This window comes from Panthera tigris, chromosome A3 (assembly GCF_018350195.1).
Source record: "Panthera tigris isolate Pti1 chromosome A3, P.tigris_Pti1_mat1.1, whole genome shotgun sequence".
Lineage (NCBI taxonomy): Eukaryota > Metazoa > Chordata > Mammalia > Carnivora > Felidae > Panthera > Panthera tigris.
In genome coordinates, this window is record NC_056662.1 from 66,951,002 (window position 1) to 67,072,897 (window position 121,896).

A 121,896-nucleotide genomic window follows, 5' to 3' on the forward strand; every position below is an offset into this window, starting at 1 on the left:
AAGACTGGGACTTACACCACCAAGTGCCTCTGGTCCTCAGGTCTTTGGATTCAGAATAGAACACCACTGGCTTTCCTGGACCTCCAACTTTCACATGATAAATACTGAGACTTCTCAGTCTCCATAATCATGTGAGTCAATTCCTTATGACAAATCTCTTTCTCTATATAGGTATCTGTACTCTATAGATTCTGTTCCTGTGAAAACCCTAATACAACTATTCTAGGTTAGAATCAAAGGGAGAGGAAACAGAGCCCACCTCTTTAAGGGAGGACTATCAACGAATCTGCAGCCATCTTTAACCCATCCAGGGGTCTATAGGTTGCATGCTAGTGCACATACAACTGGGATTACCCTCTGCTGGGAATCAGCAGAATGAGGATCTATGATTCTTTGTGCCAAGGGATACCTGGCATGGGAACATCTGGGTCCACTGAATCAAAACTGTGACTAGACAGAATGGAGCAGAGGATTGTGTGCTATTAGATGTGACACTAATAACTGCAGAAGGTTCTGGCTCTAACAGCCAAAGTTAAGAAGAATTTTGAAAGTGTAATCCCTAGAATTAGGCTGTTGGATGATTTTCATTTTATCTCTGAACTGTGTTTCCTTATGTTGGCAGTGACAGAGAGGAACACTGGATTCTTAGCCTAAATTACTCTTCAGTGTGATCTCAACTCCTTCATTTCATTTTTATACTGCTAAACTCAACCCCACTTTTCAATAAAGCTAACAGATGCAAGAACGCCCGAGGATAGAGTGCCGGACACTCTGTACTTTATCTCCAATTGTCCTAGTAACTATGCATATTCCATGTGCTAGCCCCATTTTGCAGATGAGGAAGAGCAGCTCAGAAAGTTTTTTTTAAAAAAAGGGCATACTTGCTATTTGAACAAAGGTCTGCTTGGTTCCAAATCCTCTTTCCACTACCCCATGTGATCTTTGGGAAATCAGAGTACCTTAGAAAACATCCATACTGGACTGCCCAAGAAAGCACAAAGCCAACAAGGCTAGACTGAGCATTCAGTGAAAGGTCGCAAGCTTAATATTACACCCAGCTACTACCCTCATGGATTCTACTGCTGGGCCACCAGCATGCTTTCATTCCAGCCACATCCCTCTTTGAGGAATCTTGATACACATAAAAACATAAAGGTGTAGAGTGATTTGTCCTTTTTCAGGACTATTTTCTTTTTATAAAATACCTCTTAGCTAAATTCCTTTGAACAGATAGCCCTATTAGGGTATTTAAGTATGATCCAATATGCAAAGAACTATGAAGAAGAATCATCTTGATATTATTCCCTTCTCATAGTACCTAACAGGGTTAGCCTGGGCCCTTGAAAAAGATGGTGTAAAAGAAACTGGGGAGGTTGCTAGTAAGCCTGGAAGAGTCAGGCTACAATGTAATCTAACCCCCTAATCAGTGAAGGTGAGCAAAGGGAGGATGGTGGAGGTGTCCTAGCGGGCTATGTAGTCTCAGGAAGATTCAGCTTAGCTGTTGGAGAGCCTTTAGTCAAAATTGGTCATCAGCTGAGTCTGAATCTTCTCAAGGAATGGACCTCTTTCAGAATTCCTGTCCTGCTCAGTTACTGGCCAGGAGTGCCCTGTGGGTTACAGAGTGTGACAGCTGGATCTTTGGTCCATTGAACACCCCAGAGTTGGAGGCTTACAAGGCTCATTCTCATGGCTGCCACATTAACAAAGTTCTGAGCATACATACGATGCTTAATAAATGCGTGTGGCAACATGGTGTCCAAAGCAGTCTTCTTTTTTTTTAATTTTTAATGTTTATTTTATTTTTAAGAGAGAGAGAGAGACAGAGCATGAGAAGGGGAGGGCAGAGAGAGAGGGAGACACAGAATCTGAAGCAGGCTCCAGGCTCTCAGCTGTCAGCACAGAGCCCAATGCAGAGCTCGAACCCATGAACTGCAAAATCATGACCTGAGCCAAAGTCGGATGCTTAACCCACTGAGCCACCCAGGTGCCTCCAAATCAGTCTTTTAATACTCTGTGCACTTCCTACTTCTGTGCTTTCACTCAAGTTTTCCTGTATGGCTAGCCCTCCTCTTCTGTATCTACATCCAGAAGCCAGCTCAGACCCCATCTCCAAGATGTCTTCTCCAATCCCCACTGCCAGAATTAATCTTGTGAATCCTTCTAGATACCTGTGATACTATCTCTATACTTTTATCATTGCATCTAATATAGACTAATGCACACTGGATGTATCCATTTGTATGTATGAGGTCTGGAGACCTAGGGTAGTGTCTTATTCACTTTTTGTGCATCCCCACAACCCCCAGAGCAATTTAGTGCAGGACTTTGCACATAGTAGGTTCTTAATAATTAGCTGTTGAATTTGGTGAGATTCTTGCAATAGGATGTACCTAAATATATCTTTGGGAAGAAGTGGTAGTATAGTTCTGCCCAGAGTCTCTTAAAGAACTTGAAATAGTGTGTCCCAAAACTGACCACCTTATCATATCCCTGAGCTTACTTCATGTCTTCTATTTCAGTGCCCACCACCCATGCTCCAGTCCCTAAGCCAGTCAATCTTAACATCCTCCTTGGCTGCTGCCCTGGGTCACACCCACGCTAATGGTGCTACTTTGGAAGGGTCTCCCTGATCTTCTTTCCATCCCTGAAGTTTCCATCCTCTCTCACCTGGACTGTTGTACTGGCTTCCTTGTGGCCTGTTCTGATGTATGCCCTCTTCTTCTCCAAGCCCTTCCATTGTCCCCAAGTCAAGTCTGGGACTAATGTGCTCTGAGTAAGGTGCCAAAGGCACAGAACTTAAGGAGACACTACTTTCAGGATCATGGAGGTGCCAAGAGCAAAGGCCTCCTTAAATTTTGCTTCCTCCATGCCTCACTCATTTCACTCTGGTCTTAGACCTGCCCAGAGTTCAACTGTGATAATGACTTTCCTTTACTGTAAGTTCTTCTAGCAATCTTCATTGCAGTAGATCCCAACTATGTCTGTGCATTGCCTGCAGACCTTGGTGAAAAGAGACTCTTTGACCCCAGCCCAGACTGAATCAGGCTGGTAGTAGATAGGGTTCAGGAATCCGCGTAGCTAGGTTTGGGAACCACTGACTTATAGGACCAAGTCTAGGCTTGGAATAACATTCACGCTTCCTCCCGATTTGGCACTTGCCTGTTTCTGGCTTTATTTTCAGGCGGTTTCCTCTTGGGAGACACTCGATAGGCCAATCATACAAAAATCTCTCATTGGACCCAGGTATGCCCTGCATCTTTTTGTCTCTGTGCCTTTGCTTGGGTTTCTCCCTCTGGCCAAAATGCTCCTCTTGGTCTTGCCCATTCTCCTAGGCAAAATTCTACTTGTTCTTCAGGATCTACTTCAAATGCCATCTCATCTCTGAAATTGTTTGGGATCTTTCTTCCTGCCCTTTAACAGGGCATCTCCACCTTTGCTCTCATGTGTTTTACTTATAACATCAGCAGCACCTCTCATGCTGTGTCACACTGGTTCTATGAGGGCCCCCTCTCCCTGCCCAGGTCTTAGTGGTCAGGAACTGCTTATTTATATTGGATATGTAGCACCTCGTGCTTTGCCTAGAGCACAGTGAGCATCTATTAGTTGTTTGCTGAATTGACTGGAAATAAGTATAACTAGTTAAATTTAACTTTTCATAGCACCTAACATAATGCCTTGAACATGAGTCTCTAAAAATATTTGTTGAATAAATAAATGAACAAAGGAATAAATATGGGCCAGAGTTTAGCATCACCACTGAGTCACTTCAAGGGAACTTGTGTGTGTTTTGATATCACACAGTAGAGTTCAAATATCAGTGTGCATAAATAAGAATCATCTAGAATGTTATTAAATATGCAGACTCCTGGCCACACTCCCAGAGATGCTGATTCAGTAGGTCTGGGTGGGGCCTAGGAATTTACATTTGTAAGAAGCATCCCGGGTAATTCTGAAACAGGTGGCCCACAGACCACATTGAGAAACACTGCAGGAGATGCTGGGTGTTGTTTAGCAGGTGGTGTTCACTCTCTAGAGGGATTTTCAGACCAGCAATATTGAAGTTCAACCCTTAATGTTAAAGATATTGTGGAGTGTTGTTGGGAGGATGTAGAAAAAGCAGCAGGCCCCACGTGGCATCTGATGGGTTTCAGACTCTGGGAGGGCCATTCTTAGGACAGTCATGGAATTCTGCAACAGCAGGAAGAATGGCAGGCCCTGCAAGCTTCACTTTGATTGCAGTGACCCTGGTTTCTTGCTTGTGCCTGTTCTCTGCTGTGACACACAACTCTGTTTGGAAGCCTCCAGTTCCTGATACTGATTGGATCTGGGTGACTCCCTGGCTTGCTTCTATTCTCTAGGCACAGCTTCTGTGGTGGTTCCCACAGAGCTATTGTCTCCATTACCATTATACTTCCTCCAACCTCACCTGCAAAGGGCAAATTGGGCGGGTCTGGTGGAAGGAACCCTCAAAGATGAGCCTCCAGCTCTAGGTCCTGGTCTGAACTCTGCCACTAACCACCCACCAGACTTAGTGCAGGCCACTTAATGCAAACAAGCAGGCCCTTTCTGAGAACCTGCTATGTGCAAAGCATTGTCTGCAGATCCTCTAGGACCCTATTCCTCAGGTGTAAAGTCCTCTGCAGTCCTAACTGCTCCAAATTGAACACAAAGCCAACAGGATAAAGCTAATTTCATTTTAACCTTCCCTTGAGGTCCAGGAACAGAAATGTCCTCTCAGAACAAAGAGGGTGACTAGAATGTTGTTGGGAAAGGGGAGTCCATCTCTCCTCTGAAAGATCCCTTGACAGAGTCACTGATTCATCCTCATTCTCCCTTCTTCCTCAGCATTCTTCTATGTTCTGTGTAGAGATGGAAGAAGCAGATGCCTGGGCCAGAGAGGGGCACTTCTGGGGAAATGGAGCCCACAAGCGAGCAGAGCCTTCTGTGTTCTGGGAAAACCCTGGACAGGAAAGCAATACCTTTAAACTGAGAAAGGAACAGGACTCGAGGGGGTTGGAGGAGAGAAGGCCTGCACACACACCTAGTTCAACAACACAAGCATAGGCCATGTCACTGAGCATACTGACTTATCATCTCTCCTCAAATCCAAGAGGAAAGAAGGCAAGGCAGTACAAACATGAATAACCCTTCCAGTAAGAACAAGAGGTCAGCCAACTTCTGAAAGACACATGGGTCAGGCCAGATCTCCTTAGCTTGGTGCACTGTACCCACCCACCAGCAAACCCCAAGCTTCACTATTCTCTGCACCTGTGTTTCCCTTCCCACACCAGTGGGTATGACCCCAACTCTGGCATTTTGATCCTGTGCCTACACTTCTTACTGAACTGTCCTTGGCCTTTCTGAACCTTGTGTCCTTTCTCAGCTTAGTTTCTGTTTCTCTCCTCCAGGAAGTTCTCCCTGTTCTACCAACTGGCAGCAGGTGGACACTTGGCTGAGCTCTAGTCTAATGCCTCCTACCTTTCCACTCCTAAGGAATCCTTATATATTTTCCTCAAGGGCCACCATATTTGGAAGGACATAGTCTACTGATCAGTTATTTTGTAGCTTACTAAATCATGGCAGACCAGTCAATCACATATTTCCCCATTTTTATTACTCAGAGAAGATCCAACCTCACAGGGAGTCCATCTTTCCCACTTGACCATCCTGGGGCTGCTCTTGGTGCCAAATCACCTCTCACCTCTTTTTACCCTTTCTCTTCAGACTAAGTGCTAAGAAAACATTTTAATTATATACTGCACTCTTATTTGACACCATATGAAAAACAGTTGTTCCCATATTCTCCAATAAATGAGAATGAACAGATGATCTTCAAAGAAATTTTTATTGAAATTGACTCAGAAAGAGGTTTTTAAAAACCTAAACCATGGAAAAATTGGCAATGCTATCAAAAACTATCCAGATCCCAATAATTTAACAAGTTAGTTATTTTAAACCTTTAAGAGAGAGATGTTTCTGATGCTATTTAACTCATCTAGGGCATAAAGGAAAAAGCCTCCTCCTTGTTTAATGAAGCCAACACATAATTGGTAGCAAAACCTCATAGAGATCAAACATACACACCACACACTTCATACGAGCATTGCCCAGAACACACACACACACACACACACACACACACACACACCACATACACCTACATCACACACACACTATACCTACACCACACATACACCACACATATCATACACACACATGTGCGTACACACACACACATACACACCACACTAAGGTATTCTCACTTTTAAATATATTAAAATTCTAATTAAAATATTAATAATAGAATCCAGTAGTCTATTAAAAAAATAAACTGTGAGGAAGTGGGGTTCTTTTCAGGGTGATTCAATTTTAGAAAACCTATTAGTGTAGCTCACTCTATTAATAGTCAAAGGAGAAAAGCCATGATTACCTTTGAAGATACAGAAAAGGAATGTAAAAAAATTGAACATTCATTTATAGTAAAACAATAACAATAATAAGAGCTAATATTTATTTTGCCCTCATTACGTCCTGAGTACTGTCTGACTTGCTTTGCATGCATTTCCTCATTTAGAGAACTGAGAAGGTAGCAGTGATGAAGGTACTATCTCTCGTGCTCATTTTACTGATAAGGAAACTAAAGCTCGGCAAGGTTAAGGATCTTGCCTCAGGTCACAGAGCTAGGAAGTGGGTTGTATACAGCTAGTATGTAGCATATTCCTAACCACTGTATCAAAATAGGAATGTAGGAATTCTTTCATAATACAATAGACATGTAAACCAAATTATAATTCAGCATCATGATTAATGAGAAAACAAAGGAAACATTTCGCTACAATCAAAAATAAGACAAGCATGTCCACTATCACTGCTATTATTTAACATTTTCCTGGAAGAGCTAGCTAATGCAATTATAAAAGAGAACCAATAAAGGGTATAAATATTGTAAGCATGGAGGCAAAATTCTATTTACTGCAGATGATATCACAATACACCTGAGACCCAAGGGAGACAACTGAAAACACATAAGAAACAATATGAGAATTCAGGGAGGTAGCCAGTCACATATTAACATTAATAAAAAGTCAGTAACTTTCTTCCATGCAAACAGCAACCAGGTAGAAAATTTAATGGAAGAAAAGATCTTATTCACCAAAGCAATGAAAAATGAAATACTTACAAATAAGTTAACAAATTTTATGTATCATATTATATGAAGAAAAAGGTACAACATTGAGAGACATAAAAGAAGACTTGAATTCATCAAGAGACGGCTCCATTTTTGAGTGGAAAAACAAAGGAATATTAAGTGCCAATTCTGTCTTTGTAATAAACTCAATCCCATGCCATCAAAATACTAACAGGGTTTATAAAAGAACTTGATAAAACTTAAACTTAATCTAGAGGAACAAACTAGTAAGAAAAGTCAGAAAAATTGTGAAAAATAAAGGAGGGAAACAAGCCCTACCAGGTATTAGGATGTATTGGAGTTAACCAAGACTGTGTGGTCCCACTCAACAAGAAACTGGCAGGACAGTGAAGGAGAATAGGATGGCCCAGACATAGGCCCCCAAACATGTGGTGATTGACACAAGCTGCAACATGTGATGTAGGTATCATTTCCAATCTATGGGGAAAATAGATCTGTAAATAGTTTTGAGACAACTGGTAGCCATTTGGGAAAATAGTAATACTAGCCTGTCACCTCATTCCTTATACTAAAATACATGTTGAAGGGACCAAAAATATAAATGTACAAATGAAGTCATAACTTTATTACGAGAAAATATGGGTATATATCTTTATAATCTTGGGATGGATAAAGCCTTTCTAAGCATGAAAATTCCTAGACTATAGGGGCACCTGGGTGGCTCAGTCAGTTGGATGTCTGACTTTGGCTCAGGTCATGATCTCACAGCTCATGAGTTCGAGCCCCATGTCAGGCTCTGTGCTGATAGCTCAAAGCCTGGAACCTGCATCAGATTCTGTGTCCCTCTCTCTCTGCCCCTCCCCGCCCCCCCTCTCTCTTTCTCCTTCAAAAATAAATAAACATTAAAAAAAAAGAAAAAAGTAAAAACTCCTAGACTTTATAGGGAAAAGTAACTACATAAAATAAACTTCTGTGCTCAAAAGCTACCAAATTCCAATTACAAGATAATTAAGTCCTGAGACGTAAACATGATGGCTATAGTTAACAATACTATGTTGTATATTTGAAAGCTGCTAAGAGAGTAGATCTTAAAAGTTCTCACTGAAAGAAAAAAGATTGTAACTATGTGTGGTGGTGGGTGTTAATTAAACTTATTGTTTATGCAATACATACATACACCAAATCATTATGTTGTATACCTAAAACAAATACAATGTACATGTCAATTATATCTGAATAAGAAAATAAACTTCTGTGCAAAGACAGAAGTAAAAAGTTGGAAGGAATGTACATACAAGCAAAGAGTTTATTGATTCTTCTACTAACCAAAAAGCACTTATGCATCAATAATAAAAAGATGAAATAGAAAAATGGGCAAAAGATAATAGAGGCAAATCTCAGGAAAAATGCAAGCAATAAGTAAAACAAGTAAAAATGTCCTCACTTCACTAATAATTAAAGAAATGCAAAATAAAATAATGAGTTATAATTTTCCACATAAATTAGAAAATAATAAAAATAATAATATCCAATGGATGAAAAGATGAGATAACTGACAATTATTGTGACTTATCTCATCAACTATTGGTAAGAATCTAAATCCAAAAATCATAATTTTTTTTGGAAAAAATTTGGCAGCATGTACTAAGATTTTGAAAGCCCTGAGGATGTTATGGATTAAACTGTGTCCCCTCCCCGTAGAAAAAAAAAGATATACATATATATATATATTTAAAAAATATATATATATATATGTATATATATATATATATATATATTTCTTTTTTTTAAGTCCTAACCCCCAGCATCTCAGAATGTGACCTTATTTGGAAATAAAGTGGTTGTAGATGTCATCAGTTAAGATGATGTCATCCTGGAGTGGGGCTGTGTCCTAATCCAGTATGACTGGTGTCCTTATGAGAAGATTGCCATGTGAAGACAGAGACACGCCATGAAAATATCATGTGACATTGAAGGCAGAGATCAGAGTCTCGATCTCTGCCAAGGAATACCAAAGATTGCCAGCAAGTCACCAGAAGCTAGGAAGAGGCAAGGAAGAGGACCCTTATAGGTTTCAGAGAAAGCCCAGCCCTGTTGACATCTTGGTTTTGGATTTTAAACCTTCAAAACTGTGAAAGAGTACATTTCTGTTGTTTTAAGCCACTCAGTTTGTGGTACTTTGTTACAGCAGCCTTAGGAAATTAATACAAAGGACAAATTCCACATCCAAGAATTTATTTTCCCTGAATACTCAATTCTATGTATACAAAGATGTCCATTTCTTTGTTACCTGCAACCCTGAAACACTGGGTACTATCCAAATATCCAATAGCAGAGAATTCAGGAGATAGCCAAGACAAATTGGTAAGTTGAAAGGTCAAGTTGTAAAGCAAAGTCGTGTATGATACTAAACTTATCTTTTAAAAAAGTCATAATAATATGCTAGGATGTGGATAGAAAAAAAAAACACTGATGTACTTTTCACAAGTTGTTATTTGGTGGTAGAAATGTAGATAATATGAGGGGCTTTGCTTTTTCACATTGTGTATATCTATAAGATTTAAATATTTTAAACTTGGCACATGTTGCTTTTGTCTTCGGAAAAATCATTTTTATTATAAATTCTGTGAGGGAGATTCATACCTCACCTTAGCATCCTTCTGAGTTTTCAAATCAACTTCCTGGAGTGGCTATAAAAACATTTCACCTTTCCAGAATTCAGCTTTCTGACAATCTTCCCACACAGAACGTACCATACAGAAAACTCAGTGAGGAAGTTCGGCAGAAAGTCCTATTTGCTCTCTTACGTCCTCCATCAAAGCCTATTTACCTCCACTTTACACCCAATATAGACACCATCGTTATTCCAGGTATTCTAGTTATTCTTTGGAACTATCCCTTCAAAGAGGGGGAAAGGATTGCTCATGGTTAGTACTCTGACCAGAAAGAGGGAGGTTTCACAAAAACTATAAAAAGTCATTACAAGGAATTACATATATACAAATCTGAGTCATTTAATATGGGAATAAACCATCATACAGGCTCAGCAACCTCTGAAGTCATCTTATTATTGTATTTCTATTACAAGTTAATGTATAATTGTTGTGACTCAGTCAAGAAAATGTTAAATTATGTCTATTGTTTAAAAACTCAGGGAAGAGTGACACATTTGATGTAGACTGCCATTTGAAATGGTTAACTTCAGGCCTTGAAGAAGCAAATGCTCAGTTATCTGGGAAATTTCCACCACCCAGTAAGACTCATTACCCAAGTGTTCTGGACAGTCAAGATTTTCCTCTCTCTTCTTGTCTTCCTTGAGCATTTAATCAAGGCCACCCACAGCCTAGAGGTTTTAGAAGTCCCCAGTTGAGCCATTTTCTTAACAGTAAACAGGGAGGAGATAGACAGGGAGGATAAGGTGCTAGGTGAGGCTTCATTTGCAGACCTTCCCCTGAGACAGATGGGCAGTGAGAGGCTGCAGGGGAGGGCTCCACACTGGGAATTCTCCACCCTCCTCTTGGACTTCTCTCTCTCAGTTAAGCCCAGATATGTTTGGTTAGGTTCTAAAATAAATAATGCTTGTTAAGCCTAATTAACATGTAACGCAAAAACAATTATGCAAATCATTTTAAAAGATCAACTTTGTTATAAGTGTTTCTTCAGGAATGGCTCTTCTTTCCAGTATGCTCAGCTTTCAGAATGCACTGTTTTTCTAGTCATCTAGGCTACTTTAATCAGCTCCCTCCAGGGAGGAGAGAGAGAACATTGTCCATTAGAACATTTCCTTATCAGAAGAGATCTACACAAAGGTAGGGCCATGGCAGCATGGTTACAAATGCTATAATTAGGCCAAAATGCATGCACCACATTCCCCCATTACCAACTTGTTCTAGAACTAGGGGTAAGATTTAAGTTAGGCTGAAATTCAGTGTGCAGTTCACTTTTTGCTTCTCTCTCTCATCTTTTTTAAAAGCTGGTAACCAGCATTAAAGACAATGTGGTTGGTATCCTTATAACTAAAATATAGCTTCATTTCTGCTCATGGAAATATGTAGTCAATTAGCCATAATGTGGTCCAGGCTCCCTTTGATATTCTAAAATAAAAACATTCCAAGTTATTTACTTGAGAAGATTTATTTCCAAGCACGCCCAGTAGCTGCTGTTTTTAATAATGCTGCTTTTAATGGGTGTGGGGCATTCTGTGTGGAGAGGGGATGTGTGGCTCAAAGTTCTGAACTATTATCACTGGATTGTTGGAGCAATAATCATGAAAGTTTACATTTAGATAGAACTATTACTGAACAGTGTTCATTCACACATATTTAACAATCTTTACATTCCTTTCTTTTTTCAGGTCAGGGAAGAGAAGCAGGTGGGGAGATCCCTTACTAGGATGTCTTGCCCTGGAAATTCTCCCCATAAGAGCAAAAAAGGGAGCTGCCCTCTACATAGCATTGTCTGAGGAGTAGTTCCCAAATGTTTATTCTTGAACACAGCAGGACCAGATGCTCAAGGATATCCTGGAGAACATTAATTATTAAAATAAAGCAAAACCAAACTCCTGGTTCCACCTTGATTTGGAAGGAGTAGGGGTGGGGTGTGACAGAGGTAGAGGTGATAACCACAGATTTGAAAAGCAAGGCTTCTCATTTGTAAGTAGATGTTTGGACTCTTTAGCATGTCCCTGCTGTGTGAATTCAAGCAAATTAATCACCTTCTCTGAGCCTCACATTGACCATTTATAAAGTGATGATAATATCAGTAAGTTCTATCTCAAAGGGTTGTCTTGATAATCAAATAAGATTATGTATGCAAAAGTACCTACTAATATGTGAAATACTTTGCAATTTTGGCTAAACTTAGATATTGAAATCCTAGAAGAATTTGTGCTAAGTGATTTGACAGATTAAAAAAAAGAACCAAAACAAACAAATGGAAAGATATTCTACGCTCATGGGTTGGAAGAAGTAATGTTATTAGAATGTCCATACTACCCAAAGCAATCTATAGATTCAGTGCAATCTCTATCAAAACACCAATAGCATTTTTCACAGAACTGGAACAAATAATCCTAAAATTTGTATGGAACCACAAAAGACCCCAAATAGCCAAAAGAATCTTGAGAAAGAAGAACAAAGCTGGAAGTTTCATAATTCCAGATCTTAAGATATACTACAAAACCGTAGTAATCAGAACAGTATGGTGCTGGCACACAATAGGCACATAGATAAATAGAACAGAATAGAAAGCCTTGAGGTAAACCCATGCTTATATGATCAATTAATCTACAACAAAGGAGGCAAGAATATACAACGTTTTGAATAAATGGTTCTGGGAAAACTGGACAGCTACATGCAAAAGAATGAAACTGGACCATTTTTTTAAATACCATATACAAAAATAAGTTCAAAATGGTTTAAAGACCTACATGTGAGACCTGAGACCACAAAAATGCTAGAAGAGAACACAGGCAGTAATCTATTTGACAACAGTCTTAGCAACATTTTTCTAGATATATCTCCTCAGGCAAGGGAAACAAAAGCAAAAATAACTATTGAGACTATACCAAAATAAAAAGCTTTTGCACAGTGAATGAAACCATCAACAAAAGAAAAGGCAACCGACTAAATAGGAGAAGTTATTTTCAAATGATATATCTAACAAGGGGTTAATATCCAAAATATATAAAGAACTTATACAACTCAATACCAAAAAAACAAATAATCTGTTTAAAAAATGGGCAGAGGATCTGAATAGACATTTTCCAAAGAAGAAATTCAGATGGCAAATGGACACATGAAAAGATCCCAACATCACAATCTTTAGGGAAAGTCAAATCAAAACCACCATGAAATATTACCTAACACCTGTCAGAATGGCTAGAATCAAAAATACAAATAATAAATGTTGGTGATGATATAAAGAAAAAGAAACCCTCGTGCACGACTGGTGGGAATGTAACTTGGTACAGCTGCTGTGGAAAACAGTATGCAGGTTCCTCAAAGTTAAACATAGAACTACCTTATGATTCAGTGATTCTACTACTAGGTATTTACCGAAAGAAAATGAAAGCACTAATTCAAAAAGATATATACACCCCTATGTTTGTTTGTAGCATTATTTACAATAGCCAAGGTATGGCGCCAGAGTAAGTGTCCATCAATAGATGAATGGATAAATATGGGAGATTTATATATGTATACATAAATATATGTACACATATATAATGGAATATTAGTCATTAAAAAATTAGATCTTACCATTTGCAACAACATGGATGGACCTAGATGGTATTATGCTAAGTGAAATTAAGTCAGTCAGAGAAAGACAAAAAGCATATGATTTCATTTATATGTGGAGTCCAAAAAACAAAACAAATGAACAAACAAACAAAAAGCAGAAATAGACCCATAAATAGAGAGAACACATTGACAGTTGCCATGGGGAAAGGGGCAAAATGAGTGAAGGAAACTGGGAGGTACAGGCTTCCAGTTATAGAATGAGTAAGTCACAGGGATAAAAGGTACAGTATAAAAATATAGTCAATGGTATGGTAATTGGGTTGTATGGTGACAGATGGTAGCTACACTTGTGTGAGCACAGCATAACATACAGACTTGTGGAATCACAATGTTGTATACCTGACACTAACGTAACATTATGTGTCAACTGTACTTCACTTGAAAAAAACAACAACAACAAAGAACCAACATATGGTTTGGGAGGAGTTTTCAATCTAACTAGAGAGACAAGGTACATAGGAAATGGTATAAAAACTATATCTAATAGCCTATTAAGCCTTAAGGCATTTTTAGTGTGTACTGTGCTAGGGCAAACCATATGGGTGACTGAAAAGTATTATAAATAATATGGATACTTTTCTAAAAAGGCTTCCAGTTTTAGTGGAGACAATGGTTCCACCTACAAAGATTTACTTAGAAAGCTGTGAGAAAGAGCAATTGGAACTGCTGTCATCTAGGAAGAAATGGAAGTGTAGTGGGTTTGGAGTTAGAACAGCAAAGGGGAAAGAGAGAGGATCATTAGGAGAATAGCAAAGGCTAAGCATAGTGGCAGAAATAAATAGAGGTAAAGAGCACCAACAAGAAGACCAGCCTGGCTGGAATGGTGGAGCCCATTACAGACGGCCTTAAAAGCTCAGCTGAGAAGTTTGTATTTGATACATCTGTACATATTTTGTATACATGAGAGGAACCTATTTCTATACCAACCCTTGAAACTTTAGGACTGTACTGTCCAATATGACAGCAACTAGCACTTGAAATGTGGCTAGTCTGAACTGAAATATGCTGTAAGTATAAAATGCATACTAGATTTCAAAGACTTATTACCAAAAATATTCACTAAATTCTTTTATGATGATCATTTGTTACTATGATAGTATTTTAAATATTATTAAAATTATTTCACTTGTTTCTTTTCTTTTTAATGTAGCTGTTAGAAAATGTAAAGTTACATATGGGAGTTGCATCACATTTCTATTAGACAGCCCTGTTCTAGAATGTCAGGATAGGCTTTAAAGAATTTTATTCATGTGACGCCTGGGTGGCTCAGTCAGTTAAGCGTCTGACTTCAACTCAGGTCATGATCTTGCAGTTCGTGAGTTCAAGCCCCACGTTGGGCTCTGTGCTGACAGCTCAGAGCCTGGAGCCTGCTTCTGATTCTGTGTCTCCCTCTCACACTGCATGTGCTCTGTCTGTCTCTCTCTCAAAAATAAACACTAAAAAAATTTTTTAATAAAATAAAAAGAATTTTATTTGCATGAAGATCCAACAAACACAGGAGTTCTGGGAGAAGCAGGGAGGCTTTGAGGTAGATGGTTTGGGAGATGCCCAGGATACAAGAATTAACAGTATTATATCCTTCCACCCACACTCTACACACCAAGAAGAGCCATGGATGACAGTAAATTAGAAGAGAGTCAGGGCAGTAGGATTTGGCCTTGGAATAGTGCATATAGATTGGTATTAAGGAATATTTTGTGTGCAACACTGAGGGATATCCTTCAAAGAAAAGAGCCACATACAAGAGCTATAGCAGGAGGGCCTATGTCTAAGAACCAGAGCCATAAAAGTCACAAACCTGAATGCGAGACAGAGAAACCGCCTCTACATTAGGAAAGTATTACTGGCTACAAGGGCCACATGGTTTACCACTAGGCAAGCTCCAGGGAGCAGGACAGCCTTTGGTGACAAGAAAGAGGTATAGAGGTGGCTCCAGCTACCAGGAAGTAGAGTGGAGAGCAGCAGTACTGACCAAAAAAGAACAATATTCTCCAAGGAGACAAAAGCAAGCCCCCAGAAAAGAAAGAGGCTTACAGTGTCTATTTGGGTCTGGAGTCAAAAGTGATTTCTGGCTGTCAGTGGGTATCTGACTCTTCGTTTAGGCTCAGGTCATAATCTCATGGTTCATGAGATTGAGTACCAGGTCAACTCCAAGCTGAGCATGGAGCCTGCTTCAGATTCTCTCTCTCCCTCTCTCTCTATCCCTAACCCTCTCATTTTCTCTTTCTCTACAAAAAAAAAAGTGATTTCTTTTTTTTAAGTTTATTTATTTTGAAAGACAAAGAGAGACACAGTGTGTGTGAGTGGGGGAGGGCCAGAGAGAGAGAGAGAGAATATCAAGCAAGCTCCACCTCAGCAAGAAGCCCGATGCAGGTCTCAATCCTATGAACCATGAGATCATGACCTAAGCCAAAATCAAGAGTCAGCTGCTTAACCAACTGAGCCACCCAGGTGCCCCCCCAGAAAAAGTGATTACTAGTGTTACTAACATGATATAGATAGATAGATAGATAGATAGATAGATAGATAGATAGATATCCTGATATCATGGAGAAAGATTTGCTATCTGTAATATGACTGTGCTCTAAAGAGAGTGAGTTGTTGGGGCGCCTGGGTGGCTCAGTCGGCTAAGCGTCCGACTTCAGCTCAGGTCACGATCTCCCAGTCTGTGAGTTCGAGCCCCGCGTCGGGCTCTGGGCTGATGGCTCAGAGCCTGGAGCCTGCTTCCGATTCTGTGTCTCCCTCTCTCTCTGCCCCTCCCCCGTTCATGCTCTGTCTCTCTCTGTCTCAAAAATAAATAAAAAAACGTCAAAAAAATTAAAAAAAAAAAGAGAGTGAGTTGTGTTAATAAAGAGGCATTTGTTCTTCTGAGCACTTTGACAGATATGTTTATATAAATTTGGGGTAGAATATACCTGTAACTCCTTTTCTACCTTCCCCCCAAGCACCTCATCCTCACCCAGGGGCAGATGTCAGCACTACAAGAGAATGGGAAGAATTTGGAGGGATGGTAGGCAGAGAGGAGGGAGAGCAGAGGGGAGAAGCAGCTGGTGAGAGGAGAAAAGAGTCCTCATTTTGTGATGTGATCCTCTTTCGTAACCCCACCAAATCTTATAAAAATTCGGCTAAACTCACCAAGATTTGGCATGAGTGGATTTCTTGGAAAAACCAGCAGAGACAGTTTTGCCTCTGGGGTGATCTAGGGAGAAACAGAGCACATTCAAAGGCCCAGCCAGACCTCAAAATGAAAGTCCCCCTGTTTCATTTCATATTAGTGAGTGAGACAGAGAAAATAAGAAAGAGAAATGAAAGAAAGAAAGAAAGAAAGAAAGAAAGAAAGAAAGAAAGAAAGAAAGAAAGAAAAAGAAAAGAAAGGGGAGGGAAGGAAAGGAAGAAAAGGGGGAGGGAAGGAAGGGGAAGGAAGGGAAAAGAAAAGAAAAGAAAAGAAAAGAACAAATGAAAATTTTGGAGTTTAGAGACAAAAATTGTGCCCAGGGATGACATGTGAGAGGAGCCGGCCCTGTTGGCCTTCTTTCTTGTTTTGGCCACCTGGGCCAGGCCAGAGGGACTCACAGGGATGCCCTGGCTATGTAGACTGTGCTGTTTTAAGGCACTGCTGTCTTCCTGGGAAGGTACACTAAACTTTTCCAAAGCTCTTTTATCACAGCCTTTTCAAAAAATTGCTTTGAGTTTTAGTACAGCCTTCATTGGCTCAAAGACCATAACCTTGAAAGACTGAGAAGTGAAAGATGCCGGGTCTCCAGACTGAAGGATCAGAGTTGCCTCAGATGCAGGAATTGGGGGAAGAGGAGGAGGCTGGAAGGGTCAGAAGAGGGAGGCAGGGAAAATGGGAGGGGTGGGATCATGACACTTGCCTTCCTGTTCTCCTACTCATCTGTTAGTATTGGAATGAGTAGGCTTCTGGAATTCAGCTGAGCACTGAGATTTTTTTCCTGTTGCTTTTTGGGCTCATGTGTTAACTGAGGATTCCCACACAGAGCTCCTCAGACCTTGAGCCAGCTCTGCAGCTGGCAGTGTGCATTTCTTCCTGGCACTGGGGAAGGAGTGGGCAGGAAGAAGGACCTCAGGAAAGGCGAGGGATCTTAACAGAGAGCCTGAAGTGTCCTAAATGAAGCTCTCTCTGTTTGAGTCGACCAGCAAAACTGTGTTTACTCCAGCAAGAATCACCTTGGCAACCAGTAGAGCCAAAGGAGTCCTAGTTTTTAGGAATGTGTTGTGATGGAAGAGCTTAGAGATATAAATATAAATATGAATTCTCTATGTGCATGTGTATATACACAGATAATACGGTGTGTGCATTTGTGTGTGTGTGTGTGTGTGTGTGTGTGTGTGTGTGTGAGTGCTTGGCTCTACCTATTTTCTTACTAAAGAAGTCATCAGTCTGACATAATGAGATTTTCTCAGCTTATTTCTCGATTGCCTGTATTGCAGCCATGCTGCCTATCCTTTGATAATATATTGGGTAACACGGAAAGTATGGTGAGTTCTGTTTCAGAATATGGTAGAGGGTGAGGGAGAGGCTGTTTCAGAATATGGTAGAGGGTGAGGGAGAGGCTGTTTTAGAATATGGTAGAGGGTGAGGGAGAGACTGGACAGTTGCATTTCCCCAGAGCATCAGAACTTTCTGGGGTCATCATGGACTTAGGACCTGGGCCTTCGCTTATCACGTCAAACAGATGCAGTTCTCTCAACAGTAATCAGGTTCCATGGTTTCCAATCACAAGACCTATTGGTTATTTTTCGGTAATAGTTGCCAATAGTACAACCCAGACTCCTCTCAGAAGGAAGGAAAGTGAGAAATAACATTCATTCCAGGAAATTCTTTGATAAGCACAGAAGGTCAGGATAAAAGGAAGGAGTTATCCCAAGAAATACTGTTATTTTGCCATAACAACCATCTCTCTATTAGAGAACACCAGCCAAATAAATGACCAGGAACATTCACACTGGTGCACGTTCTCCTGGTCAGGACTGAAACACAAAGGCAAATACTCACTTCAGGACTTTCTCTTACCCTTAGATTACAATCTCTTTTTTTCAAATGGTCCAAGGGGGAGGGCTAGATCTAAAGTGGTATTGGTGGATATGTATGCAGGAGATAATTGAAATATAACAATCAATTAGACTTGATGAACAACTGGATGTGAGAGTGAGGGGAAAAAGAGGAATGTAGAGTGACATACTGATTTATGGCGGGTGAGAAGATTGGCTAATTATGCCACTGAGATAAAAGTTAAATAAAGATTCAAAAAAAAGAGGAAGTGGAGGGACTAGCACACAAGAGATTCCACCAATTTCTTGCAAGTTAGAAAGATAATGGAGGAAACATAATTGATTGCACAGTGCAGAAAGCTGTGACTGTCAGAAAGGAACACTGAGGAGAAGGGGATAAAAACTTGGAAATCCACAAGAAACACGAAGGGCAAGTGTGAGGTGTGACAATGAAAACAAGAGGACAAGTTGAAAGAGTAGTTCCATCCTCAGTTCCATTCCCTCCTCCTACTTTCAAAACTCTGAAAGCTGGCATAATGCCATCTCAATGGGAGATTGGGGGATTTTTTTCTAGAGAAACTTACTATAGAAACACTGCTCCACAGACTGATATCTGGGAACTTCCCAGAGAAATAGCTGGTTCCCCCCACCTTATCCATGTGCAATGAAGCCTACCAGGCATTAAGTGTTATACATATATTTAATTTTTTTTTAGGGCAGTTTTAGGTTCACAGAAAAATTGAGCATAAAGTACGCAGATTTCCCATATACTTTCCTGCCCCCAAACGTGCTTAGCCTCCCCCATTATCAATTTCCCACACCAGAATGGCACATTTGTTACAACTAATGAACCTACATTAACATATGGTCACCCAAAGTCCATAGTCTACATTGGGGGTCACTTCTGGTGCTGTACATTCTATGGGCTTGGACAAATTTGTAAGGATATATATCCCCCATTACAGTAAAATACAGTTGTATCACTGCCCTAAAAATTCTCTATGCCCCACCTATTCATCTCTCCCTCCCTACAAACCCTGGCAATGACTGATCTCTTTAATATCTCCATAGTTTTCCCTTTCCCAAAATGTATTATGCTTGAAACCATACAGTAGGCAGCCTTTTCAGATTGGCTTCTTTCCACTTACTAATATGCATTTAAGTTTCCCCTATATCCTTTCATGGCTTGGTAGCCGTTTCTTTTTAGATTGAATATATTCCATTGTCTGATGTACCAATTTGTTTATCCATTCACCTACTTAAAGACATCTTGGTTGTTTCCAAGGTTTGGCAATTATGAATAAAGCTGCTATAAACAACCATATACAGGTTTTTGTATAAACCTAAGTTGTCAACTACCTTGGGTAAATATCAAGGAACATGATTATTGGATTATATGGTAAGAGTATGTCTAGTTTGGTAAGAAATCACCAAACAAAATTATCTTTCAAAGTGGCCGTACCATTTTGCATTACACCAGTAATAAGTGAGAGTTCTTCTTGCCACACATCCCTGCCAGAATTTAATGTCAGTGTTCTGTTGGCTATTCCTTTTTTTTTTTTTTTTCACCCATTTCTCCCATCTTCTATACCCACCTCTGGCAACCACCAATCTGTTCTCTGTACTGATGAGTTACTTTTTTTTAGATTCCATAGATAAGTGAGATAATTCGTATTTGTCTTTGTTTGACTCATCTCACTTAGCATAATGTCCTCAAGGTCCATGAATGTTGTTTCAAGTGGCAGGATTTCCTTCTTTTTATGGGTTAATAATATTCCATTATACATATCACATTTACATTAACTATTCATCCATAGAACACTCAGTTTGTTCCCATGTCTTGGCTATTGTAAATAATGATTCAAGGAATATGGTGTGTGCAAATATATCTTTTTGTGATAGTGATTTCACTTTCTTTGGATAATACCCAGAAGTAGAATTGCTGGATCATGTGGTAATTCTATTTTGCATTTTTTGAGGAACCTCCATACTGTTTCCCATAGCGGCTGCAACAAGTGAATGGGGGTTCCTTTTTCTCCATAACCCTGCCAACACTTATTATTCCTTGTCTTTTTGCTACTAGTCATTCAGACAGGTATGAGGTGATATTTAATCGTGGTTTTAATTTATATCCCTGCTGATTAGTGATGTTAAGCATCTTTTTATGTTACCTGCTAGCCATCTGTATATCTTTGGGAAAGTATCTATTCAGGTCCTCAGGCTATTTTTTTTTTTTACGTTTATTTTTGAGACAGAGAGAGACAGAGCATGAACGGGGGAGGGGCAGACAGAGAGGGAGACACAGAACTGGAAGCAGGCTCCAGACTCTGAGCCATCAGCCCAGACCCCGACACGGGGCTCGAACTCACGGTCTGTGAGATCGTGACCTGAGCTGAAGTCGGACGCTTAACTGACTGAGCCACCCAGGCGCCCCAACCTCAGGCTATTTTTAATAGATTTTTTTTCTATTGAGTTGTATGAGTTCTTTACATATGTTGGATATCAGACCCTTATCAGATATATGATTTACAAATATTTTCTCCCATTCTGTAAGTTGCCTTTTGATTTGTTGATGGTTCCTTTTGCTGTGCAGAAGCTTTTTTTTTTAATGTTTATTATATTTATTTTGAGAGAGAGTGAGAGAGAGCACCAGCAAGGGAGAGGCAGAGAGAGAGAGAGAGAGAGAGAAAGAATCCCAAGCAGGCTCCCCACTGTTAGTGCAGAGCTCAACATGGGGCTCAATCTCATAAACCATAAGATCATGACCTGAGCTAAAACCAAGAGCTGGACACTTAACCAAATGAGGCCACCCAGGTGCCTCAAAGTGTGCAGAAACTTTTTGATTTGGTGTAGTCTCACTTACTTATTTTTGCTTTTAGGCCTTTGTTTTTGGGGCCAGATCCAAACAATCATTGCCAAGATTGATGTCAAGGAGCCTATCACCTATGTTTTATTCTAGGACCTTTAAGATTTCAGGTCTTACATTTAAGTATTTAGTACATTTTGAGTTGATTTCTGTGTATAGTGTAAGATAGGGGCCCAGTGTTATTCCTTTGCATGTGGCTGTCCAGTTTTCCCAACACAATTTAAGAGACTATCCTTTCCCCATTGTGTTTTCTTGGCTCCTTTGTCATAAATTAATTAACCATATATGCATAGGTTTATCTCTGGGCTCTCTATTCTCTTCCACTGATCTATGTGTCTGTTTTCATGTCAATATCATACTGTTTTGCTTACTATAGCTTTGTAATATAGTTTGGGCCAGTTTCATCTGGTCATTCTAACAGGAGTATAGGGATATCTCATTGTTGTTTCCATTTGCATTTCCCTGATGACATCTGATGTAGAACACCTTTTCATATGCTTGTTTACCATCTGTACATCTTGGGTGAGGTGTCTTCTGAGATATTTGGCCTATTTTTAAAATCAGTTTGTTACTTTTCTTTCTGTTGAGTTTTAAGAATCATTTTTATATTTTGAGTAATAGTTCTTTTATCAGATATGTCTCTTGCAATCATCTTTCCCAGTCTGTAGCTTCTCTTGACAATATCTTTCACAGAGTGGAATTTTTTTGTTAACTCTAATGAAATCCAGCCTAACATTTCTTTCTTTCATAGAGTACACCTTTGGTGCTGCATCTAAAAAGTTGTTGCCAAACCCTAGGTCATCTGGATTTGCTCCTAAGTTATCTTCTACGAGTTTTATAGTTGTGTGTTTCATGCATAGGTCTGTGACCCTTTTGAATTAATTTTTAGGAAGTGTGTAAAGTCTGCATTTAAATTAATGTTTTTGTATGTGGCTATCCAGTTGTTCTGGGATGATTTTTTGAAAAAAAACTATCTTTGCTCCAATGATTTGTCTTTGCTCTTTGTGAAAAATCAATTGACTACATTTGTGTGTGGATCTATTTCTGGACTCTCTATTCTGTTCCACTGATCAATTTGTCTATTTTTTTCACCAGTACCACATTGTGTTGATTACTGTAGCTTTATAGTTAGTCTTAAATTTGGGTCTTGTCAGTCTTCCAACTTCGTTTTCCTCCTTCAATACTGTGTTGGCTATTTTGGGTCTCAGTTTCTCCATATAAACTTTAGAATCCATTTGTCAATATCCACAAAATAATTTGCTGAGATTATGAGTGGGATTGCATTGAATCTACAGATAAAAGTGGGAAGAACGGATATACTGACAATATTGAGTCTTCTTACCCATGAATATAGAATATTTCCCCACTTATTTAGCTCTTCTTTGATTTCTTTCATCACAGTTTCATGGGTTTCCTCATATAGATTTTATACATATTTTGTTAGATAAATACCTAAGCAATTCATTTTGAGAGATGCTAATGGAAATGGTATTGTGGTTTTAATCTCAAATTCCACTACTTCACTTCTGGTATATACAAAAGTGACTTGTAAACTAACTTTGTATCCTAAAAGTTTGTTATAATCACTTATTAGTTTCAGGATTGTTTTTATTGATTCCTTCAGATTTTCTACATAGACAATCATGTCATCTGCAAACAAAGATAGTTTTATTTCTTCCATATATATATACATATATATACACACATACATATTTTTCATTTTCTTCTCTTAGTGCATTAGCTAGAATTTCCAGTATGATGTTGAAAAGTAGTGGGAGAGGGTGAGAGAGGACAACGTTGCTCCTTGTTCCTGATACTAGTGGTAAAGCTTTGGGCTTCTCACGATTAAGTATGATGTTAGCTACAGATTTGTGTGGCTATTCTTTATCAAGTTGAAGAAGTTTCCCTCTATTTCTAATTTACTGAAAGTTTTTATCATGAATGTGATTTTGTCAAATGCTTTATCTGCATCTGTTGATATGATCATGTGATGTATTCTTCTTGAACCTACCGATACGATTTATTACATTCATTGATTTTTGAATGTTTAACCAGCTTCACATACCTGATACAAATCCCACTTAATTGCGGAATGTCTTTCTTTTTTACATTGTTGGATTTGACTTGCTGATATTTGGTTGAGGATTTTTGCATTTACATTCATGAGAGATATTAGTCTAACAGATACTGTGTCTAACAGAAATGAATACAAAATGTTCACCAAAAGATATAAGGTACTCAGAGTAATCAAAATCATAGAGACAGAAAATAGAATGGTGGCTACCAGAAGTTGGAGGGAGGAGGAAATAGAGTTAGTGTTTAATGGGTATAGAGTTTCAGTTTTATAAGATGAAAAGAGTTCTGGAGATTTTTTTGGTGATGGTTGCACAAAATTATGAATGTATTTAATACCACTGAACTGCACGCTTAAAAATGGGTAAGGTGGTAAATTTCATGTTAACCACGATTTTAAAAATTGAAAAAAAAAAGAGAAAGAGATACTACAATGTTCAGAGAAGCACTATTTATGATAGTCCCCCAACAAGCAATTACCCAAATATCCATCAGCTATAGAGTGGATAAATTGTTGTATATTCACAGTGAAATACTATACAGCAAGTATAAAGAACAAACCATTGGGTGCCTGGATGGCTCAGCTGGTTAAGCATCTGACTCTTGACCTTGGCTCAGGTCAAGATCTCATGGTTTGTGAGTCTGAGCCCCATGTCAGGCTGTATGCTGACAGCACAGCCCACTTGTCTCTCCTCTTCTCTCTCTCCCCTCGCCTGCTTATGTTCCCCACCACCACTTCCAAAAATAAAAAACAAACTATTGCTACCTGTAAAAACAAGATGTTTAGTGAAAGAAACCAGAAATGAAGGAGTACATATTGTATGATTCCACTTATATTAAATATAAAAATAGCAAACACGAATTTGTGTTCTTACAAGTCAGGCTAGTATGTACCTTGGTGGGAGGGAGGGGGGAAGGTTAGTGACTGGAAGAGGGGGTAATGGGCTCTGGGATACTGGCAGTGTTCTGTTTTTAGTCTGGGTGTTGGGATGGTTAGCCTGAAAATTCAATGGGCTATACACTGATGATATGTGCACTTTGTAGTATGTAAATTACACCTCAAGAAAAAAAAATCAAAACAACAAAATTAAACACAAAAAAATTGTTTCTATATAACTTTGCTTTACGTTACAGATGTGGAAATTGAGGCTCAGAAAGGTTAAATGATATATGTATTGTCACATGATTTTCAAGAAACAGAACTGAAAATGTCCAAGGTGTGGGGGCTGCAAGTTCTGTGCACTTTCGCCTACACATCAGAGTAACTGTTGGTTATTTCCCTAGGAGATTTAGAGGTTTTCAGTTTGTTTGTGTTGTTTTTCAGGGGGGCAAAGTGAGAGTGAGTAGTGGGAACCAGTGCAGAGGAAGTGGACCCATGAGCAATATATGTAAAGCACCTTGGTCAGAGCTCAGCACATAGTAGAGCCTTAATAAACACTACTTTTCACTCACACACATCCCCCTTTCGAGGGAAATGACATGGAGAGAATGTTGAGTGCTGGTGGCTTTGGGGTAGACACTGCTCACTCCAGGACAGTGACTAGCCTAGAGTCTTAGGCTTCTGTGCTGAAGCCTCTTGTCTCCACCGCCAGAGCAAACTCTCCTGGGGGTGAGCAAGTGAAGCGAAGGCTTCTGGTTTAGGCTAGTATTCCTTGTTGCCTTCTGGGCAAGCAAGGAGCTGACCTGTGGGGTAGAGACCCAGTGTGGGAAGGAAGGGGGGTGGTCCTGATACCTCGATGTCCAAAAAGTGTGTGTGTGTGTGTGTGTGCGCGCGCGCGCGTGTGTAAGGCGGGCTCCTTTATGCGTCCTGCACTGACATTCTTGCTTGTCACTTCTTTTGTGGTGTCTGAGTCAATCTGGGCAGGGCAGAGGGTACACACTGATTTCTGCTTAGACAAAAGACAACCGTGTGCTCTAAGCTGCTCAGCACCCTTAGAAACCTGTGTTTTCAGGTCTGGAAGCTAGCGTTGTCCCTTTACCCAGATGGGCAGCAAAGGTTTTCCCAGGAAGCATCCCTGCCAGCCATGGATTTCACATCATGACAGCGACACCTTGTGGCCTAGCGTGAAAGTCCAGCCCGCCCCCTTCTGTATTGGCTCTGGGACCGAGGGGAGGAGTTTAGGGAGGTTCCAGACCCTGCTCTTTACACACAGCTTCCAGGAGTCCTTAATCCCTACGCTGCCAGTTCCGCACAACTCAGCCCTTAATCACATCCTGTCCTGGGTTGCCCTCTGTTTCATGTGTAATCATTTAAAATCATTTTGTCCACCAAATTAGACTAAGGTTTTGGGGCTGGAATTATTGGAATTACAGAGCTTTTAGAGTTGGATGGGAATTTAGGGTCTTCTAATCTGACTCGTGGGTTTTTCAGATGGGAAACAAAGATGCTGGGGGGTAAGGGGAATTGCCCAGCTACTTAAAAGGGAGGTTTGGACCCGGTCCCCAATCTCCTGAACACTTCCAGTCCAGTGCTTTCCATGGCACCGTGCTATTTGTTTGTGTCACCCAGAGTGCTTGCACATAGTAGGGACCTGGTGTACAGTGAGTACTCCATAGATACCACCTGACTGACAGATCTTTGCCCTCTTGCCTCCAAAGTGAGTTTTCAATTGTCATCTGGACCATCTTCCACTTCTGGGCCTCTTGAGAGTTCTGATCAATTAAAGTAGCCACTTTTGCCATAGTAGGCCATTGTCATCTCCATTTATAAAGCACACAGTGTGGATTCAGGAAAGAGGAAATGAAAAAGAGATATACAATTTGAAGTAAAAGTCCCAATGCCAGCCATCCAATCAGATCAGCGGCTACAGTAGACTCCATAGGCTCTAGCTCAGTCCTCAAACCTAGATGTGCATCTAAATTCCTGGGAATCTTGTCATATGTTACGATTCAGTAGGCCTGGGGTGGGACCTAAGCTTTTGCATTTCTAACAAGCTCCTAGATGTTGCTGATTCTGTCTTTCGAGGAACAGGGATGTAGGTAACTACCCTACCCTGACCCAGGGCTTCTCAGAGAGTCACTAGCCCAAACTGAACCTCTCCCTCCACCTCAGCCCCGCTGACTGTGGCTTCAGGAAAAAGGGAAAGGAGCTAAAGCAATGGTGAACATTGTAGTCCCTCAGTGAGTCATTCCAAGTCCCTTTCCTCACCCTACTCCCCCTCTTCTCCCCAAGATTCTGCTGTCAGACAGTCTGGAAAGAGGCAAGGTTGAACCTGACCAAAACACTGCACGGAAAAGGGAAGATAGACTTGCTGTTGACATACCTTACAGTTTTCCTGAGGAATAGCCTTGCTTGGTTGCCATGTTGTATCTAGGTGCTGTGACACCCCTATAAGGCAAAGAGTTCTCTTTTTAATCATAAAATATATTTCAATTTATATTTCAATTTAGTTTACTTATAAGATATATTTCTCGATTATGCATATTTTCAATTTTACTATTCTTTTCCCACCACTAAACACACCAAAAAAAAAAAATCATTAATGCTAAATCGAAGAAAGGAAGGAAATGGGAATTTACTAAATCACTACTTATGACCAAAATTATGATGAATATTTTTATGCATAACTCACTTAATCCTCACAATGGCCTCACAAGATCGTGTTATTACCCTATGCTATAGATGAGGACAGTAAAGCTCTGGGAGGTTGCATAAATTACCTAGGATCACCCAGCAGTGTTAGGAGCACAGATAAGTTTGGTTGAAAAGTTTCTTTCCACTATAATGATAATAGAAACTAATATTTGTGCGTACCATGGACCAGACACTGTTCAAAGCATATACATTAATTTGCATAATCTTCACATCAACCTTAGGAGGCAGATACTACAATCACTCCTGTTTTACAGATGAAGAAACCGAGGCATAGAAAAGGCCAAATTACTGGCTGAAGTTCACACAGCTAATAAATGATGGAGCTGGTATTTCAATCCAGACAGCCTGGCTCCAGAAAACTACTCTCAAACACCATTCTATATTGTCTAACAATTCCCAACCAATTTTTTAAATCTCACGATTGAGTGGAAATTGCCTCCCCCATTGTTATGTCACCCTTTCTTTCTCAGTGTATCCTGCTCCCCCCAGAAAAATCCCATTTACCACACTAGTAAACGCCTATATATTTGTTTTTCAACTGGGATTGCCTAGGGCTTTGGACTCTCTTTGTATCTGGCAAAGGTTGGAATCTCCTTGAAGAACCTTCCTCCCCACTGGCTGGAAGGTGGAGTCGGAAAGAGTTTGGAGAGTCATGTGCTTCTCCATTGACTAATCATTCTATCCCACCTTGTCCAGCTGGCCTAAGAGGGAAAGCAAAAAGATGAGGTTGGCTGGCAAACTGAACTCCTACAATCTGGCCCTATAGGAGTCCACTCTATAGACACAGTAAATGGTGGGTATGTACACAGGACTCTTTCCCTACTGACTGGGAATGTTTTGTCACTCTATTATTTTTTAACTTATTTCCTATATACCTATCACACCCCTGCATCTTGTTTTCCTGCCTGAAGGACTCCCGTGAGTGTAAGTAATTCCATATTTCTGTGTGTACAGAAGTTGCAGCCTTGTATACCCATCCTGGCTCTTCCCTAGCTGTGGGACTATGGGCAGGTTATCTGAGCTTTTTTGAACTTTAGTTTTCTTACCTGTAAAACGGGGATAATGAAAATCTACTTCAAAGGATTGCTGCATAGGATTAATAATTTATCATAGGTCTACTAACTGTAGCTATTTATTAATACAATTTATAAATACATTCCTTCTGAGCAAATGAACCCCTTGAATGAATGTAAAGAAAGGTTGAGAAGGCCAACCTGATAGACCCCAAACTAACAAATAACTCCCTTAACTTCCTTAAAAAATGCACATCTAGATGTTTATTATTTTGGGTAAGAACTGGGTAAAAAGAGAACATTAAAGGTTATGGGAAGGCTCCCAGGACAAGCTTCCTCAACATTGTATCTTTGCGGGGGGGGGGGGTGGGGGGGGGGCTAGGCTAACTCAGCAACTGATGGTAGAACAAGTCTCTCAAACTCTCCTTCGCCTCAACCATGACACAGCTCTGAATTCAAGCCTAAAGCTTTCCATTGGAAACTTCTAGAATGACAGGATCTCTCTCTCTCTCTCTCTCTCCTCTCTCTCTCTCTCTCTCTGAGGGGGTGGGAGGAAGAAGAGGAGCACTTTCTATGAGCAGAGCAAGGTAATTTATTTTGTTGTTGCTTTTGGAGAGAAAGCTGTTATTGAAGGAACTTAAGGCACTGTGGTAATATGAGTGTGGCTACTGATAAGACTGAAATCTTCTTTGGAAAGAAGAAACAAAATCTGAAAGCAGAAAATAGTTTTTCTTGTCTCTGAAAGGATAATAGACACTAAAATAAGATGATTGGTTTTTATTGGTCTTTTTTATGCTTGTTGTGTCTAATGAATGGGGTATTTGTCTTGAAAACCAATTTATTCTCCAAATCAAGATACATCTGGTTTATTGATTGCAACATCCCTGCTTTTTTTTTTAATGGGTTGTGTTTGACTTATAAAAATAAAATAAAATACAATTAACATCATCCATATGCTCATTGCAATGAACACATAACTTGGAAGTTTTAAACTCCTGGGACTGGGTTTCTAATGTGATTACAATGGGTCATAAAAGTGGCTGAGAGAACTAGTTTCCCAAGTTAGGGTGTCTATTTACCATCTACTGGCGTCTATGACACTTTGGAGTAAGACAATAATCATCTGGGAAGAAATGACTACTGTTGACTCATCAATCCATCAACTTTGCACTAATTACAGTGCCTCAGTTTCCTTATTTTATAAAGTGAAGACTGCCTCTCTGGAGTGTTTGGAAAGCTGGGGGAGATAATAGTCTTTGAGTGCTTTGAAAATTCAGAATATATTATAAATGCTAAATAATAATAATAACAACAATAATAATAGGGAGTCTTTAATAACAGGGGTCCTTTAATAATACTCATCAAGTATAATAACATTACAAACCAGTGGGAACAAGACAGTGTGCGTCTCTGTCTTCTTAATCATTAGTTTGTATCATGGGAAATTGGTGGGGGATTGGCCCCTCGTTCTAGTTGCTCATGGTGCCTAAGGAGGCAGAACCCCTCAGTAAGGCATCTGCTCTCTCCTGGAGTCTCCAGTAACGCTTGGTTGCCGTTAGGAAGACACATGCACACGCAATTGGAAGGTGGGGAGGACGCAGGCATTACACTTCAACTCCTATGCCCTGAGAACATGATTTTTAAATGTCCATTGCTAACTGGTTGGGGAAAGAAGGAAAGGTACTTGGAGACCCAAGAAAGTCGTAGGCAGGGTGGTCTGGCCTATGCACCAATGTGGCCACCCAATCCTGCCACGAGATGGCGACAATCCAGCTGGAAACGCCACCCCGGGGGTGGCCCTGTCGGTTTCCAAGCGAGAAAGGGCTTCCTCTCTCAGACACAAAGAAGGGATCTTTCGAGCCTGAAAAAGGCATCTGGGGGGAATACGAGCGGGGACTGAGTGCCTTTGCTGCGACTAAGTCTTCCCGGAGAAAAAGTAGGCAGCTTCCTTTTCGTCCCCCCGTGGGTTTCTACGTCATGGGACTGAAGCGCTTGGGGGGATATTGTGCAAAAGCGCCCAAGAAAATTCCAGGTTTGACCTCTCCCTCTGCCCAGAGGCCGTCCAGCTGCTTTCCGGACCGGCGACATTCCCGGGATTCCGGCAGGGGGAGCGGGTGCTTCCCGGGGCGGGGCGCTTGCAGCTCGGCTGTGCGCCCGCCTTCCCCGGTCCTGGAGCCGACTGGGCACTCGGTGGGGACCTGAGCTGGGCAGGGCGAACCCCATTGCTGCGGCCCCGGTGCCTTGGAGGCTCAGGACCCCGAACCGGAGCACCAAGAGGCTGTATTCCTAAGCTCTGGAGCCGGGCAGCAGCCGCAAAGGAACCCGCTCCTCTCCCACTGCACATTTGCCTGGGAAAAGTCCGCAGGCCTTCCTGGGTTGGGGGCGGGGGTTCTCTTTGTTTTCTTTTCTTTTGTTTCGTTTTGAATGTAAGGAACCGCCACACCCGCGTTTGTCTCGGGCTAGAGTAAACTTGCTTTGAAACGTGGAACTATTGGGAAACACAGATTCCGATCTCCAGGTTCCAGAGAATGAGGTGCCAAGCGAGGCGTATGGAACCCTGCTGGGCTGCAGAGCCCTGGGCCTGGCCAACGTGGCCTCCATCTTCCAACCCTGGGCTTGACTGTGTCAGCCGTGATCAGACCCCTACTCCTCCAGCCCAGGTCTTGGCCAGCTCTGACGAGCACGGGTGGAAAGCGGACAACAACAGGCTCGCTAGTCCCTGACTGGCCTCAGCCTACCACTTATCTGCTCACCCTTCTGGGGTTGGGGTGGGAGTGATGGTAACAGTGAGCACTGATTGAACAGGTGCCACGCACAATTACCTCATTTAAGGCTCGCACATCATTACCATCTCCATTATACAGATGAGGAAACCAAGGCTTAGGGATGCTGAGTAATCTGCCCAAAGCCACACAACTCTTGACTAGTGGAATTGGGATTTGAATCCAGATCTACATTTCTCCAAAGCACCAGGCAGTAGTACCTCCTTAGTTAGTTCCTACAGCCAAACTGGGAGAGAGTGGGTCAAGTATAGACATACTTGGTGCTATGATTGTGCTTACACAGTGGGTCAGACCACCAGGGATATTTTGGACTCTTTGCTTTTAAATGTGTGCTGTAGAATTGGACTAGTCTAGCTTGCCGTCTTTCCTTCCTCACCCAAATGTTTACTGAGTGTATATTATATACTAGGCACTTTTCTAGGCACCGAGACATTGCAGTGAGCAAGACAGACCACACTTACTATGTAACCTTAGGCAAACTGCTTAATGTGCGAGTTAGTAATTGATTCGCATCCCAACCCACCCTCTGTATGTGACTTTGAAATGCTGCAGCTGGAACTCTGAAAACATTTCTCTTTTGTTGCTGCTCCTGTTAAGTTTTGCCAATAGGGGCGCTAGAGGGGGCTTAAGGTAGGAGGGGGAAGGACACACTCATTGGTTGCCTCGCTATTCCTGTCAACCTCCCCCAAAGCGTTGGTGGTAGGTTCTGGCCTCCGGTTGCCTTTAGCACCCCCATGCAGCATCATTGCGTCCCCTCAAGGAGGTGACTCCCCTCCCCCCCCCCCCCCCCCCCCCCCCCCCCCCCGCCATAGTCTGAGCCCAGGCTCTGAGCCTCTCCTCTGAGCTCCTAGATTTTCATAAGCCTACCTCTCTCCTTTGTTTCCCAGTCCTGGGGTGGTAGCCACTTTCTCCATTCACTATTTCTGCGTTACTTTAATGTTCCCCTCCCCCTTTTTAAGTTCATTTATTTATTTTGAGAGAGAGAGAGAGAGAAAGAGAGGGAGAGCAAGGTGTGCACACATGAGAGGAGGAGGGGCAGACAGAGGTAGAGACAGAATCCTAAGCAGGCTCTGTGCTGCCAGTGCAGAGCCTGATGAGGAGCAATGTTCCCTCCCCCCACTCCCCACCCCAGTCCTCCAATCCTATAACCAGTGGTGTGATGGTGAATATTTAATAACCAGGTCTCCAGAAAAACAAAAACAAAAAGAACCCTGATTTGTAATTTTCATGATTGCTGATTTTCATAAATAAATAATTTACTGTGGATAATTTTCAACTACCAACATGACATCACTGGAGTTAAGCTGGTACTGATGAGGGATAGAAGCAGAAAAACATTTACCTTTAGCCCAGAAGGCTGACTTATAGTTGTGATAATGATCAAATAGTTGCTGGCTTCTACATTCTTAAAGGGTCACATGACTGCCTGTACATCTCACCGATAGTTAACATTGAGCTGAATGATAAGCACTGGAGAAATCTTGCAAAAGTAGTTTTAAGAGTAGAAATTCACAGAAGACATTTATGATCTAATACTCATTGCACGTCCCCTCCCCCTTGAGCAGTAAGCATATAACCACCAGGTTCATACAGCAAAAGTGCAGCTCTTTCTGCCCACTGGTCCTATCCCTGTGCCATAATGAAAACACCTTTTTGCACCAAAAATGTCTCAAGAATCCTTTCTTGACCATTCCCTCCCGACCCCACATCAGTATGAGCAGTTCCAGTATACAAATGCCTGCAGCCAATTCCCTATAATAAATTCTCTCTGTTGAAGGACCTAGTTTGCTTTCTGTTTTTATGACTGGGCCCCAACTTAAGCTTCTGAGCTTAGTTTTTTTTTGTTTTTGTTTGTTTGTTTTTAACTGTAAAATAGAACTACTACCATTTCTTCCATCTAACTCACAGAGTTGTTGGCATTATATGAGACAATACAAATAAAACACTCTGAAAACTACTTCTAAGAATTTGGTAGTATAACACAATTCCTGGACGTTTCTGCTAGAAGGATATAAAGTTGGGATGAAGAAAGTCAGCAAAATATTTTAGTGACAGCTCACAGAAGTGTTCCAGGTGATTTTAGAACCTAGGGTAACCTCAGACCAGGTGTGGAGCCTGGTGACTCAAAATCAGCAGTGGTCATGGTAGTAACTGGGTTACAATATTACAACGTGTGTGTGTGTGTGTGTGTGTGTGTGTGTGTGTGTGTGTGTACTTTGTTTTCCAATGACCCTCAGACTGAATATTGTGCAAATCAAGAAAGTACACAAAGCCAAGGGGAAAACAATTGAAGTCATCAAACTACCACCACATGTGCAGGGCAGCATATATACATTGTACCACTCAATTGTATAAAGGAAAGGAAACTTCTTATTTTCCCTTAGCTGATCTAATTTTCCCATCAAGCTCCCTACCCAGGAATAGTAAGAGGAAGAAACAATCTTTAAACTTGCAAATCACCAGTATCTCTATTTGTGCCATCTAAATAATCTCTTTTGAATGACCCCAAGTTTACATAAATGCTTAGTTCTCCCACTTCCTCTCCTACCCCTTTTCAAGATGACGTTTCAAGTTATGTGGAAGCTTATATGACTTCATGGCACCAGAAGAGAAGAAGACTCAGGTCCACTGAGTGACCTCTGCTTCCTAGCCTGGCCCCTAGACTGGCCTCATCTAGTCTTTTGTCTCTCACTGGCACCCATACCTAGAGTCTGATTTTTTAAAAGCACTACCTACTGAGGCATCTTCATCCTGACTTGAGGCTGGTTATTCCATCAGGCCTTTGCCCCTTTGTGTTGCCTTGCTAAGGTGCTTGGGAACTGCTAGATTCTCTGTATGCCACACACAGGCTGTAGGGAGCCAAGTATGCTTCTCTGCTCGCCTGTCCTCTCTGAGATCACACCATCATGCCCCCTCCCTGTTGGATGTAGAGAAGATAAAGACTGGGCTCCTAGAAGCCTAGGGTTATACCATGCCTGGAGAATGGAGTAATTGAATCCTAGTGATTTGAGCACCTCAGCACCTAACCAGTTGTCTCTACAGTCTCCTCATCTTGAGGCTCAGCTGGGAAGGAGAGTTTAGATCCCTGGCATTGACTTTTGACCATCTCTATCTCCCTTTGGATCTCATGTCTCTCCTTTCACACACTTCTACCTCTTCAGAATGAACAATCCTTATCATAGTCTCCTATCCTAGCTATTATCCATAGCTAATAATAAAGTGCCCTTGGGGACACCATGCTTCATGGCTAAATGGCTGAAGGAGTATCTGTCTTCTCTACACTATGGAAGAAACTCTGGTTAATATGGGAACCTCAATAAAACTAGGAACTATGGGTTATGAAGGGTGAAAATATTCTCAAAATATTGTTCACATTATACATATATATTTCAATACAATAATCAACAAAAATAGAGCACAGTAACATTCTCACCAATGTTCTACCAAGAATAAAGTGTATTTTTATAGTTAAAAAATCCTGGGTCCCTCTGCTTACTAAAGTCATGCATTCCTATTGTAAAACAAATTAAAAAAAAAAAACCCCAAAAATATATTTCTAGATGTTCAGTGAAGGGAGGAAAGTTCCTCAGTTCTGGGTTGGCCAAGGGCCAATGTTCATAGAACAGCACAACCTACAATGAGATTCTTCCCTTAGAAAGTGCCAGCATCTGTTCAGGGGCTAACCAAGTATTATTCCTTTTAAGTCACTGGGACTCTTCTAATCTTCCTTTTGAGAATCACGGTCCAGCAAGGATATTTTCCCTTGAGTTGGGGAATTATGAGTTAAAGAAAAAGAACGTGGCCTGGGGGCCAGGCTGAAAGGTGGGATGAGGCATAGGAGAATCACAGATGCAAAGTGCATACAAAATGTGTGTCTCTGGCTGTTTCCTTCCTTCCTTCCTTACTTTTTACACAAATAGTGAACATTTATTTTTTGCCAGACCCTATATTTCTTCCTATACCAAGATGAGAAGCAGTCCTTGTCCTCAAGAAAGACATCAAAACATATATTTCAGTACAGCAGTAGGAGCCCCAAAGCATGGCTTAGGGGAAGTGGTGGGCATAATATCATCTATTCCAACTTCTACTCTTTGACAACACCAAATGCTGACAGGATTGTGGAGCCACAGTAACTCTCCTTCATTGCTGGTGGGAATACAAAATGGTACTGCCACTTCGGAAGACAATTTGGCAGTTTGAGTTTCTTTGTTTTGTTTTTTTTACAAAACTAAATGTACTCTACCATTTGATCCAAGTAGTCATGCTCCTTGATATTTATCCAAATGAGTTAAAAAATTATGTTTATGCAAAAACCCGCACACAATTGTTACAGAAGCATTCTTAGAAGCAATCAAGATGTCCTTCTGTATGTGAATGGATAAATAAACTGTAGCACATTAATACAATGGGATACTATTGAGCAATAAAATGAAATGAGTTACTGACATTTCTACCAGGAAGATGTACAAATGGATAGCAAGTACATGAAAAGATGCTCAACATTGCTAATTATTAAGGAAATGCAAATCAGGGGTGCCTGGGTGGCTCAGTCGGTTGAGCCTCTGACTTTAGCTCAGGTCAAGATCTAGCAGTTCATGAGTTCAAGCCCCATGTCAGGCTCTGTGCTGACAGCTCAGAGCCTGGAGCCTGCTTCAGATTCTGTGTCTCCCTCTCTCTCTGTTCCTCCCCTGCTCTGACTCTGTCTCTCTCTCTCTCTCAAAAAATAAAGATAAAAAAAAATAAAAAGAAAAACTTACAGAAAATAACAAGTGTTGGTGAGGATGTGGGGAAATTGGAACACTTGTGCACTTTTGGTGGGAATGTAAAATAGTGCTATGGAAAGCAGTATGGGAGTTCCTCAAGAAATTAAAAATAGAATTAACATGTGATCCAGCAATTACACTTCTGGGTGTATACCCCAAACAACTGAAAGCAGGGTCACAAAGAGATATTCTACACTCATGTTCATTGCAGCATTATTCACAAGATCAAAAAGGTGGAAGCAGCCCATGTGTCTAATGATGGATGGATGGGTAAATAAAATAAATGGAATAGTATTGAGCCTTAAAAATGAAGAAAATTCTCTCATCAGTTACAACATGGATGAACTCTGAGGACATTATATTAAGTGAAATAAGTCAGTCACAAAAAGACAAATCCTATAGGGTTCCACTTACATGAGGTACCTAGGGTGGCCAGATTCATAGAGACAGAAAGTAAAAGGGTGGTATCCAGGAGCTGGGGGGGAGGGGAGAATGAGGAGTTATTTAATGGGTACAGAGTTTCAGTTTTGCAGGATGAAAAGAGCTCTGGAGATTGGTTGCACAGCATTGTGCATGTACTTACCACTACTGAACCATACGCCCAAAAATGGTTAGAATAGTTCATTTGTTTGCGTATTTTAATACAATTTTTAAAAATTCAGCAGCAGTGGTCCAGGCGATAGATGCATTAGTAATCATATTAGGTATCAAAAGCCTCTGGGTTTTGTTCAAGAAATGAAAAAAAGAAACTGGGATCAAGCTGACTGAAGTGTGATGCATCAACCATGTCATCTGTTATTTAGGGTTTTTTTTACACACACAGACAGTTTTTGCTGACCTCTGGATTTGCCTAGGGTGACCAGAATAAGATCATCTGTATTAAAATTATCAACGCAAAAGAAGAAAGACTTTAGAAAGAGCTAAAATAAGGAAGCTGACATATGCCATATAACAACTTGCACACAAGTGGTGAAAGGCCAGAGGGCCACAAGTCCCAAGAAAAAAATGGACTCTAAAATCTACAGTTAGGAAGTATATCCATAAGAAGAGAAAGTAGCAAGAATATCCTTCCTGGGTAGGAGGAAGGAATTAGCCAGCTCTAGGATACTTTCCCAGGACCTACTCATTCCTCTGCATTATTTTTGAACAACTTATGAATGAGCCACAATACTCATTTGAGCTAAAATATAACCACCACCACCACCACCACCAAAAAAAGATTTGTATACTTGAGAACCAGAGGGGAAAATGATGAAAATAGAAGGAATGACTATAAAATACTATGACTCACCCCCCCCCCCATAAAGAAATAGAATGTTATATATCCAAATGAACATTGTCTTTTTTGAAAGAAATCAATCTGAACTTCGTGGATGCATTTGCTACTCATTCCACAAATTCTACCCTTGCTTGTGTCCAGCTTCTTCAGGAACTCTTATACTGGCATTTGCTTTCAGTGGTGGCAAACTGTCTCTTGGAGGTCAGCTTGAGTTTTATAACTGCGCCGTTTATGTTTTCCATCAACTTAGTTAGCTGAACTACATTTCCCAGAATGTCCTTCTGGGTACACTGCTGGTTCAGGGTTGGTCATGAGAGAATTTGCAGGTTAGCATAGGGTATCAAGTGTCACTGCAGCTTGCACACGTTGTTGGTCCATGGGGCTCCCTTTGTGGACCTGGTGCAGCAGCAGGGTTCAGAGGAGCTGCCAAGGCACTGCTGCCCCAGGTCTCTGACTCTAGGGTCAGACACCAGACACAGGTACAGCTCTGGGGCAAAGCTCCTTCTGCAGGTGGCAGTAGAGAGAGACCCACATGGGGTTCAGTCTGTCCTCATTCTCTCACACCTCATGTCAGATTTCCTTCCTGACTGCTGGCCCTGCTGGTCTAAAGAAACCTCAGGCCCACCCCAGACACAGAGGCAACAGGCATCTTCACCTCTCATAACTGTGTAAAGTCTAAGTCCCTCAATCTATATCACTCATAGTGGTTCTGCTTTTCTGATCGAATATGCTATTACAATTACATATAAAAGTCATTCAGAGGCAGAGTCTGAAAAAGAACGTGGGTGAGCAAGCTGAATAAATTTGTTTGGGCCCAAACAAATTTGTTTGGGTTATAATGAACAAATCTATTTCTTATACAGTTCATAAGATAGATCTAAAGCCCTTTCCAGAGAAGAGTTCTACGATTATTTTGAATAAAGATGATTTGGAAGGATAATGTTCATTTGTATGTTCTTTGCAATGTTTGTGTACACCATCTACTTTTTATTTTTTATTTTTATTTTATTTTTTTATTAAAAATTTTTTAAATTATTTTTATTATTTTATTTATTTTTGTATTTTCTTATTTACTTTATTTTTTTATTTTAAAAAAAAATTTTTTTTTCAACGTTTTTTATTTATTTTTGGGACAGAGAGAGACAGAGCATGAACGGGGGAGGGGCAGAGAGAGAGGGAGACACAGAATCGGAAACAGGCTCCAGGCTCTGAGCCATCAGCCCAGAGCCTGACATGGGGCTCGAACTCACGGACCGCGAGATCGTGACCCAAGCTGAAGTCGGACGCTTAACCGACTGCGCCACCCAGGCGCCCCTTTACTTTATCTTTTTAACATCACCTCCTTTTTTATTTGTTTACAGCCACTCTTCCTTATATTTGGGTTTACAGAAGGATGAGGTAACCCATAGTAGATAACAGCACACAGTGAAACAGAGAATGCAATCAAGTAACAGACTATGTAGTACCTGCTTAAGATGTTGTGGAATCTTAAGGAAATGGGAGGGTCTGGATGAGCCAGGGAAAGCTTCAGAGAGCAGGTGAGATGTGATTGAAACAGGAGTGGAATTTTAGGCAGGGAATCAGCATAAGCTGAAGTTCAGAGGTGATGTGGTACGGGGAGATAAACCAACTGATCATCTCGAGTGAATGTGAATTTGGGGAGTAAGATTTATCCATCTCCCTCTTACTGACAGAATCAAAATCAAACTTCTGCCTGAGATGTGATCTCCTCTATATCTGGGCCTTGCTTATTCTTTAATCTCATTTCACCTTTCTCATCCTTAAACCTGCCTTCCATTTATGTTAAAGAACTTGAATTGCTTTAACATTCACTTGTTCAGTCAACAGATTTGAATCCCTACCATGTGCCAGGCACTGGCTAGAAGGTGATGGTATGGGCCCTGCCTTCATAAAACTCATGATCTAATGAGGGGTAGATACATAAACAGGCAATTATAATGGAGCATGAGAGTGTGATGAGGGCAGTTATGGGGTGAGGGTCAAGGAAGACTACCACAGAAGAGACTTTAAAGCTGAGACCTGAATGATGAGTAAGTCAGCTAAGTTGAGAAGGGGGCAGAGAGGCCAGAAGAGTTGGGGAAGGGATAACAGGGCAAGGGAACCTGTGCAAGGGCATGAGGATTCAGAGAGCATGTGAATCTTCACTGAGACAGCATGTGGGATCACTGAGTAGTCTCCTATGGTTAGAGGCTGAAGTCTGAGAGCAAGCAGGGGGCATATCATGCAGGGCCTTGTGAACCATATTAAAAAGTCTAGGCTTTAGCCGCAGGAAAGTGGTGATGAGAAGCATGTGCATCTGACTTTTGTTTTAGAGAGACCATTCTAGCTATAAAGTAGAAAGAGGGTTGGGTTGGTGGGGAGGAGGGCAATATTAGAAGATGACCAATTAGGAGGTTAGCTGGGAAGAAAGGATGTGTAAACCAGCCTAGAGGCAGGGAAAATGGAGGAAAGCACATGATTTCAAGAGCTATTTAGGAAATTGAATGAAAGGAATAGGGGCTTTGCTGACTGAGTGATAGTGGATGTAAGGGAGCAAAAGGGAGGAATTAGGTACATGGCCAGGCTTCTTATTGAACAGTTGAGTGGTACCATTTCCCAAGAGAAAGAACACAAGAGGAGGGGGCTTGGGAGGAGTGGATGATAAGGACCCTGGTTCTGGACTTGTGAATCTAAGGCACTCGTGGGCCACGTCAGCAGCAATCAAGCAGGATATAGAACTCAGGGGACAGGTGATGCCTGGAACCTCCATACAGAGATGACACATAGAATGACTGAGACAGGGGGTTGTGAAATTAAAACAAGGAAGGCACAGAGACAAACCCGAGGAACAGCATATTTAGGACAGAAGCAGGAAAGGATCCAGCATGGAAGACTAAGAAGATAGGACTGAAACTGTAGGAAGCCCAGTAGGGTGGAGTCATCCACATATAAAGAAGAAAGTAGTCAAGAAGAGTCTTCTCTTCCAAGAAGCTGAAAAGAACAAGGGTGGTATTAATTAGGATTCTTTGGCTACAGGTAACAGAGACCAACTTGAGTTAGCTCAGAAAAAGGAGAGGATAGATTATAAGAGAACAGGAGTGTCACATAGACTCAAGAGCAGGAAGGTCTGCAGATAAGAACTTAAAGCTTTTACCATCCTTGCAGCTTTTCTCAGCATATCTGCTGTCCTCTCTTTTTGCAGATATCTTTCTTTCCTTGGCTCATGAGGCTACATAGGAACTGGAAGATGGTCACCATATGGTTTTGAGGGTACAGATTGTCTAGTTAAAAACTTACCCAGACTAAACTAGAATCTCAGTTCTTGAGACAGGGTAGGGAAGAGAGGGGACAGAAAGCGGGAAGGAAGGAGAGAGGAAGGGAAGAGAAGAAAGTAGGATATGAGGAAGGGGGTAGAGAGAAGGAGAGGAAGGGAAAAGCAGAGAAAGAAAGAAGGAAAGAATCTGATTTTCCTAGAACAGGTTCAGGTTTAGTTATCTGTGGCCAGGGGGAAGGATCTCAAGATATAAACTAGGCTCCTAGGGGTCTGTCCTGATTGGGAAAAAGGGCGGTTAAAAGAGATATTGTAAGATAGGCAAATAATCTAAATTAAGGTTTCTATTACAAGAACTAAAAAATATCTTGGGATTTTGAAGCTAAAATGTACTTGTTGACCTTGGCAAGAGCAGTTTCTATGGAATGACTTTAAATCTGCAGTGGGCTGAGAGATGGTTGGAATAAAAGTGAAGTCAATGCATAGAGAGGACTCTTTCAAGGCCACGGTGAAGAGCCTTGCAGAGAACTGGTGTTGAGGGTTTGTTTATTTGTTTCTTCACTTGTTTGTCTAGTCCTGCAAGAACTGAACATATTTATGTGATGATTGAAAAATGTCTACAGAACATGGCCACCATGTTGGCATCTTGATGAACATGCAGGACCCCAGACCCTACCCTGAATATTTGAATTCAGTAGACTGAAGATGGAGCCCAAACACATAATTTGTGGGGCCCCTTGTTTAAAAAGCAGGAAAAGTGCTTTATCCTTTCTTATGTGTTCTCTCTCTCCATCTGTCATGGTGTTCTTTAGTTGTTCTTTAAGGTTTCACTCCCTCAGGCACAGGGATGTGGTGAGCAAATGCAGGCCTCAGAGTGCTCCACTTGCCCTGGGCCCAGCACTTGAAAAAGTGCTCAATGTCAGTAGTCACAAGGAAAATTCAAATTAAAGCCACAATGAGGTACTACTCACTAGAATGGCTTAAGTTTAAAAGACTAACCATACTACATGTTACCAAGGATGTGTTGGGAGTGTAAATTGATTCAACAACTTTGGAAAATTTGATAGTAACTACTAAGCCTAAACCTACCTGTGATTCACCAATTCAATTCCGTATAATTGTAATGTCCATCAAAAGAGATATATAAGAATATCCATAAAGTCCCAAATTATTCACAATAGCCTGAAACAGGAAACCCTCAAATGTTCATCGGTAAGAGAATGGACAAATATAATGTGGGATATTCATAGAGTAGGGTACTATGCAGCTAAAAATAAATGAATGACTCATATAATATCATTCACAGATGACATTATGCTGAGAAAAAGAAGCCAGATACAAAAAAAATTTATATGATTTCATTTATATAATTTCAAGAATAAGAAAAACTAAGTGTTGATGATAGAAATCAGAATAGCATATACCTTTGGAGGGGCTGAGACTGGAAGGGACCATAGGGAAGCTTTTGAAGTGTTGGAAATGTTCTGTATATTAGCCTGGTGGGTGGTTATGCATATACACATAAGTAAAATTCTTCAAACTTAGGATTTTTGCACTTTACTGTATGTAAATTATACCTAAAAAATAAATAAGATACTCCACTGCTCAATATAGCCAAAAGTGCTTCAAACCTTGAAGGAAAATGACTCAAAGGAAGATTCTAGTATGGTATGAATTAGATGCTCTCTTAGTGGTAAATCACAGTGGGTTACCAATGACGAGGGTGTCATATGGTGATATCCAGGACCTATGGACTAATGAGCCTGGCTAACATAGAACTGCTTGAATTCACTTGAATGACATCCTAAATCCAGCAGAAGATGGGGTGGGGAGAAGGGTCTTTCCCAGACACCAAAGTGGTTATAATAATCTCCCACCATTTCCCTTCTTCCCAGACCTGAGCAGTAGAGGAGTGTCTGAGGAGCAGTAGGATTTGGAAATCCTGAAGGTGAGCATGTTAGAATCTGAGATCTGGGAGGCATCTACATGAAAGGTGAGTGCTACTGGTCATTTCTGGGCTTCTTCAGCAGAACCCCCAGCCAAGCATAGAAGCCTGGTGGCAGCCATGAGGATCTGATTGGGAAGATTTGCTAAACTTATGAAGTGACAGAAAGATTCAAATAAAATAGCCAAATAAACATCAATTCATGTTTAATGTCGAGTGAAGATACTGACAGTTAAATTTCTCCTGTGTTTTATGCCTCCTTCTGTCTCTACAGAACATGGGGGCAATTGTGATAGGAACCAGGAGTTAGGGTGAGGAAAGAGGCAATGAAAGGACTTCATTCCTGTTTCCCTTTCTGCTCAGCTGCAACCCTGACTTCTTCCATGGCCTGGAGATAACCAACTCCATCTAAAATCTGAATCTATGGGGCACCTGGGTGGTTCAGTGGTTAAGTGTCTGACTTTGGCTCAGGTCATGATCTCACAGCTCATGAGTTTGAGCCCCACGGCTCAGGTCATGATCTCGTGGCTCATGAATTTGAGGCCCACGTCGGGCTCTGTGTTGACAGCTCAGAGCCTAGAGCTTGCTTTGGATTCTGTGTGTGTGTCTCTCTCCCTCTGCCCCTCCTCCGCACATGCTGCTTCTCTCTTTCTTTCCCAAAAATAAATAAACATTAAAAAAATTAAAAACTGAATCCATATCCTCAAGGGAAAGTGGAAAGCACGGGAAATGAAAGGGATCCTTCATGAACTGTGCTTATTCCTTGCAAGGTATTTCAGGCAAGGTTGGGGCTGTTTACTGGCTGGTAAGATTCCTTCCTAAAGGATCCGTGGTGCCCTCTGGAAGTAGACTGACTCACTAACTCAGCTCTTGCTTCCTCCCTGGATTGGACTTTTCTATTGAACTTTTGAGATCAAGTGAAATAAAAACTTGTCACCAAGCTTAGTCTGCTCACTCTTAGTGTGCTCTTTTAGGAGTGAGGAGTTGGATCCAGCCAGTCCTGAGGTCTGGGTAGAAAATATGAATGTTTCCTTTGAGAAACAATATTAGCTTTGGGTTTGCTTCTAGCATGTGTTTTGGGTTTTTTCCCAGAGGTTTCAGTGAGGAATAGTGTGTCTCAGAGGTGAAAATTAAAAAAAAGCATTTGAGTTCTGTAAAATCACAGTGAATTGGAAACTATGTAGTTAGTTTTTTGCTATAAACATAATTTTTTTTTAAATTTTGTGTTTTTGTTTTTTTTCTCTCATGGAAAAAAATGTGGTTTTATATACACATACACTCTAAGGGGTGGGGGACGGTGTTCAGAACAAGATGTTTCTCATTCCATTTGTTTCAAGCAATAACTCAGAGGCTCTGGAGAAAATAAACCATACATAAATAGTAGAAAACAGACTGCATCTTGTTGCTATGGCAACGCCCTACTTATATCACATTAAGCTGATTCATGTCTTTTCTCACCTCACTGTTAATAAATTATAGTGGCTGATGAGAATTAAGTTGGTTCCAAGAGTTGGCATGGACAAGTTGCACAGTAATATGTCATTCAATCCTGGATATCCCAGAATCTTTCTTGGGGTAGGGTGGAGGAGGAGAAAGCTAGTTTTTATCTCATTATGTATTTTTGTAGATTATTTTATTGCCTTTTTTTTACTGAACACTATGTAAACAGGAGTCTTAGGTTTAGATAATGGTTGCTTCCTAGCTGCTCTGTAAGGCAGATTCTCGTAAAATGAGCAAATGCACATGAGCAATAGAGCTTGGAAAGTTCCCTGCCCCCTCATCCTCTTTACTCCTATGAGCTTGGGGGCTTTCAACAAGCCTCTATTCTTTTCAGCTGCCTTAGTTCATATACATCCCCATGTCCACACATGCATAAGAAGTAACAAAGTGAAAAAACAGGGTTAAACCATAGACAATAAACTAGGGAAAATATTGGCAATACACATAACAGGTAATAGACTAATTTCATGAATACAACACCGCCAACAACAAAAAGCCACAAGACAATGAACAAACTTCTTGTAAAACCAACAAACCAATGGATAGCCCACTAGAAAATGGCCAGAGAACATGAAAATCAGCCCAGTGCAAAAAAGTGAGACCAGTAGCCAACAAATATCCAAAAATATGCTCAATTTCAATCATTATTAGGGAAACTGAAATGACGAAGAGATGCAAATTTCTCTCCAAAGTAGATAAAGGAACATTAAAAAGCTACGTGATCTGGAATTGGATATGATGGAAGAAAAGAAGCCCTCTTAGACACAGTAAGAGCAGATTTGGCATAGATTTCATGGAAATAAGTGTGGCTGTACTTATCACAGTTTCAAGTGCATATACCTTTTGACCCAGAAGTTCCACTTCAATGAATTCATTTATAAATATGCTTGCATTAGTGATTACAGATGTTTTTACAAGGAAGCTCATTGCAACATTGATTGTAATAAGAAAGCAAACAACAACAACAAAAAACCCCAACCTAGATGGGACTTAAATGCCCATCAATAGATGACTGATTTTAAAAAATTGATTCATTCATACTACACAACTGTTTGAAAGGGGAAGAATTTGCAGCTACAGAAAGATGTTAATAATACAACAAATGAAACTGCCAAGTTTCAGAACTGTATGCATAACATGATCCCATTTATGTTAAAAGATATAATACATATATATGCTATTATATACATAGAAAATTTCTGGATGGAGCTGTTTCTGTGGAGTGGAAATAGGCAGTGAGATGGCAGGAGATACAAGCAGGAGTTTGGGAGACTCAAAAGAATTGAGAAAATGTAACTTTTATTTTCTACCCTTCTTTACTGTTTTAATTTTTTTAGCATGAAGATATATTAGTTCTATGATAAAAGGTCTTTAAAAGGCAAGTGCACACACATACACATGTATGTGTATATATATGTTGTCTCTTTGCCGCCACGACAACTTAGAAGATATATAAGATAGCTCTGTCCACAGTCTAGGTAGGAAGATGCAAATGTGGGAAAAGTCAACAAAAAAATACAAAGAATATCACACACAGATCAACCATGTGCCAATGATGGACACCTACAGTGGTATTCTAAAAGATAAGAAGAGGAAAATCACTAGGACTACAGTAGGTACAGAAGATAAGGCATAAACAGCTAGCAGCATCTGGGTGCAAGACGCCTCAGGACGTCACAAAGGGGAGTGCTTGCTATTGTCAAGACTGGTGCTGCGTCAGCCTTACAAGTAGTGATTCACCCTCTGCAAGGCTCCTCATTGGCTGTAAGTAGTACGAGACCGTGCTGAAAATGATACCTGCTCTGTTTTTGGAAGCTCCCTGCCTGCTGGCTGTTAAAAGTGCTACTGGCTGGTTCCTGTTAGGAAACGTCCAAGGCAGGCTAATACAGAGAAACCGCTTCCTAATTAGTTGACCTTGTGCATAGATCAAGGGGCCAAACTGCAGGTGGTGTTAATCCTTACTACTTGGACCTAGTGCCTGAAACTTTGCATTCGTAGGAAGCTAAGAATAGTGGTTAAGAGTATGTAGAGTTGGACTGGATATAAACCCTGGGAGGAAAATAACCTCATCTATCTGTGTCATGTTTTCCATTTCTGTAAAATGAGACTAATTATAGTAGCAACAACCTCATAGGGTTGTTGGAGGATCACATGGCTGAATAACATCAGAGTGGAAGAGCAGTCTCTGGACACACAGAAGTTTTTCACAATATTACTTATTCTTACTGGAGACAAGAACACCCTAAAAGTTTTCAGAGAGAAAAAACAATCACATATGGTGCATTGGGAATAAGTAGATTATCATGGTGACCTATCAGTAGTAATGTTAGAAGCCAGAAGGAAAAGGAATAATGCCCACAAAATTAATTTCCACTTAGAATGCTATGGCCTGGCAAATTGAGCATGAGGACATAATAAAGATATTGCCAGTCATGCAAAGTCTCAAAACTTTTCAGCAGAGTTTCAGGCACTAGGTCCAAGTGGAAAGGATTAAAACTACCAGGGCCTTTCACAGGAAGCTACTGGAATATGTGTTTCATCAAAAGGAGGGACTAAATCAAGAAAGAAGACAGGAAAACACAAAGCAGAGCACCCAGTGCAGGAAAGGAGTAAAGGGACTCACAGGCTGAGTGTTGTGCCTTGGCCAGGGGAGCATCACAGCAGATTGGCAGGAGGCATATGGAAAGGGAGGTTATCCAATAGATTTGATGGCGTGGGAAATTGTACTGAGAGGCACTCTACAGAGCTATTGGGGAATATTAGAAGACTTAGCAATAGGTTCAGGGAAAAGTAAGCAAATGAAAAGATGAGGCAAAGAATAACAACAAGAAAATCAAAGCAACTTGCAGGAAAGGAAATGTAATAAAAGCATTACCAAACTAAAAGGCAACTGATGGAATGGGAGAAGATATTTGCAAATGACATATCAGATAAAGGGTTAGTATCCAAAATCTATAAAGAACTCATCAAACTCAACACCCAAAAACCAAATAATCCAGTGAAGAAATGGGCAAAAGACATGAATAGACACTTCTCCAAAGAAGACATCCAGATGGCCAACCAATACATGAAAAAATGCTCAACATCATTCATCATCAGGGAAATACAAATCAAAACCACAATGAGATACCACCTCACACCTGTCAGTATGGCTAACATTAACAACTCAGGCAACAACGGATGTTGGCAAGGATGTGGAGAAAGAGCATCTCTTTTGCCCTGCTGGTGGGAATGCAAGCTAGTGCAGCCACTCTGGAAAACATTAAGGAGGTTCCTCAAAAAATTAAAAACAGAACTACCCTATGACCCAGCAATTTCACTACTAGGTATTTATCCAAAGGATACAGGTATGCTGTTTCGAAGGGGCACATGCACCCTAATGTTTATAGCAGCACTATCAACAATAGCCAAAGTATGGAAAGAGCCCAAATGATGTCCATCGATGGATGAATGGATAAAGAAGATGTGGTATATATATATATATATATATATATATATATATATATACACACACACACACACACACACACACACACACACACAATGGAGTATTACTCGGCAATCAAAAAGAATGAAATCTTGCCATTTGTAACTACATGGATGGAACTAGAGGGTATCATGCTAAGCGAAATTAGTCAGAGAAAGACAAATATCATATGACTTCACTCATATGAGGACTTTAAGACACAGAACAGATGAATATAAGGGAAGGGAAACAAAAATAATATAAAACCAGGGAGGGGGACAAAACATAAGAGACTCTTAAATATGGAGAACAGAGGGTTGCTGGAGGGGTTGTGGGAGGGGGCATGGGATAAATGGGTAAGAGGCATTAAGGAATCTACTCCTGAGATCATTGTTGCACTATATGCTAACTAATTTGCATGTAAATTTAAAAAATAAAATTAATTAAAAAAAAGAGCATTACCATTCAGCTCAGCAGTGTGTAAGATATACTTAACATAAAGATGACTATGGATTTTTTTTTAAAAAGATACAGCTATTTTCAAAGAATGGGGAAAAGAGTAGAAAGTTTTTGAAAGTTAAGATCTTCAGCTAACATAATAGGGAAGCAATAGATTATATACAAGAACCGAAAGAAGCAGAATCCAATTTCTGACTTGGAAATATGGTGACAACAGAAGAAACATCAAAGGATGCCTTTGGGGCTGAGGAGGCAGAGGCAGGAAGGACAGTGATTGTTTTTTGTTTTTGCTTCTATCACTTTTAGTACTATTAGACTTTATAAGCTACATACATTTTTAAGTACTTGGCTAATCTAAGTTTCTGACACTTCTGAAATGACAATGCTTTTTCCTTGGTTTGGTGTCCATGAGGCCCTGACCAGTGGATGTCTGAAAATCAGCTGATATGTTTAAAGATTTTGTTCTCAAAAAGTAAGAAGAGTAAAGGACATTTTTATTGTCATTACTTTTCATTTTAACTTTCTAGATTTGGCCTTCAAGAGATTTATTAACTCCTCAAACTTTTATCACCTTATATTCTTAGTTGATTTTAAATGTTTTTAAGGGCATAGGAAAAGATGAGAAGCTTATGTGACTATGACAGTAAAACCAGGACAGTCAGGGGAAAGGAAGGCCATAGCTCAATGTCACAAGGATGAATATGCTTTGAGCAATGAGCAGTATGCCCTGGATGTAAAGATGGTTAAACATTGGGAAATTTATTAATGTGATTCACTATATTAATAGATTGCATGAGAAAAATTATGTGCTCATTATAGTAAGTACAGAAGAGAGATCTGATGAAATTTAACATCAATTATTAATCAAAACTCTTAAACTAAAAATACATGGGACTTCTTTAACTTGAGAAGGGACATTTTTCAAAAACTAATAGCAAATATCACTCTTTATGTGAATGCCAGGGGACATTCCTCAATTTCTTGGGAAAGCCCATTAAGATCAGGAATAAGACCAGGAGGATCAGGGTGTTTGTTATTCAACATTATTCTGAAGACCCTTGTCAAAATAATAACATAAGGAAGTAGGAAGACACCCAATTATAGGAAAGAAAAATATAAAGTTGTCATTATTTGTAGTTGATATGGTCATCCACTAAGAAAATACAAAAAAACTAATTGAAAAATGTAGGAATAATGTGAAAGTTTAATAACAAGTCTGATTACTAGATAAATATTCCCCCACCAACTTTCATATATGCCAAACATAACCATCCAGAAAACATAATAAAAATTTCTTTATTTGTGACAGCAACAAATACTATAAACTATCTATGAATAAACAGAAATTTAAAATATGATTCCTTAAAAATTTCACAGACAATGGGGCAAAACCATAAACAATTGGTAAAAGGGATGTCTTATACTTTTCTTGAAACTTTTCTGTACTTTAAAAACTATATTGAAACAAAAAGTTACCAAAAAATTCAAGAGAGGTATAAAAGAGAATGGATGATGATGAAAGGAAAATGAATGATCTGAACATATAAATGGAATCTTTATCTCGCATCCTTGAGCAAAATGATAAAGGGAAATCAAAAGTAAAAAGGTGATCCATGAAAGGCAAAGCCAAAGGTCCTGGGAATCATAAAAGTTCCAGATGGATAAAAACAATGATTGTAGCAGGTAAAATTATAAAAAGAAAGAAAGAAAGAAGAAAAGAAAATAGAGAAAAAACTCTCCTGAACTAAAAAATGTTTTCAGGTTGAAAAGGCTCACAAAGTAAAGAGCCTGGGTGGCTCAGTCAGTTAAGCAACCAACTTCAGCTCAGATCATGATGTCACTGTTCATGAGTTGGAGCCTCACACGGGGTTCTGTGCTGACAGCTCAGAGACTAGAGCCTGCTTTGAATTCTGTGTCCTCCTCTCTCTCTGCCCCTCCACCACTCATGCTTTGTCTCTCTCTCTCTCCTTCAAAAATAAATAAACATTAAAAAAAATTTTAAAAAGAAAGAAAAAACTCATAAAGTCGTGGGCAGAATTCAGGAAAAAAAACAACCTGGCCACATCTCAGTGAAATTTCTAAACCCTAAGAATGAAGAGGAGATCTTACAAGCTTTCAGACAGAGATGTAATTGCCCAAATGAGAAGATAATCAGGCCAGGTTCAGATTTCTCATCTGCATAATTTGACTCTAGATATAGGGAAACAACATTTAGATGCATTTGAAAGAAAAGGACCATGAGTTGAGATTCCTATTTTGAGCCAAGTTATTATATATGAAAACAAAAGACAGACTTTTTTCAGACATACAATGGCACAAAAAATATATAGACATATGCTCTTTCTGAAGAAATTTCCAAGAAATTGCTTGGGAAGTACTCCAACCAAATAAAAATGAAATTCAGAACAAAGATCGCAAAATAGGGTTAGACTATAATATATGAAACAGTGGTAAACCATAAACTAAACACAATTAAATCTAAATGGCTGATGCTAATATGATTGCAAACTGCTGTGTAAGGATTAAGAAAAGATTCTTGGCAACAGAAAGAGCCATTCTATAAGGAAGGATGTAAAAAAAATCTGAAACTAAAATTTTATATTAGTTTAATAAAAAGAAAAACAGAAATGGGGGCAAAGAGGAAGGAGAGAATGAAAGAAGTAAAAAAATTAAGCGTTCAAACAATTTCATCTTGATGGGAAGTATAGTTACGAGTTGATTAACCCAGCAGAATTCAGGAAAGGAGAAAAGAGGTAACATAGTAAAGTATATTAGTGATGTAAAATAAGATGAAAGCATTAAAATTTATATAAATGGATTGAATTCTCTATAAAAGTAGACTCTTAAATATTTTCTGTCAAAAAAAATGTACTAGGAACAAAATGATAAAAATTGGAAATAAAGAGTCAAATAGATCATGCAAACACAAAGCGTTATGGCTTGAATCATAAACCCCTCAAAAGATATGTGGGGGTCTTAATCCTCAGAACATACCGTATTTGGTTCTTCAGAATGAGACCTTATTTGGATATGGAGTTTTTACAGAGGTAATCAAATTAGAATGGAGTCATCAGGGTGGGCCTCAATGCAGTATGACAGGTATCCTTATAAAACGGTGAAATTTGGATGCAGACATGGGCACGCACAGAGGGAAGACCATGTGAAGACACAAAGGCAAAAGATGGCCATATGGTTGCAGTGATGCATTTATAAGCCAAGGATTGCCAACACACACCAGAGGCTAGAAGAGATAAGGACCATGGCCTTATTGACACCTTGATCTCAGGCTTTCAACCTCCACTACTGTGAGACAATAAACTGTGGTTTGTAGGGTACCTGGCTGGCTCAGTCAGAAGAGCATGCAGCTCTTGATCTCAGAGTTGTGAGTTCAAGCCCCACAGTGGGTGTAGAGATTACTTAAAAATAAAAAATCTTTGGGGAGCCTAGGTGGCTCAGTCAGTTTAGTGTCCCGACTATTGATTTCGACTCAGGTCATGATCTCACAGTTTGTGGGTTTGAGCCCTGCTTCAGGCTCCATGCTAAGCCTGCTTGGGATTCTCTCTCTCTCTTACCCTCTCCTGCTCACACGTGAACACACACTCTCTCTCAAAATAAATAAATGAATAAATAATAAATAAAAAATCTTAAAAAATTCCGTGGGGGCGGCTGGGTTGGCTCAGTCAGATGAGCATCTGACTTCAGCTCAGGTCATGATCTCACAGTTTGGTCTGTGAATTCGAGCTCCATGTCGGGCTCTGTGCTGACATCTCAGGCCTGGAGCTTGCTTTGGATTCTGTGTCTCCCTCACTCTCTGCCCATCCCCCACTCATACTCTGTCTGTCTCTCAAAAATAAATAAATGTTAAAAAAAAAAATTCGCGGTTTTAAGCTACCAAGTATTTGGCACTTTGTTAGGGTAGTTCTAGGAAACTAATACACAAAGTAAGCAGGACTCCCTAAGTTACCATCTGATAGGATAGATTTCAAAGCCAAAAACATTAAATGTGACAGAAATGAATATTTTATAAGGATAAATAATAGAGCCCATCAAAGAAAATATATGTTGATATGTTGTTACCAAACATCAACACAGAAAAGTATTTATGGCAAAATTGCTCAGAAACAGAAATGTTGATAAAATTACTCTCAGTGGGGAGGGGGTAATACTTCTCTTTAATAATTTGACAGCTCACATTGACAAATGGTAGATGAGGGATAAACAGGACTTGAATAAGACAAGCAGCAATCTGATGTGCCTCAGAGAAACGGGGTGCTAAGGACGTCACACATTTGCACTCACAACTACTTAGTTATGTCTAAAAACTGTAGCTTCTCAATTCCTTATAATGATCGAATCTTCCTCACCAGCTTTTCCTCATTGGCACTAAAAGGAGTGGTTCTTACCTTTGCTAACTAATGGTACCTCAGTCTGTCTTGGGTCTTTTGTCTCTTTGGGGTGTATACTCAGAGTTCTGCATTTCTTCTTCCACACCCTACCACTCTCAAAAGGATATCTGCAGTTCAGCAGAGAGGGCTTGGATCTATGTGGGCAGGACCTGGTGTTGACTTCAGAGTCACCAGGTTTCTGTAATGATGTCCCTGATGTACCTAATTAGGGGGAATCCACTGCTTAGGTCTGTGGCTGGTAGCCTCCTTATCCTCCTCTGAACTCAGGCAGGCTCTAACAGCCCTGCTTAGGATTTGGAAGCCTGGTTTGCACGTTCTTCCACGCCAAATTAATGTCAGACCTCTAGCTTTTGCCATCCACCTACAGCCTCTGGGACCAGGTCAGCTCAACCCTCACTCTGGAAGCCAGCCACCCACTTTGGAGGGGATATGGGAACTTCTGACTGCTTCCACACCACACAGAGGTTGAGGGAGACAAGGGGTCCAACTTGTGCCCTTTCTCTGCCTACCTTCACCACAGGACCATGCTTATATTATCACAGTCTGGCTCGTCCCCACATGACGGTGAGGAGGCCACTCTTAAGTGGTAGACGTTCCTAAGAGTTCTAAATGGAAGGGAGGTACAAGTCCACTCTGATGACAGCTTTTCTTTCTCTTTTCTTTTCTTTTAAAGTGTTTATTTATTTGTTTTTGAGGTGGGGGGAGGGAGAGAGAGAGAGAGAGAGAGAGGGAATGAATCTCAAGTAGGCTTACATGGCCAGTGCAGAGCTGGACACGGGGCTCAAACTCACAAACCATGAGATCATGACCCAAGCCAAAATCAAGAGTCAGAAGCTCAACTGACTGAACTACCCAGGCGCCACCTCCTTCTTTTTTTTATTCCAGCTTTTCTGACATCTTATTGTTTGAAGCCACTATGCCCTACCATCAGGACCAATATCACCCTCAAAACCACTCTGTCCAAGGTGATAGCCAGAATAAGGTGGTCAGAACACGGGTCTTTTCCCTTTTCCACTACAGAGGACAAGAGCAAGACAGAAAAAGTGATCTCCTAACAAGGACTTCACAGACTGAGTTCTGTCTACTTGTGGTTTACTTTAACCGCAGCATGCAAAAATCCCTGAGGCCTGTATTTGGATATGCTAATGAACATAAGGAATTTAGAAAATCCTTTTCTCTCTGGTGAAAGCTTGATTTTTAAGAATATTGTTCTACTTTAGATTTTAAAAAGTTCTATTTTGGTGATCAAAAGCTGAACATAGACTACCACTCTCTCTTTTTACCCTGCTGTAACTGTCCAAATTTTCACCTAAGGCAACAGATTACTCTGGGCAGTGGAAGAAAAACACAAATATGGAAATGTGAAAGAGAAAAGCACATTAATTTAAAGCACAAATCTTATCCCTGTTTACACAGGGTTTCTATAAACAGAGAAAACACGTTCTTTTTGATTGCTTACAGCATATCCATAAAAATTGATCATGTACTTGGCCCAAAGAAAATCTTAATAGATTCCAGAGACATAAAGATTGTACAAGCCACATTCTCTGCCCACAATTCAATTAAGCTAGAAATCAACAGAAGAATATAAAAACATAACAAAATAGAAACACTTAACCACGTTAAAATGAAAGAATGCTTTCTAAAATATCCCCTTCATCAAAAAGGAAATAAAACCTGAGATCACAATATATTTAGACATTAACAAAAGGATAGCAATTTATAATAAAGCCTATGGGAAATGGCAAAAGTCATAGTCAAAGGAAAATTTATAACCTTAAATATCTTTATTATTATTTAAAAAAAATTTTTTTAATGTTTATTTATTTTAAGAGAGAGAGACAGAGAGAGATATAGAGCATGAGTGGCGGAAGGGCAGAGAGAGAGAGAGAGAGACACAGAATCCGAAGCAGGCTCCAGGCTCCGAGCTGTCAGCACAGAGCCCAACACGGGGCTTGAACCCATGAACCATGAGATTGTGACCTGAGTCAGATGCTTAACTGACTGAGCCACCCAGGCGTCCCAATATCTTTATTATTTTATAAAAGAAAATATGAAAACAAATGAAATGGTCTTGTACCACAGTAGTATAGATGTCTAAGTGTTTTCTAGCCTCCTAAATTTTCCTGCAAAAAAAAAAAAAAAAGGAAAAAATCTAAAGTACAGAATTAAATATATTTTAAAAACCTATTCTTTTTTTTATTAAAAAAAGATTTATTTATTTATTTTTAAGAGAGAAAGTGCAAGTGGAGGAGGGGCAGAGACAGAGAGACAGAGAGAGAGAGAGAGAGAGAGAGAGAGAGAGAGAGAATCCCAAGCAGGCTCTGTACTGTCAGCACAGAGCCCAATGCAGGGCTCGAACCCACAAGCAGTAAGATCAGGACCCAAGCCAAAATAGGACACTGAACTGACTGAGCCACCCAGGTGCCCCTTAAAAGCCCATTCTGAAAAGCACTCAATTGGACTGTAAAACAGCAAGGAGTGACCAGGGTAATATCTAAGGGAAAAAAGGGACTCAAAGAGTACCTAAGTACATTTCCCTCAAGGACATTTGTCTAACTTGGCAAACTTAAGCTTAGGTTGACAGTCATGGCTTGTTGAAGCTTGAGGACAGAAGACAAGACCTAGAGACCCCTAAAATTGGTAAATCTAATAGGAAAACCTGCCCATTCCATTTAGGATCCTTTGTTGTAGCATTATGCCCTCATTGTAGGGGAAAAATGTAAATGTACTACCCTAACACACATGTACATATACACACACACACGACTTCAAGGAGTGTTGCACTGGCACTGAGCAGAACAGAAGGGGTAAAATGATCATTGATCATTTAAAACTGAGAGCCAACCCATAAGCAGAGCTAAACTCAAATTCATATGACCTAGGTAATCCCAAAAGTCTCAAACCATAAGTTCTAAACTAGAACTAAACTAGAGTCTGTTCAAAACAAACTCTCCCTAAAAAAAAACAAAAACAGAAACAAAACAAAAACAAAAACCCTCTCTATAAAATGTACAGTAAGGGGTTAACTCAGCTGGCTTGGGCTGCCCAAACGCTCTACATTCTAAACCAAGGGCTGTTCTCTGACCAGTTCTTTAGAATATCTTGCATGATAAGTATCTGATACAGGCAAGTTATCTTGCCTGATAACTGGGGCCACAGGCCACACCCAACAGGGTACACTAACAATGTGATTTCTTAGTGTTTTTTTTTTTTGTTTTGAGAGAGAAAAGAGCAGGTGCCATGTGCAGCATAGAGCCAGACTTGGACTCGAACAATGTGATTTTTGGTGAGGGCATTGGCCCACACCACACTTGACTTTCAGAGACACTGACCATTGAATAACTAAGTTCAGTCACACAAGCGTTCTATGCCTACATGATGGAACCACAATAAAAACCCCGGACTCTGGGGCTCATGGGTGGCTGAGTTGGTTAAGAATCTGACTCCTGATTTCACCTCAAGTCATGATCTCACAGTTTATGAGTTGGAGCCCCCTGTTGGGTTCTATGCTGACAGCATGGAGCCTGCTTGGGATTGTCTCTCTCTCCCTCTCTCTCTGCCATGTATGTGTTCTCTCTCTCTCAAAAATAAATAAGAAAACTTAAAAAAAAAAAAAAAAAACCCTGGACACCAAAGCTCGGGTGAGCTTTCCTGGTAGGCAATACTTCATTTGTAAATAATATTGTTGTACAGTAGAGAATCCAAATGAACATCCTGGAAAATTATTAGAATTAATAATTACAATTATTAGAATTCAGCAAGGTTGGTAAATACATCAATACACAAAAATCAATTGCATGTCTATGCATCAGGAATAAGAGTCAAAAATTTCTTAATCTAAGAAAAAGTGCAGAGAGATGAGAAAGAAAAAGCCTACATACCAGCAAAGACACAGAGCCTGGGAAATAAAATATAATTAAAGATTATTGGTGGATGGGCCAAATACATGAAAACTGCATAGGGGCAAAAAAACCTGGGGCATTCATGGAAATTTAGTATATGATAAAGATGGCATTCAAAGGGGAGAAGATGTACTCTTAATAAGCACTATTGGTACAGATGGCTTAATATTTCAAAAAACATAAAGTTAAAATGATTTATTTTTGCAACAAAATAAACTCCAGAGGATCTCACATATAAATTAAAAGTTAATAAAGGTGGTGCACCTGGGTGGCTCAGTCAGTTGAGCACCTGACTTCGGCTCAGGACGTGATCTCACAGTTCACAGGTTGGAGACCCACACGGGGTTTTGTGCTGACAGCAGGGGGGCCTGCTTCAGATTCTCTGTCTCCTTCTCTCTCTGCCCCTCCCATGCTCATGCTCTCTCTCTCTCTTTTATTCTCTCTCTCTTTCTCTCAAAAATAAATAAACATTAAAAAGAAATTAACAAAAAAGTTAAAGGCATAAAACACTACTGAAAACAAAATGAAAGGAAATATATAATTAAAAAAAATCATCTAAAGCATAAAACACTTAGGAATAAATCTAAGACAAAATATAATGACCTCTACTCAGGAAACTATAAAATGTCAGTGAAAAAATTAAAGAAGATCGAAATAGCCATGTTAATGAATTAGTAGATTCAATATTGTAAAGATGCCAATTCTTTCTAAATTGATCAATAGATGTAAATGTAAACCCATTCAAGATCCCAACAGGTGTTTACAGAAATCAACAAAGGTCTATGGAAGGGCAAAGATCCAAGAAGAGCCAAAATATACCTGAACAAAGTGAGTAGATTTGGTTAATCAGTTATGAAGACTTGCTAAAGACTATAGTAATAAGATGATCTGGTTTGGGAACAAGAAGAAAGAAATTGAAAAAAATAAGAGCACAGCTATGTGGGAAGCTTGGTCTTTGAACAAAGCTGGCAAAGCAATCCCTGAGGAAAGAATAGACTTTTCAGTACATCATAGCAGGACAACTGGGCATCACATAGGGAAAAAACTAAATGAGGAACTTTGTAAATTAGATTTGTATTCTTTCCTGTTAGAGGATTATATACTTCTACCCATTGCCATATGACTTGTAATGCCTCCCTGTACAAGGAGCATATGTTCCCAACTCACTGTGTCTGGCTTGAGCACTTGCATATGCCACATCCATGGAGGTTATTTAAGTTAACAGGGTCTAGCTCTTTCCTTCTGCCCCAAGAATGGCATATCTCATAAAGGGCTGTCTTTTCTGCCTGGTTTCCAGAATGAGAAGACACATGGGACCTGCAAGGAAAAAACACCGTAGGGTAGAGCTGAAGTAGCAAATCTGCAGTTGCTGACATTAATAAGAGCAATATATGTTGGTGCAAGCCACTAAAATTTTGAGGGTTGTTTGTTACTTCAGCAAAGCTGACTAATAGAGACATCCTGTTCACATCTTACATGAAAATGAATTCCAGGTGGGTGAAATATGTAAATATGAAAGCAAAAACAATAACGATTTTAGAAGATGATATGGGAAGTATGTCTTCATCAACCTAGGAGAGGGAAGATATCTTGTTATTTGTACTCTTCCTGTTTTTAATCCTATAACATGTCATTAGTGCTATTTTTTGCAGTTAATGTTTGTTTTTTTAACTTTTTATGTTTTTATTTTGTTTTTGAGAGAGAGAGAGGGACAGTGAAAGCAGGGGAGGGGCAGAGAGAGAGGGAGACACAGAATCTGAAGCAGGCTCCGGGCTCCCAGTTGTCAGCACAGATCCTGACATGGGGCTCGAACTCACCAACCGTGAGATCATGACCTGAGCTGAAGCTGGTCGCTTAACCAGCTGAGCCTCCCAGGTGCCCCAGTTAATGTTTATTTATGTCTACCTGCATGTTTATTACTTCCATTGCTTTTCATTCTTCTTGCATCTCACACCTACTTCAGACATCCCTGTCTGTATGGGTTCTCTCCCTACATGGAAGAAAGGATTGCTTTCCTTCTCTCTGAAATATATCCTTTAGCCTTTACTAAGGCCCTTCGGATGATTTCACTTTTTGATGGTTTCATTTTTCACTTCTTTCTTTCACTTTTGTTTGTCTGAACATATCTCTATTCCTTTCTTCATCACTCTTAAAAGGAATCTTTTCTGGCATAGAATCCCAGGGTGCAGTTATTTCCTTTCGGTAGATGAAGATATCCTTCCATAATCTTCTGACTTCCAATGTTGCTGTCCAGCACTGTGCTGTCAGTCTCACTGTCATTCATTTGAAAGTATTCTGTCTTCTGTGGATGCTTTTATCATTTTATCCTTGCTTCTGGTGTTCTCCAGCTTTACTATGCCATGTATAGTTACAGATTTCTTTGTATTTATCATGCATAGGGATTCATGAATATTCTTAAATCTGTACATTGGTGTCTTTCATCAGTTATGGGAAATTCTCAGGCATTATGTCTTCAATATTGCTGCACTCTCTTTCCTTGCACATATTAGTCAGGGTTTTCCAGAAAAACAGAACGAACACTGCATGTGTGCGTCTGTGTGTGTGCATTTGTGTCTGGAGAGAGAGAGAGAGAGAGAGAGAGAGAGAGATTTTATGTAATTTGCTCATATGATTGTGGAGGCTTGGTGAATCTAAAATCCAGAGTAGGCTGGCAGGCTGGAGACTTACAGAAGAGTGGCAGTCTGTGTCCAAAGACAGTGTGCTGGTAGAATTCCTTTCTGCTTGAAGAGATCAGTCTTCTCTCAGGGCCTTCAACTGATTTCATGAGGCCCATCCACATAATGGAAGGTCATCTGCTTTACTCAAAGTCTAATGATTAAAATGTTTATCTTGCCGGGGCGCCTGGGTGGCTCAGTCGGTTAAGCGTCCGACTTCGGCTCAGGTCATGATCTCACGGTCCGTGGGTTCGAGCCCCGCGTCGGGCTCTGTGCTGACAGCTCAGAGCCTGGAGCCTGTTTCAGATTCTGTGTCTCCTTCTCTCTGTGACCCCCCCCCCCCATTCATGCTCTCTCTCTGTCTCAAAAATAAATAAAACGTTAAAAAAAAAAATTAAAAAAAAATGTTTATCTTGCCTAAAAAATGCCCTTACCGAAATATCTAGAATAATATTTGGCCAAATATCTGGGTACCATGCCCTAGGCAAGTTGACACAGTAACACCAACTATTACACTGTAGAACTCTATTCAGGTACATTTTAAACCTTCTCACTTTGTGTCTTTCTCTTTTGTATTCTCTATATCTGTTTCTTTCTGTAAAATTATGGCAGATTTTTGTGATCTACATTCTGCTTCACTAATTCTTTTTTTTTAATTTTTTAAAAACATTTATTCATTTTTTGATAGAGACAGACAGAGCGTGAGTGGGGGAGGGCCAGAGAGAGAGGGAGACACAGAATCCGAAGCAGGCTCCAGACTCCAAACTGACAGCACAGAGCCCAACACGGGGCTTAAACACACAGACTGTGAGATCATGACCTGAGCCACCCAGGCGCCCCTTCACTAATTCTCTTTATATCTAATCTTCTGTTAAACCCATTTGATTTATAATTTCAATTACCAAGTTTCCTTTCTATAAGGTTTATTTGGTTCATTCTCTAATATGCTTGGTCATTCCTCATGTTAGTGTTGTTGTTGTTGTTGTTGTTGTTGTTGTTGTTTTAATTTACATCCAAGTTAGTTAGCATATAGTGCAATAGTGCAATAATGATTTCAGGACTAGATTCCAGAGATTCACTCATGTTATTGTTCTTTATTTATTTCCTCCATAATTTTCTTTTATTTCATATTCTGTTTCTGATAATTCCTGTACCTGAAGTCTTTGATGAGCTGATGGCATTAACTCTGATTTCTGCCGGCTTTCATCATAGTGTCTTTGTTTTCTTTTGTATATCATAGTTTTTTATTATATACCACATTCTATAGAAGTTTATCTCTGGGAATTTTTGAGGTCTGGCATGAAGGTAGGTTTCCTTCTGCCAGGTGCCTGAGGGCACATTCTGCCCAAGAACACTTTAAGCTAAATCCTCAGCCTGATCATGTAGATAAAGCAAATTCATTTGATTATAAATTCTCAAGTGAGATTTTGTTTACCCCTTTTACTTAGTAAGATTTGAGGCAGAAAATTCTCCTTGCAGTCTTCTGTGGTTTCTCTGGGGTGAATAGATTTATTGCTTGCTCGTCTTACACTAGAATAAGGGTGAGGCTTTTAAGGTCCTAATTTCATTATAGATGTCCCCTCCCAACTCTTGGGGTCCCTGAAATTTGTCTCTTGTCTTCAGTACCTATGAAGCCATAAAAACCAAAGTTTGTGTTTACCTAGTTCAGCAAATGCCCTCAATGAAAAAAATCAATTTTATTACTCAGCTTATATCTCTGGGTTATTTTATCCCTTTTCACTCAGTTTTTGGCCTGAGTATTCCTCACTTTCTTGCTAGATCACTAATGCATTAAAAAAGATGGTTGTAAATTTTATTTTATTTTTTTAAATTTGTTTTTACCTGAAGGGTTGACCAGGTTACCTAGTCTGCCATACTTCAAGAAATGGACGTAATTTCTGCAGGTGTAGTAACATTAGTGATAAAGCTGCAGTGGGCAAATCTTTATTAGATTTCCAGGTATTTCCGACTTTTGACTTGGGAGACAGTCTGTCTTTTTAGCCAACTTCTTTAGAACTCCAATCTAATAAGTGTTTTCTTTACAAGATTAACTCTCAAACAGTGACTTAATTTCCAAGTCCTTCATGCTCTGTTAGGCTTAGGGGCACATAGCACCAGAGCTGAGTTACAGTTGATTTACATTGACTCTTTCTCTCCTTGCAACTTTGTAAATTTTTTTGTTACTTGAAAATGAGACATTATTTAAACAGAATGGTTTTAAAATATACAGAATGAAGCAGAGAAAAATATATGTAAATGGTTAACTGTTTAATCCGAAAAAACATAGGTCCTTGGTATCTGTCTGGACACCTAAAGTCATGCATTTGTTGGGAATAAGTAAGTTTATAAATACCAACACAAGATACAATTTTCCCCATGAACTGCACTATATTATCACTGAAGTTTTAAATTCCCTCAAACTTTAAAATATTGTCTAAATACAGGAACAGAGTCTTTTATAGAACTATTAAGATAAATTAAAATAAACCTATTCTACCTTGTACAATGATTGATTTAACATTATCTGTAAAGTGGTCTGAAACTGCAAAATCCAGTCTATGCTGATGAGACCATGCAATTGTGCTTGTTCAAAAGTGTGAACAGTGGAGAATGACAAGTCACAGGAGATCGGCAGGGTTCCCCTGCCCTTCTGAGTGATTATCCAGCCTCAGAGCTGGAAGAAGTGTGAGAAGGAGAGCGTAGAGGAAGATACAATATGAATGCAGAAAGCCAAGGACCCACCTCAGAAGGTATTCTTGATGCTATAAATGCTTCCTTAAAGAATATGATCGGGGTGCCTGGGTGGCTCAGTCGGTTGAGTGTCCAACTTTGGCCCAGGTCATGATGCCGCACTTTGTGGGTTCAAGCCCCGCATCAGGCTCTGTGCTGACAGCTCAGAGCCTGGAGCCTGATTCAGATTCTTGTCTCCCTCTCTCTCTGCCCCTCCCCTGCTTGCACTCTGTCTCTCTGTCTCCCAAGAAATAAATAAATACTTAAAAATAAATTTAAAGAATATGATTGACAACTGCCTTTTGTCTCCTTTGCAACTCTATCCATTTCCTGGCATGAACATTTAATGTATTTCTGAAACAAAGTAATTGCCTTTGAATGTAGGGTGATTCCCTGAAGTTGAATAGGGAATTTATGCTAGGGCATGAATTTCTTCAGCTTGAGAGGAGGGTCAGCTGAGGCCACCTCCCCTATTAGTGTCACATTATGCAGACTGTTGAATCAACTTTTACTTTTGGTGCTTTCTTTGCAGTAGTAGAAGCTACATTGCCTATTGCTTCATGGACATGCCTCTATAGACCTCCTGAATCCCATTTCTGTAAAAGGTAATTATTTCCAGTGCATTTCCTCACTGAATTGTTATTGTTTTATTTCTCACTTGAAAAGTAGTTGTGCCCTGGCCAGGAAGATGCTAAATAGTGTTGTAAACTAACCTCTCCCCGCACCCCCCTCCCCAGAGTCTGTGTGTCTTTAGATAGAATATGGGTGACTTATCACATCATCAACCTCAAATGAAAGAGATTTTAACAATGGCTTGTAATTATCCCCAAAGTATTTTCTGCCTAAGAATAATTACTTTCTGAGAGTTTTACCTTTTCTCCAACAACATTGGAACAAGAGACTAGCTTTCTTTTTCTTTGCAGGGCTACACACACACACACACACACACACACACACACACACATGCGCGCACACACACGATACCTCTTATACTTCTTGAGATTTACTGCATATGCAGCTGATGATGGAGAACAGCAAGACTGCACTGAGCTGGGGCTGGTGGGCAGCAGGCTAGGCACACCTCCTGGATTGGTGTTAGTGACTTGGATACCCCAGACTTGTGGCAATTTATTCACATTTGTGCTCTCACAAAATTACACGGTTCTGCTTGTATCGAAACTTCAGGGCCATCCAAAGATAGTGAAGTCAGAAAACATTAAGTCTACGAATGTCAGTGACCAGGTATTTCCAAACATATGGAGTATACTTGGACTTTTATGAGCCTTCAAATAACTGGATCTCAGAGTTAGCATTTTACATAATTCAGTATATTTCTTTTCCATCTGTTAAAGTCTATAGAGAGCAGACTTTTATGTTTCTCTGTGAAAGAAACTGGAGACTCAGTTCATTGAAATTTATCTGACATCAAATATCAAGACCAACCATGAGAATTGTTAATTTGCTACTCAGACCTTTGCATTCATTGGCATTTTCTCTCCTTGGAGCATTAATTCTGAATACAAAAGAATCCATCAAATCTCTTTCCCTGCCAGTTTTGATAGTTGCTTTTAAAACAAGTTTTCCATGTTCTTATAAATAGCTCTCCTCAATGATGGAGTGTATATCCTTTCAGATATCAGAGAAAGAAGAGGAGTTTAATATCAGTAGTAAAAGCACCATATATGTGATATCTTTGGGAGAACTTCAGTTGTATAGAGTTATTCAGGCCCCAGTCATCCAGGCCTTTTGTTTTTCCTTGTATCTATTTTGGGGGAAATACTTCTCCTGATCACTCCAGTACTGGAAGTGAAGCCAGGGAAAAGATTCCTCAGAGTTATTATCTTCTCTATTCACCCAAGTTTGCTAAAAGGAAACGTTTTGCCCAACAGCATGAAATATGGACTCTAGGATATTACAGTGACTCTGGGATATCAGTGGAGATCCTTAGATACAAAGGAAAATTAGGTTCAACCTTTAGAATTTTACTCTTGTGTTTTGCCCTTCAAACAGCACACATATAAAAATTAATGATGATTAAATATTCAACAAATACAAAACTTACCAAAGGTAATTTCTATTTCAAGAAAAAAACTGAGTCACCTTTTTAAAAAGCTATAGAGTGGGAGCTTGGCTGGCTCAGTCGGTTAAGTTTCCTACTCTCGATTTCAGCTCAGGTCATGATCTCATGGTCCGTGGGATCGAGCCCTGCACCGGGCTCTGTGCTCACAGCACTGAAACTGCTTGGGATTCTCTCTCTCCCTTTTTCTCTAACTCTCCTCTGTTCACCCTCTCTCTCTCAAAATAAATAAACTTTAAAAAAAGCTATAGTGTTTGGCTTTTAATATACATTTTATAACTATTCCAAAGATAATTTTAAGGCAATAGCCCAGACTAATAGCAAACAACTCCCAAATCTTTATAACAAAGGTTTATGTTTTTCTTTTGCTACAGGTCCACTCTGGGTCAGCAGGAAGGTAGTGGGAGGGTGGGCTCTGCTTCACACTGTTCTCACTTAGAGACCCAGGCTGGTGGAGACTCCACCATGTGGGTATTGTTAGTCATGGTGGTGTGGAAAGGGAGATAAATAATTAATCACACACCAGCTCGTAAGTGCTTCTGGCCAGAAGAGACATATGTTACTTTATGCACATCTTATTAACCAAAGTCACATGGACATTCTTTATATATATTTTTAAGTTTATTCATTTATTTTGAGAGAGAGTGTGTATGCACGAGTGGGGGAGGGGCAGAGAGAGATTGGGAGAGAGAGAGAATCCCAAGCAGGCTCCATGCTGTCAGCGCAGAGTCTAATGCTGGGCTCTCAAACCCATGAACCATGAGATCATGACCTGAGCCATCAATCAATCGGAACCTTAACCGACTGAGCCACCCAGGCATCTCTGAACCTGTATTCTTAAATGCAGTCCAATGGGACAGTGGAGCACAAATGTGAACAGAGAACATAGACACATTATGTATGTCCACTGCTGTTCCTTACCACCTCCTTTGCAATATAGTACTCACATCCTTATGAGCACAGGATTCCAGTGGGCCCACAACGTGTTCACTGAGACTCAAAGCAAGTAAAATCAAAGCAACTGAATAAACAGGGGTGCTGACAGCCCCAAGAGGCTATCAGAGCTTCCTCTGCACTCAAAAAGAAGGCAGTGGTAGCCTATGAAACACCAATCACCAAAGAACCCAATCCCATCCTTTCTTACTCCTGTTATCTTGTATTAGCTAACCACTGCTGCTGAAAATGATGACATAGAAGGAGGAAGGAAAAGATTGGGCAACCCACAGCTCCCCTTCTTCTGAGTCCTTTCTTATTTATCAGAAGGGAGTAAGTGGTGGTAGAATGTGTGCCTCTCAAGATGTCAGATAAAAACAGCTGAGTTAGTTTTGTGTAGTGTTTCTACTGTTCTGGTAAGAACAAAACACATATGCATGCATGAGCTATGAAATACAAATTATATAATTTTAGCGATTCTGCATATGAGTCGAATACTCATATTTGCATTTGAAACTAGTATTTCCCAATATAAATACAAATGGTAAATTTTATGTCAATAATTTAAAATTTTAATTTCTCTTTACTTAGAATGACATAAAATAGCAGGGTGCCTGGGTGGCTCAGTCAGTTAAGCGTCCAACTTCAGCCCAGGTCATGATCTCACGGTTTGTGGGTTCAAGCCCCCTGTGGGGCTCTGTGCTGACACTTGGAGCCTGGAGCCTGCTTTGGATTCTGTGCCTCCCTCCCTCTGCCCCTTCCCTGCTCACGCTCTGTCTCTCTCTCAAAAATAAATGTTAAAAAAATTTTTTTTAAAAAATGCCATAAAATAGCAAATAAAAACACCATGACAAGTTGAGAGAAAAGACCACAGAAGAAAGGAAGAAGTTTCATGTTTTGGTGCCTTTAATGGCACTTTTTTTTTTTAACTGCTTGATGAACAAGGGGCCCTGCATTTTCCTTTTGCTCTGAGCCCTGCAAATTATGTCACACTGCCCACCCACAAGTTCCAGAGATGCAGTGTTTAGGAAGATTCATTTGAGCTATAAAATGTGAGCTCAGAGATAATTGAATCCAGTGTTTTTCAAATTTCTTTTTAGCAGCAGAGCCCATTCTTCAGGGTGAAAGTCCAAAATGGAAAACAGAAAAATGCAAACCGCTTTGGTTCAGCAGGACTTTAGCTCTGTTCACCTGACCTCTCTATCCCCACACTTTCTGGGTGAGAATGGGGGTCTCTGTGAAACTGCTGGAGTTCCTCAGGGCACAGTGGGGAAATCTCTGATCCAGAGGAGCTCACTGAGGTTGAGCAAAGCACCCAAGGTCCTAGCTGCTAATGTGGCCCTCTTTCTTCTGCTTCTTATTGCCACCCAAACCATCTAGCAATCTCAAAGTGTGGGGAGACCTTCTGATGGCCTTGGCACGTTTGTCAATACTGTCATCTTAAAATGGGGGTGGTGATGCCTACCTCAGGGAGTTGTGTTAAGAATTGAAAGAGATCCTGTAACTAAGTAAATGCTCAATAATTAATAGCTGCAACTTTATTATAATTATTTTAATTATTATTTATCATAATAGTAATATTATATTATTACTATTATTATTTAAACGTAGAGTCCTAACTTTCACAGATATTAGTAAAACTTTTGTTTTTTAACCTTTTTTAAAAAAGCATTTTTTAATTTTCGGAAATTACAAATAAAATAACCATTTTTAAATTTACAGTTCAGTAGTGTTAAGTATATTCACATTGTTGTACAACCAATCTTCAGAATTTTTTCATCTTGCAAAACAGAAACTCTATATCCATTAAACAGGAAATCTTTTCCCCAACCACCCAGTCCCTGGCAACTATCATTCTACTCTCCATTTCTATAAATTTGACTATTGTAGATACCTAATATAAGTGGAATTAGCTATTGTAAACAATAAATAAAAGGAATAAGAAGCTAAAAAATGTTTAATATGTAGTAAAGAAGGCACATATTCCTTCTTTCCTCAAAAAGAAAGGCAATTCAGGAGTGCCTGGGTGGCTTAGTCGGCTCAGTCCAACTTCTGTCAGGTCATGATCTAGCGGTTCATGAGTTCGAGCCCCACATTGGGTTCTGTGCTGGCAGCTCAGAGCCTGGAGTTTGCTTTGGATTCTATGTCTCCCTCTCTCTCTGCCCCTCCCCCACTCATGCTCTGTCTCACTCTCTCTCTCAAAACTAAATAAACATTAAAAACTTTTTTTTAAAAAAAGAAAGGCAATTCAGAAACTCCCAGGAAAAAAAGCAGAAACTAAACTAAATTAAAATAAGTGAATGAATGAATGAATGAATGCCTGGTCTATACATGAAGCAGATGAGATAGATGTGAGTGCAAGATTTTTTACCATATAACTGTTATATCGTTTTGGGGTTTGGATCATATAAATATATTATCTATTCAAAAAATAATCTGAAGCAAACTAAAAGGTAGCATGGATTTGAGAATATTCTCCTTTGTAGTAACCCAAAGGATTATGACACTGAAACCAAAGCGTGGTATAATAAAAAAATACATTCATTTAGTCTTTGTCCAAAGAGTTCCCAAAACCTCTAAAAGATGAGTTTGGGGGAGCTTCTGAGTTGGTGAACATATCAAGGAGTTGGAAGGGGACCAGTCCCAGAGGGCATGGAAACTCTGTGCCCTTCTCTATACCATACCTTGTCCCATGCAGCTCTTCCTTTTGGTTTTTCTGAGTTGTATCCTTCACAGCAAACTGGTAATAGTAAGTAAAGTGTGAGTTGTTCTAAGCAATTAGAACCTGAGGTGAGGAGGTCATGGTAGCCTGGGTACTCTATTGTGGCCTGGGTCTGAAGTGGGGCAGTGTTGCAGGACTGAGCCCTTAATGTGTGGTCTCTGGGCTAATTCCGGGTAGTTAGTGTCAGAATTAAACTGAACTGTTGGACATCCTGTTGATGTCAGAGAACTGGAGAACTGGTCTCACTGCCTCCACCCTGGTCTTCTACAGTCTCTCCTCAGCACAGCAGCCTGAGACCCTGGTAAAGCAGTTACATCATGTCACTGAGAATCACAGCCAAAGCCCTCACAATGGCTGTATAGCTGTACTCAAGCTGCATGTGAGCAGTGCACATATACACTAACACACACGCGCGCACACGCGCACACACACACACTCCCTATTGCTCCTCTGACTTCACCTCCTGTTACTCTCCTTCAACCTCACTAAGCTCTCTTTCTGTTTCTTCAACTAACTAGGCATGTTCTTGCCTCAGGACCATTGTTATTTCCTACTCCTGCCCCAGGATTCCCTCAGTCCCTTTGGGTCACTGTGACTGTGTGTGCATACATCTGTGTACTCATCACTCCCTTTTCCCTTCCCTACATTCTTATCTTCCTTAGGACTTGTACAGATAACATGATATATATTTTACTTACTTCTCTCCCATTATGAGAAGGAAAGCTCCATGGAGAATGCTGCTTATTGTATTGATAGGGAAAAATCTGTTATAAGATGGCAGACAGGACTGATAGGGAAATTCCAGTCCCTGACCGACCAAAGACTCCCCTTCCAGGTTCTTCTTCCTATCCCGCTTGCCACACACATCAAATTACTACTAATGCGGAATGCAGAAGTAACAGACTATAAATTGTTCCCTCTGCTTATGCTCGGGGCTCAGACCTCTGGAGAGTGATCTCCTCTGAGCCCGCCAGTGTGACATAAACCTCCTGCCTTCCAAGATCTCTGAGTGCCACTTGGTTCTTCCACCAGGTGATCCAGACCAGATTCCGTAACATTTGGTTCTCTCACCGGGAAACCCAACCACGCTGGCCCATTGTTGCCACCAGTTTGGGAAAACGGAGAGGCGGTAAGGAATCGGAATGGAGAAGGTGCACCCTGCCTGATTTTTGGCAGTCTCCCACTTGGTCGCCTCAGGCTGGCCCCCCTCTGCCATTCCCGCCGGACTCAAGGAGACTTGGCAGGTGAGGACCTGGACCCGACATCAGATATCGGTAAGGGCTGGGTCCCCAATTCAGTCCGGCCCATGCATAGGGATGGAAGGGGGACCTGATCACTCCTCGCAGACCTCAGAGATCTCACAGGTAGGAATTCTGTGGGAAGAAATGTAATAACCTCTGGTGTGTATGTGAGTGCGAATGTGCAGCTCAGTCTGGCTTGCCTGCCAAGTTCGATTCTGTGGCTCCATGGGCGGGCACCTTTAAGGTCCCCAAAAGTCCACAGAGTGGGCCTGTCTGCGATTCCGTAGTGAACCACATACAGTCCATGGCGGCATCAGAATAGTTTCCGATCGTAAGTCACAAAGCTGAGACCACTACAGCTAAGTGTCACCTAAGTTCCTTCAGGACACGGCCAGATGGGCATCTGACTGGTTTCCTACCTTTCTGTCTGTCTTTGCAACTCCGTCTCATAGGAACATTATGGGGTCAGGACAGACCAAAGAAGAGGTTTTCAGGAGACTATGGAATTAAGATAACCCCTGGCAAGTTAAGGACCCTGTGTGAGTTAGAATGGCCCACTTTTGGGGTAGGATGGCCCTCAGAGGGAACCTTAGATGTCCCAATGGTCCGCTGCATCTGGTGTGTTAGACTCTGTCACCAGAGACCCAGATCACCCCAATCAGTTCCTGTATGTATCCTGTATATCCTGTATGTATCAGACTCCTCGTTAGAGATTGCCCAAACCCGTCCCCCTTGGGTGTGATTTACCTACAACAAACAGGGACAGGCTAGGGTTTTAGCTGCCTTGACAAAGTAGCCCAAGGAAGGTCAGCAGAAGTCCTGACCTCCACAAATTCTCGCCAGTGACCTGGAGGAGGAACCAATCTTGCAATCTTCCCCACTCCGTCCCTTCAGTCTTCCCACCACCTCTGGACTCAGCAGATCCTCTCTCTCCCAGACCAGTGGCCAGATTGCACACTCAGCTAGGCTCAGGCACTCTCCAGATACCAGTCCACATCAACCTATACCAAGAGGCTCTCCTCTGGGAGATCCGAGCAGGGGCTAAGAAGCCCATGAATAGGCCCAGCAGCAAGGGGAATCCCCCAGGGATTATTATGAGAGGCTACGTGAGGCTTACTGCATTTATACCCCGTTTGATCCCAAGGCACAAGAGAGCCAGGACAAAAGGACAGGGAAGGTCCAGCCACCAAAAGAGGGGAGGCCTAGAACCTCCTTAGCAAGGGATCAATGCACCTACTGCTAGGAGAAAGGATGTTGAAAGAATAAATGTCCCAACCAGGGAAAGTCCCAAACCCAGCTGGTACACAGAAAAACCCTGCAAAAAAGACCTCATAGGCCTAGCAGGAATAGATTCAGATTGAGGGGGACTCACTTCTTCTTGGCCCTCGTGAGCCCATGGTCAAAATAAAATTAGGGGGCCAAACTATGACTTTTATGTGAACTCAGGGGCCACATGGTACAGCACGAGTACCTCTACCTACCTGAGTGCCCTATCTCTCTCCTTGTCAGGACATACTCTCCAAGCTGGGAACCCGAATAACCTTTAAGCCAACAGGACGCACAAGCCTCCGAATGGATCCAAGACAAGAAGAATCAGGCCCCCTTATAATGGCAATCACTACACCAAGAGAGAAAGAATAGAGGCTATTCTGTGCCCAGTCCCAATCAAGTGGCCCACCCGAATTCAGGACTGCTTTCCCCACTGTGTGGCCTGAGGACAACCCCTCCAGACTTGCCCATTACCAGGTCCCTGTCATTATAGAGTTAATCCCAGGGGCTTCACCACAGAGACAGTGGCAATACCCCCTCCCACAAGAAGCAAAGGCAGGCATCCAAGAAGCAGGCATTCTGGTGAAATGCCAATCGCCTTGGAACACCCCACTCTTGCCAGTCAAGAAGCCTGGAGGAGGGTACCGACCAGTTCAAGTCTTACACCCAGTAGTCCAAAACCCGTACACCCTGCTCAGCCAGATCTCAGGCTCTGCCAGCTGGTGTACCTGCCTAGACTTAAAGGATGCCTTCTTCTGCCTCCGTTTGGCCCCCCAGAGCCAACCTTTGTTTGCTTTCAAATAGATGGAACTAGACACTGGGTGTCAAATGACTTGCACGTTTCTCCCACAAGGCTTTAAAATCTCACCTACCCTCTGTGGGGAGGCACTAGCCGGAGACCTTGCCAGCTTTCCAAAGGAGGCCACACACTGCACCCTTCTCCAGTATGTGGATGACTCCTCCTTGCCAGCAATACCTGAGAGAATTGCACAGAGGGCACAGGGGCCCTCCTCCAACTCCTGTCAGACTCAGGGTATCAAGTCTCATGGAAAAAGGCACAGATCTGCCAACAACAAGTCCCATATTTAGGCTTCCTTCTCACCCAAGGAAAAAGAGCACTAGGGCCAGAGAGAAAAAATGTCAACCCCTCTCTACTCTAGCCCCAAACTAAGAGAGGACTATGAAAATTCCTGGGGGCTGCAGGGTTCTGCCAAATCTGGATTCCCATATTCTCAGCAATAGCAAGACCTCTCTGTAACCTCTTGGTAGGGCTGAATCGAGAACCCCCTGTTTGGACAGAGGAGGCTGAAGCCGCCTTCCTAGAGATAAAGGCCACCTTGGGGCAGGCACCAGCCCTTGGCCTGCCAAATATAGAAAAGCCTTTTAATCTCTTTGTGCATTGGAAGGAACAGGTCACTCTCGGGGTTCTCACACAGACCATTGGCCCTTGGCAATGGCCAGTAGCATACCTGTCTAAGAAGCTGGACCCAGTTGCGACAGGATGGGTGCCGTGTCTTAGGGCATTAGTAGCAACAATTCTAAGCTCACCCTGGGACAAGATCTCTCATGAACACTCGAGGACACCGCTTCCTCTCCAACTCTCAGCTAGCACAATACCAGGGGCTCCTCTGTGAGAATCCACGGGTCACACTGAACCCCACAACTTTCCTACCTTCTGAGGAAGGAAAACCAGATCATGACTGTTCTGAGGTGACTGATGAAGTATTTGCAAGCTTGCCCAGATCTGCATGACCAGGCCCTACAGAACCCAGACCTCACCTTGTTCAGTGATAGTAGCAGTTTCGTCACAGAGGGCGTTCAAAAGGCAGGGTATGCAGTGACAACCAAAGATGAAGTCCTAGAGGCCAATGCCCTACCTGTGGGATGGTCAGCACAATGGGCTAAATTACATGCCCTAGTCCGGGCCCTCACCATCAGCGAGGGCAAACAATCTCAATCTACAAAGAGAGGGGCCTCCTCACCGCAGCAAGGAAGACCATCAAAAACAAGGAGGAAATACTAAAGCTCCTTGAGGCTGTCTGCCTTCCCAAAAAAGTTGCAGTTCTACACTGCAAAGGATACCAGAAGGGAGACAACCCTATACGGCACAAGAGAATTTTCTAAAAGATAAAGTAGCCAAGATAGCAGCTAATAAGGAGGTAGACCATAGCTCTCTCCCTTTTCCACACCACGACCCCGCACCAGGAGTTCAAAGAAGAAATCGTCCCCTGGTTTGGCTTACCGGCCACAATCCACAACAATAACGGGCCTGCGTTTGTGGTGGACTGCTTACCAGCCTCAAAACTCAGGGAAAGCAGAGTGGATGAATTGCCCCCTCAAGGGAACCTTAGCCAAGTTCTGTCAGAAAACAGACCTCCCATGGCCAGACCTGTTGCCCCTGGCCCTCCTGTGTGTCCATTGCACACCATGAACTCAAGGTTTCTCCCCTTTTAAACTAATAAATGGGAGCCCCGCACTCCATGTTTAGGGAGCCTCCCAGGAAACCTACACCAAACAGGGGATAAGGGAATAAGAAAACAACTTCAAGCTTTAGGGACCACCCTAAATGAGTTACAACGATAGAGATGGCCCCAATCTCTTTAGGATCCCCTGCACACCCTTTCTCACCAGGGGACTCAGTCTGGGTCAAAGATTGGGAAAAAAGACCCTCTCAAACTACAGCAAACTGGGTCTCATACCATTATTCCAACCATCCCTACTGCCCTCAAAGTCACAGGTATCACTCCATGGGTCCACCACTCCAGAGTCAAGAGAGCTAATCCTGAGGAGACCCAGACTTGGAAGACTGACCCAAGTCTGATCTTCAGCCCTGCTCCAGCCACACCCTGGAAGCTGGCTGGTCTACGCATGGCAGAAGCTTGAGGAATCATCAGTCCGATAAAATAGACTGTCCTTACTCCTTGCCATCAGGTTGGCAGAGGTTGCCCCAGAAAGCTGGGAAAACGGCGAGAGGTTCCTGTTCACACTCACTTTCCTCTTATGGGTAGGATGTTTTGTTGGTATTGGTTGCCTCCGATCTGGGTTCCATTTATAAACTTTCAGCCCTAAGGCCCAGACTAAATGAGTAGTGTTGCTACCTATCCTTCTAGGGGCAGGAATAGCCACGGGGACAGGGACTGGCATAGGAGGCACAGGCTCTTCTGTGGGATTAACAAGTGGCCAACTCCTTAGTGTCCCTGCAGAGCCAAATAAGTTCCCTGGCAAGAGTTGCCTTCCAGAACAGACAGGTACCTGACCTCCTCACTGCTGAGAAAGAGGGCACCTGCATCTTCCCCCAAGAAGAATGCTGTTACTTTGTAAGCCAGTCAGGAATAGTCACAACCAAAGTCAGGGAACTAAGGGAAAGGACCAACCCATAATGAATAAAGATGATGCCCTCTAATACAGCCTAGATCTGTTTAAAAGGGCATCAAAGGGAGCAATGATAGGGGAAAATCTGTTATAAGATGGCAGATAGGACTGATAGGGAAATTCCAGTCCCCAACCAAAGATTCCCCTTCTGGGTTCTTCCTTCTACCCGGCTTGCCACGCACACCAAATTACTACTAAGGCAGAATGCGGAAGTAACAGAGTATAAGTTGTTCCTTCTGCTTACACTCAGGACTCAGACCTCTGGAGGGTGATCTCCACTGAGCCAACCAGTGTGAAATAAACCTCCTGCCTTCCAAGATCTCTGAGTGCCACTTGGTTCTTCTGCCAGGTGATCCAGACCAGGTTCCATAACAGTATTCACTTCTCTATTCCTAGTGCCTACCACAGTGCTTGGCACTTAATAAATACTTAATGGAAGAATGAATGAATGAATTAACTAATGGGCAAATCACTGAAGACAGTCTGGCAGCAGAACAGAATGTAAATGTTAACCAAATTTTCAGAGCACCTGGGTGGCTCAGTCGGTTAAGTGTCTGACTTTGGCTCAGGTCCGTGATTTTGCAGTTCATGGGTTCGAGACCCATGTCAGGCTCTGTGCTGACATCTCAGAGCCTGGAGCCTACTTCAGATTCTGTGTGTGTCTCTCTCTCTTTGCCTCTCCCCTGCTCGTGCTCTGTCTCTCTCTCTCAAAAATAAATAAGCATTAAAAAAAATTTTTTTTAAATGTTAACCAAATTTGAGAATGTTAATCTGATCAATCTTGGCAGAAATAGGGAAACAGAAAGGGTAGGGAGTAGAGAGGGAAAGGCTGGGCATAATTAACCTCCTGTCAAAACCAGGAAGACAGGAGATACTGTCTAAGTGGAATAATAAATGGAGGTCCAAATACATTGTTTGACGTTGAAGATGCAGCCACTGGGGAAACTGAACACTGGGAGGCAGGCTATAGGGGCGGTTGGAGGGGTGCACGGTGTATGAATGAGCTGAGTCTTCATCCGACATAGCAACCAATCAACAGACACCACCTAAGGTTCATGAATCAAGAACAATAGTATAAGCATAAGTGAAGAAACAGGGATCACCACCAGAAGAAATAAAACCTCTGGGGGGGGTGAGACTATTATTCAGCTACGTGCAAATATTACTTCCATAAAATCAAAATTTTTGAGTGTTTTCCTTGAGCACCTTATTGCAGGCCAGTCCTACACTGGGTATCAGAGGAGATACCATCCTTGCCCTTGGGAACTTTCAAGTCCAGAGACACGGGCTGCACATTGACGCCCCTGAGTAAGTACAGTATGGGACAAAACAAAAGAGGCAGCGTGTGGGATGGGTCCACTCACAGGTGAAGGCGTTCCAGAGGGAGCGAGAGTTAATGCAGGCCTCACGTGTTGACTGCAAAGTCGGCAAGATGAACTTCTTGGTCTCCCAACCTGCCTTTCAGGAAGGCCAGCCACTGCCCTCTATCCTTTCTGTGCGCCCCCCACCCCCATCCCAGTAAGGGTGCAAAAACTGAGCTGTACCAAGTAACTTGATAGAATATATGTGATTCATGGAAGGGAAACTCAGATAGAACCCACACCATATCTAACAGTGACAGGTGGTGCTTACAGGAGAGGAAAAGTTCCTGGAAGGCAAGCTGGTTCTAAGCATAACAGTTGCTAACTTCTTTAAAATTTAAGTGTCAAAAGGCCCCTTTGGCTAAAAACTTCTCTTTCATGGGTTTACAGGTTACTCAAAATTACTATTATTCAAAGTACAACTAAAACTCCTCCTGCTCCTCTTAATGTAGAGGCTGTGGCTCTTCAAAGATTCATGTGTTGAAGAAATGTCTATCTCTTTACTTCCTTTCAATACAATTGAATCGATTCTGGACGTGTCTCACAGTGAGTTTGCTTCGTAACTGCAGTCAGCATTGAAGACATCTGTTCTGGCTGGAAAATGTCGTCCCATGAGGCCCAATGGCTTTCTGCTTCTATGCCAGCAGTATAGGACCCTTTGCCCAGTGTGGGGACCCTTGTACTCAGGGACAAAGTCGACCCAGAGTCACAGTGCAGGAACCCTCTCTGCTTTTCTAGCCTTACTCCTTCCTCAAGGTCAGAGGGATTCTCCGTTTTCCCATCCCTGCAGCATCTGACCTTTGCTCTCTTGACCTCATTTCATTCTCCAAGGAAGCACTCTCCGCCTCCTGTCTTATTGCCATTAAAGGCACTTTGCAAAGTCTCTTCAATTCATTCATGATTTTACAAGACAGGAGGGGCCCTTGTCTTGGAGCAGCTCCTGCTTTCCAAACTTGCTCTACAAGTTTCCTCTGTCAGTTCTCTTCTCTTTTAGAAGTCTCTTGAAAACTCTCATCTGGGCTCAGTCTGTCCCTTCCATTCTTTTGGCCTTTAAGTTTTGCTTTGTTTTGTTTTGTAAATAGCACATTTTACTTCAATGGGGTTTCAGAAGGACAAGAAGCAAACCCGGTACTTATTCCCTCAACAAGACTTTCATCGGTTACAATGATTCCTTTTGCTCTACAGAAGTTTTACAGGCAGGATTCTTGGTAGGCAGTCCTTTCCATGTACATGTAGCATGCCTAAAATATATATATGCAAGTTGAATATTAGAAAGTTGATCATCTTACATGTTCTAAGGGAAGGGTTGTTTGCAGAAAGCCGGAAAAATGAGAAAAATATTTAATTATATATTTCTATTCAGATACAATCTTCCAGCTATTTCCTGGTTTCATGCATGCTGTTTAATTTTGTTCTTCCCATTTAAACATGCAAAATACTGGCTTAAGTTCAGTAAATGTTAGATTGAGGCTGAAAATGTTTAGCTTTTAGTACTCTTAATGATTTCCATCTTTCTCCATTATGTTGGTTTTGAGATCTATGTTCTTATCGCTTTTTTTTTGTTCCCACTTATCAATTATTTTTATAAAATAAAAGCAATATGCAAAAGAAGTATTTGAATAATTGCAAAACAGTTCTGGACAAGCAAAGGAGACCCCTATCAGAATTATGCCATTGATAGGCTAGTGGTGCAAGCAGAAACTTAAACTAGCTCACGTACTGGTTAATGAAAAAAGATTTGAATTCAGTGTATAATACAGGCTGTTTAGGAGTTGTACAAAAGTTGAGTGTCCCAAAGTCAGGAACAGCCTAAACATACTGAGTCACAGAAGTGTTTGAGAATAACCACTTGACACATTTGACAGATTTTTAAGGAGGTATGCACGAAGGAGATTAATTTAAAGTACTGAGTACCTGGGTACTCAGTCACTCAGTACCTGGGCACCTGGGTAGCTCAGTCAGTTAAGCGTGCTGACAGCCCAGAGCCTGGAACCTGCTTTGGATTCTGTGTCTCCCTCTCTCTCTGCCTCTCCCCTGCTCACACTCTCTCTATCCTTCAGAAATAAAAAATAAACATTAAAAATAAATAAATAAATAAATAATAAAGTACTGAGACATGGCTTTTGTTAAATGTTTATTGGGAATGAAGAAAATAGGTCCCTGAAATTTTAATTTAATTTGTTAGGCAGAGGACAGGACATTGCAGAGTAGGTGCTCAATAAATATTTGCTTTAACTGATATGCATCAAAGAAAAATTACTTAGTCTACCCAAAACCACTGAGGAATTTACTTTAATGGCCAGTCCACTGACCAAGGGCCTCTGTAATGTAGTGCATATGATAAGATAGCAAGGCATCTCCCTCATCCAGGCTTTTGTTCCCAAGAAATCGAGCCCTCCTTGTTGACCATGATTGTTACTGTTTTGGATTGTCTTTTTCAAAACACTAATTAACTTGATGGATTTTTGTCTTAGCCAACAAAGGCTCCTCCAGCACCAGCGACCTCTGCAGGACTAATCCCTTTGCAGAGAAGCTTTATAGAGGCAATAATTTACATTGTCAGCTCTAGGCACCAGGCCTGCAGGAGGCCTGCATTGTAAACACCAGTATTTTGGGTGTAGCAGTTCACACTCCTATATTGTGTTAAGTACTTTGGTTCCCTTGTAGTCACAGTGGCACTGAACTTCTTCTTCTCCAATAATATAATATGCTAATGTAATAGAAATTGGGTTCAGGATAAAGGGAAGAATGACAAGGACATTTAAAGTTGTATAGGTTAGGGATGCCTGGGGGGCTCAGTCAGAGATGTCCAACTCTTCATGTCAGCTCAGGTCTTAATCTCAGGGTTGTGATCTCAGGGTCCTGAGTTCAATCCCAGCTTTGCGCTCTGCACTGGGTGTGAAGCTTATTTAATTAATTAACTTATTTATTTATATTTATAGTGAGCAGGGGAGAGGGGCCGAGGGAGAGAGAGAGAGAGAGAAAGAGAGAGAGAGAGAGAGAGAGAGAGAGAGAGAGCCTCTTAAGGAGGCTCCACACTCAGCACCAAACCCATCACGTGGCCTAATCCCACAACCCTAGGATCATGACCTGAGCCGAAATCAAGTGTCTGGCGATAAATCAAGTAACTGACACTCAACAGACTGAGCCATCCAGGCGCCCCTGAAGCCTACTACAAAAAAAAAAAAAAAAAAGTTTTCAGGTTACAATTTGTTCAATTTGTTGTTTGGTGTTTTCTCTTTGTTTTGCTGGGCTTGGGGAGTGGAGGTGGATTGTCTTTTAACAACAACAACAACAACAACAACAACAAAAAACAGTAAAAGAAGAAAGGACACACCCTCAGATACTTGCATAGCCAAAAACTTAACCTACAGCTTTAGAAAAATGTGGAAAAGGCAAACTGGCAACTGAATTATTCTCATTTTCCTAAGAAATATGGATGAAGAGCACACATTTCATCTAGAGTTAACCAGTTACTAGACAGGAAAGATTTACTCTTCTCTAGAAAGATATAGTAGGGATAGAAGACCAGGGATTGAATTCTTCACTTTTTGTAAGAACTTACTATCACATTTTTATGTAATTGGAGAGGTTTTTGTACTGTAAAGGAGTTGAGCCTGCTTATCTCAGAAGTAGAAGCAGATATATCAAGCATGCTTATCGAGTTGGATTTTTAAAAGCTTTCAACTTTTCAGGAGCCCACCCATTATGTAAACCCTTTTGCAAGTTTTTGGAGAGACAATACAGAGTATGTGTTAGACACTGTGTCCTTAGTTTTCCTGGAATCACGATGAGAGCACAGCTTTGGAAATTTCCCTGGGCAGTATTTGGGACTAGTCTTGTGGTTGTACTATGGTGAGAAAATTTGACTTGCAGGTGTCTTGAATTTTCTAGGTGGAGTTTTAACATGGTATCATCAGTCTTTCCTGGTCCACTAGGCTAGCATACAGCTAATAATCATGATGTTGATAATGATCATGATAATAAATAGTTTAGGCTTACAAAGCACTTAGAATAGTGCCTGGCACAGAATAAATCTTCAATAAGCCTTAACTATTCTTACAACATGAGATGCCCTCTGATATTTTCTACTCTAATTTATTTCATTTTTTTAAAATGCTGATCCTAGTCTATTAAATTGATTTCATTACCCATTAATGGGTAGCAATTTGCAGTATAAAAACTGAAGTTGAACCCCATGAAATTGCTAGCTTTGTACATCAGAAATGCTTAAAGATCAGCAATTTCACATAATTGAATCAAATAGACATCTATGCCTGATTTGTTCAATTTTATAGTCTCAAATGAACAGTAACAACAAGCTAGTGAAAGTGTACATACAAGTGATTCCTCAGTTCCCAGGTATGGACTCATTTGTATTGTCTCCGTGCACACATGCTCACAGGGAATAAGGGTCCTTGACATAAGAGTGTTCATTGTCCTGGTCCCTATATTTACAACTTCTCCTTGTGAAGCAAAAGTGATCAAAATACGAAAAGTGATCAAAACAATAATAATGTGACCACTTATAAAATTAGTCTCTACTGGGGCACCTGGGTGGCTCGGTCAGTTGAATGTCATCCAACTCTTGGTTTCAGCTCAGGTCATGATCTCATAGTCGGTGGATTCAAGCCCTGCATCTGGCTCTGTGCTGACAACTCAGAGCCTGCTTGGGATTTTCTCTCTCTCCCTCTCTCTCTGCCCCACCCCTGAGCACATACTCTCTCTCTCTCAAAATAAATAAATAAACTTTACAAAATAAAATAATAAAAAATAAAATAAAATTAGTCTCTACTGTAAGCGTCCTTTTTTACTGGTAATGTCTGATGTCTACTACATACTCTTTTTTTTTATTTTTTTTGGTCAAATTCTTTGGGCCAGTTTCTCATGCATTGTTAGATATACACTTGAAAACACACTGCAAACATACGGAAATTAATTGCAAAGCAAAGTGGCAAGTCTTACAGAGAAAGACACAAAATTTCATCAAATGAAAGAAAGTCTAAAAGGACTAGTTGAACCACATGCAAAGCCATTGCCAGAGTTACAGCAAGTAGCAATTGATAAAATCCACAGAATGAGCCCTTTGAAATATGAGAAGTCCTTGGTACACTACTAAGGAATAAAAGGAAATGAGTTATAGATACACACAACAACATGGAAGAATCTCAGAATACATCATGCTCAGTGAAAGAAGCCTGACACACTCAAAAAACCATGTACTGTATGTTGCTGGGGGATGGACTGCTGACTGGAAGGTACATGAAGGAGCTTTCTGGAGTGATGGAAGTGTTCTGTCCTGATATGAATTCCAAAATCCAGTTGAATGGTACACTTAATATTTGAGCTTTTCAGGGGCACCTGGATGGCTCGATCAGTTGAGCATCTGACTTCGGCTCAGGTCATGATCTCGCAGTTTGTGGGTTTGAGCCCCGCATCTAGCTCTGTGCTTACAGCTCAGAGCCTGGAGCCTGCTTCAGATTCTGTGTCTCCCTCTCTCTCAGCCCCTCCTCCACTTGTGCTGTGTGTGTGTCTCTCTCTCTCTCAAAAATAAATAAACATTAAAAAAAAAAAGATTCGAGCACTTCATTATATATAAAGCATATCTCAATTTAAAATAATTTATTTATTTATGGCATACTAAGGTGGGGGGAGTACTTGGGAAAAACTGATAAAGCCTCAAATATTTTTACAAAAGATAACCCGTTTTATGGCCATATCACAAAACTCAAATAGGAATCGGTCTAAGTTATATTGTATCATTAAACAATTTTGTCAGAAAAATTATATACCTCCCCGAATAAGAAACACTTGGTTCATTCTTTCCTCTAAGGATCATAAGTGTATAATTATAAACCATATTTTGTGAAATATACATTAAAAAACTCTTATAATTTGCATTTCTTTTTAAAGATAAATTGTCAATCCGACTGTGATTCTCATTTTAAGTGGACTCACTTTAAAATTAATTCATTCAACAAGTTTTTATTGAGAGTTTACCACCTGCCCCAGCATGGTTCTTAGTGCTTGGGATCTATCAGTGAACAAAAAGACAAAGATCCCTGTCCTTGTGAGTGTATGTTCTCCCAGGGAAACAAAGCAACACACAATACATAAAATAAGAAAATGGGGGGGCACCTGGATGGCTCAGTCAGCTAATGTATATTTTTAATGGGTATTTCACAAAATGTGGTCTATAATTACAACAATTACGATCCTTAGAGGAAAGAATGAAGCAAGTGTTTCTTATTTGGGGAGGTGTATAATTTTTCTGACAAAATTGTTTAATGATATAACTTAGACCGATTCCTATTTGACTTTCGTGGTATGGCCATAAAAGGGGTTATCTTTTGTAAAAAGTCTGACTTCATCAGCTCAGGTCATGATCTTGAGGTTTGTGGGTTCAAACCCTGTGTTGGGCTCTGTGCTGACAGCTCAGAGTCTGGAGCCTGCTTCTGTCTTTACCCCTCTCTCATTCACACTCTGTCTCTCTATTTCTCTCTCTCAAAAATAAATAAACATTAAAAAAATTTTTTTAATAAGAAAATGGAGAAGAATGAGGGGAACCAACTAGAACTAAAGCCTGGAGATGAGAGCATGCTTGGCATGTTCAAGAATCAGCAGGGAGGCCAATGTGACCAGAGCAGAGAATGCAGATGGGGTGAACAGGAGAGAGGTCTGAGGCGGACCAGGGGCTGGATTATAGGAGGTATTTTGGTGTTTTCCTGGTATGGGTTTCTCATACTTCTTATCCAATTATTCTTCGTAGGGGATCGTGTGTGTGTGTGTGTGTGTGTGTGTGTGTGTGTGTGTGTGAACTTCTCTTCCTCCACTCTAGAAGTATTTCCCTGGCTGTTCTGCAGGATATCCAGAACAGAAACCCCCAATCATCCAGAGCCACCCTCCTGTATTCACTGTCTGTCTTGTTAAGAGCATAAACTTCTACCCTACCAATCCAGCTAGAAACCCAAGTCATTTATGTTTCTTCGTTTTATCTCAGGCCCCAAAGTCCTACGCATTCTCCCCACAGGCTTCTGATTTCACTTCACTCCCTTTTCTCCATCTCCAGTGCCTCAGCCTCCATCAGCTCCCATCCAGCCTGTAAAAAACTGTAAAAACTCCTTCCAGCCTTCCACTTCCAGTCTGTCCCCTCCTGGCTATAAGACTGATCTCTCTCAAACCTAAGTCTGATTTCATAACTCCCCTGCTTAAAACCTTTTGGTGGCTCCCCACCAGCCACAGGATAAAGCCCTTGCTCATTCAGGGCGCTCACAGGCCCTTCTTCAGACTCTCACCTCCCCTTTCTGGTCTTATCTCCATCACCCCACGCTCTGGCCACCCCAGACATCTCACCCTCACCAGGACACACCTTGCATTCCCATGCCTTTGTAAATGCCATTTCTATCTTGAAATGCATTCCCTCACTCCTTTGTGCATTTTTCAAGACCAGATTCAAGGGAACTCTACCATGACTCCCTCTTCCTGACTTTCTCAGTTAGGCCATTCACCCTCCGTGCCCCCAGCATGTGTACACACAGCTCTGGGTTTGCCCTTATAATAATGAACATGACCACTCACCCCCCGCCCCCAACCCCTGCCAATCCCGTATGCTCTCACCTGCCAGAACAGGTCTCCAGCTTCTTGTTACCTCCTACCTATCATGCTGCCAGACCATACCCATGCTTCCCATTCTCCCCTGGAGCTTCTCACATAGCCACAGTCAAATCCAGCCAATGCCACTGAGGTCTGAGATTTGTTTTATTCCACTTTTCCTATGACAAGGAGGAGGACAATCCTCCCATGAGCACCACCATATATATGTGGGGTGACAGAATTGGGACTTGAACCAATTCCCAAGTTCTGAGTTCTACATGCTACCCCCTCCCCATGCAGATGTAGCTCTCTATTTATGGATACATTTATGCATATTTAAAGTTCAAAAAACCTTAAACTATATGTACTACATAGATATGTCTAAATATATCCTTATGTATCCTAGAGCTATCTTATAGCTTATATATGTACATACTCATATATATAAAATAAAGTTCCATCCTTCGAAGGTTGTTTATACATAACAAGATTTCTGCCCACAGGTATATACAGATCTGGCTCTCACTGCACACCTATGTAACTGTACATTTATTGCTAAATATATATACCATAAATTATTTTAGGATCTCAATAGCTACTACTAATCAGGGACTAACATAGCTACATATGTAAGTACAAGTTTAGAGTTTCAATAAGAACTGATCATCTAAAAATTTCCAATCCTGCTATCTCTAGTCACCCAGTCCCCAAAGAAAGTCACTTGTCAAACAAATGGTGTGTGTGTCTGCCTACCGAGACAGAGAGTGTAATTGTCTCAGCAGACTCGTGTTCCCTGTTCAGCTCCTCTCTTTGAATGGGTGACAGCCATGCATCAATGAGGAGACCCCTTGCTTGTTTTCCCTGGGGTCCTAGGAGATGAGGGGGTGTGCTGAGGGGTTGTGCTGAAGTTCCCTTCAGGCTTCAGGGTCCAGGAGAGGAGTGGAGGAGGGGGCGAGTGGCCTGAGGCGTCTACTCCCGCCTCCATTTCTGCTGTTGTCAGAGAGCTTCCTGGCTTCCTTTTGTGATCAGCCGCTCTTGGAAAGGCTGCAGCAGATGGCTAATTACCATAATGCGCAGAGCTTTTGAGGGTCCTGGGTGCAAACCCAGGCGTGACCAAGCCAAGAGCAGCTGCATCTAACGGGGCATGTGGAGACAACATTAGGCTTTACCCACACACGCATTCTGACCTTTCCAATGGGAAGCTGATGGCATGGTTCAGAACAGATGGCCAAGAGAAACTCGAGGGAAAAGCCCTCCCGACCAGCTGTAGTGTCCCTTTTCCAGCCTGCTAGCCTAACAGCTCAGAGCTGACATGAAGCTCATTATCCCCATTGTATCTTTCTCATGGTGTTTATTCTCAAGGCAAGTACAAACCCTAGTAGTTCCATTTTTAGCAATACAAGCTATTGGGAAATTTGGTTTCTAAACCAAATGAGGCTTCAGGCAGTTTGGGTCTGTCACACCCAGCCTGGTTTCTACATTTGGCATTATAATATCTTTTCCAACAGGTATACTTCAGGACTCCTACTAGCTGAGAGCCCTATTTGGTCACTCCTGAACTTGGAGGTATGTAAGAAGCTCTTGCCCAAACTCAGGATTTAATATCATATCGTATTAGCTACTCATCTGGTCTTGACTTTGAATGTTTAGAGCCTGTGTGTGTGTGTCTGTGTGTGTGTTTGTGTTTGTGAGTAATTGTAACAGAATGAAACAAAATATCTAAAAAATCAGAATTCTTCAAGATGGAATCAAATTTTTGCTTTGACATTAGTGCGGGGCAAGGGCTGGGTAAAATGACAAAGGAGACTCATACTATATGTGTAAAGACTTAAAGTCATAAATCAAATTAATAAACTGTTAAACAAAATGTATTCTACTCACCTAACTTGACAAATATTTCTTTTTAACAACCTGGAAGGCCAGGTTTGAATTTGGACCTCATGAACTCCTCAGAATTCTAAACCAGAACACAGTTTTCTATGGAGGCCTGGGCCCCAATCCTGGCTCCTGGCCCATGAACCACCCGTACCTCCTGGGCTTTCTTCTTACCTCAATTACAACCCACATGGAGGGAGCCTTTGGCACCATTGTGACAACCTTCTGCCTTCACAGCCAAGTTCTGTACATACTCCTGCCCACAGCCAACATAGAAGACATATGGCCATAAAGCCCAATATCTCATCAGGAAAGTAGGGAGGGCAAACTTGGGGTAGGTATGTCTCCTTGGCCAATTGGATGCTTCATAGTATAGGTGGGGCAGGGGTGGCAGGGCACAGGCTCCTTTAAAGTACAGTGAGCTGGGGCCCCTCTGATCTGGGTCTAAGAACAGTACTGCTTCTGGGGAGCCTCGCGTGGTTAAAAAAAAAAAAATTCATGTCCTGAGAGCATAGAAATGAATAGGAATTTGGGTGTCAGAGAGGAGAGAAGAGAGAGGGTTGAGCTATGTGCCATAGCAGAGTGAAAAACCTTCAAAAACAGGAATGATAACCTATTTACCATAAGTTTTGTGCGCTGCTGCAATATAACCCCTTACCACTCCAAACCTTCATTACGGTCTGCTATCCACACAATGACCTTTATGGGTCAGTGTGACCAGTGGGGGTTGGGGGTGGGGTAACAGGAATCAAAGAGAAGGTCTGATTCGAAGTCTGGGTCTATATAGTCATCAAGGTAGCATGTATGGAGTAGCAAAATGATCCCCCCACAATTAATTCTGTAGAAACAGGAGATGAGAACTAAAATTGACCAGAAATTTGCCCTTGGGACTTTTCCAGAAAATTTGAGGAAGACACTGAACTTTAAATAAATTGCAGAATGAGTCAGTCTTGCACAGCTCCAAAGGTCAGGGTGACCCCAATAGCAGCATACGTTTTTATAGCTAGATATTAAAAAGTGTGACTTTCTACATTATATAATGTGTATCTGACACATTTCAAAAGTACGGGTCCTTTTAAAAATATCCATCTAATACTCTGATTCTCTCCATCCATCTTGCTCTTCCCATCTTTCCCAACCAAGGGTCTTGATACCACATGATCTTTATATCTCTGGAAGTCATGGTTTTCCCTTTACTGAAAATTATTTCTTTTTAAAAATTTATTTATTTATTTATTTTGAAAGAGAAAAAGTGTGAGTGAGGGAGGGGCAGAGAGAGAGGGAGAGAGAGAGAATCCCAAGCAGGCTCTGCACTGCCAGCACAGAGCCTGAACATGGGGCTCGAACTCACAAATAGTGAGATCATGACCTGAGCCGAAGTTGGAGGCTTAACTGACTGTGTCACCCAGATGCCCCTGAAAATTATTTCTAATAATTCAGAATTAACTTCTAAATTAATCTTCGCTTCTGAATTGGAGTGAAGGCTTTTCTTATAGGGAACCGATATTCTCTGCTGTCTGTACTGCACACAGTCTGCAGTTCAACTTCAAACAGCCTGTGTTCAACTCTTACCCTGTGTCCCCTGCCTCATCATCCTCAAAGATCCTTCACATTGTTGTGGGTTCCTCCTTTATTTCTGGCGTATAGATATTCCCCTTTCTTGTTTTCAGAGCTGGCTACACAAATGACCAGCATTTCTCATGTTTGGGTTGAAGAAGAGGGACTTTTGGCATCAGCTCAGTTCCCCACTTTGATTAGAAGCCTATTTAATTGTACTTTTCAAATGCTCACAAATTCCATCTTAAAGTAAAAAAAAAAATGTAGAAAAAGCAACATGCATAAACAATATATGGAAAAAGCAATAGCACTTTTTATAGCAGTGCAAAATTGGAAACCATCCAAATGTCTAATAATGGGGTAATAGATAACTTATGAAATTTACTCAATGGTATATTTTGCCGTCATTTTAAGTGATAATTATAAAGGCCATTTAGCAACATGGGTAAGTGGTTTAGTGAAAAAAAAAAAGCACCTAAATTATTTGTATATAATGATTACAATTATAGAAAACAAAGACATACAAAAAGGACTAAAGGAAGTACCCTAAAACAATTATTTTAGTGTTAAAGGATTTTGAGTGATTTTTTTTAACTCAATTTTCCAGTTTAACATATTACTATAATAATTTAATGAAATTAAGTTAATTAAGATGTAATTAGTTTTAAAAACTATTAAAAGGTTCATAAGGAATCGTCTGGAGATGTTAAGCAATTTTAGAAAAACAGGTTTTACTTACTAACAGCTTCACGAATTAAAAATGTACACCCTATATACATGTTTTTATATAATTTTAATTGTTAATGTATTTTAATGAAAACATCATTGATGAATTTGCTGCCATTAAAATTAAGAAGGTAAAATTATAATAAATTCTGGTTTTGATATAAGTAAAATATTTAAAATTAAAATAATGGAGTTTTAGTACACCTACCTTTTAAATTTTCCAATATTTTTTCAACTACTTTAGTGTTCTGGGGGAAAATTAACCACTAAAATAAATACATATGGAACATCTAAGTGGCTCAAGTTGTTTGAGTGTCCAACTCTTGATTTTAGCTCTGGTCATGATCCTAGAGTCGTGGGATTGAGCCCCACCTCAGGCTCCATACTGTGTGTGGAGCTCACTTAAGATTCTCTCTCTCCCTCTGCCTCTCTCCCCTGTTTGCATGCATGCTCTCTCTCTCTAAAAAAAAGTAATGATGATAATAAAATAAAATAAATACATAAGAATTAAGATAGAGGCACACATTTTTCCTTTTGCCTCAGGCTCCAATATGAGTTGGCTCAACATTGTTAGAGCCTGTCTTTTAAAAAAAATTTATATTTTGCTTGTAAGGATTTTTTCGTTTTTTGCACTAATACTGATTTTAAGAAAAAAAATTTTTAAATGTTTTTATTTATTTTTGACACAGAGAGAGAGAGCATGAGTGGGGGGGGGGGGGGGGGGGGGCAGAGAGAGAGGGAGACACAGAATTGGAAGCAGGCTCCAGGCTCCGAGTTGTCAGCACAGAGCCAGACGCAGGGCTTGAACTCACAGACTGCGAGATCATGACCTAAGCCAAAGTCAGATGCTCAACCGACTGAGCCACCCAGGTGCCCCAGCATTAATATTGATTTTTAAAAATATTATTTATTTTGATGACTGAGTTTTGGGAGCTCCCTTAATTTTGTACCAGAAGCTAATACAATACCTTATTTTCCTCACTCTAGTTCTAGTCCTGAATCACAAAAGTCTGGTAAAAATGAACCCTTCTTGAGTTGGGGAATGTAAGTATGAAAAAGTATCCTTTCAATTAGAGTGGGAGTAGGGAGGGAAGAGAGTCTGGAAACATTTGCACATTAATAAAATCTTATTTTGTCACATGTTTATTGGGTTCCAAGTAGCAGTTCATTAGCAAAGAGACTTGAAAAGTAAAAGAAAAGAGTCTGAAAACCACTAATTCACAAAGGAAATTAATGAGAGAGCTGGGACTAGAACCCAGGTATCTCAATTGAGATTAGCAAAAACTGAAAAACAATATCCCTTCACAAGAGTGACTATAACTAGTAGCATCTCTGTTACCCCCTTCTTCATCCCACTCTCCACACCCCACCCCCGTAGTAAAAAACAACTCTGCAAAGACTTTTCATATCAAAGCTGGTATAGCTCAGAAGCCAATGCCCGATTCAGAGAACACGTAACACCTGGGAATCTTTTGACCCTAAGAAAAAATGTAAGAGAGCTGCTCTCTGTTTAGCCCTAGTAAGGGAAAGCAGAGTAAAATGAAGGAATGTTTTCAGTGGATGCTGCTAGTTGGCCTCTATTTACTCCAATCCTATTTGTAGTTCCTAGGTATCTATTCTTCCTCATTCTTCATCTATGCACTTGAAGACCTCCCCCGTCAACCCCTCTCACGTCAGAGGAGGAACCAATAAGTGTATCCTATACGTTTCCTGGTGTGGTCACATGACCCGATCAGAGCCAATGAGAAAAAACAAGGCTTTTGCTGGGACTTCTGGGGAAACAAACTCTAGTTCTCCCAGGTGGAACTTAAATCTAAGAGAATGTGTGATCTGAAATTGCTTTGGCTTCGTTAGACTATGAAAGAAGCTCATGTTTTACAACCTAGGAGTACTGACTCAAGAGACAGAGTGAGAGAAAACCCAAGTCCTGGTGACATATTGAGTCCCTGCACCCATCCATTTCCAGTGCCAGCATTAAAAAGAATTTTTCAGTCACATGAGCCAAAGCTGTCCCTTTAAAAAAAATTTTTTTTTTTTAACATTTATTTATTATTGAGAGACTGAGAGACACAGAGCATGAACAGGGGAGGGGCCAAGAGATGGAGAGACACAGAATGTGAAGCAGGCTCCAGGCTCTGAGCTGTCAGCACAGAGCCCAATGCAGGGCTCAAACTCACAAACCACGAGATCATGACCTGAGCGGAAGTTGGATGCTTAACCGACTGAGCCACCCAGGCGCTGCCAGTGACATGAGTCAAAAAGATCCCTTTTTGCCTGAGTCCGTTTGGGTTGGATCTTCCGGTCATTTGTAATCTAAAGAGATCTAACTGATATGACTGACTGGCAAGATTTTGTGTTTTTTTGAATAAAGCACTGGTCCAGTTGTAATATTCCTTGGAACTTTGTTCTATGTTCTTTGTTTTCTAAGTGTTCAAAATTAAAGAATAGTTGATATTCATGCTGTTATTTCCATTACAAGTTCATAGTTTTAACAGAAAAAGAATAAATGATTAAATCACACACCAGATTATCAGAGATTCAGCTATTTGCACCCAAGGAGAGACTAATCCATTCACCTTCCTAGAAATCAGGTAATCCTAGACAGGAAAAAGAAAGGAAATTTAAAAGGTGGGCCAGGCAGGAGGGGAGGCTTGAGGGTCAAACCAGAGTTACTTTCATTTCTCCAGGGTGAGGCCAGCCGTGGGGAGCCTGCTCGGAGAAACCACCTGGCCCAATTCTGGGAAGAAGGAAGAGTGTGGGCCAAGGAATCTGGCATCCTCTGAGCCATCATGAGAGCTTCATCCCCTCAAAATACCATGATTCCCAGTCCAAGTTCCTCCTTTGAACTGCAGCTACTCTTGGAAAGGATAACCCATGAAATAACTCTGTGTGAATGAATTTGTCAGATGTCTTCCTGCCTGTCAGAAAGGACCTAATAATTTGCCTGGAAAAGAGGGAATAAATATAAAGGTTGATGGAGAAGGACAGATAGTGAAAGGGAAAACTGCAGGCCCCAGAGACAAGTTTACTGACTTCCGTTTTGCTGATGACCAGCTCTGCCTACAGTATCGTGGCACCATTCAGGAGTTCAGAGACAGGCTCCACCCAGCTGAGAGCAGTTGGCATAGTCCTACTGTATATATAATTCCATGTAATGACTGGTTGGGGTTAATCAAATATAATGCCCAACCCAGACCTATTAAATTTCACCACAAAAGAGGCCTTAATCAGTCTTTTATCAGCTTGGTGCTCTGGCCTAAGAAGACTGCTTTTGTTTGCCCATATAAGAGACAATGGGAGAGCCAGGATCAGCCTGCTCTCTGGAGTACAACAAGTGAATTGTCCACAAACAACAGATCATTCAAGGCCATGGGAGAGGAAAGGCAGGAGAGGCTGCATGAATCTACAAAAGTGCTCACTGTTAATGGTCATGGCCCTGAGTGTTTAAATTCAGGCCACATTCCCGCTGGAGCTTCCAAAATATAGGCAGGACAAGAACAAAAAGACTCCAGTGTGCTCCATGTAAGCCTATCTGGCTTTTGCCCTCTGCAGGACATTCTTGTTTGCTACTTGCTGAAAAGGGAAAGGAAAACTGACATTTGGTTCTCTCACTAAGCAAAGCCCAGATCTCCTGGGGGTTTGATGTGCTTCATGGGCTAAGGATTAAAGCGATGAGTATAGGTTCTATGCCAAACTGCACCTGTCCCAATGCCCAAGCACTCTTGGAGTATGGGAGGAATGGGAGGAGAAGGGAGACAAAAGGCAATGAAGAGGGGGAGAGAAAAGAAGCAATCTTTCCCACCCAAAAGAGGGAATGACATTTGAGTCACCCAATTTGATTCTATTCAGCAAATATTTCGGTATTTTCTAGGAGGCAGGCTGAGACACACCCAGGTACAGAAACACACAAATTCAAAAGATGGCATGATATTAAAAGATGCTAAGGAACATAGCTCTATCCCATAAGAGTAACCTCAACTTCTGAGATATCATCACAGAATATGTCATGTCACAGAGAAGAAAGATCAAGAATTATTGATCTAGTCTGACCCAGGCATTTTATTGGTGAGGAGACAGACGTTCCAAGAAACAACGTGGCTTGTTGAAGGCCACTTAGCTACTTAGCAACAGAGAGGGGGTTAGAACCCACATCTACCAGTGCAGGATGCAGTCCATTGTACAACAAAATGTCACCACTCAGGTTTCCTGGACGATGGAAGTCTTGAAGACCTTAAGCAAATCACTGACTATGTGGGATCTAGCTATCCTCACTCATCTGTCTCCCCTTAGCTGCCAAATCTTTGTGCCCATCACTTTTGGTCTTCAGAGTTTAGATTTTGTGAACCAAGATTTTCCCTTCTGCTCCAGAGGAAACTTGGCTTGGGACTGGGACTGTGGGAGGGAGGAGGAGGAAGAAGCAAGGATAAAGGATGGCAGCAAAGGAGAAAGTAAACCTTCCTCACAGGACCAAACCTGTGGTCCCTGATCTCCGAATTAGTGTGAAGGCAGGGGCAGCAGCTGCCTAACTTGGTCTTCCTCAGACTTGCATTCAAACATGTTTGGGGACTGATTGCTAGGGGAGCATTCCTGTGACCAGGTGGGAGAAAGATCTGGGAGTGATTCTATTTGTGGAAGGTTTCATCTGGGGATGAAATGAACAGTGCCCATTAGGGGTACAATGGAAGACAAAGGAGAGGGGACCAGGGAAAAGTGAAAGTCATTCTGTGAACTGTGAAGGGTGCCAGTGGTCAGAAGTCTTTCGCCATTCTCATTTGTCATCCGGTATGGCTGACCCGTACTTTGAAATGGTTCAGCTTCCCTAAAGGTATTCTGAACTGTAATTGCAGATTTCCATTTTAGCTTCTTGTTCTCTCCCATCCTGCTCTAGACAATCAATTTGAAATCCTTCCTCAGGCAACGTGTAAAATGCCTTTGCTGAATTGATGAAGGATCTGTGGTGTGGCCCATGTGAATTTATCAAATTTTTTTCTGCCTGTAATGGGAGTGGTTATGGCAAAGCAGTTATTAACTAAATTAGATCAACAATTTGGGCTGGTGGGGCTCGGTGACATAGGTACCCTTTGATAATAACTTCTTTATAAATTATATTAATTATGACTTTGCCGTACACTGCAGTAATGGAACCTCAAGCTTTCTATTTTCTCTCAGGTTTCAATAGTAATGCTGCCTCGGGCTTTTTTACTTATGTTCCTGGCAATTAAGTGCTATCTCAAAACATAAACACAATTTCCTCTTCTTAAAATCATTATGCAAGGAGTGTCATGTGAAAGCTGCTGTTACTTAAAATATGATCTTGTAAAATAAATAAAGGGGAGCTCTCCTATTTATAAGACCAGCAAGGAGCTGTTATTAAAAATCTTAACAGAGAAAACTATGCTATCCATTCTGTTTTCCTGGTTTTTTTTTTTTGTTTGTTTGTTTTTTGTTTTTTCTTCCTCCTTCCAAAAAAAAATGAGTCCTTCCCTTTTGGATATTTTTACTTGAAGAGGAAGAAGATAAACAAAAAAAAATCTTTTGATTGTTTTGACTGTGGTATGGCCCATAGAAAACATAGAATTAAAAGGGATTATCTCATGTATATCTCCCTACACATGGAACAGTGAGCCATCAGGGTTTATCTTGCAAGTATGGATGGCTCTCCACTCTCTCCTCTTTACCTCAACCAGTCAGGATGGCTCTTCCTCTCTTTGGGAAAGAACACTGACCTTAGAGCCAGATGAGTGGGTTTAAATCTATTAGATTGAACCATAAGAAATTGCTGTTTGTATACACCAAAGATAGCTAAATATTGGCAATTTCATGTGGATAGACCTCATATCTTCTCTTTGGTCAACCTTCAGTTATTGTGAGGATAACAGATAATGTGTTTGAAATGCCTTACTTATTCCATAATACTTAGTATGTCCACCATAAATGGTGACTAATATGAATTGTAAGAGGCAGCAATGGCATTTAATTCATGTCAGTTCATCAAGACTGATGTGAGACACTCCTTCATCCAGATGCTGCTTTTGTGTTAGGAATACCTGGGTAAGGGCAGGTTTTAGTTCAGTGGGGCAGACAGCTGCCAGGTGACATGATATATGCAGGAATGTAGCAGTATACCCATGGTGCAGGGTAGCATGGAGAAGGAGGTTGTGAACTTTTGGTGATATGGGTGGGGGAGGGGATGAGGGCGGCCTTTTCTCAGGAGAGATGCCTCATCAGGCTGCTGAAGAACAGGTTGGTGGAGAATGTTTCAGACTGTGTGTCCGGAGACCCTCAGGCTACTGGGAGTGAGAGAGAGAGAGAGAGAGAGAGAGAGAGAGAGAGAGAGAGAGAACTGCCATCAGATGAAGTTCGGGAGATGCATAGGAGGGCCCATGGGGGTTTTGTGGGTCCTGGAGCTTAGGGGACCCTCTTTACAAAACTGAATATAAAATGGCCATGTAAACACACTAATAGGGGCCCCCCAGGACCTGAAGGTGGGGAGCCTTGACATTTCAACTTCATTATCTTCCCAGAACATCTGCCCTGGCAGGGCCACACTGTGAGGGCCTCGTTAAAGAGCAGGGGCAGATAATGGGCAGCTACCAAAGGATCCTAAGCAGGAAAATGACATCATCAGATTTGCTATTTAGGAAAACACCCCTAGGGCTGTCTGGAAGATGGGCCAGAGGAACTTGTGTTAGACAGCTGAGAAACCAGTTAGGAAGCTATTTTCATAATCCAGAGAGCCAAGAGTCTGAACATTGCAGAATTCACGAAGAAGGAATTAACCCGGCCTCACTCAGCAAAACTCAATGGGGAGAGACACCCTATCAAGCGTGGTCTTCTTGTCCCTGAGCCTGCACAGAGCAAAAAGCAGATGCTTTCAAAATCAGCTTTTCCACCCAAGAAAGTCTTGAATTAATCACGGGACCAGAAGCCTGTTACCCACATGCCTGTGCTCAGCTTTGGTATTGTCAGGCTCACTAATGCCTGCTTATTCCTTGCCTCTGCCCTGCACTGTCACATGCCTAAGTTCTGCCTCTGTTTCCTCTTTTAAAAAAACAAATTTTTTGTTTAATGTTTATTTTTGAGAGAGAGAGAGAGAGAGGCAGAGTGTGAGCAGGGGAGGAGCAGAGAGAGGGAGACACAGAATCCAAAGCAGGCTCCAGGCTCTGAGCTGTCAGCACAGAACCTGATGAGGGGCTCGAACCCACAGACTGCGAGATCATGACCTGAGCTGAAGTCGGACACTTAACCAACTGAGCCACCCTGGAGCCCAGTTTCCTCTTTAATCAGTTCTCAGGGTGCCTGGGTGGCTTAGTCAGTTTAGTGTCTGACTCTTGATTTTGGCTCAGGTCATGATCTCATAGTTTGTGAGTCTGAGTCCCACATCAGGCTCTGAGCTGGCAGCATGGAGCCTGACTGGGATTCTCTCTCTCTGCCCCTCCCCTACTTGCTCTCTATCTCTCTCTCTCAAAATAAATAAAAATAAACTTTAAAAAAAAAAAGGATTAGTTCTATCCTGGGCTCAGAGTCTGACCTTGAATCCTGGAACACTTGGTCATGGCTCTGTCACCTGCTTAATTCCTGCTGTATCCTTCCTGTTCCTCCAAACTTTGGACTGAGCCATGTATTCCAAAACACTCCATACTTTTAGGAAAAATCTCGTTCATTTTGTTTATCCTTTGAAATGCCACACAGGGGTCTGCTCCTCAGTGATCCTTCTCTGGCTACCCCCAAATCAATGACTTGCTCATCTCCTCTATATCTGGCATGTGCTTTTATTATTGTATGCATTATGCTCTATAATATTTATTTGTGTATCTTTGAGATACTGTCATTTCCCCACTAGCTTACATACACCCTAGCAGAGAGCAGACATTTACTAAGTGTTGAACTGAATTCACTCCTCCCCACTTATAATAACACAACACAATAATAACCCAGCCAGGGTCTACCTATGCCTACCTTCTAAGGACCACAGTACTTCAGTCTACATGGCTTGTGTTATTGTCTTCACTTCCTGCTTCAAGGTCTCTGCTATTCACCCAAAATCAAGCCTGAATTTGTCAGACCCCCTGGATTGCATAGAGCACCCTCCTACAGCTGGGTCCAATTTCCTCTGGCCCATTCTTGCTGAGTCCTCACTCCTTCCTACCCTGACCTTGAGGTGAAGGGCCCAAGATACATTGTGACCTCTCTGGCCATGCTGTTTGGACAATAGGGGGACATTTAGTCCGAAAGTAGGAGCTAGACTATACCTATAAGGTAGCCCAGTAGGAAAAGTTTTAGCCAAAGGGATTGTCTTAGTCAGTTTGTGCTGCTATATTAAGTACTGTAGACTGAGTGGCTTTTATACACAACAGAAGTTTATTTCTCACAGTTCTGGAGGTGAGAAGTCTGAGATCAGGGTGTCAGCATGGATGAGTTCTGGTGACAGCTCACTTCCTGGTTCATTGGAACCACTGTGACCCCCATGGTGGAAAGGGTGAGGGAGCTCTCTGGGGTCTCTTTTATAAGGACACTAATCCTATTAATGAAGACTCTGCCTTCATGACCTAATCACCTCCCCTAATCATCTTCCTAATACTATGGGGGTTAGGATTTCAACATATGGAGTTGACAGGGGACACAAACATTCAGTCTATGGTATGGATTTTATGGGCCAATAAGATTGATATAAGGTGATATGTAGGGTGATATAGTGGAGAATATCACTTTCAGGAGCCTTCCCTCAGCAGCAGAGCTATAGATGGGGTAGTTTCTCTTACAAGGGGACTATGGGCTTGGCAGGCATCACAACCGAGCTCTTGAATATACTGCTCCAATCTCCATCTGCTTAAGTTTCTCTGCTCTCAGTATGTTTCACCCTTGACTAGTGTCATCTGAGACCCAGATTCTTGTCTAGTTGTCCCTTCTATAAGAGCTCTTCATCTAATTTTCAAGAACTGTGAAGAGGGCTAAGATTTTACCAAATTTATAAGCAAGCTAACAACTTACCTTGACAGTTTCATGGATGCTGGCAGAAGACTCTGGGCCTGAGACAGAGGACTTTATTACTCACAGCACAGTAAGTAGCATGAGTGTTAGCACATTTACATCCGTTTCCACTGCTCCCTAGTACTGTGGAAGCAATGTGGATGGCCCCAAATAGATGCCTATGTAAGCTGTGGGTTGTGTTACAATAGAGGAACTCTGAACTTAGGGAAACCAAATATTTCATCCTGGGGAGTAAACAAGCCTGCTCTTTGCTCTGTAGGAAGACATTATCTTTATTATACTGCACAGTAAGCATTTGTGGCTTTTTCTCTAGATGGAGGCACTATCTCTATCTTCCAAGGCTATTGTTATACAAACATCCTTGAAAAGATATTTTGAATGAAGGATAGTAAGTACTTCACTCATGAGATGTGCAGAAATGCAAGATACTTATGTGGAATTGCCTTTTTTTTTTTTTTTTTTTTTAAGAGAGAGCTTGAACAGGGGAGAGGGACAGGAGGAGAGAGAGAGAAAGCAGGCTCCACACTCAGTGCAGTGCCCAATGCGGGGCTTGATCCCACGATACTGGGATCATGACCTGAGTGGACATCAAGAGTAGGCTACTCAACCAACTGAGCCACTCAGGGGCCCCTGGGGAATTGTCTTTAAAACTAACCAGCAGCTTCTGTCCATCCATGTTCTGGCACTGGCATGTTTATTCCTCAGGTATTAACAACTTTACTTTTACAATCCTAATTCCTCTCCCACACTCTAATCACAAATTTCCTGCTCCTATTGAACATTTATCCAGATACCTGCAGTAGTTAAATTTAAAATGTTTAAAACTATGTACATCTTCCTTCCTTAACTTTCCAGTTTTATTACCACCATTTTCCTTGTCTCATCCATTCAAACCCTACAAGTCGTTTTTAAATTCCATCTTCTTCCTTATCACTCATAACCAATCAATCACAAAATTCTATGAGCTCTTCCTCTGAAACAGCTCGTTCTCACTCTTTCTTCCTGACGATTTATACTGTCATTAGTTTAGTTCAGAAGTTTATTTCATTCCTAGGCTGCTCAAGAAATGTCCTAATTGGTTTTCCAGATTCCTATTCTTCTCCTCGACACCTCTTAATCCTCTTACAGCACAGTTTTGATTGTATCCTACTCTTCTTGAAAAAGGTTGAGCAGTTTTACAAGGCCTGTTTGATAGGATGTTCTAAACTTCTTTCCCAAACACTCAAGCCCACCCAATCACCTGGGTCTTATCTCCCAGGACTCTGATCTGCTGTGTAGACACTGAGTCATTTCTCTACCTTCCACCCCCATACACATACCTCCCTACCCTTCCCCACCACTCAGAGTTCTGAATCCTATACCTTTGCAGAACAATTTATTTCATCTCTTAGAGCTTAGGATCTCTTATTTTAACTGTCTAACGCACACTAATTTCCTTTGTCCAGTTAGATTTATTTAAATATTTAGCCCCATTCTGTCCTATATGGCTGCCTAATTGTTTTGTCTTATGTACCCGTCTGTTTTAAGTTCCCGGAGGACAAGAACTATCATTTGTGTACTTTTTATACTACTCAGTATCTACTTAGCACTGACTTGGGCAAAATGTAGAAACCAGATTCTCCCACTTGCTAGCCATGTGACTGGGCAGGTAACATCTATACTGCAGTTTCTTCATTTAAAAAATGAGATATAAATAGTACCTACATCACAGAGTTGTTGGGATAATTAAATTAGATAATATGGGAACATCTTGGCAAATTATCCGGCATATAGGAAGAACTTAATCAAAATTGACTATTATTATTAATCTTACAGTGATGAATGAATAAATATGTAAACGAATGAACAAACAAGTGATACATGAAATACCTCGTCCTCTTTCTTGGGGGACTCCGGTCTAATGAAGGATGACCATATAACCTTGAAAAATATTTATGATCACATACCAGTGACCCACAGGAGAGACTGGATGGAAGATGGAGAGTAACAACTTCCAAGGAACTAATTTAATCCTTGAAAAAATGAACTCTTCAGACATAGGAGAGAACCTGATAAGAGAGAAGAAACAAGAAAGGAACAGTCCAGGTGGTTTGTTTGTCTCTTTTCGGTTTCTGTTTGTCTCCATTTCTGTTTCTGTTTCTTTTTGCCTCTTAGGTAAGCCTAAGGCTCTTGAAACATAGGTGAGGGCACTGGAGGAGCAGCAGCGTGGCAGTTGGTCAAAGAGATGAAGCCTGTTCCCTGGCTGGGGGTTGGCAAAGTAGTCCAGAGGGGACACATCTTGTCTTTCTGCCAGGGCATTTCTGCCTTCCTAAATCTGCCTACAGGCAATCATGTTATTAGCTAGTTCTATGGAAAGCTGTCACTGGTCATCAGAACACAATGCTGCTTACTGTTTGTTAGAAGAAGCAAATGTTCACTAATTGGCTGGGCAAAAAGGCAAAAGAATTCTCTCTTAAGGAGAATTAACATCCTCAATCCTCTTCTATTAGCAAATTACTATGATTATCCTTTCAGTGCCTTTCTATATGTGAAGTACTGTGTTACCTGATACATCTGGTAAAGTAACTATTACAATATCCACTTTAAAGAAAAGGAAATTTAAGAGCACCTAGATTAACTAAGTGTCTTCCATCATACAGCTAAGAAGTGATGCAGCCAGGATGCAAAACCTAGGCATTCTTGCCTCCCAAAGTCTGGGAGCGTTTCCCCTCAACACTAGGGTATAACAGAATCCAAACAAGCCAGGCCTTGGTTTCCTGCTCAAGTGTGCTTTCATCCACATTCTCCTAACTTCCATTTTGCCATTTATCAGCCATTAAAACAAGTGTGTAACTGAGATTATCAAATGTTTTTTGAGAGTGGATTTTTATAGCCTAAAGGGGGAAGAGCGAAAGGGGGACATTGAGCCCTTCAGTAGGTATGAGGGAAGAAACCAGCTGCGTGCAACTGAAGGCAAACGAAAACAAATTCACTTGTTAACTGAGGGCTAGCTCTCCGTGGAGGACCTAAAATTATTTTTACATATATTGCCAGACGGAAACTCTGTTACAGCTCTTCATGTCACCAGTAGGAAAATATGGGCTTCTCCTAGAACTCTTGATTCTGAATCTGTTACTACGCTTTTCAAAAATAATGTTAATAGATAGAATACAATGGAGTCCTAACCACAGTCACTTTGCCATCTTCATGAAAATATTGGCTTTGGAAAAGGACAGCCTGGTAGGAAACCAAAGACATAGAAATATGTTTTGAGAATCATATTCCTGACTGAAACAGATCTCACATTAAAGAAGGTTGGCTGAGGCCAAGATTCCCAAGGGCAGAAAGGGGGAGATACTGAGTAGCTTGTTTTTCTGCAGTCTCAGTGGAACAGGGAAGTCAGGGAGGGTGTATTTTGGTTTCTACTATCTCTTTCAAGGGAAAAAGCAGTCCAGGTGAGGGTGTCCTCCACGAAAGTAGGGGTAGTTTGCCTTAACCAGGACAGACTACAGGCCCTCCATGAAACTGGGAAGATGTTTCCTGTTAGCCCATCCCATTTCCCCTTTCAAAGGGCCTCTTCCTCCTCTGGGTGTCCCAAATCTTACCACTCCTGACAATCTAAGCCACCAGCTTGGTTAGTGTAGCTTCTGTGTACCATAAGATGCCCTAGGCCAATGGCACATCCAATACATAGGACACCACCGCCATCTCTTATTCCTATTGTCTTCATTCCCATTTGACCTAATTAAATAGTTAAATAGGCAACCGTTTTCAAATTATGTTTTAAAGGTAACTTGATGGTTAAGTGGGTTCTGATTGAGAGATATTATTTCTGCCTTACAATTTGGTAAGTGCTATTGTGTCCCCCAAAAAGATATGCTGAAGTGCTAGCTGTTGATAACTCTGAAATGTGACCTTATTTGGAAAGAGTCTTTGCAGATAGAACCAAGTTAAGATGAAGTCATACTGGATTAGAGTGGGCACTGATGTCTTTTTTTTTTTGGCACTGGTATCCTTAAAAGAAGGTTGTGAATAGACATAGACACATACAGAGAGAAGCAGTTATGTGGAAATGGAGGCAGAAACTGGAGTGATGCAGCTATAAACCAAGGAATGTCAAAGATTTCAGACAACCAGTAGAAGCTAGGAAGAGGCAAGGAAGAATTTTTGCCTGGAGCACGTCCGAAGGAATATGTCTCTGCTGACAGGTTGGTTCTGGACTTCTAGTCTTCAGAACTGTGAGAGAATATATTTGGTTTTTTGAAGGCACCCAGTTTGTGATACTTTGTTATAGCAGTCTTAGGAAATTAACACAAGTTCTTTCATATGCATTAATCTTTTTCTCCTTTTTTTTTTCTGGTTTTGCTACCTTTTGCATCCCTAGTGCTTATCAAAGTTCTTGGCAACATAATGGGAGCTCAATACACACATGTTGAATGAACAAGTGAATTGATTATGCATGTGCACAGTCTTTATGTAGAAGTATACCTCCTGATCTATTTCAGTTGTTTACTATTGCAAGGGGTCCATGAATCTATAAATCTACACATGTAGACTGAATAAATAATGGTTACCACATAAAGCTCCTCTTACATTAATGTAAGAGCCATACAAATAAACAAAACTAACAACCAACAAAAATTCCTATTAAAAAAGTTAGAATGAAGTTATATTTGTCAATAGGAAAATAGGAAGATTTTCAAAAGGAGTAGTTTGTCTTCTCTTCTCCATATTCTCTCTGAAATTGTCAAAATTGATCAGTCATGCCAGTAAAGTATCATAGCCACTGCCATAGTCAAATCCTCAACTATAGATTCTGATCTGTATGAGAGTCTTTATCACTGACTTGGAAAGTAAGGCAAAGAAGGATATGACCCATTATCTGTATATATCTCTTGCTGCTGTCAAGATGTAGAAGTCTCTCAAATTTGTGAAACAGATGGATGCAGCTTGAATTACAAGATCTTCATCTTTTCTAAATGCTCTTCTTTGTAGCCTTCCTCTCCTTGTCGTTGAAATCAACTTATAATCCTACTCTACACAAGGCAAGATCTGCACTCGTCCATAGGACAGTGTTTCTCAAAGTGCACTCAAAGGATCACCTGCATTGGAACTACCTTATAAAGCTAGTAAAATTAAAACAGTGTGGTATTGTTGCATGAAGAGACAGGTATAGTCATATCACAGAAGAGAAAGTCTGGATAAACCCAAAGCCATATGGAATCTAGAATATGATAAAAGGGGCAATTCAAATCTGAGCAATGATAAAAGTAAGGAATAGATTATTCAATAAATCATATTGGGGAAACTGCATAGCCATCTGAAAAAAAATAAATCGCAGGCAAATTCTATATCTTATTCTAGAAAAAATTCTATCTATACTGAAGATTTAGATATTTTTTAAAAATCCATAAAGATACTATAAGAATATATGGGATAGGGGTGCCTGGGTGGCTCAGTCAGTTGTGTCTAACTCTTGATTTTGGCTCAGATCGTGATTCTAGGGTCATGGGATGGGACTTTTCAAAGGGTTCCATGCTGAGTGTGGGGCCTGCTTAGGATTCTCTCTCTCCCTCTGCCCCTCTCCCCGCTCTCTCACTCTCTCTCTAAAATAAAAAAAATTAAGTTAAATTAAGAAAAAAGAGAGGCGCCTGGTGGCTCAGTTGGTTAAGTGTCAGACTTCAGTTCAGGTCATGATCTCGCAGTTCATGGGTTTGAGCCCCGTGTTGGGCTCTGTATGGACAGCTCAGAGCCTGGAGCCTGCTTCAGATCCTATGTCTCCTTCTCTCTCTGCCTCTCCCCCACTTACACTCTGTCTCTGTCTCTCCAAAATAAATAAACATCAAAAAAAAAACTTAAGAAAGAATCTATGGGATAATTTTTCATAATCTCAGAAGGGGGAAGGCCTTTCTAAGTATAACATAAAACCCAGAAGTCACTAACACTAAATAAAATATTAATGGATTCAATAACATTTACATTTTTACTAAGAGCTATGCTGCAGCAGCCACCAAAAGGGAAGCCAAAAGATAAAAGACAAACTGGGGAAAAAATGTGCAGCTCATATCACAACCAGAGGCTTAATTTCTCTAATAGATAAAGAGTTCTTACAAACCAGTAAAATAAAGATCAAAAGATCTAGTAGAAAAATGGTCAAAGGAAACAAACAGGCTTCACACACACAAAAATACAAGTGACTCCCAAACATATTAAAATATGCTCATCCTCCTGTCTTGGCAAAAGAATTACAAATTTAAACAGCAATGAGATACTATTTTGACCTATCATATTGGCAAAATTAAAAAGTTTGATAGTACAGTTTGTTGGCTTGAATTTGTGAACAAATGGTATTCATGCTTGTGGGAGTATAAATCAATATAACTTCTGTGAAGGGCAATTTGGCAATATCTATCAAAATCACTTACCATTTGGCCCAATAATTCCACGTTTAAGAATTTATCCAGATATAATCACTTATGTGGGAAATGACTTCTGTACATGATACTTGTTATGCTGTACAGGTGAGAGAGATCAGAAACAACTTGCATGTCCATTAGCAATGTATTGTTAAATGAATTACGATACGCTTTCACAATGGAATACTATACAGTCATTAAGAGGAATGAGCAAACTTTATATACTTGCATGGTACAAGCTCAAAGAAACATTATTAAGTGAAAACAACAACAACAACAACAACAACAACAACAACACAGTTCAAACATTGCATATGGTATGCTACCATGTGGAAAGGGGAAAACATATGCACCTTTTACTTAATATGCAGAAAGCAAATATTTCTTTGAAAGATACAAAGAAAAACTGCAACGCCCTCCCCAGACCTACTGAGACAGAATCTGTGCAGCTGCTGGTTCTGAAGTTTATTGAAGTTTGATAAGCCCTGACCTTATGGAGGAAAATTTTGAGAAGTACTTTGAGATCTGCTGTTCCAGTTCTAACAGGTAGAATTTTGCCCTGTTTCTCAAATACAGCCTGCCCTCTCCCACTACCTTAGCTCTAATAACTAGCTCCTCACAACTATGATCTCACCTCTGTCCCAGTAAACTAGTTAGTTCCATTGTGTCCAACGTCTTCTTCCTGGTGTGTAAGGGGCCTGGGCCACTGAACTGGTTCAGGGTATCTGGATTCAGGATGGACCTAAACACACACAGTTCTGGTGGCAATTCCTTCCTTACTCTTGATATGGACATCTGGGATGAAAGAAAAACTCAATGGTCAGTTCAAAGAGTAAGCAGAGAGCAAAACAGAGCCCAAGGTTTAGGCTAATAGCAGAGGGCAGAGACGATAGAAGAACAGGCTGAGAGAAGGAAAATTATCCTCTAACGTGACAGAATTAAAGACACTCTTTAAAGGGAGCCAAGAACTGAGTCTCTGGTTGGGAAAAAGTAGGGAACAAGTTCAGACCATGTGTTCTTCCAGAACCAGAGTTCTGCCTTCTCTTTCCAAGCAACCACTGACATCATCAACATATACCCATGAACTGAGTTATGTGGCTGGGCCTCTGGTAACCAGTTCCAGACTTCCCAGAGCTGCCCACCCACCTGCCTAAATTTCTGAATGCCTCTTATTCCCACCAATCACAAAGTACCTCCAATCTCTCAGGATGTTCCTTCAAGACTGAACTCGCTCCTAGAAATTGTAGCTGCATCTGTTCTCCAGTGACCCTTCCTCTCCACTAGTCTGATCTGATTCTCAGATCCCAGCTCTTCATGTCTGCATTGTTATCCCCAAAGGAATCAAGCCCCATGGGGGCCTCATAACCTGGTGGCTGGTTAAATTTCACATCTCAAGTTAGATGGGAACTCTGCTTGGAATGACTTGGTCTGTTAACACAACTGTGTGCAACCACATGAAAAGTGACTAATCTTGATGCAGGTTTAATTTAGAGTGACAGACACCAATGGAGGAAAGGTTTGGCTAGTATTAAGCTGGTATGAGTACAGAACCTTAGTTATCAAATGTCAGAAAAAGAGGAGAGCAAGTAGGTTAATGGGTAACAGCTGGCAGAGGTTAGAACTGATCAAGGATATGCCATGTCAAACAATCAGAGTCCTGTGATACAAATCTGATTCTGAAGCAACATCTGTCCCAGACCACTTGCCAAGGCAATTTTGGTATGGGGGTGTGCTTAAAAACGTCTCACTCAGGTAAGCAATCATAGGTGGCCAAGGAGGGAGCAAGAGAGTTGCAGAAGGCTCTAAACTTCGTAATAGGTATATATGCAGCTTGGTGGAGAGACCACTGGACTAAGTTGCCTGTAGACCTCAGTACTGCTCCTAAGTTCTCTCCCTGCCCCTCGTTTCATGACCTCTACCCTGATTCCAAATCTTTCCCAGTGGAGCCACCTTGCTTTCAATCCAGTATCCCCAGTTCCAGGAACTTGTTCTACATCCATCCACCACCTGACTCCGATGACTGAGAATAGACACTTGGCCTCTTTTAGGTCTGTTTGCTATAACAGAGCATTGCCAGCATAAGTCATCACAGTTAGCAATCTTGGCAACAAACTTTGATCCCTGAGAGTGAACAGCTTGTGTCCTTATCAGCTGAGGACACTGTCTATGAAGTGCTTAATTTCAAAAAAAGAAAAAAAAATCTTGGCACATGCTGAGTCTACAGAAACTTTTAGCTAAAAAGAGGAAACCAGGAGGAGCCAAGACGACGGAACAGCATGGAAGTTTTTTGTGTGTCTCACGTCCACAAAATACAGCCAGACCAGCACTAAACCATCCTACACACCTAGGAAACTGATTGGAGGATTAACACAACAATCTGCACAACCTGAACCACAGAATTCAGCAGGAATTCGCCCCAAAAGAATGAGCACAAAGAAACAACAGCCAGGGATTTAACCAACACAGATACAAGCAAGATGTCTGAACCAGAATTTAGAATCACGATAATAAGAATACTAGCTGGAGTCGAAAATAGATTAGAATCCCTTTCTGCAGAGATAAAAGAAGTAAAAGATAGCCAGAATGAAGTAAAAAATGCTATAACTGAGCTGCAATCATGGATGGATACAACAGCGGCAAGGATGGACGAGGCAGAACAGAGAATCAGCAATATAGAGGACAAACTTATAGAGACTAATGAAGCAGAAAAAAAAAGAGAGATTAAGGCAAAAGAGCACGATTTAAGAATTAGAGAAATCAGTGACTCATTAAAAAGGAACAACATCAGAATCATAGGGGTCCCAGAGGAGGAAGAGAGAGAAATAGGGGTAGAAGGGTTATATGAGCAAATCATAGCAGAAAACTTTCCTAACCTGGGGAAAGACACAGACATCAAAATCCAGGAAACACAGAGGACTCCCATTAGATTCAACAAAAACCGACCATCAACAAGGCATATCATAGTCAAATTCACAAAATACTCAGGCAAGGAGAGAATCATGAAAGTAGCAAGGGAAAAAAAGTCCCTAACCTACAAGGGAAGACAGATTAGGTTTGCAGCAGACCTATCCACAGAAACTTGGCAGGCCAGAAAGGAGTGGCGGGATATATTCAGTGTGCTGAATCAGAAAAATATGCAGCCAAGAAATTCTTTATCCAGCAAGGCTGTCATTTAAAATAGAAGGAGAGATAAAAAGTTTCCCAGGCAAACAAAATTAAAGGAGTTTGTGACCACTAAACCAGCCCTGCAAGAAATTTTGAGGGGGACTCTCTGAGGGGGAAAAAAATGAAAAAAATATATATATACCAAAAGCAACAAAGATTAGAAAGGACTAGAGAATACCACCAGAAACTCCAACTCTACAAGCATCATAATGGCAATAAATTCATATCTTTCAGTACTCACTCTAAACGTCAATGGACTCAAAAGACATAGGGTAACAGAATGGATAAAAAAAAACAAGATCCATCTATATGCTGTTTACAAGAGACCCACTTTAGACCTAAAGACACCTTCAGATTGAAAATAAGGGGACGGAGAACCATCTATCATGCTAATGGTCAACAAAAGAAAGCTGGAGTAGCCATACTTACATTAGACAATCTAGACTTTAAAATAAAGACTGTATCAAGAGATGCAGAAGGGCATTATATCATAATCAAGGGGTCTATTCACCAAGAAGACCTAACAATTGTAAACATTAATGAGCCAAATGTGTGAGTACCCTAATATATAAATCAATTAATCACAAACAAAAAGAAACTCATCGATAGTAATACCATAATAGTAGGAGACTTCAACACCCCACTCACAGCAATGGACAGATCATCTAATCAAAAAACCAACAAGGAAACAATGGCTTTGAATGACACACTGGACCAGATGGACTTAACAGATATATTCAGAACATTTCATCCTAAAGCAGCAGAATATACATTCTTCTCCAGTGCACATGGAACGTTCTCCAGAACAGACCATATACTGGGACACAAATCAGCCCTAAGTAAGTACAAAAAGACTGAGATCATACCATGCATATTTTCAGACCACAACGCTATGAAACTCAAAATCAACCACAAGTAAAAATTTGGAAAGGTAACAAATACTTGGAGACTAAAGAACATCCTACTAAAGAATGAATGGGCTAACCAAGAAGTTAAAGAGGAAATTAAAAAGTATATGGAAGTCAATGAAAATTATAACAACACAACCCAAAACCTCTGGGACACAGCAAAGGTGGTCATAAGAGGAAAGTATATAGCAATCCAGGCCTTCCTAAAGAAGGAAGAAAGATCTCAGATACACAACCTAACCTTATGCCTTAAAGAGCTGGAAAAAGAACAGCAAATAAAACCCAAAACCAGCAGAAAACAGGAAATAATAAATATTAGAGCAGAAATTAATGCTATTGAAACCAAAAAAACAGTAGAACAGATCAATGAAACCAGAAGCTGGTTCTTTGAAAGAATTAGCAAAACTGATAAACCACCAGCCAGTTTGATCAAAAGAAAAAGGAAAGGACCCAAATAAATAAAATCAAGAATGAAAGAGGAGAAATTACAACCAACACAGCAGAAATAAAAACAATAATAACAGAATATTATGAGCAATTATATGCCAATAAAAAGGGCAATCTGGAAGAAATGGACAAATTCCTAGAAACATATACACTACCAAAACTGAAACAGGAAGAAATAGAAAATTTGAACAGACCCATAACCAGTAAGGAAATCAAATTAGTAATCAAAAATCTGCCAAAAAACAAGAGTCCAGGGCCAGATGGCTTTCCAGGGAAATTCTACCAAACATTTAAAACAGAGTTAACACCTATTCTCTTGAAGCTGTTCCATAAAATAGAAATAGAAGGAAAACTTCCAAACTCTTTCTATGAAGCCAGCATTACCTTGATTCCAAAACCAGACAGAGACCCCACTAAAAAGGAGAACGATGGACCAATTTCCCTGATGAACATGGATGAAAAAATCCTCAACAAGATACTAGCCAACCGGATCCAACAATACATTAAAAATTTTTTTCACCACTACCAAGTGGGATTTATATCTGGGATGCAGGGCTGGTTCAATATCCACAAAACAATTAATGTGATTCATCACATCAATATAAGAAAGGACAAGAACCATATGATCCTCTCAATAGATGCAGAGAAAGCATTTGACAAAATACAGCATCCTTTCTTAATAAAAATCCTGAAGAAAGTAGGGATAGAAGGAGCATATCTCGAGATCATAAAAGCCATATATGAACGGCCCAACACCAATATCATCCTCAATAGGGAAAAACTGACAGCTCTCCCCCTAAGGTCAGGAACAAAACAGGGATGTCCACTCTCGCCACTGTTATTCAACATAGTATTGGAAGTCTTAGCCTCTGCAATCAGAAAACACAAAGAGGGGCGCCTGGGTGGCACAGTTGGTTAAGCGTCCGACTTCAGCCAGGTCACGATCTCGCGGTCTGTGAGTTCGAGCCCCGCATCAGGCTCTGGGCTGATGGCTCGGAGCCTGGAGCCTGTTTCCGATTCTGTGTCTCCCTCTCTCTCTGCCCCTCCCCCATTCATGCTCTGTCTCTCTCTGTCCCAAAAATAAATTTAAAAAGTTGAAAAAAAAATTAAAAAAAAAAAAAAAAAAAGAAAACACAAAGAAATAAAAGGCATCCAAATCAGCCAGGAGGAGGTCAAACTTTCACCCTTGGCAGATGACATGATACTCTATATGGAAAACCCAAAAGAGTCCACCAAAAAACTGCTAGAATTGATTTATGAATTTAGCAAAGTTGCAGGATATAAAATCAATGCACAGAAATTGTTTGCATTCCTATACACCAACAATGAAGTGACAGAAAGAGAAATCAAGGAATTGATCCCATTTACAGTTGCACTAAAAACCATAAATTACCTAGGAATAAATCTAACCAAAGAGGTTAAAAATCTATACACTGAAAACTATAGAAAGCTTATGAAAGAAATTGAAGAAGACATTGAAAAAAGAAGAAGAAGAAAAAGAAAAAAAAGAAGAAGAAATTGAAAAAAATGGAAAAATATTCCATGCTCCTGGATAGGAAGAACAAATATTGTTAAAATGTCGATACTACCCAAAGCAATCTACATATTCAATACAATCCCTATCAAAATAACACTAGCATTCTTCACAGAGCTAGAATAAATAATCCTAAAATTTGTATGGAACCAGAAAAGACCCCGAATAGCCAAAGTGATCTTGAAAAAGAAAGCCAAAGCAGGAAGCATCACAATCCCAGACTTCAAACTATACTACAAAGCTGTAATCATCAAGACAGTATGGTACTGGCACAAGAACAGACACTCAGATCAATGGAACAGAATAGAGAACCCAGAAATGGACCCACAAACATATGGCCAACTAATCTTTGACAAAGCAGGAAAGAATATCCAATGGAATAAAGACAGTCTCTTCAGCAAGTGGTGCTGGGAAAACTGGACAGCAACATGCAGAAGAATGAACCTGGACCACTCTCTTACACCATACACAAAAACAAACTCAAAATGGATGAAAGACCTAAATGTAAGACAGGAAGCCATCAAAATCCTCGAGGAGAAAGCAGGCAAAAACCTCTTTGATCTTGGCAACTTCTTACTCAACACGTTTCCGGAGGCAAGGGAAACAAAAGCAAAAATGAACTACTGGGACCTCATCAAAATAAAAAGCTTCTGCACAGCAAAGGAAACAATCAGCAAAACTAAAAGGCAACCGACAGAATGGGAGAAGACATTCGCAAATGACATATCAGATAAAGGGTTAGTATCCAAAAATCTACAAAGAACTTATCAAACTCAACACCCCAAAAAAACCCAAATAATCCAGTGAAGAAATGGGCAAAAGACATGAATAGACACTTCTCCAAAGAAGACATCCAAATGGCCAACCAATACATGGAAAAATGCTCAACATCATTCATCATCAGGGAAATACAAATCAAAACCACAATGAGATACCACCTTACACCTGTCAGAATGGCTAACACTAACAACTCAGGCAACAACAGATGTTGGCGAGGATGCGAAGAAAGAGGATCCCTTTTGCACTGTTGGTGGGAATGCAAGCTGGTGCAGCCACTCTGGAAAACAGTATGGAGGTTCCTCAAAAAACTAAAAATAGAACTAACCTATGACCCAGCAATTGCACTACTAGGTATTTTATCCAAGGGATACAGGTGTGATATTTCGAAGGGACACATGAACCCCAATGTTTATAGCAGCACTATCAACAATAGCCAAAGTATGGAAAGAGCCCAAATGTCCATTGATGGATAAATGGATAAAGAAGATGTGGTATATATTTGCATACAATGGAGTATTACTCAGCAATAAAAAAAGAATGAAGTCTTGCCATTTGCAACTACGTGGATGGAACTGGAAGGTATTATGCTAAGTGAAATTAGAGAAAGACAAAAATCATATGACTTCATTCGTATGAGGAGTTTAAGAGAAAAAACAGATGAACATAAGGGAAGGGAAACAAAAATAATATAAAACCAGGAAGGGGGACAAAACAGAGGAGACTCATAAATATGGAGAATAAACAGAGGGTTACTAGAGGGGGTGTGGGAGGGGGGATGGGCTAAATGGGTAAGGGGCACTAAGGAATCTACTCCTGAAATCATTGTTGTACTATATGCTAACTAATTTGGATGTAAAATTTAAAAAAATAAAAAATAAAACAGGTTTAAAAAAAGAGGGAACCAGTTCTCTATACATGAAATTTCCTGGTCACATTAGTATACAGAGAGATTTTTAACCAAGTGGGGTTTTTTGTTTGTTTTTAATGAAGTAGAAACTTATTTTAAAAGGGGAAGAAACATCATGAAGCCCTTTGAGGGCTTTAGTTGTCTCTGATACCAAAGGTCGTCTCTCTTCCTACATTCAATCTGTGGACTGAGAACTGTGTTCCACTTTTTGCAGTGAAGTGGCCTTTGCCACAGTTGTCCCCAAAATATCAGCAATGCAAGTAAATGCTAGCAAAATAACTGTCTTCCTCATTGGATAAAATTCTGCCTGCTCTTTTCTCTCCTTTCTCCCTGACACAAGTCAGCTGCTAGCATAAGAAAAAAAATTCTGAATTTCCTAAACATGTGACACATTTAGAAGTCTCCTGAACCCTCATGTACTGTTGAAATGTTGAGGTTTTTCTACCACAGTGTCTTAACCCATCTCCCTACTGTCCAGCCATCCTCAAAAGTAACTCATTATTTCACTGCCTGCCTCGAACATTTTAAAGAGTACCTCATGTTCCATAGGGTGAATTCAAGCTCCTCATCCTGGCATTCAAAGCCCTCCATCCAACCTTATCTCCTACTAGAGCCCTAAAGGAACTTGTATTTCAAGCCAGAAAGATCTTCTCATTGCCCCTATTAAATATCTTACATACTCCTGATCATCTCCACTCCTGCCATGTCTTTTCCTTCCCACTATACAGTGTTTCCATTTAAAAAAACAACAAGCTCAAGTCTTCCTTCTTCATAATGGAAGTGCACTTAGTTCAGTGAACTCTGTCTCCTTGTTACCCCTACAGAACCTATTTGCTCTGTTTCCTTCATTTGTCATGTTGTTTTACGACAGGCCTTGTATTTTTAACTTGTTTTTCTATTCCACTTATGTACATATTTACCTTTTCATGTTGGATGCTTGACTTTGAGGGCAAGGATCATATTTACCGTTAGATTAGCACACAGTGGATTCGCAATAAATATTTACTAATTTTAACTGATTGACAGTTAAAAAAGAACAACCCTTGCTTTCATCTTTCCCCTTAAGCTTCCCTACTTGCTTCTATCATGAATCATTCCAGTTCCAAAAGGCCAACATTTTCTTTCTGGTTCGAACTTGTCTGGAATTCCAGGTTTTAGCCCTGGAAGGGAAAGACAGCAAAGTTCTGAGGAGTAGTAGGATCACTCTCTCTATGGTTGCTACCTTTCTTTTCATGGTGAAAAGAGTTCTCCCCCATTAGCATGCTGCTGCCTCTTAAGCACTCTAACTCAAGGGGAATAAACAAAAAAGCTCTTCTCTTGGGTCACCTTAGCATCAAATGGACAGGTTTTATTAATTACTAGGGGAGGCCAAAAGGAAAACAAAAACAAAAAAATGTAAAAGACATACATATTATACATACTTATTTAAAAGACATATATAGGCGGTGCCTGGGTGGCTCAGTCAGTTAGGTATCAGCCTCTTGATTTTGGCCCAAGTCTTGACCTCACAATTGTGATCTCACACCCAGCACAGAGCCTGCTTAAGATTCTCTCTCTCCCTTTCCCTTTGCCCCTCCCCTGTTCTCTCTCTCTCTCTAAAAAAAAAAAAAAGACATATTGTATATTATGTACACATATTTATATATATTATAAATTTTAAAAAATAATTTTTTAACATTTATTTATTGTTGAGACAGAGAGACCTAGCATGAGCACGGAGGGGAGGAGCAGAGAGAGGAAGACACTGACTCTGAAGCAGGCTCCAGGCTCTGAGCTGTTAGCACAAAGCCCGACACAGGACTCGAACTCGTGAACTGCGAGACCATGACCTGAGCTGAAGTTGGATGCTTAACCGAATGAGACACCCAGGTGCCCAATATACATTATAATTTTGAATCATTCTAACGTTAACTCAATCCCAAGGTGCTCCAGACCTGTCCTATTCCACAAGGCATCCAAGGTAATTGTGCCTGATAAGCATGTCTTTCAAAGAGGAAACCAGGAAGAGGAGATGGAGGGGCCCTAGATGGGTGGTTTGAGTAGTAGGGTTGAACTTGAAATCTCTTTCTCTCTTCCCTTCTTCCCACCACCCTCCTCCCCATCTGTCAATCTTGCTGATGAAATGATAATCAATAGTATTTGCTAAACACTTTCCATTTGGTAACTGTTTTACCTAGATTATCTCATTCAGTCCTCACATTAACTTTATGAGGTAGGTACTGTTATTATCCTGGGCAAAGAGAGAATATAGGACATATAGTCAATGAGTGAGTAGTGGGTTGTAAAATGTCACTCTTCCACTTTAGATATTTGAGGAACAGGAAACAAAAACCCAAATGTTTATTCCTAAAAATTTTGCTGTCTTTGTTTGGGGATAGAGTGTAGACACTATTGATTCGTATCTCCAAGACCATAGCTTCACCCTTTCAGTCTCACACAATAACTATATCTTAATACAGTGCAACAGTTGTTATGCTTAACATAGTAACACAAGGGTCCATTCTTTATGGTTCTTTTCTACTAGCCCAATAGCCTCAATACTCTTCTTGACATAATATAATTATGCTCATTCTCCCTGTCTACAACTATTCCACTCCACTGTCCTTAACTCAAGATGAAATATCACAAGCCTTTCTTTGCCTTCTTCCTGAAGTGCCTGCATTGGCCATAAAATTGTTCAAATGGATCACATATGTGATCTTGATAAAATCCTTTTGCCTTTTGGGGCCTCCGTTTCCTCTTCTGTAGGTAAGTGGGTCTAACCAGATCAACTCTAAGGTCCCTTTCAACTCTAACATTCTCTGCTACCAAAAGAGAGAGACATTAGGCTAAAAGGTAGACTGGGGCCTTACTGTGGAGGACTTTGCTGGATTATGGGTCCACTTAATCTCATAGACAATAGGGAGCCACTGAAGGAGGGTGAACAGGGAAATGATGTGATTGGAACTGATTAACCATGATGTTTAGGAATAGAGAGTAAAGGGGAGAATTAATGAGGCTTGAAGAGGAGAGATGGGTAATATCATGGGAAGGCAAGAGCTTTTCCAGGCTTGGCAGTCAGTTGGACACAGGGAATAAGGAATGACTGGGGAGTCAAAGTTGCTGAAATAGGGAGGTAGAGAGGAGGTTTAGAGGGTAACATAATGAGTTCTATTTTGGACATACTCTATAACTCAACACTTTCACTCCAAAACATAAACGCAAAGAAATTCTCAGACCTATATAACAGAATACATGTGGAAGAATGTTTGTTCAAATACTGCTCACATAACAATAACCTAGAAATAATTAGAATGCCCATAAACAGAAAAGTAGATAAATAAATTATGGTATATTCATGCCATGGAATATTATGTGGTAGCAAAAACAGATGAACTGCAATGACACACTAAAATATAGATAAAAAATAGCAATACAATATAAATTAAAAAGTAAGTCTCATATTCAGCATGGTATTTTACTAATAAAGCAAAAGACAACCAACATAAATATATGTAATTATATATGTAATACATACAATCACACATATAATCCTTTAAGGAACACATGTTTGCTGTGTATGTTGTTTTTGTTTTTGCTTTTTAATTGACAGACAATATTATCATTTCAGGTGTACAACACAGTGATTCAACATTTATATATCTTACAAAGTGATCACCACAATAAATCTAGCTACCATCTGTCACCATACAAAGTTGTTATAATATTATTAACTATATTCCCTGTGCTGAAGATTGCATCCACATATTTATTTTATAACTGGAAGTTTGCACCTTTTAATCCTCTTTTCCACCCATCCTCCTCCCCACTGGCAACCATCAGATTACTCTCTGTATCTAAGAGTCTGTTTCTGTTTGGTTTTACTTTACTATAGCCTAATACCATCCATATTGTTGCAAATGGCAAGATTTCATTTTTTATGGCTGAATAATATTCCATTGTGTGTATATGTGTGTGTAAGTATATATACATATATATCACATCTTCTCTATCCATTCATCTATGAATAAACATAGGTTGCTTCAATATCTTTACTATTGTAATGTTACATTGAACATAGGCGTTCCTGTATCTTTTCAAATTAGTGCTTGTGGTTTCTTTATATAAATGCCCAGAAATAGAATTGCTGGATTGTGTGATAGTTCTGTGTTTAATTTTCCTAGGAAACTCCATACTGTTTTCCACAGTGGCTGCACCGGTATACATTCCTACCAATAGTGCACAGGATTCCCTTTTCTCCACATCCTCATCAACACTTGTTATTTCTTGTCTTTTTGATACTAGCTTTTCTGACAGGTGTGAGATGATATCTCACTGTGGTTTGCATTTACATTTCCCTGATGATTAGTGATACTGAGCTTCCTTTCATGTGTCTGTTGGCCATCTGTATGTCTTTTTTGGTAAAATGTCAATTCAGTTCCACTGCTCATTTTTTAATAGGATTATCTGTGTTTTTTTATATTGAGCTGTGTGAATTCTTTATATATTTTGTATATTAAGCCCTTATCAGTGATATCATTTGCAAATGTTTCCTCCCATTCAGCAGGTTGCCTTTTGTTTTGTTGATGGTTTTAAGTTATTGATACAGTAACACAATGTAAAAAGGAACCAAAGGAATGATAAATAGAATTCAGGATGATGCTTACCTTGGATGCAGAAGGCATTGGGATGCAATGAGAAAAATATATAGATATAGACTATTGTCAAGGAGCTAGTTTTTGTGTTGGATTTTCAGGTATTTATTATATTGTTTAAAAATCATCAAATAAACAAATACATAAATTATCATAAGAACAAAATGTATTAAACATAACTGATTGTGGGGCACCTGGGCGGCTCAGTTGGTTAAGTATCCAACGTCAGCTCAGGTCATGATCTCGTGGTTAGTGGGTTTGAGCCCCACATCAAGCTCTGTGCTGACAGTTCAGAGCCTGGAGCCTGCTTTGGATTCTGTGTCTCCCTCTCTCTTTGCCCCTCCACTGCTCATGCTCTGTCTCTCTCTCTCTAAAAAATAAATAAACATTAAAAAAAAAAAAAACAATAACCATAACTGATCGCTCTAAAAACAGATCTCAAAGAATATTACTGGGGTTTAAAAAAAATACAACAGAAGAGGATAAAAGCAGATTGGTAGAGAAAGAAAAGAAAAGAAAAACATCTTTGAAGTGACTGCTACATTAGAAAAAATGAAAAATAGGGATAAAGTACGATTTTTTTTTAAAAAAATTTTTAATGTTTATTTATTTTTGACAGAGAGAGAGAGAGAGAGAGAGAGAGAGAGACAGAGCATGAGTGGGGAAGGGGCAGAGAGAGAGGGAGACACAGAATCCGAAGCAGGCTGCAGGCTCTGAGCTGTCAGCACAGAGCCCCACGCGGGGCTCGAACTCACAGACTATGAGATCATGAAAGTCAGACGCTCAACCAACCGAGCCACCCAGGCGCCCCAGGGATAAAGTATGATTAAAGCATGTAAGACATGAGGAACAGGCTAGAGAGAAAGAATAGAAGAACACAAATATAAAAATGATATAAAGAAGATATGCAAAGGAGATTCAACTTCTTGGAAAATAGAGATATGATAGAAATGATATTTAAAGATATAATGAAAGAAACGCTTACTAAAATAAAGACATCAATTTGCAGATCAAAAAGATACACCAATATTTGGGAAAAAATGTTATAGAAAGATGAACTAATATAAAAAAAATAAAGATGAACTAAGATATACCTGCAGAGACTAATGTTCAAGTATAAAGAACTAATTTATATGAGAATCCAAGAAAAAAGGTAGGTTACTTAAAAGGAGGAAAGAATGACTTCAGAAATCCCCACAGTGACATTCAAATGCTTGAAGATAGTGGTGTATGACTACACAGCTAGGAGAACATGAAAGCATGACCCCAAACTTCATGTCCAGGTGTGGCAGGCAAAGGCTGCTGGTTATTCCTCCATATCCATTTTCTTTCTTCTTAACACAAAGAACCCAGATTTTGAGCCAGACACCTGCAATCAGCTAAAAGACTACATACCCCATAGCCATGTAATTGATTTTTTTTTTCCCAGTGAAATATAAGTAGAAATGTGTGCCACTCAGAGAAGTCTCCTTAAGGGTGGGATTCTGTCCTTCTAGATTCATTCCTTCACCTTGCTGCCTGAAATGTGGATATGATGGCTAACAGTCAAGCAGCCTTTTTGGACCATGAGGATCATTCTTTATGAAATGGTAGAACAATGAGCTGGCAAGACTGCAAATTCCTGATGAATTCATGTATACATCATGCCTACTCTGGCCTATTACGTGATAAAGCGATAAACTTCCAACGTGTTAAAAACTCTTATGTGTATGTGTGTTGGGGGAGAAAGATTCTTTATATTCCGTCAAACTTAACTAAATGATTATGCCAGGCAGCTGTCCTTCAGATATAAAGAAAAGGGACAGGACTTTTCAACCTCGGGAAGAAAATTAGATGATGAAACTCAGCCAACAAAAATTAAATCAAAAGAATATATAAATAAGGAACATGGAAGCCATTGTAAAATGATTAATGATGAAATTTTAATTCACTTAAATACAAAACTAAGCTTAAATAACTGTGGGAACTATGGTTACTGGACAGAATGTAAATGATAACACAAAAATCAAAAGTCTGGTAAAAGAGTAAATGTGCTGATTTTCTCATCTTGCATCACATGGGATCCATAGACATAGTCTAAAATGAAATTTTTAAAAAAACTTTGACATAATGATTCCAACCTCTTAGTGTTTTTCATAAATTTTTAAAAAGCATTAGGAACTAATAACTTTCATAGTGAAGAAACTTTTTTTTTTTTGACATTTATTCATTTTGAAAGGCAGAGAGAGACAGAGTGCGAATGGGGGAGGGACAGAGAGAGAGGGAGACACAGAAACAGAAGCAGGCTCCAGGCTCTGAGCTATCAGCACAGAGCCTGACACGGAGCACAAGATCATGACTTGAGCCGAAGACAGCCACTTAACCGACTGAGCCACCCAGGCGCCCCCATAGTGAAGAAACTTTTATCTAAAGTTCAGCAATTCGTACAGTTTCACTTCAATTTCCTCTACCTTCACTAAATGAAAGTATAAAGTTATCTTTTGTTTAAAATAGCATATAGAGTATGATTCCCATTTCTGTCCACCAATCTCTTTGTCACTGTACCTATATTTGTCTACCCACCTACCTACTATCTTTCTGTCTATATCTTAGTTGCATATTGAATGCTTTGAAAGATGTTCAACAAATGTCATTTGTTGTAGGTTTAAATGGTAGAATTTATTTTTGTTTATGTATTTTAATAAGCATATGTATTAATTTATTAAATGTTTACTTATTTTTGTTTTTTGTTTTTTTAATATATGAAATTTATTGTCAAATTGGTTTCCATACAACACCCAGTGCTCATCCCAAAAGGTGCCCTCCTCAATACCCATCACCCACCCTCCCCTCCCTCCCACCCCTCATCAGCCCTCAGTTTGTTCTCAGTTTTTAACAGTCTCTTATGCTTTGGCTCTCTGCCACTCTAACCTCTTTTTTTTTTTTTCCCTTCCCCTCCCCCATGGGTTTCTGTTACGTTTCTCAGGATCCACATAAGAGTGAAACCATATGGTATCTGTCTTTCTCTGTATGGCTTATTTCACTTAGCATCACACTCTCCAGTTCCATCCACGTTGCTACAAAAGGCCATATTTCATTTTTTCTCATTGCCACGTAGTATTCCATTGTGTATATAAACCACAATTTCTTTATCCATTCATCAGTTGATGGACATTTAGGCTCTTTCCACAACTTGGCTATTGTTGAGAGTGCTGCTATAAACATTGGGGTACAAGTGCCCCTATGCATCAGTACTCCTGTATCCCTTGGATAAATTCCTAGCAGTGCTATTGCTGGGTCATAGGGTAGGTTTATTTTTAATTTTCTGAGGAACCTCCACACTGCTTTCCAGAGCGGCTGCACCAATTTGCATTCCCACCAACAGTGCAAGAGGGTTCCCGTTTCTCCACATCCTCTCCAGCATCTATAGTCTCCTGATTTCTTCATTTTGGCCACTCTGACTGGTGTGAGGTGATATCTGAGTGTGGTTTTGATTTGTATTTCCCTGATAAGGAGCGACGTTGAACATCTTTTCATGTGCCTGTTGGCCATCCGGATGTCTTCTTTAGAGAAGTGTCTATTCATGTTTTCTGCCCATTTCTTCACTGGGTTATTTGTTTTTCGGGTGTGGAGTTTGGTGAGCTCTTTATAGATTTTGGATACTAGCCCTTTGTCCGATATGTCATTTGCAAATATCTTTTCCCATTCCGTTGGTTGCCTTTTAGTTTTGTTGGTTGTTTCCTTTGCTGTGCAGAAGCTTTTTATCTTCATAAGGTCCCAGTAATTCACTTTTGCTTTTAATTCCCTTGCCTTTGGGGATGTGTCGAGTAAGAGATCGCTACGGCTGAGGTCAGAGAGGTCTTTTCCTGCTTTCTCCTCTAAGGTTTTGATGGTTTCCTGTCTCACATTCAGGTCCTTTATCCATTTTGAGTTTATTTTTGTGAATGGTGTGAGAAAGTGGTCTAGTTTCAACCTTCTGCATGTTGCTGTCCAGTTCTCCCAGCACCATTTGTTAAAGAGACTGTCTTTTTTCCATTGGATGTTCTTTCCTGCTTTGTCAAAGATGAGTTGGCCATACGTTTGTGGGTCTAGTTCTGGGGTTTCTATTCTATTCCATTGGTCTATGTGTCTGTTTTTGTGCCAATTGTTTACTTATTTTTGAAAGAGAGAGAGAAAGAGAGAGACAGACAGTGCATGAGTGGGGGAGGGGCAGTGAGAAAGGGAGACACAGAATCTGAAGCAGGCTCCAGGCTCTGAGCTGTCAGCACAGAGCCTGATGTGGGGCTCGAACCCATGAACTGTGAGATCATGACCTGAGCAGAAGTCAGATGCTTAACTGACTGAGCCACCCAGGTGCCCCAGCATCATGTATTAATTTGATAAAATATATCAACTCTGTAAAAACCAAGGGGTTTTTTGTTTTTGTTTTTTTTCTAACAAAGGAATTGTCTCACTTTCTCCTGGAAAAAAATTTTATAACCATGCAAAAATGAAAACGAATGCCTGCCCCTATATCCAGGCACTAACAGAACTTATTTTCAGGCGTTTGATTTTATTATAATTATAGACAGAGGTAGTAACTGTTTGTGACTTTGGAATAAAAAGTCGAGATGCTGTACATCTTCCTGAAGGCAATGCTTTACAATTGTTCTAATTTTATTTTTGTCAAAAGGAATTTTTAACCCCACAAGAAAATGTATTTGAAAATACAGTAGGTAGGGAATGTTTTATCCTCATTTCATAGATGGGCAAACAGCATCCAAGGTAACAGGCCTAAACAGTGGCAGAGCTGGGATTAGAACTAAAACGTACTAATTTCCAGAACAGATGTTCCCAGAGAAAGACAGTTATTGTTATTTTCCCCTTGTTGAATACAGCTGGTTTTCATGGCAATAAGGTAACCAACAGATACCCAACAGACCCATTGGTTCATAGAATTTTCAACCTGCAAAAGACCTTAGAGATGGTCTGACGTGAGGAGTCTGCAGAGGTCCTCACCAGCCTCCTCTCAAGGCCCAACCTGGAGCCCAGCTGATGTGTCTCTGGACTCCCATTCCAGCCCTCACCAGTTTTTTTCCTTACCTGATTTACATATTAATGTTCCACATAAGATTCCATTTGAAGAAGAGGCATGATTTCTACAAATAGGTTTAAAACCTCTGATAGACTAATCTTACAGAAATAGAGAGGTGATTTGATATAATCATTGCAAAGTGAGGAAATTTCAAGAAGTACCAACCAATTCAAGGAGAATAAGCAATCTTGGACCAAGCTTATTTTGAGACTGTCTGATATCATTCCATTTTAGGAGCAGCTGTTTTTCTGAATTCACACTTCTCTGTTTTTTCCAAACCACTAGATAACTAACCCAAGTGTACAGACTGTACAGGTTTTATGTGGTCAAGAAACTGTAGATTAGATGCATGAACAAGAATCAGAGAAAAATGTCAAGTGCCCTGCCTTATAATGTTTCATGTTCCAACTGAAAATTATCTAACCAAAAGCAGCTGTCTGCAGTTAAAACTGTGGATCCATTTTATGTATGTATGTATGTAAGTAAGTCTTTTTTATTTAATTAAATTTATTTATTTATTTATTTATTTATTTATTTATTTATTTAGAGAAAGCATGTGAGTGGGGAAGGGGCATACAGAGAGAGAATCCCAAGTAGGCTCTGCCCTATCATCACAGAGCCCAAATCAGGGCTCAGTCTCACCAACCATGACATCATGACCTGAGCCAAAATCAAGAATCAGGAGCTCAACTGACTGAGCCACCCAGGCACCACTGGATCCATTTTAAAGGTAGCAGAGGGGCACTTCAGTGGCTCAGTTGGTTAAGCATCTGACTTTGGCTCAGGTCATGATCTCACAGTTCGTGTGTTCAAGCCCCACATCAGGTTCTGCACTGACAGCTCAGAGCCTGGAGCCTGCTTTGGATTCTGTGTCTCCATCTGTCTCTCCCTCAAAAACAAATAAACAAACATTAAAAAAATACTTTAAAGGTAGCAGAAATGTTCTTTATTAGATACAAATATTACTATGCTTCTGAGGTTGATGAAGTCAATTAAATGGAAGATGTAACTAATTTAATACTTTACATGTATCAAGTGCTTTACAGATTATAATCAGTAAAACAGCATTTACTGATGCAGGGTTTAGAATGAGATGTACCCAGCCTCAGACCCATTTCACCACTTAGCAGCTGGGAAACCCCACACAAGCCTACTTACCTTAACTGATGCTCCGTTTTACCCTCTGTGAAATAGGACTTCTGTGAGAATTAAGTGTAATGACACATATTAAGTGCTTAGTTCTTCCTCAAGTAATCTTAATTTCCTTTCCTCTGTTTTCCTGGAAAGTTAAGCATAATGACATTTTTATTAATTGGACCCTATTTTAAATACACAGGAGTACAAGCTATAATATATGATAAACTATTTTTTAATAAAGAATAATTCTGTGGGAATACAAGCTGGTGCAGCCACTCTGGAAAACAGTATGGAGGTTCCTCAAAAAACTAAAAATAGAACTACTCTACAACCCAGCAATTGCACTACTAGGATTTTTCCAAGGGATACAGGTGTGATGTTTCGAAGGGACACATGCACCCCAGTGTTTAAAGCAGCGCTATTGACAATAGCCGAAGTATGGAAAGAGCCCAAATGTCCATCAATGGATGAATGGATAAAGAAGATGCGGTATACATATACAATGGAGTATTACTCAGCAATCATAAAGAATGAAATCTTGCCATCTGCAACTACGTGTATGGAACTAGAGGGTATTACGCTAAGTGAAATTAGTCAGTCACAGAAAGACAAAAATCACATGACTTCACTCATATGAGGACTTTAAGAGACAAAACAGACGAACATAAGGGAAGGGAAACAAAAATAATATAAAGCCAGGGAGGGGGACAAAACATAAGAGACTCTTAAATACGGAGAACAAACAGAGGTTACTGGAGGGGGTGTGGGAGGGGGGATGGGATAAATGGGTAAGGGACACTAAGGAATCTACTCCTGAAATCATTGTTGCACCAAATGCTAACGAATTTGGATGTAAATTTTTAAAAAATTAAATTAAAAAAAAATTTTTTTAAAGAATAATTCTGCAATCAGCATCATAACCAGTAGTCAGTATATTGCAGTGAAAAGAACACTGAGTCAACAATCAGAAAATGTCAAATTCTCATGTCCATTCTGCCACTTTTAGATTGAACCATATGAAATGACTATTTTTATAGGTCACCAGTAGTTGAATAGATTTGTGGTGCTGAACAAACAATAGTCTCTGAGATTTTGTTTCCTCATCAGATGAATTTAGATAACTACATTTATTCACTGATTAAACATCTGTCATATACATATTGTATGGTAGGCATTGTTTTATATGATGATGACATAGTGAGGAACATGACAATGTCCCTTTCCTTGTGCAGCTCTATTCAATAAGGGAGACATGTAACAAACCAGCAAATAAGCTGATAAACAGTACAAATTTCTGAGGTAGTGATAAAATATTTAGTTAACTAGGTGATCTCTAAGGTTTGCTTCCACTTGAAGGCATTTTTTGGAATAAATTATATATTTTTTTGTACTGAATTAATTTAATGTAAGATACATCTGAAAATAAATTTGAGCTTCTTAAAAATAGAAAGAAGTTGGGGCGCCTGGGTGGCGCAGTCGGTTAAGCGTCCGACTTCAGCCAGGTCACGATCTCGCGGTCCGTGAGTTCGAGCCCCGCGTCAGGCTCTGGGCTGATGGCTCGGAGCCTGGAGCCTGTTTCAGATTCTGTGTCTCCCTCTCTCTCTGCCCCTCCCCCGTTCATGCTCTGTCTCTCTCTGTCCCAAAAGTAAATAAAAAACGTTGAAAAAAAATTAAAAAAAAAAAAAATAGAAAGAAGTGGAGGCACCTGGGTGGCTCAGTCAGTTAAGCGACGGATCCTGATTTGGGGTCAGGTCATGATCTCATGGTTCCTGAGTTCAAGCCCCACATCAGGCTCTGTGCTGACAGCACACAGACTGCTTAGGATTCTCTCTCCCTTTCTTTTTGCCCCTCCCCCCGCTCATGTGTTCTCTCTCTCTCTCTCTCTCTCTCTCAGAATAAATAAATAAACCTAAAAAATAGAAGGATGCACTTTCACTGTAGGAAATCTGAAAGGGAATCTTTAGGAAATCTCAAATAAAAGAATTAAGGGATTATATTAGGAAATAGGTTTGGCCACATGTAATA

At 40.5% G+C, this 121,896-nt stretch overlaps 1 long non-coding RNA gene across 1 annotated transcript; it reads right to left on the reverse strand.

Moving 5' to 3' along the window:
* Nucleotides 1-26,669: 26,669 nt before the first annotated feature.
* Nucleotides 26,670-119,998, reverse strand: LOC122237018. The gene is made up of 3 exons (XR_006215214.1): nucleotides 119,893-119,998; nucleotides 56,957-57,106; nucleotides 26,670-26,732 (listed from the first exon to the last, which is right to left on the reverse strand). It is a non-coding gene; the product is annotated as an uncharacterized LOC122237018 (long non-coding RNA).
* Between the last annotated feature and the right edge of the window lie 1,898 nt (nucleotides 119,999-121,896).